Consider the following 144,179-nt stretch of genomic DNA (forward strand, 5'->3'; position numbering starts at 1 on the left):
AGAGAATCCATTTTCTGGTCTTTTTCAGTTTCTAGAGGCTGCTACATTCCTTGGCTGGTGGCCCCCTCACATCTTCAAAGCCAGCAATGCTTTGTCAAGCTTTTCTCATATCCTCCTCTTCTGCCTCATTCTTGTACATTTAAGGGACACTTGTGATGACATTAGGTCCCCTCTGAGTAATCACCTATGTTAAAGTCAGATTAGCAACCATAATCCCGTCTGCAACTCTAAATCTCCCCGGTCTCGTAACCTAACATATTCACAGGTCCTGGGGATTAGGGCATGGACATCTATAGGTGAGAGGGCATTATTCTGACCACCAGCATACTCCAGGGCTTATTGTAATTTATCACATCCTCAAAGACTCATTTTTGGACTAAAATACATTTCAACTTTAAAAGATCTTTGTAGGCATGTCAGAATGGCTCAGTTGGCTAAGCGCCTAATTTCAGCTCAGGTCATGATCTCACGGTTCGTGAGTACAAGCCCTGTCTGGCTCCATGCTAAGTGTGGAGCCTGCTTGAGATTCTGTCTCCCTCTCCCTCTGTACCCACTCCTCCCCCCCACGTGTGTGCGCGTGCTCTCTCTCTCAAAATAAATAAATAACTCAAAAAAAAAAGATCTCTGTAGGTCGTACCCTGTTACAGGTTGGATTGTGTCCCCCCAGAAAGTTATGTCAAAGTCCTCACTTCTGTTATCTGTGAATGTGACCTCATTTGGAAATAGGGTCTTTGCAGATGTAATTAAGATGAAGTCATTAAGGTGGGCCCTACTCCAATACGATTGGTGTCCTTAAAAGAAGAGAGAAATTCCTTGTGACACATAGATACATAGACAAACCACCACAGAGACACATGGAGAGAATGGCATGTGATGGCAGAGGTAGAGACTGGAATTGCAAACAAAGCAGTATCAAGGACTTACAGCCACCACCACCAGAACCTAGGAAGAGGCAAAGAAGGATTCTCCCCCACAGCTTCAGAGTGAGCATGGTGCTGCCAACATCTTAATTTTAGAACTCTAGCCTCCAGAACGATGAGACCATACATTTCTGTTGTTTCAGGCCATGTAGCTTGTGTTACAGCAGTCCTAAGAAACTAATGCTTACTCTCGGTTCTTATCACCCTTGTTGACTCTGTACAGATTCTTTCTCGTCTATCAGCGTCATTCTTCTAATGGGCTCCAAAGTACACAAAGCTTTACGCAAAATGGAGTTTTATCAAAGATGAGTTGAGATGACTTCTTGCTTTTCTTCAAAAGTCCCTTGTCTAGAATTGTTCAAGTATTTCCTCCATTTTGTGGCAAAAATTTCCATTGTGTTGTGAGGTCTTCTAACTTCCAATCAAGCCTGTATCATTCACTGCAGATTAAGTTTGTTATAAATTTAACTTCACTTTTGGGGCACCCACCTGAGTGACTCGGTAAGTTAAGCATCTGACTCTTGGTATTGGCTCAGGTCATGATCTCACAGTTTTGTGGGTTCATGCCCCACATCGGGCTCTGCACTGGCAGCTCAGAGCCTGCTTGAGATTCTCTGTCTCTGTCTCTCTCTGCCCCTCCCCTCATGCTGTCTCTGTCTCTTTCAAAATAAATAAATAAACTAAAAAAAAAAAGTGGCTTTATGAGATCAGAAGTGGAAGGGAGGAGCTTGAGCTTCAATTCATGAAGGTCTTTGCCGCAAGTTTCTGGGCATCCTACACGACACACTCGAGGCACACGTATTAATCCACAGTCATCTTTAACAGAACCAGGTGATTTACTGTGCTTTGAAGGGAAAGCATTTGGAGTAACTGTAAGAATTCTTAGTGCAAAAAAAAAAAAAAATTATACAAGGAAGTGATGGTAATCAGTTATCCTTTTAAAAAGTCTTTTGCTTCCCATATAAATAGTTCAAGTGTAGGGGCATCTGGGTGGCTCAGTTGGCTATGCGTCTGACTTTGGGTCAGGTCATGATCTCACGGTCCGTGGGTTCAAGCCCCATGTAGGGCTCTGTATTGACAGCTCAGAGCCTGGAGCCTGCTTTGGATTCTGTGGCACCCTCTCTCTCTGCCACTCTCCTGCTCACACTCTGTCTGTGTCTCAAAATTAAATAAATATTTTTTTTAAAAGACTTCAAATTATGAAAGATGCAAAATACTCCAAAAGACTGAGTTCGTTATGAAACTAGTTTTTATAGTTATACCCTTATAACCTCAAATAAAAAGTACAAGGTAGTTTCTAATACTTTTGTGAGGAGCAATACATATTGATCATTTGGAAGTTAAAAAACCATGCTTTGACTTTAATATTGGAAGTTCCTTTCAACCACATTTGGTTCATTTTTAAGTCCTGGTTCTATGCATTTGACAGGAAACTCAAGCAAAAAGAAAACAAATTTCTCATGGTTCCTCCTTTCAGCTTGACTCCCCTGCTGTGTTGTGCCAGTCAGTGCTCTGCGAGAAATGATTCTTGCTTTCTAAGTGATGAACCAAAGCTGCAGACAGTTGAGTGCTTATACCTGATCTGCTACTTTCTACACTTAAAATAGGGCAGAGCACCAGAGAAGGAAATGCTGCAGCGGAATGGAGGCGACAGCAAGACTAAAGCATCCTGAAGCAAAGGGTAAAGGAGGTAGCTTCCTTCTTTCACATTATATTGTATGCATAAAATCAGTAACTCTTCCTAGAAATCAAGCCATTTATCTTTGTCACATATTAAAAAGGAATAATACACCAGAAAGCTATTCAATTGGCAGAAATATTAAATAAGAAAGAAACATTAGCTCCATATCAATATTCCTCTATTGACTTAAGGGTAAATTATTCCTAGGGTGCCTGGGTGGCTCAGTCGTTAAGCATCCACTTCGGCTGGGGTCATGATCTCATGGTTCGTGGGTTCAAGCTTCACGTTGGGCTCTGTGCTGACAGCTCAAAGCCTGGAGCCTGCTTCGCCTGCTTCGCCTGCTTCAGATTCTGTGTCTCCCTCTCTCTCTGCTCCTCCCCCATTCGAACTCCGTGTCTCTCTGTCAAAAATAAATAAATGTTAACAAAGATTTTAAAAATGGGTAAGTTATTCCCTTAAGGGTATATTTAAACATGTAACTTAATAAACAATTCCAAGCACACTATATTTATGACATTTTATATTAATGTTATACAGAGTTAGCAATTGCTTAAAATAGTCTCTGATTTTAATTGATTATATCCTTCAGAAATTAATAGGAGCAATGATCAAGTCAAGAGATACTCAATTCGACCCAAAATTTAGAAATGCTCGTCAAAATAGGATACTATTTTTAAACTATGAAGTTGTTTTAAGAGTTTTACAAAACACAGTTCTACTAAGGATTTAGAGAAAACGGGCTCTCTTCTACTCTGTTGATGGGACTATAAGATAGTCCAACATTTTGGGAGGGCAATTTGGCAATATCTGACTAGACTGAAAGCACACATTGCTTTTGATCCAATAATTCCTTGTTGGGGAATTTATCCCATAGATATTTACTTGCTCAAATAAGTAGATACATGCACAAGGAAGGTCACTGCAGCATTTTTATAGTAATATAAAAAAGGAAATAACTTAATTGCTCATCAATGATATAAGTAGTTAAATTATCTTCATTTATACCATGGAATACCACACAAATACCACAGCAAAGAATGTTGATATGAAAAGATTTCTAAATAAACTATTGTTTTTTTAATATTTATTTTTGAGAGAGAGGGTGCACACACACAAATGCTTACATACGCTGAAGAAAATTCTTAATTATTCGAAATATAAATAAATTCTAAAATTACTTATAAGAATAAATAAACTGCTACTAAGTGCAGTGATAGACTAGAGGTCATGAATGAGGAAGATTTTTTTAAAATTCTATGCCTGTCTTTACTACTTGAAAAATATATGCAAACATGAATTATGTTTGTAATTTAAAATTTTTTTTTCAACGTTTTTTATTTATTTTTGGGACAGAGAGAGACAGAGCATGAATGGGGGAGGGTCAGAGAGAGAGGGAGACACAGAATCGGAAACAGGCTCCAGGCTCTGAGCCATCAGCCCAGAGCCCGACGCGGGGCTCGAACCCACGGATCGCGAGATGTGACCTGGCTGAAGTTGGACGTTTAACCGACTGCGCCACCCAGGCGCCCCTGTAATTTTAAAATAAACAGCACCTAATCAGTAATTATAGAACTGTTGGAACCATGGATATTTGGAATTCATAAATCAAATGTTATTTTATTTTATTGTTAAGAATTTTTTTAATGTTTACTTATTTTTGAAAGAGAGAGAGAGAGAGAGAGCACAAGCTGGGGAGGGACGGGGGGGGGGGGGGTGGACAAAGGATGTGAAACAGGCTCTGTGCTGACAGCAGACAGCCCGATGTGGTGCTTGAACTCAAGAACTGTGAAATCTGACCTGAGCCTAAGCTGAATGCTTAACCAACTGAGCAACCCAGGCACTCCCCCAGAAATCAAATTTCAAATTAAGTCTTTCTTCCCTTTCTACTTTCTCTTACATGTATTTAAAAATGCACTTTAAGGGTGCCTGGGTGGCTCAGTCAGTTGAGTGTCTAACTCTTGATTTCAGCCCAGGTCATGATCCCAGAGTCATGGGGTCAAGCCCCACGTCAGGCTCCACACTGAGTATGGAGCCTGCTTAAGATTCTTTCTCTCTCTCTCTCTAAAAGCATAAAATAAAATAAATAAATAAAATAATAAGTATGCATTTTATCTGAGATGCCTGGCTGGCTCAGTTAGTAGAGCATGCAACTCTTGATCTTGGGTTGTAAGTTCAAGTCCACATTGGGTATAGAGATTACTTTAAAAAATTAAATAAATAAACTAATAAAAATGCATTTTATCATAACAGATAAATACAGGGAAAGTTTTGAACTCTCTTTATTCTATCCCTGCACACCCCTGCTTTGTTTTTTTTTTTTTTTAAGACTTTTTTGAGTAATCTCTACACTAAACACGGGGCTTGAACTTCCAACTCTGAGATCAAGAGTTACAGTCTCCACCAACTGAGCCATCCAGACACCCCTGTACACCCCTGCTTATAGAGCTGTTAAGAAGTAATAAAGTTCTGGGGCACCTGGGTGACTCAGTTGGTTAAGTACCCAAATCTTGATTTTGGCTCAGGTCATGATCCCAGGGTTGTGGAATTGAGCCCTGTGTCGGGCTTCAGGTTCATCACGGAGTTGGCTTCAGTCTCTCTCTCCCTCTGCTCCTCTCCCTAGCTCGCACTGTCCCTCTTCAAAAAAAAAAAAAGTAATAAAGTTCTTCTCAACAAGTAACCTCACTAGAGAATGCTTAAGAAACGTGTTGAAAAATGCACATTTGTTGAAAGCACAACAATTATGTGCCAAATTGAACTAAGGGCTTAGGATTCAAATGATTCACAAAACAAAGGCTTTGGGTAATCAGAATGATCAGAACAAATTATGAAGGTTGGCCATAAGTTTTTAAAAAGTGCTTTGTGCCCATTGGTGGGTGAAGGTAGAAGGAGGATGTTTAGGCATTTTTTACAAAATTGGTAGAGGTGCCTGGCTGGCTCAATTGGTGGAGCATGCAACTCTTGATCTTGGGGTCTTGAGTTTGAGACCCATGTTGGGTGTAGAGTTTACTTAAGAAAGAATTGGTGGGGCACCTGGGTGGCTTGGTCCGTTAAGTGTCTGACTCTTGATTTTGGCTCAGGTCATGACCTCATGGTTCATGAGATTGAGCCCCACAGCAGGCTCTGCACTGACAGCGTGGAGCCTGATTGGTATTCTATCTCTCCCTCTCTCTCTGCCTCTCTCGCACATTGTCTCTCTCAAAACAAATAAACATTTTTTAAAAATTGGTGCACAGGCCATGAGTTGGAGGAAAGGAAGAAAAGGTAGAAGTAGATAAACATAGGTCTAGAACTGTATGATCTGAAGGCCCTTGAAATTATAGCTAGAAATGTAGGTTTCCAGGGCCCAGCCCCAGTCTATTGAATCAGACTGTCTAGAAGTGTAGTCTGGGAATCTGCATAGAAATTACATTGTCCAAATGATCTTTACCACACTGAAGTTTGAAAGCTTTTCTCTCAGAGAATTCAGATACTGAAGAATAGGTCCTACCTGGACCCAGAAATAATCTCCTTGCATTTATTTTCCCTTTAGATTTCTAGGAAGATAGTGAGGGCTCCTATTAAGCAGTGCACTGAATATTAGCTGGTAAACTCACAGTGAAGAAATTGCAAAAAGAACCAGTCATGTTAAGAAAACAATTGGATTGGAAATTTAGAATCTCTCAAGAAGGCAATAAAAAAAATCAATATTGTGACAAAATGTAAGAGCAAAGACAAAATTAAATGAGACCTACAGCACAGATTAAGTTTGTGAAAGAGAAGGCTAGAGCCCACATATTTGCAGTTCATCCATTAAGTTGTAACAGCTCAGTAGATACCTTGTGTTCTTTTGATTCTACTTGAGTTATAACTTTGACTATAGACAATTTTATTGTTAAAGTATAGATCCCCCAAATATTTGAAAGACAGTTGTAAATAAGCTCCTACGTTTGGAGAGCATCTGTTCTCCCTGCAGAGTCTAGGACATTTTAGATAATGAGGGTAAGTATAAATCCATATCCCATATGGCTATAAAGTATAAACTGAATTGAGTTTAATTCAATGGGCATTTATCGACAACTTATTGTGCCAAAGGGTATTAGAGAACAGGGGCTGAATGTAAAACACAATCCCTACCCTCAAAGGGCTTACAGCCTCTTGACCAAGGTTCATCTATATATTAACTGTAATAAAAAGCAAAATGACAGATTCCAAACCAAATACAGTAAGGTAGCAAATCAAAGCTATAGAAGTTTTGAAGAGTTGCTACTTCTGTATGGGAAGGGCAGATAAGGGAAAGCAGAACAAATGAGTGAAATCTGCTCTCATGACAGATGTTATGCCTAGACTTCAGCAGACCAAGGAAGACCAAGCAGACCAAGCAGACCAAGAAAGGCTTCACAGAGGAGGTCTGCTTAGAGAGGAACTCAAGAGGATAGGGATGTGGGGAGAGAAATAGTAAGAGAACAATTTTGGAAAGGTTATGACAGAGGGTAAGTGTTTAGTGGGACCAAACCTGCCCAGTATATGAATACAATACTAAATACTCAAATTGATATTCATTGAATGATTGTTGTTGTTATATTGAATAATGTCTGTAAGAATCACAGAAATCAGCAAAACTACTTTTTTTTCTTTTTTCTTTAAAGTTTATTTATTTATTTTGAGAGAGAGTGAGAGAGAGAGAGAGCAAGGGAGGGGCAGAGAGAAAGGGAGAAAGAGAGAGTGCCAAGCAGGCTCTGTGCTCACAGCACAATCGAAGTGCTCAATCTCACGAGCTATGAGATACGACCTAAGCAGAGATCAAGAGTTACATGCTGAACCAATTGAGCCACCCAGGTATCCCTAAAATCAGCAAGACTTTTTAAAGCAAACCTTAAAGTTGACGTCCTAAAATGGGAAGAGGGACCTGAGCATTTCCAAGTTCATCACACTTTGACAGTCCTATTTTTAAAAATTCAGATACTTATGGGTGAAATTGCTGAAGAGCATTACAAGGCACAAAGTTGTAATGGTAAAATAAATAAGTCATAGAAATGAACAGTGTAGCACAGGGAATACAGTCTATAATATTGTGATAACATTGTATGGTGACACAAGGTGACCACACTTACTGGAATGAGCACTGAGTAATGTATACAATTGTTTAATCAACATGTTGTACCCATGAAAGTAATGTAACACTGTATCTTAATTATACTTCAATAAAAGAAAGCATTAAAAAAAATCCAGATGCCTGAAAGGGAACAGAATTTGCCACCCCCAAAATGTGTCTCCTTAGCATGAAGATTATTTTAAACTGGTTATTCTTACAAACTGGTTAAGAAACAGCAGACATAGGTAAAGCTCTGAAAATTGAGTACAAGTTACTCTTTTGTAAGAGACATTGATATTTACAAAGGAAATCTCTGTAAGGGTGTCTCCCACTCTGTGCCAGGAAGAGGGGAATGACTCAATCATTGGAGAAGACTAGGACTTAAATCTGCATAACAACCACACCTGCTTTGCTGTGCTTTCCTGGTAACCTCCCATAACATACTCCCCACGACCAACATCTTTTGTCTTTAGCTGAAGATGACACTTAAGGTGATGGCTTTGGCCATTTCGGAGAGTTACACACTTTTCCAGGGTCTCTCCCTTGTATACAGGAAGTATATAGCAGGGAGCAAGAAGCCTTGCCTGTGGAGGCCACTTCTAGGCAACAGGTTCAAGCAATGAAAACCTGAGTAAGGTAAAAGGGCCCACAACGATCAGTGGGCTGCATGCAAACAGGCTCATTAGACAAACCACCTTGAACTAGCCATAGGCTCTAGCTGACCAATGGGTTGCTGACAACCAGGCACAGGTACCAAAAAAGGAAAATTCTATACAGTTCTGTACCTCCTCACCTTCCTCCCTTAACTACAGCACCTCACCACTGCCTCCTGGCAGACAGTCTCTCCTTTACTGTCCCTCCCTTGCAGTGTATTCAATAAACCTCTTTCTTGTATGTTTTGCTTTGTGTGAATTCTTTCACCTCCTGTGCTGCCAGTCTCCACCCAATCAGATCACCCCACATTGTCCCCTCAGATTTGAATCTGGACTCAGATTCAAATGGACATAAGACAGATTAACAGGAAAAAATCAAATTTAGTAGGCGTATGCATAGGGAATTCACATAGACATGGAAATTCCAAAGACAGGTAAAATGGGCATACACATCGTTCTGAACTAAGGAAAAGAGGGTAGGGGTCTGGGACTTCCAAGGAAGAAATGCACTCCACAGGGTGATAGGAACAGCAAGCAGATGCCTGGTAATTAGATGTTTGCCGTGCCATACAGATGGGTCACTCAGATGGAGTTTATATGTGCTAACAATTCTTATTCGGAAAGACCCCCAATTTAGATTCTTCTTTGTGGTTAAGGGAGGGATAAAAGTTTCTCTTGAGCCCACCGGGTCTCAAGTGCCTTCAGCTCAACATAATCCACATGTCAAAGTGGCACATTTGGGGAGGGGACTGTCCTGAACCCCTTCATATACATGTAATTAAACTTTATTTTTTGGGCACCTGGGTGGCTCAGTCAGTTGAGCATCAGACTTCAGCTCAGGTCATGGTCTCAAAGCTCGTGAGTTCGAGCCCCATTTTTGGGGTCTGTGCTGACAGCTCAGCGCCTGTATCCTGCTTCAGAGACTGTGTTTCCCTCTCTGTCTGTCCCTCCTCCACTCACTCTCTGTCTCTCAAAAGTGAATAAACATTAAAAATATATATATTTTTAAAAACTTTATTTTTCTCCTGTTAATCTGTTGTGTATCAATTTAATGATTAGGCCAGCCAAGGAACCTAGAGAGTAAGAAGGGAAAACTTTTCCAACCCTACAGTTTTGACAATACAGGTGGGACTATCACTCTGGCAGGAGACTGCTTGTTCTGGGACCGCTGCAGCTGAGAGATTCTGGGACTTCTGACAAAAAGCTGGCAGAAGGTAAGAATTTTTACCATGTCAGTCTCCTGATTTCTGCCTCCAGGGTCTGGTGGAAGCAAAAGTGATGAGTCTTTTTTTTTTTTTTTTTCCCCTGCTTTTCTAAATTTAGATTAGCAGGAGAAAATATTTGCAGGACTAATTCCTTAGGTATAGTGACTCTGGTAAAGATTTGTTTTGAGTACTCTTAGTTTTTATTGATCCTTTTCCTCCCAGAGATAGTCAATGTTTTTCTTCGTTCCTGTCTGTTGCATCGTTTGTCATAGAGAAGAAAAGCATAAGGTGGAACACAGGCAGAGAGGCATTCCTCTAAACCTGCTGTTTGATCTGGCCTCAGACTGGGAGTTCATGGTTCTCTACCAGACCAGACAAGTTTAGATAAACTTGGCCGTAGTAGTTAATGTGTGCATGAGGTATAAAGGTTGTTGTTAAGGGACATCTTGGAAGCCAAAGCCACTATATCAGTGGACACAAATAGAACACTGAAGAGCTGTTCAAGTACTTGGCACCTAACCCAAAGACTCCCCTGTTAGGATAAGTTGGTCACAGAACAGGTTAGATTGACATTAGGTTACCCACCAACCCCAAGACAATTTCTGTGCAATGAGGGACCACACAGTCCCTCTAAGGTATTAGTTTGACTCCAAGAGATGCAAGGCTTAAAGTTGTTAATGTGCATATAAGAAAAACTGGATGAGGCTTTCCTTTGGTCTTCTTCTATGTCTTGGGTGCTTGACTTTGTGACCAGAGAGAATATTCTCATTGCCAACCATAAGATGCATTGGCAGACAGCAGAATAGGCTGTGGATCCAAAAAGAGAGGGAGTCATGGGAACCTCTGGTTTATGGCCAGATGGTCAGAAGTATAGATAACAACCTGGACTTACAATTGGCATCAACATTCTCTTTGTCCAACACTCAGTTCTCAAGGCAGTTGGTTATTAGGGGTCCTGGTCCATAAGGGACCTTGGTTGTCTCAATCTCTGTTGTCTTGTTAGTGCTGGAAAAGCTTCACTCCAGTAGTTCCTTACCAGTGTCACAGATCAGTGGGTCTGTGACTGGAGGCATCTCATATTCTCCTGGGAAACCGGATACACTTCACTACACAATTCTTACTGCTTGTGCCAACGAAGTCTGCTTTCTGAGGCTATCTCTGGGAGTGAACTTTCTGAATCTTGTGAGGGCTGTATCTTTTGCACTTTCCTTTGGGGATGCCTCTTGTGTCCATGGTTAAGCCATAAAAAGGTTTGTCGTTTTGAGTCACTATTGAGATTAAAATAAGTTCCTACTCATTAATGGTCAGATGATGAATCCTTTTAACTGGACAAATTTCTACATGTAATTTTTTTTTCCTAAAGAGTTCTCATCCTTAACAATTGTCTTATTGCTACCTATGGAAAGACGAAATTGAAAAGCAGATACAAAGGATGATGGCTAGCCTCAGAGACTCCCTTAATAGGATGGAAGAACAGAAATTGAACAAAGCATAAAAATTAGAGCCCACATCAAATGTAAATTCTCCTTCTCTACTCTTAAACACCCCTTTATCCCCACCTCCCTGTCCCTGACCTTCCAGAAGATATTTGTATCTCTGTGACCCTAGTCTAGCCCCCCTCTCAAAATCTAGCCCCAGTGCCCCAGCAAATTCCCTCAGATACCAAAACTCCTCTACCATCCCCAGAAAATCCCTTAAATACCCAGCTGCCTATTTTGACTCACGTTTCTTTAAGAGATTTATGGAGAGCACTCTAGCCTGATTTCCAGCCCCAGTGATAAGGGAGTGTGGGGGCAAGCTGAGGGCAAAATACAGGCTGGCAGACCACCCCCCCCCCCCAGGTGGAATATGTGTGATATTCCTCAGACACTCTTGGCTACCCAAGAACAAAGGAAAGGGGTTTAAGTATTTGCCATGGTAGTGTGAGAAACTAAGGTAAATGAAAAATTAAGTTCCCTTACTGCTTATAGCCTACTGTCAAGTCCTTGAAACTGGCAGAGTGACCTCCCTCTAGGAGCTCAGCGGACTGAAGGATGACACTTTGCTAGGGGCAAAAGAAAATCTTGGCTTAACATTATCCTGACCCCCCCCCCCCAGGAACCTGTAAGTCTACTTTAACATATAAAAATTCTTTTGGAAACTTAGTTTATCTCAACTGCCCCAAGATATATGCTGGCAATCATACTCCAAGCTTATGGCCTCCTGATATACATCTGAAGGGTCTCATGACTGAGGTTTTATTAAATAGTAGTAAATGGCATTTCCCTAGCAACAGTTAGCCCCTCAAGGTCCTGGAGGCCTTGCTTCCAAAATACCTTAGAGACTTACTCTATTCCTGACCCCCCCACCCCCAAACCTGAGGGTATATAATGTTACCCTCACAACCACAGTGCAACTCTTCCTGCCCATGGGGTCTTGTCCCCATGCTTTAATAAAAATCACATTTTGCACCAAAGATGTTTTCAAGAATTTTTTCTTGGCTGTGGGCTCTGGACCCCACCATTACCCCAAAAACTTCATCACTAGGGTATATATGTTACTCATGTAAACATTAAAAGTCAGGAAGTGAATTTAGCAGAAGCACCTGAGACTGGTGGTAGAAACTTTGCTGTTTCTTACAATCCCTCCTACTTTCCAGGGCTCTGTAGTCACACTGTGCCAACTTCAAGCCTTCCTATACAATGTTTTTTGTGGATGTATCCTGGACCTCCACCGCAAAAAATTCATGTCCCCTGGACAGTAACAGATCTTTTAAATTATAAAGCCCTTTACCTCCACTTTCAGAAGACTCTACAAAATTTAGAGAGGAGTTGGAAAGATTACTGGTCATTCATAAGCCCACTCACAGGGACCTAGATTGGCTCTTAAGAAGTGTTCTTCCCTCTCAAGATTATACTATAGTTATCAGACAAGCCAGATGGCCCTTTGGGGGGAACTCCCCCCACCCAAAAGAAACAGATGACCAGAATCTCTTCCAGACCCTCCTACAAATGACCAGGAAATAGTTCAGCTGGAGGCTGATAAGGGCTTGAGAGGAGTAATATTAGAGGCTTTCCCTCTAAAGTGAATTGGTCAAAGGTTGAATTATGCATTCAGAAAAGAAGAGCATCCAAAGGCCTTTGTTAAATGCTTTAGGCAGACTTTTAATTTATTTTTTAATGTTTATTTATTTTTGAGAGAGAGAGAGAGAGAGAGAGAGAGAGAGAAAGCACACAAGCAGGGTAGGGACAGAGAGAGAAAGAGAGAATCTCAAGCAGGCTCCACACTGTCAGCACAGAGCCGGATGCAGGGACTGAACTCACAAACCATGAGATCATGATCTGAGCCTAAATCAAGAGTCAGACACCTAACAACTGAGCCACTGAGGTGCCCCTATGCAAACTTTTTAGACATAATACATTAAACCCTGAAGTTCTACAACACAGAAAATTTTAAATTCCCATTCTATTTGTAATGGAAGTCTTCCGGATATAAAGAAACAAATTGAAAATAATTTAATTGGATGGGTAGGTCAGATCCTTGATATTCAGGCTGCAATCCAGTTCTTTAAAGGAATTGGAAACAATGGTCTTTGTGTTGCAAATCTCTACAAAGCCAGAAATGTGGTTCTAAAAGCAATTCAAAGCTTACCATCCTCACCAATCCCCAAACCCCTATTCATCTTAAAATGCTTGTAGGTATTTTAAAAGATCAGGAAATTGAATACACAAATGTCTTGCACTTAAGGAAAGGAAACATTTTAAATAGTATTAATGTAGGGGTGTCTGGCTGGCTCAGTTGGTAGAGCATGTGACTCTTGATCTCAGGGTCATTAGTTCAAGCCCCACGTTGAGCATAGAGCCTACTTAAACAAAACAAAACAAATAGTAATTAACATAACCCTCTGATAATAGGCAAATACACCCTCAAAACTCCCATTGTATAGGCAGGCCAGGTCCAAGGACCTGAAGGACCAGCCACAAGGGTCCTTGGCTAGATGAAGGATAGAAATCAAACTCCAACCAGCAAAAAGTGAGCCCAGAGTTTACTGATGATATATGAAGAGAGAGCAAAGACAGATGGAGAGTCTGGAAGACTCAGAAAGGAAAAGGAGAACACGTCTCATTTTTTTTGCTTGGGGTCTGGAGTTTGTAGTGAGGACAGTCGTCCTCTGTACGTGTCCTCTCAGGCATCCAGGAATGGGTGTGGAGCAAGGACAAGTGTTCAGGTGTCCTCCATAAGTCACTTATGCCCTAAAACCAAGGGTTTTGGTGTCAAAGTGTCTGGAATTAGTGATCTTGGAAAATGTACATGACAACCTTGCCTGGTCACTCCTTAGGTGTTACCCATTGTGCTAGAAGTCTCCAAAAAAATCCTTAACTCTGTGACCTTTATAAGGAGGACGTACATTATAGTGGGGGTGCAAGAATGATTCTAGCAAGAATAGAAGCAGGAAAAGGAGCAAAGAAAAAAATATATGTTGTTTTTTTTTCATGGAGTCCCTTCAGTTTCTCTCTCTCACCATCTTTGAGAAAACTTGGATAATTTCTCTGTGACTTTGTATTGTAGATTTTCTACCTCCATCTTCTCTGGGACCCAAGAGCCATTATTTGAAATGCAAACTTAAGGAAAGGTTTCTTATCATAAGAAAAAGACAGAAGGGTAGGTATTTAGAAAGTGGACTAATAAAAAAATCTTAAATGTATTCTTCACAAATATATTAGAAAAAGCTAAGTAGGTAACCTTAATTTATTCCATCTGCCAGAAACAGTTTGGTCCAATTTCTTTTTTATAAACCAATGAGTTTTGCATTATTATACCCATCTCATAGTTAAAATTTTTTTTAATCTTTAAGATCTCTTTGTGTCTGTTTATGTGTGCCTATATATAGAGAGAGACATGTTATAGATGTGTGATATTTTTCTTACTAAAATTAATTTGTAGGAGAGGTCTAATTTAATTGGCTTAAAAACAAATTCTTCTAAACATAATTGTTGGGAACAAATTATTCAGATAGATGTAAGTGGGATAAGAGTTATAAACTTTTTAGCAATAATTATACCTTAAGGTATGTATACTTAAAAACAGTTTTCCAAATTTCTTGGTAACCTGAAACTTTGCTAAGTTAAAATAAACGATGAGATATTTATTGAATACCTAGATCATTTATAAATAAGAGAAAATAGTGATTGTAGAAAGATATTATGCCTCAGTTGAAACTATAAAACTTGTGTAGATACCAGATTTTAGTCCTGTTACCTCCAGTCATGTTAATTGTCTTTGAGGTTTTGGTATTTCTTGTAAACTGGATGGATCCTAAATTCTTTTAGTTTCCTCATCTAGCTATAATCTCAAAACTAACGTTTCCAGTTTTCTCCCATCCTTGGATTTGAAATCAGTGAGAACCAAAACTGTCCTTTGTCCTGAAGTCCTGCAAACTGAAGCTAGACACTGGATATAAATTTCAGAGAAATCGCTACCATAGCTCATATTTAGACAAGCTTCTTTGTGTTTGTTGCTATATGGTCCTTTCAGAAAGTTGACTGGTAGAGTGATGACTTAATCAGGAGCATTCAAAGTGCAACCCAGGAAAATCTCTCAGATGGTCACTGCCTCCCCTCACTCCATCTGAAGATGCTTCAACCCTGACATCTAGAAATCTTTCCTGGTTTACTGGCTAAGAAACTGATTTATAATTTGCTCCAATTATTAACCTTTGTTTTTCTCCCCCCACCCCCCCAAAGATATGGGCTCTTGTTAATTACCTGATTGCTTGCACAATATAGGCCTAACTTTAGGAGCCCACCTAGACTGCCTCCTGAAATAAGACAAGCGTTTAGCTGAACTGACCAATTTTCAGGACTAAGAGACAACTTCAGTGAGATGGAGCAACTCATGCCACTTGACTATGAAACTTATTTAAAGTTTCAAAGGTGAGACTGAAGGCCAGCAGTATTTGCTACCCCAAAATGTATCTCTGAGCATGTGGATTACCTTAAGCTGTTTTTTAAAAAATCTTTTAAACGTTTATTTTTGAGAGAGAGAGAGATTGCTAGCTGGGGGTGGGGGGGGGGGGTGGGGGGTGGGAAGGGAGGCAGACAGAGACACAGAATCCAAAGCAGGCTCCAGGCTCTGAGCTGTCAGCACAGAGACCCATGTGGGGCTCAAACTCACGAACTGCAAGATCATGACCTGAGCCAAAGTCAGACGCTTAACGGACTGAGCCACCCAGGCGCCCCTTAAGCTGGCTATTTTTAAGAAACAGTAGACACAGGTAAAGCTCTGAGAACTGAGTGGAAGTTACTCTTTTATAAGAAATATTTATATTTATAAGGTAAATCTCCATTTGTAAAAGTATCTCTCTCCTTCACCGTGTCTGGAAAGGGATGATTCAACCTCTAGAAACTCTTATCAATAGAAAAGACTAGGCCTTAGATTTGCACAACAACCATACCCCGGCTTGCAGTTTTCCTGGGTCTGTCTCTTGTATACAAGAGGTGTTACTAAACTTTGTTTTCTCCTGTTAATCTGTCTTTTAGCAATTTAATCACTAGCACCTAGAAGGGAAGAAGGGAAAACTTTTCTGCCCCTTCATGCCACAAAAGTAATACTTTCTGATCGATCTCCAATGAGGTAAATGAGATACAGTGATTAAAACTCAGAAATATAAGAAAAGAGACACACTTTGTAGATTTCTCTCTTTGCTTCTTTGCAGAGATACTGGGAACTAACTCAAGGATTCTCTATAGAAACAGTGTATCAAACACTTCCATGCTTCCAAGGTTTTATTTTGCTTTATTTAGTGGTTATTTTCACCTTGCTTGATTTCTAAATTTGAATAATTGAGGCTGTATTAAAAGCATTTTCTTAAAGAATTGTTGCCCTTTCTCATTCACATCTGGCTTTTTCTCCTGTGGAAAGAAAAAATTATCCAAATAGGCAATAAGAATACCCCTCCTCATTTAATTACCTGTCCATCTGGGACAACCCAAGGAATAAAATTAATCCACCTAAATGTGGGTCCTATGTGCCCGTGCGTTTGAGTCATTTCAGTATTTGGAACAGCACCTGCCCCATGTTTTCAACATGTTATTTGACTCCCTTCACTGTTGCTCTCAAGAAAAATGTCTTCCCTGTCAAAGTGCGATATGCTTTTAACTGATGCCAATAGAGCTTTAAACCAATGGTCCTTCTTTGTGTCTGTGGGCACCAACGGTGGTTCCCAGACTCTAGAGATACTTTCTATTGGACTGAACCCTCGACAGACTCCAGCCCTCACCTCTGAGTTCCAGCAGGCGGCCTGTGTGGGGCCGGCGGCCCAGCTCTTTGGAAGGGAGCGGGTTGAGCCTGCCGGAGACCAAGCAACAGTGCCCGCATCGCGGCCTCCGCAGGACAGACTGGAGCATCCCCGCTCGGTCGGTTTTCGGAGGCCCGGAGCCCCGCCGTGCCCAGGTTAGGCTCCAGCGTTTCTCTACCTGGAGGCCCCCGGCGGCCGCTGCTCCGGGGCCAGGAGGCACAACGCTCTGTGGACTTGATCTGCAGCGCTCGGTGGAAAAGCCGCCGTGGCCAATGCTAGCGCGCAGGCGGCGGGGCGGCCCCGGGACTGAGGACGCAAGCACCCCCGCGGCTGCCGGGCGGGCGAGCGGTGGGCCGCGGTCCGGGAAGCCCAGCATGGTCTCGGCCGACTGGGGACCCGCATACAGGGTCAGCGGAGCGGAGCCAGCCTTAACCTGGCTCTAGTCCTGTGGACCTTCTCGGCCGCCCTTGCCCAGGGAGGAAGCCGGGGAAGGGAAAAACAGCGACTCAAGGGCGGCGCGCTCTCTCCTCCAACTCCTGGCCTCGCGCTCTCTGCCTGCATGCTGAAGCGGGGGCCTGGCTGCGGTGGTTCTCTTGCGCCCGGCGTGGGAAGGACCTGCCGGCCTCAGCCCTAGCTATCCGTTCTCTGCAAACACCGCTCTCGCTCATCCCTAGCACGGCCCTCTGGCTCTGTTAGCTGGCACAACCCAGCTCCTTTCCTGCCCCTAGGCCCTGCTATTTCAAGAATTCTAGGGGGAAGATGTGCACCGGCAAGGTGCGGGCCAGGGCAGGCCGGGCAACTCGCGAAACGGGCAGGCACAGGCCGCCCGGATGCAGATACATCTGTCCCCTAAGGGTTTCCCCAGCTTTATTGATCGCAGAGGTGGGGTGGGGATCTATTACTGTCTCTCAGATTTACTCTGAAATAGAGTCTCTTGGGAGTGAAAGTCCATATGATTATATCATGTCCATAGCAGTCGCACTGTGTCCAAAATGGGCAGGAGCACTCACTGCGCAGACACTGGGGTCCCCAGAGAGGTGGATTCTCTCCTCCCTAGGGCTTATTCTTGTTTCTCCATGGACCGAATCTCCGAATTCCCCCAGGAACGTCTCAGTAAGTAAGTGTCAGTGTGTGTGTGTGTGTGTGTGTGTGTGTGTGTGTGTAAGGATTCCCATGAACTGACCGTTTGGTATTTAAGAACAAATGGACTTAGGTACAAATAAGTGGTGTACTTGTTGATACACATTTTCTATGGATAAGAATGAGATTTCTGGGATATCCAAACAATGTAGACCTGATAAGGGATAGTATTTCCAATCCTCATTTAATTAAAAACTTGCACTTCTGTTGACACTCTATGGACATTCTAGTTAGCACTTCAGTTAGACTTTTGTGTTCTGAGTTGAATCTACATGCATTTTCATAACAGAATACTTGTCATGTGGTATATAATACCTTTGCAGGTGACTCTCCATCACAAGCGTAAGCTTCTTCAAGGCAGGAATAGGTTTTATTCACTTTGATTTCCCCAAACCAAGCAGTGCCTGCACATAAATACTCAGTAACAAATGATTAAGTAATTACACCAATCACCCCTAGTCCTTCCATTTCCTGTAGGCTCTAAATGAAGGAATGGGGAGGTAGAGCTCAAAGATAACATGAAGGACTTAGCCATCCATGCTAAGGGGACATTTGCAAGACCTTAGTAGGGCTCAGAATCAATTTGCTAATCAAGTCTTGCTTTTAGGGCTATCCTGGGCAGGAGGAGGAAATGACCATTCTCAGACTATTTTTGTAAAATCAGTATTTGGATATATTTCTCTTTTCATGTATTTTCCTTTCTTTTCTCCCTTTTTCTTTTTATAGACTAGGTGTGGTATAAGCCATTATGCTTGAAGTTGAAAATATGCCTTGCTAACCTTTTGATATTTATCTTTGGATTTACTGATACATTTGGCTAATTTCATATTTCTTACTTTTTAAATTTTCACTGTCATCGTAAAATAATATAAATTGGAGAAATCTAATTTTGGATGTCGAAATACTTCACTTGGGAAAGTGAGCTGCAAATATTAAGATCTATTAGCTGCCTTAATTGTTGCTTTTTCAGCTATCAGTGATACTTTAAAAAATATGCCTGGTCCTTAGCCTTTGAATGTACTCCTCAGATTCTTCCAGAAGTAAATATTTGAAGAACTTGTCTGTTACTATGTAATAAGAGTATACATATGTTATACTAATATTTTAGCTGATACTGTTTTTCATAAGGGGTTCAGTTGTGTCCATTCACCTTATATAATGGCATTTAACAAAGGTTGCCACCACTGATGCTTTACAAAACATTCATTCTAGACAACATACTATCTAGAATATTGTCTGTAGCTACTAGAAAGCCCTGGAAGAGGATGCTGCACACAGAAGGGATTCATCTTATTTTGGATTCTTGTACTAGAAAAATATAGTTCACTTGGAATGATAGTGAAAAAAGTAGGTGCCTGATTAGTATTATTGTTTCTGAATTTCTGTAGACCATTCGGTTTTAAGAAAGATAAGCGTCTTGTCTAATTTTCTACTACTAACAAAATATTCATTTTATTATTCTGAACTTCAGGGTTAAGGACTTTTTTGTAGTGCCTCTTCTACTGTTTTGTTCAAGCGTCAGGTATTCATTCCTTCCAGGTTGTAAATAAAATATAGTTGAGAATGTCATGTCTATTTGCAGCATCAGAAAAAAATGCTGTTGAATTTATAATCATTCTTGATAACCTTGTTCTTTTAGCATCATCTTCCCCTCCTCCGTTGTGATTTTTAATGGAGTTATTGCTGGTTTTTTTCTTGACCTACTTTCTTTACAAAAGCTTTCATATAGAGTGTTTTCAGTGATGGTGATTTCTGTAGCGTGTAGGAAAAACTCTTAAATCATAGTGAAACGGATTAGCTGGCTATCACTTATTCTAGGAATGTTTTCGTGATTTAAAAATCGTCTGGTTACAACGTCCACAATTGCACAGAGTGAAATCTTTTAAGCTATGCTTTTCATGAATTCGCTCCGTTCTCCAGAGGGAGGATTTCAACCTCATTCTGTTCTGATCCAATTGTTATTTTTCTTTGTTGCCTCCACCCCCTAGAGAATTGTGTTTCCCGGGGAGAGGCGTTCTTGGGGCTGAAGGGGAGAGTTAGGTGGGGTGAGATTTAGTACCTTAGGCACTAGATCCCTCCTCCGCCCGCCTGGGGAGAAGTCAGAGACAATTTTGACAGTCCATAATCCCACTTTGGCTCTCACGCTTGTGGTCCATGGGTAGGTTTTACCTTCTTGCTTTTCCCCTGCCTCTGGCTTGCCTGCAGGCCAACCGCAAATGCTGCCATTGCCCCAGCCCACCCAGAGCTTTCGCTCACCCGTCCTCTTGGGGAATTAGGACATACGTCCGTAGAAGACTTCGGGGATTGGGGAAAGCCACGCCGGAATCGGGACACTCGAGAGGGCAGCCCCTCCCCAGGGTTCCCCCCCACACCCCCCGACGGTCGCAGCGCCCACGTGACCGACAGCAGGCCTCCACCGGCCCGCCCCTTTCGGCCGCAGCAGCCCACTTCCCGCTCGGGGTAAGTAAACCGCGGTTTTCCGCACCGCCCCAACCCCGCCCTCTTCCTTTTCCCTTCCCTTCACCTCCCTCGGGCTCCCTCGCGCCAATCTCCCCGCTCCCCCATCCTCCCCACCGGGCCCTTTGTACGTGCTCGGCGGCGTGCGAGCGCGCCCGGCACGTGACCCCGCCGAACGTGGCATTGTGTTATCACGTGACCCAGGTGCGTACGCGACGGAGCGGGGTGTGAAGATGGCGGACGAAGAGGCCGAGCAGGAGAGGTTGAGTCGCGGCGGAGGCGGCTGCGTCGCGGAGCTGCAGCGCCTGGGCGAGCGGCTGCAGGAGCTGGAGCGACAGCTGCGGGAGAGCCGCGTGCCGGCCGTGGAAGCGGCCACGGAGTACTGTCAGCAGCTGTGCCAGGTGAGGGCGCCTGGGGGTCCCCTCCCCCTTTTCCCCAGCTAGAGAGGGAAGAGGGCGAGCGAGCGCCTGGCGGCCGAGCGGTGGTCGTCGCTGCTGGGGCATCGTTGGCGCCGCCGCCCAGGCGGGAGCGGAGAGTACGAGGCAGGCGCCTTTGTGTGGCTGCCGTTGTGGCGGTTGTTGTCGGCAGTTCCCAACTGGGGGAAGGGAGTTGTGGTCAGGGCGGAAAATCCCCCCGCCCCTTTCCTTCCCCGAACTCGGGACTGCGCGGTCCCCGAGGCTGAGATGTAGACGGCTGAAGACTGGAGCCCTCTCCGCCGCAGGGAGAGGGTAAGGGAGGAATGGAGGCCAGGTCCCCTTTTTCCTCCTCCTCTTATTGTGCACTGGGGATTACCGCGCCCCCCGCCTCTGCGCCTCTGGTTTCCCACTCCGACGGGCCTCCGCCCCCAATGGTTTGATTCCTTTGCTTCCCCCTGCTTTCATCCGTCCCGCCCCCGGCCCCGTCCTCCCTGTCTCCCGGCCTTTGTTGTTCGAGTTTCGCCTTAGGACTGAAGGGGCCTTTGTTGACGTTCTGGGAACAGTCCCCGCCGACCCCTTGGAGCTAGCCGAGACGTTCGGGGGTGGGGGGCGCAGAGGTTGTCCTTTCCTGCCTTTGCTTGCTTGGTGCACCACTTCCATGGTGTGAAGGTTGCTCTCCTCGGTAGAGGAGAGGAGCTCTCCCTGCTCCTACGGTCGAATGTTTTTGTGGGGCGGCTTTCCAGAGTCCGCTTCTCTTTTGCTTTCACCCTTGGAGGAGTACGGTTTCCTCCGCCCTTCCTCCCGCATCTCCCCGCCACCCTTATTACTTGGATCCTTCCCTATTTGGCCTTCTGGTGAAAAGGAGAGGGTTGAGGTTCTTGTGGACCTGTGCTCAGGTCAGTTTCAGACCTTTCCTTCCTTTTCTTGCACAAGGACACTGCTTTCCAGTAACTGCGTTCTAAGCAGGATTTGGAATGCTAGTAACACTGCTTGATAGCAATCGGAGAGTTTGGGTCTACATTTGGATTTGATTAAAAACCCTCCAGTTATGTTTGAAATTTCAAGGTGCTGTTACTGGTTGTGGTGAAGATTTTGGCTAGATTGTCTTGAGGAGGAAAAAGACCATATATGCAGGTCCCATTTAGAGTTTATTTGTGAATGTATCATCATAGAGAAATTGTTTTGGAAACATAGTGAGCTTAAGCCAAACAATGGGAGGACCATTTTAGAATATTCGAATAGATTACGTTTTCGCTTAATTTTTCACCTCCAAGTTCTGAAATTTTTTCTTTATAAGATAAGGGATACTTGAACACCTACAAAAAATTCAATATGCACGTTATTGTCACTATTTGGTAGTAGTTCATTATCTAAAAAAAAAAAAAAAACTTTGTCAGATTAGGTGGTGACTTCTCTAGCAGTATATGCAATGTGAAAGCTCCCCACTTAGCGTACTCTAGGTCTGGTGAATACATATGTCAAACTTAGAGATTCCATCATTCCTTTGAATCCTTGTTTTAAAGAATTGTTGAAATTTGCCAATTTGACCTGCCTGGAACTACTTGTTAATTGGTCTTTTAGATGTATTTATTTTAGATATAAAAGAATACTTGACACCCTTTTAAGGGAAAGTCTTTCTTTATAAGTGAAGTCTGATTTTTAGCCTTTGAAAAGTATTAAAGTCTAGCTTTGCTTAAAGATACTTTTCAGATAGCAGTGTCCACAGATGGGTTTAAGGCTAATTTAAACACACTTGGCCAGCAATATTTTTACGCAGGATTAATAATTCTGGGAAAATGGAATCTCATGCAGGTAGGACTTTTTTGAGTGTATGCCACATCATAAAGTTATCACTTTCAGAAATATTTTTAATGGATGAAGCAGCATTTCTTTTTATTGATATGAAAAGAATTTCCTGTATTCCTTTTAAGCTATTAGTCTTATAATATGTAAATAGTTTTTATTGACCCATGCTACAGGAAACATAATAAAACAAATACTGGATTTGTGGATTTCAAGAATAATGAAATATTTCATGCATTAAAATCCCACAATAATTTAAATGCATTTAAAAGTAATCTCCATTACTTGAACAGTTAGAGTGTATCTGATATTTGATCCCTCTAGAACATACTCTTGTTTTTTTTTTTTTTTTTGTTGTTGTTGTTGTTGTTTTTAAGTAACCTGTTACTGTTTAGTGATTTTGTTAAATGGGAGGTAACTTGAAACATAATTGTTTCTTTAAAATTGTATCCCAGCCATTAATACTTAACATTCTGATATGAGTTGAGCAAAGAAGTGGTTAACAAAGAATTTATTAGAGCAATCTAAAAACAGTACTTGAAATGCTAGGGAGCTAGAAATTATGTCCTGATTTCTAGCGTTGAGATTAGCTTTTTCTATGTAAGGGTTTCCCACAAAACTGGGATATTTACATGCTTCAGAAAGACAAAGATAAATATTTGTCAGTGGGCTTCAGAGTTAATATTCTCTATGTGTTAATGCTTAGTGCTTGTGTGATCCTAACTTGCATTTATTTTAAAAAATGAATTAGTTTAAAGAAATGAATTAGTTTATATTTTGAATTTTTACCTCAGCAACAGATGAGTTTCTGGAGAATATGGTGAAACCTACATAAGTAGAAGTTGCTTATACGTCCTAGTTAGTAGATTTTTTTTTTTTTTAATTAAGTACAATAGATTGCGTTCTGAGAAGTAAAGTAGAAATAAAAGACATTAAATTTTTCTCACTGTTAACAGTATTGTTTTCTTTATATTGAGTTGGAAGTATGCCCCCTTTTTACTTTTATACCTGAACATTTGCTTAAAGCTGAAGTAGGAGGAGGGAAAGGTGGGAAAGGATGAGCGTAAGAGAGTACCTGTCAGAACTCAAAAATTTCCTTAAATGTTTGCAAGCTAGCTTTAATATGGGTACTGTAATTGACTTATTAATTTTATTTTTTTTTTAAGTTTATTCATTTTGAGAGGAGAGAGAGAGAGAATGCACACTGGGGAGGGTCAGAGAGAATCCCACGTGGGCCCTGTACTGCCAGTGCAGAGCCCATTGCAGGGCTCATACTCCCCAACTGTGAGATCATGACCTGAGCAGAAGTGCGAAGCTTAACCAGCTGAACCATCCAGGCACCCTGACTTACTAATTTTCTTAAAATCCACTTAGAATAAGAATATAGGATAGCCAGAAGTAATTTCTTGCACTTATTTGTGTCAGGATAATTACTATATAAAAATTGATTATAGTTGGAACTTCTTGGGCTATTTTTTGTGTTAGACCTGGTCAGTATTCACTCACTCACTCACTCACCATTGTTAATGAATACCTACACTGTGGGCCAGGCAGATCTGGTCCCTGGCTTGAAGGAGCCTACAGTCTCTGAAGGAAGGTAAACAACTAATTGTAGTAAACTGTGATTTGTATCTTTTATTTCTGAGATCAGTGTAGTAAAATGGAAAGCTACTTATTTGGAAGTTTAAACAAAAGCATTTCAATAGAAGAATTATTCTTAAAAGATTTTAAAATAATTACTTAAAAAGTTACGCCATTGTAATAGTTGGAAGAATGATTTGTTGGGGCATGATGTTGACAGCATTATATACTGGGCTGGATGACTGGTTGATTAATACATGAATTGTGACTGGTTTTGGCCATTTATCTTCTCTTGACCGATAATTATTTGAAAAGGTTGAATTGATTTGTGGAAATAAGTTTGTATTTTGTATCTGCATGCTTTCATTCATACAAGCAGTGTTTCTCAACTGGCATAGTCCTTTTCTTCCTGAAGCTCTCTCTTTTAAGGCATTTGAAAATAGGTGGGGTCAGTTTGTCATTTGCAGGATCTGTGGATGTGATAGTGACATTTAGTGCCCATGGGCCATGGGTGCTAACTTTTGAGGTGATCAGGACAGTTACACCCCACTGAAAAGTATTCCTCTGCCTAAATACCCAGAATGTTCTTTGGAGGAACACAACAGAAAGAAAAATAACATATTAAGAAGACTTTTAAAAGTTATTATGCTCTTTTCATTTTAAGATAATATAGTTAGCATATTAAGAATTGTGGTTAATCTGGAACAGGTCCAGGTAAATGCTTGGCCATATTTAAATTCACACTGAGCTTGAGAGGTCAAGAAAATTTCTGCTTCCTTAGTAGAAATTGCAAGTAATTACTTAAACAATTACTAAAACAATTCACTTTTACTGGGGTAAGTGGGTAGCAATTTCAGCATCCTTTATTGTCCTGATTAAAGCAGAGGTTTGACCTTTTGATATAATTAAAATTCTGTACTTTTAAGAAAGCATTTAATGCAAAGACTAGATTTAGATGTTAGCAGGGGATATAAGATACAGAAGACTCTAGTATGTAAAATAATAAGATTTAAATGAAACTTCAAGATGGTAGTTGAAGAAGTGTCAAAAGACAGTGTATCATTAACAGATTTACTTTATTTTTTTTTTTATTTTTTAAATTGAAAATGTAGTGTACCGAAATTTTTTTTAATTCAAACAGAGAAAGGGCATACAGTAAAAACTTGATCTTCCAACCCCAGACCTCCTGTCACCCTCCACAAAGACAGTTCCCCAATAGTTTTTTATCCATCTTTCCAGAAATACATATTTGTCCTTTTTAAAAGATTAAGTGGACATATTATATACTGCATCTTGCTTTTATTCACCAAAAATATCTCTTCGAGATCATTCCATAGTTGCTCGTGTAAATCTGTTTTTCTTTTTTTTTAATTAAAAAAATTTTTTTTAACGTTTATTCATTTTTGAGAGACAGAGAGAGAGACAGAGCATGAGTGAGGAAGGGGTAGAGAGAGGGAGACACAGAATCCGAAGCTCCAGGCTCTGAGCTGTCAGCACAGAGCCCGACGCCAGGCTTGAACTAATGAACTGCGAGATTATGACCTGAGCCAAAGTCGGATGCTCAACCGACTGAGCCACCATCCAGGCGCCCCATCTTTTTAAAAATTTTTTAATGTTATTTATTTTTGAGAAAGAGAGAAACAGAGTGTGAGCGGGGCAGGGGCAGAGAGAGAGGGAGACACAAATCTGTAGCAGGCTGCAGGCTCTGAGCTGTCAGCACAGAGCCTGATGTGGGGCTTGAACTCACAAACCATGAGATCATGGCCTGAGCTGAAGTCGGACGCTTTAACCCAGTGAGCCACCCAGGCACCCCATATATTTTTCTATTTTTAATGTTTATTTATTTTTGAGAGAGAGAGGGGGAGACATAGAATCTGAAGCAGGCTCCAGACTCTGAACTGTCAGCACAGAGCCCGATGTGGGTCTTGAACCCATGAACCACGAGCTCATGACCTGAGGTGAAGTCCAGTGCTCAACCAACTGAGCCACTCAGGCGCCCCTATGTTTTTCTATTTTTTTTTTTTTAATTTTTTTTTTTCAACGTTTATTTATTTTTGGGACAGAGAGAGACAGAGCATGAACGGGGGAGGAGCAGAGAGAGAGGGAGACACAGAATCGGAAACAGGCTCCAGGCTCTGAGCCATCAGCCCAGAGCCTGATGCGGGGCTCGAACTCACGGACCGCGAGATCGTGACCTGGCTGAAGTCAGACGCTTAACCGACTGCGCCACCCAGGCGCCCCTATGTTTTTCTATTTTTAAACTGCATGGTAATTCCAGTCTGTGGCCATGCTTAATTATTGGTGGCTATTTAGATAAATAAGTTAATTTTTTGCATAATAATTTCAATAAATTGTTCAAAGTAGGAGGTAAGCACTCTGGCTGGGGTATCAGAGAAAGCTTTACTGAGATAGGATTTGAGCTGGGCCTTAGTACTTGTATTAACTAGTGCCTTATTGGTGTAAGAAACAAAAATCAAAACTATTAGAAGAGCTACCGAGTACTTAAATTATATAGTTAAAATATTTTAGTGTATATTTTAGTTTCATCTGTTTGATACAGGTTCATTCTTTTGCTTATCTGCCTGTTTTCTTAGCTTTATTATAGTGGTATTTTGAAAATGCTCGCTTTCTTTTTTTAAAAATTTTTTTTTTTCAAAGTTTATTTATTTTTGGGACAGAGAGAGACAGAGCATGAACGGGGGAGGGGCAGAGAGAGAGGGAGACACAGAATCGAAACAGGCTCCAGGCTCTGAGCCATCAGCCCAGACCCTGACGCGGGGCTCGAACTCACGGACCGCGAGATCGTGACCTGGCTGAAGTCGGACGCTTAACCGACTGCGCCACCCAGGCGCCCCGAAAATGCTCGCTTTCTTAAAAAAAGCTAAACTTTATTCTTTTGATTATTAGAGGATATCTTAAGTTAATTTTTGGGACACTTCTAATCAGAAGAAAAGATGGCTTGCTTGTTAATTAGTGATAATTACTTTAGGTATTGAGGGAGTAATAAGTCATTTAAACTTTAAAAGTGTAGGTAATGCTCAGGGGAAATAAATTTTTAAATGTTCATAATTAGTATGATTTCATATTAGAGATACTAAATTCTACTTTCCAGAATATGCTTATGCCAATTTTAGCAAAGGAAAACTTTACCAAATTTTGCTTGCCTCCTTTTTGACACTTTCTGGTCCTAAATTGAAATAGGGCAAGATAAGATGTATTCTGCAATTGCTCTTCATAATATTTTATATCACTAATCTGCAAAACCAAGGATCTTTGAAAATATATGTTCTTAACTATATGAAATTGTTGGTCTGTTTATTTGCCTTGAAATTCTGTCAAAGTTGAGAAATTACCTTGTTTTTTCCAACTCCCACACATAAATCCAGTTCATAAAATTAACCAGTCACCATGAAAGAAGCCTCATTTATAAAATGGAAAGTTTGTTATTAATGTATTTGTTACATACTCCCTGTATTGTTTTCCAGGAGAACCTCTTGATTTGCTATTTCTCTTTCAGCCTTGAGAGTTGCACAGTGCACCTCAAAAACAAAAAAATTTTTTTTCCTCCCCCCCCCTTGACTTTACATTACAAAAACTTAACTGTCTGTAAATACATATATTTAGCCAAGAAGATATGTTACAATTCAATTACATGTATCTTTTCTTAATGTATTTTAGATAATTAAATTCCTCATGTGGGAGTACTAAGGGAGCTATGGAGCATTATGGAGCTCTCTGCCTTCAAAGCTCTTACAAAAATTAAGGCATATATTGAGTTAAGCAATAATATTAGATAGTAAAATAGTCATAAATACAATAAGTGGAGTATGAAGTAAGAGAACTGGTCATTTTGAAATTGATTTAGTAAAAATTAAGCAGGAAAGGAAAACACTATTTACATTGGGTCTTGAATGAATTTAGATAACCAAACAAGTGGGAAGGATGGGAATAAACACCCAGAAAAATGGAACAACTTCAAACTGGCATCTTGGATGAAAATATCAGGAGTTGGTTTGAAAAATAGGTTAGAAAAGTGTAAGAACCAGACTAAGGGTTTTGGATCCAAACAAAGGAATTTTAATGAATCTTTTAAGTGTAGATAATATATAGTTACATTGACTAAAGACTCTCTTTTCTAAATTTGGGGCATTGAAACAAACAAAAAGAAGTTCACAATGGTAAAACCTTTGGTATTTGTTTCCTAAGTAGGCTCCATGCCCAACATGGGGCTTGTACCCTGAGATTGAGAGTCACATGCTCTACTGACTGAGCCAGCCAGGCACCCCCAACTTTGTTTTTTCTTGAAGTATCCTGAGTCAGTTTTATTGCAATGTGACAAACTACCCAAAAACATAGTGGCTTTGGAAGAAGAGGTGTTTGGGGCTTGGAACTGAGGTTCCAGCTGAGGTCAAGAGTCACATGCTCTAACAATTGAGCCAGCCAGGTGCCCTAGAAGAATAGCTGTTTTTATTACTGTTCTCAAGTCTGTGGGTCTGTTGGGTGGTCTGCAGTCAGCTGGTAGGTTGTGTGGGGCTGAATGTCCCAGATGGTCTCACTAATTTGTCTTGTGGTTGTCAGGTGGGTTGGTCAAGGTTCTTCAGTTGGGTTGGCTCATCCCCATTCTTATCATCTAGTAAGGTAACCTAGGATTTTGTTACATGGCAGGAAGAGAACAAGTTCTACTGCACAACTGCTTTTTAAACCTCTGCATGTGTCGCATTTGCCATGGTCCCTTTGGGTACAACAAGTGATCAAACCCAGCTTCTCTTGGGTTCAGGGAGATGTGATTCTTTAGGGATCATTTATGTAATGATCTACCACATATCTCATTTTCCTTTATTCCCCACTGCAATTTCAGGCACTTTTATAGGTCAAATTAAAATTTTTCCTCTCTATAGCCCTGTCTTTGCTTTTTTTTTTTTTTTTTTTTTTTGGTCACCCATATTCAGTAATCAAAGCACAGCTCTCTGTTCCTTTTCTCTTAGTTTGGCAAAAGATATTTTCAGTCTTTTTTTTTTTTTTAAGATTTTTTTAAACGTTTATTTATTTATTTTGAGAGAGAGCGCGTTTGGCATGTGAGGGAGGTGCAGAGAGAGAGAGGGAGAAAGAGAGAATCCCAAGCAGGCTACACGCTATGCTGAGATCATGACCTGAGCCGAAATCAAGAGTCAGCCACATAACCCAACTGAGCCACCCAGGTGCCCCATCTAGTCTCTTTTACTAATCTTATTCTTTATTTAGAATTTTTTTTTTTAATGTTTATTTATTTTTGACAGAGGGAGAGTGTGTGCGCACGCATGCGAGAAAGAGCCAGTGGGGGAGGGGCAGAAAGAGAGGGAGACACAGAATCTGAAGCAGGCTCCAGGCTCTGAGCTGTCAACACAGAGCCTGATGTGGGTCTCGAACCCACAAACCACGAGCTCATGACCTGAGCCGAAGTCAGACACTTAACCAACTGAGCCACCTACCCGCCCCAATCTCATTCTTTAAATAGAAGAAGGGTATCCCTGCTACATCACTCAAACTTTGGAAAATTTGTAGAACAACCTTTTTATTTACAATAGTTCACCTTAATATTAAATTTGGTCGCAGTTTGGTGTTTTGTGCTGTCTATACATTGTACAGTCCAATAATAGCATCCTAGTTCTTATCTTAATCTTTGGCCCTCTTTTTTTCTTAAATTTTTTTTTTCAACGTTTATTTATTTTTGGGACAGAGAGAGACAGAGCATGAACGGGGGAGGGGCAGAGAGAGAGGGAGACACAGAATCGGAAACAGGCTCCAGGCTCCGAGCCATCAGCCCAGAGCCTGACGCGGGGCTCGAACTCACGGACCGCGAGATCGTGACCTGGCTGAAGTCGGACGCTTAACCGACTGCGCCACCCAGGCGCCCCTGGCCCTCTTTTTTTCTTAACTGAAGGACTTGCTTTTAACCTTACTTTCTATTTATGAAATTCCCCAATATCCTGCTTTTATCTTTGTACCTAATTGGCAGTCCAGTACTTACAACAGTGTTTCTCAAATTTGAGTTTGCAGAAACCCAAGAGACTGCGTCTATAGATCTTACAGTTACAAGTTTTGACTTCAGCTCATAGATTAAGATGTAACTTTTTTTTAACTTCAGCACTTAGTTGTCACACTGAACTATCACAAAACCATATATATCCTTACAATGTGTGATGCATTCTCTTTTATTATTTATTATTATTTTGAAAAGCTGCTCTTGATTTTATAGTCCACTGATAGTCATAACCAGCAGTTTGAAAACTACTACTTGTAGGGTCATCACTGTGCTCAGTTTAGTTGTTAAGTACAAAGGTAGGCAGTTCTGAGTTTATCAGTTGGCCTTCTAGCTGATTCAGAACATTCTTATATTTTATTTAGGAGGAGCATCAAAATTAAAATACAGTTTTAAGTTTTTTTACAGTGAATGCTGGAAACTGCATTATGACCATGGAACCCAGTTTGAGAAATACTGGTGCATAGCATAACATACAAATTTAAGCCTTAGCCCAGGGCTCTGTTTGCTCTGTTGTTTATTTTTGTCCATCCTTTCACTGTTCAATGGGAACTTTCTGCTCCATCTAAATTGGTCTCTTCATTCCTTACAAGTATACCTGTTCATTTTACTTCCTTTGTGACTTGACTTAGAGGAGCCATGTTATGTAGTAGAAAGCCGGATGGATTTGATTTCAAATATGAGCTCCTCTGCAATCTGGACAAGATCTTTAGCTCATGCTTTCTTTGAAAAAATAAGGCTGGGGTGAGAGTGAAGCTTGGAGTTAGAGGCTGGACTAAGCAAATTGAAGAGGAAAGATTTAATGTTCAGAACAAGCACTGTTAGATCCTTTACTAATAGTGAATTGTTTAATCTGAAGACCTGTGAGATCATAGGATTAAATACCATTCAATTTGTTTAAATTACCCATTTAATCCAAATTGCTTCATAGGATCTCATCATTACTATGCAATACTTGTTTGGTATGACACTGAATCATTAGAAAATATTAAATTTTATTAGGTATTTGTTTAGGAAGACAGATATTTGGTTAAATGGCTAAAATAAAGCAGTTCAAATATCTGGACAGTGTATTCATGTGGAACGTTTGGCATCCTTATTGATGCCTGACATAGGCAATGTTATATATTAACTTTATACCTTGTAGATACAGGTTTTATATTTATAAAGAGGTAATCTAAATTTAAAAGTGTTAATTAATAATTGACTTGATTCCTACCCCAATGAGTTTTATGGGGATATATGAAAGTTAGCATATCAGATATGTATGCTGTAGTAATTTTGGTTTACCAAAGTTAATTGAAGCAAATATTTGTGATTTTAAAAATTTTTTTTAATTAAATAAATTTTTAATGTTTATTTTTGAGAGAGAGAGGGTTAGAGTGCAAGCGGGGGAGAGGCAGAGAGAGGGAGACACAGAATCTGAAGCAGGCTTCAGGCTCCTAGCTGTCAGCACAGAGCCCAATGTGGGACTTGAACTCATGAACCATGAGATCATGACCTGAGCTGAAGTTGGTCAGATGCTTTATTGACTGAGCTACCCAGGTGCCCGTGATTTTTTTTTTTTTTTGGGGGGGAGAGTGAGTGCACATGTATGGGTTGCACGGAGTGGGGGGAGCAGGTAGAGGGAGAGAGGATTTTATTGTATTTTATTTTTTAAATGTTTATTTATTTTTAAGTTTATTTATTTATTTTGGTGGGGGGGGGTGCGGGAAGAGAGCCAGCAGGAGAGTACAAGTTGGGGAGGGGCAAAGAGGGAGACAGAGAATCCCAAGCAGTCTCCATGCTGTCAGCACAGAGCCTGATGCAGGGCCTGAACTCACTAACCATGAGCTCATGACCTGAGCTGAAATGAAGAGTCAGATGCTTAACTGAGTCTCCCAGGTGTCCCTATTTATTTATTTTTGAGAGAGAGTGGGGGAGGGGCAGAGGGAATTTCAAGCAGGCTGTGCACTGACAGTGCAGGTGTAGGTTCTATGTAGGGCTTGAACTCATGAACTGTGAGATCATAACCTTAGACGAAATCAGGAGTCAGATGGTTAACCAACATAGCCACCCAGGTGCCCTGCAGATATATGTGATTTTTGAAAGACAATTATTTCCTTTAAGTAGCAGTGATTTTACTACCTTTTTTAGGTGAGCTATTATCATCAAAACCAGGCATTTAGAATTTTATTTTATTTATATTAGAGAGAGAGAAGTGTGCACTTAAGCTGGGGAGAGAAACAGAGGGGCAGAGAGAGAATCTTAAGCAGGCTCCATGCTCAGAGTCCAGTTCCATGACCCTGGGATCATGACCTGATCTGAAATCAGGAGTTGGACACTCAACTGACTGAGCCACCTAGATGCCCCTAGAATTTTGTTAACTCCAAATCAATAGCTTACATTTTGTATTTTCTATATAAGCATTTCTTGATCTTTCCCTAAGTTTTGCAGGTATGGTCTCAGTCAATAAAAAACCTGAAACATTACATGTCTAACTTAAAAGTATTAACATTTTATCAATTCATACTCTGCAAAATACAAATTTTTATTTTTAATATTTTGAAAAAAACTTTCACAAGATTATATATATTTTTAAACTTTTTTAATGTTTATTTATTTTTGAGAGGGAGAGACAGAGCATGAGCAGAGGAGGGGCAAAGAGAAAGGGAGACACAGAATCTGAAGCGGGCTCCAGGCTCTGTTGCTGTCAGCACAGAGCCCGATGTGGGGCTCAAACTCACAGACTGTGAGATCATGACCTGAGCTGAAGTTGGACGCTTAACCGACTGACCCACCCAGGTGCCCCTCACAGATTATATTTCTAAAGAATAAAACATAAAGTTTAATAAAATACTTGTTAAAATTGATACTTAAGTAGTTTGAATCTTGTGATGTACTGTGATTTGGACTTATCCAAATCATATTTGTATCACTTTATTTTAAAGCTCTATTAGGGAAATTAAAAAAAATTGTTGCCTGCTTAAATTGGGATATTACACATAATAACTGATATTATGAATAAAACTTACATTCTCAAAGTGATCATGAAGTTCATGGTCAGCATGAAGATATTTTGTAGGAAACAGTTCGGAATGCTTGTATCATAACTAGGTGTTTCTTTAGTAATTAAGAATTCACCCTAGTATGTAAAACTGAGTATGTTGACAAGAAGTGAGTCAGACTTAGTATATACAATATTGTGACCTGTTTATAAAATATTTCTGAAAACGTGACCTGATGTTGTAAATGCTACCTTAAAGAGATTTAAAAAAAAAATTTTTTTTAACATTTATTCATCTTTGAGAGACAGAGACAGAGTGTGAGCAGGGGAGGGGCAGAGAGAGGGAGACACAGAATTTGAAGCAGGCTCCAGACTGAGCTGTCAGCACAGAGCCCAGTGTGGGGCTTGAACTCCCAGACTGCGAGATCATGACCTGAGCTGAAGTCGAAAGCTGAGCCACCCAGGCGCCCCAAAGAGAAATTATTTTTAACACAAAAAAGACATTTGAGGATTTACCTATCTTCATTGAAACCATTTGTGGTGTTTGACACCCCCCCCCCGGGGGGGGGGGGGCGAATCTTTTCTAAATCTTGTTTTCCTTGATGAAAGAAACCTGTTCTTTGTATCCTGTCTTTCATATATACTTTTCTTGACAGCCCATTAGATACTGTGAATTAATGGTTTGGGATTCTAAGGACACTGGTTTTAATTTCCACAAAATTGTTTATTGTGACCCTTGGCATGCTTCTTATAATTTTTCTTTGTTTCTGTGTCCTTGAAATGGAAATGATACAGACCTTTGCTGTAAGAATTGATAAAAGGCGTAGTTATTTTAAATGATTGTTAAAATATAAAAACATTTTCATTTACACTTAGAGACTACGTTGGAACCACCTTTGATGTTTTATATGTGATAATGACCCAGCATAATTTGGAAACTCTGTCATTTTCAATGCCATCTATTATCATCACTTTGAAAAATAACAGTTACTGATTTACCAAATTTTTTGAAGTCTATATTCTAGAGAAGGTGGAATTTGATCTTATAATAGTTTATAAAAAAAATCTTTTGTGGTGCCTGGGTGGCTCAGTCAGTTAAGCATCTGACTTCGGCTCAGGTCATGATCTCATGGTTTGTGAGTTTGAGTCCCGCATCGAGCTCTGTTGACAGCACAGAGCCTGGAGCCTGCTTCAGATTCTGTCTCCCTCTTTCTCTCTCCCTTCCTCGCTCTCTCTCTGTCTCTCTCTCTCTCTCTTTCTCCCTCTCAAAAATAAACATTAAAAAATATTTGTAAAAAAATCTTTTTATTTTGGTGGTGTGAAGGGGAAAGAGATTACTTGTGTGTGGCTTTACCATTGAAACCTTTCCTTCATCCAAAATTTGAAACCTGGGATTTGAGAGGCTGGGGATGAGAGAAGGTGTATTACATTATAACTAAAAGTATAGATTTTGACCTATGGTTTGAATTACAACTCCCTTATTGGACTTCAGGCTTGGTTTTGTGTCTGTGTCCTCATCTATAGACAAGGTAATAATATCTGTGTTCAAGCTGTTGTGATTAAGGCATAATGTTTGCTGATCGCTTTGTATATTATGATGCTGGAAGTACACAGTAAATGCTAGATATTAATACACTTAAGAGGACTAGATCTGAAATTGTCCCTCATGAATATTAATATTAGTAAAATACTGTCTATTGTCATCTAGATAGTGGTTTTGAAACTTAAAAATTTTTTTTTGTTAAGGGAACTCCTTTCCTCTACCCCAAAGTCTTACTTGATATCTTGATGTATAAAACAGCAAAGTTTGACAAGGACTGATCTAACACAAAACAGTACCATGCCAGAGTTATAAAAGGGGTTCAGGCATACTTCTTTTCTGACATTATTTTCTTAAACAACTGGGATTTTTTCCCCTTATTTTTCTTAATTTTATTCCTTTCTTCTTTGTATTCTGGTGAAGATCGTTTATGAATGACATAATAAAGCCATCACTAACAATTTTCATGTATTGTATTTAGTTTTTTTTTTTTTTTTTTAATTTTTTTTTTCAACGTTTATTTATTTTTGGGACAGAGAGAGACAGAGCATGAACGGGGGACGGGCAGAGAGAGAGGAAGACACAGAATTGGAAACAGGCTCCAGGCTCTGAGCCATCAGCCTAGAGCCTGATGCGGGGCTCGAACTCACGGACCGCGAGATCGTGACCTGGCTGAAGTCGGACGCTTAACCGACTGCGCCACCCAGGCGCCCCTGTATTTAGTTTTTAAAGAGTTTTAATTGTGCTGCTTACTTTTGTTTTACATACCATGCATGTTAAGTAAACTCATTTTTTTTGGCACCTGAGATTTAAAATAAATTTATTTCTCTGGAAGCATGGAGCTGACATGTATGTTGTCTGAATAGAGAAATCATACCTTTTCAGAGGAACAATAAACATTAAATACTAGTGAAACTTAAAACAATTTTTTTTTTTAATAGTGAAACTTAGGGGCGCCTGGGTGGCTCAGTTGGTTAAGCATCCAACTTCAGCTCAGGTCGTGATCTCGGGTGGCTCAGTTGGTTAAGCATCCAACTTCAGCTCAGGTCGTGATCTCACGGTTTGTGAATTTGAGCCCCGCAATTGGGCTCAGTGCTGACAGCTCAGAGCCTGGGGCCCGCTTTGGATTCTGTGTGTGTCTCTCTCTCTGCCCCTCCCGCCTCTCAAAAATAAATAAACATTAAAGCAATAATAAAAAAATAGTGCAACTCACACACAAGTAGTTCTACAGATATACTCAATGCTAAGGTTTTAATCTTTTTTTAAAGTTTATTCAGAAGACCTATGCCATCTTACACATTCCCCCAAATCTTCATCTTATTTTCTCTGGAGCTTTCATTTTCTTCCTAGTGTTTCCAGAGTAGTGGCTGTTCCCTGGAAAGTGGATCTTTCCATCAGTGCAGTTGAGATTCTCCACGCCCTCAGAGAACCTTTCCACTTTTCCTGTGTCTTCGTCATTTTTCTGTCCATCATTCCTGACCTTGAACTTGCAGATATGTCTTTTTCATCTTTTTTGCTTTGTTGTCATTTATTTTTTTTTTCCTTTTCTTTTCTCTCTCTGTCTCTTTTAAGTTTATGTATTTTGAGAGAGGGAGAGAGTGCAAGTGGGGAAGGGGCAGAAAGAGGGAGACAGAATCTCAAGCAGGCTCTACACTGTCACCATGGAACCCATTGCAGGGCTCGAAGTCACAAACAGAGAGATCATGACCTAAGCCGAGATCAAGAGTTGGATGCTTAACTGACTGAGCCACCCAGGTGCCCCTGTTGGTCGTTTATATTAGGATTTTTTTCATTTTCTTTAAGCCCGTCTCTCCACATAGGAGACTTCTACCTTAAAAAGGGGCCTTTTAATCTTGTTTTCTAATCTTTACTGCCACACTTCTTGGAAAGTTACCATATTTGTTGTCTTTATTTCTTACGTTCCTTTGCAGTTTGGATTCTACCCATCGTACTAAAGAAAATGTTCTTTTAAAGGTCACTTGCTCAGCATATTTGTAATACATTATTAAGTGTAGACCCAGGTAGCAATCCAGCAGCTCAGATTACTTCATGTGTTTGCATTGTTTGTAAGAAAGTGTAATTGTCCACATTTTAAAAATTACAAGCTTTGGAGTGCCTGGGTGGCTCAGTCAGTTAAGTGTCTGACTTTTTTTAATTTTTTTAATTTTTTTTAATGTTTATTTTTGAGAGAAAGAGAGACAGAGCATGAGCAGGAGAGGGGCAGAGAGAGAGGGAAACACAGAATCTGAAGCAGGCTCCTGGCTCTGAGCTGTCATCACAGAGCCCTACACGGGGCTCAAACCACAAGATCATGACCTGAGCCGAAGTCGGACACTCAACTGACTGAGCCACCCAGGCGCTCCTGTGTCTGACTCTTGATTTTGGCTCAGGTCATGATCTCACTGTTTGTGAGTCCAAGCCCTGCATCATGCTCTCTCCTGTCATTGCAGAGCCTGCTTTGGATCCTCTGCCCCCCCACCCATCCTTCCCCTACTCTCACGTGTGCATTTTCCTTCTCAAAAATAAATAAACATTTATTTTAAAAGTTATAAGCTTTGGGGCCCCTGGGTGGTCATGATCTTGCAGTTTGTGAGTTTGAGCCCCGCTTTGGGCTCTGTGCCTACAGCTCAGAGCCTGAAGCCTGCTTCAGATTCTGTGTCTCCCTCTCTCTCTGCCCCTCCCCTACTCTCTGTGTCTCTCTCAAAAATAAACATTAAAAAAGTTTATGAAAAGTTATAAGCTTTCATACTGAAATATGGATGTTTGGCTTAATCTTGGAATGTCAGGAATCTGGCAGTATTAGACTCATTCATGGCTACAAGCTGAAGTAGCTTGCCTGCTCAGCCTCTGTTGGCATTTTAAATGTTTGTGATCTTAAGTTCATCTCCCTTCAGATTTATTTACACTGCTCTCCTAATCTTCTGCCTTTTGTGACTGCTCCTTAGTCACCTTCACTGACTCTCCCTTTTACCTGCTGCAGTTCCACAGTAATTATTAGCTACCATTGATTTATTTAAAAGGCTAGATTCAATATTTCAGGATTTTTTTTTTTTTTTGGTGTCATTTCCTTAAATGTTCTTTTCTTCCTTGCACTCTTCATGAGTAACCCTCAACCATTTTTCCCACTTTATCATCGTGTCTGAAATTGGAGTCTCATCAGAAAGAGGCTCATGATGCCCTAGTTGATAATCCATGATTTACATACTAATCTTCAGTTGTCATCCACTCTGACAGCATCCCCTGTCACTCTGGATAGCATTTCCAGTTATCCATTCTTTTATTTATTTATTTTTAAATGTTTGTTTTTTGAGAGAGAGAGCACACGTGTGGGGGAGGTACAGAGAGAGGTGGGGACAGAAGATCTGAAGTGGACTCCATGCTGACAGCAGAGAGCCCGATGTGGGGCTTGAAGTCATGAACCCCAACATCATGACCTGAGCCAAAGTCAGATGCTTAATCGACTGAGCCACCCAGGTGCCCCAGTATCCATTCTTTTAGGTCTTACTACTCTTCTTAGCTCTTAGCTCTTATTTCCAGCTCTCTGGAACTCTTCCTCATGGAGTTCAGCAGGTACTTCTAATTAAATATGTTTGAAATTGTACTCATCACTCTCCCTTACATTCTTCCACTCCCACAAAACAGAAATGTTGTTAGTATTGGTGACATTTCCCCCACTCACACTTAAACTTAGGTTTTGAAACCTTGAGCCATTTTTAACTCCTCCTTTCACCTCCACAATCAACTCACCAAGATCTGTTGATTTTATTCATGCACTGCTTCCTGTAGCCTTCTCTGGCTAGATCTGATATATTAATCAGTGGCCACTTAGTTTCTTGCAGCAAGAAAACTCAAAGATTTTTTTTTCATGAAGGTGCTTTTCTGTCCTCCATTCTCTTCAATCTGTCTTTATATTGTCTCTAAGATAATCAGTTATCTTTTTAAAGCATATCACATCATATACTTTCCTTAAAGATTTTATTTATTTAACAATTTTTTAACAATCCTCTTTTTAAATTTTTTAATTTATTTTTGAGAGAGAGAGAGAGAGAGACAGCATGAGCTGGGGGAGGGGCAAAGAGAGAGAGGAAGACACAGACTACGAAGCAGGCTTCAGGCTCTGAGCTGTTAGAACAGAGCCAGATACAGGGCTTGAACTCACAAGCTGTGAGATCATGACCTGAGCCGAAGTCAGACACTTAACTGACTGAGTCACCCAGGCACTCCTTAAAGATTTTAAAAGGCAGCCCATTGTTGAAGACTTCAGGTTCTGTGTTAGATATCATGAGGTGAAAACTCAGTTCTACCATATAGCAGCTGTGGATTCAGTTCCTTAAACTATTAAATGAGGATAATACTACTTCATAGGATTGTGAGGATTAAATGAGGGAGGCATCATCACAGTGCCCATCACATTAGTAAGCACCACATAAGAAGCTGTTCCATGAAAAATAAAATTCAAGTTCACTTGCCTTACGTTCAGATTTATGACCTGGCTCCCAACGCACCAGCTTGGCTAATTGGGAGCCATATTTCTTCTCCGTAGCCTTAAGTCTTTATGTTTTGTTCTTATACTATAATTTTCATATCTTCCCTCACCTCTGTGCTTTGGCTTTAGCTTTTTCCTTTAGTGTTTCCTCTTATCAACCCCATATCTCTACATTTCTTTCCCTCAATCTGATAAAATTATTAGGTATTAGATTTCTAATGAGGCTTTCCTACACTCCTAAATGGATTTAATGACATATTTGCCTTATTTATATTAGACTTTTATGTTTTTTCTGGCTTTTATCAAAGTTTCTCTGTATTATGATTGTTAGTCTCCTCAACTTACTCCCAAATTGGTGCTTCTTAAAAACAGGAGCCGTGTCTTATTTTACTGAATCATAGGTAATTAAATCTTGTTGAATGTTTTTCTCCTCTTTTTCCCTTGAATAGATGTTTTAATTATTGGAGAGTAGAGTGAATTTTGTGCTCCTAAGAGGCTGTTACTTACTGAAATTAGGTTTCTTTTGACCACTTTTATTTCATCTCAGTTCTCACATTAGGTATCAGTGTTCAGGCAAGGATTGAGTTGGGTCAAATACATATAGTTCTTATGAAGTATACATGAGTATATGATTAATAATAGTCATCTTAATAGCTTATATTTATTAAATGCTGTGTGCCAGGAACTATTAAAAATGTGTGTATTTGTGGGAGAGAGAGAACGTGTGTGTGTGCGTGCGTGTGCGTGTGTGTGTGTGTGTTGGGGCAAGAAAGGGAGAGAGATTGAAATTGAGATGAACTCAATTCTCAACAACTCTCTGAAGTAGGTAGAATTACTATTCCTATTTATATGAGATTGCTAAGGCACAGAGAAGTAAAATAACTTGGCTAAGTAAGTAACTATGATTTAATGTTTAAAAAACAAAAAGCAAAACGCAAATTAAATAAATTTTTTTTTCCTTTAGGGAGGAATCCGTAGGTGTTGTTTTTTGACATTTCTTTTAGGGTACAGAGGGAATTTGTAATAGTAAACTTGAAGAATTTGATTTCCTTTTTCTTTAAGTTTTATTTATTTATTTTGAGAGAGAAAACACGAGTAGGGGAGGGGCAGAGAGAGAGCAAGAATCCCAAGTAGGCTCTGCACTGTCGGCACAGAGCCCAATTTGGGGCTTGAACTCACGAACCATGAGATCATGACCTGAGCTTAACCGACTGAGCCACTCAGGCACCCCAGGAATTTGAAATTAAACTTTAGGAAAGTAGAATAATGAATGTAAGCCTTTTACTATTGTAGTGGAGATTAATTACTAGCCTTATTTAAGAACGTGTTAATTAGGGCTCTTGGTTTAGCAATAGTGGGGATTTTATTAGTTTTGAATTTATTTGAGTAATGTATGAATCTTTTAAAGGTAATTGATACAGGAGTGCCTGGGTGGCTCAGTAAGTACATTGGGCGTCTGACTCTTGATTTCGGCACAGGTCATGATCCCGGGGTAGTGGGATTGGCCCATGTCAGTCTCTGCACTGAGCGTGAAGCTTGCTTGGGATTCTCTTTCTCCTTCTGCCCCTCTTCCTTGCTTCCACTCTCTCACTCTCTCTAAAATAAAAAATTTATAAAGGTGATTGATATTTATAAACTATAATGGGAGCAGCTGGTTGAAGAAATCGGTTTCTAAGCTCTGTGTATAACTAAGATAATTTCTTTGTTGGATTAAGAAAAAAAATCTGCATTTGTAAGGTGTTTTGTCTCTTTATTTGGCACAAAGAAGTACCTAAAATTCATGGGAAAAAATTGGGTCATTGTTTACATCGACGATATTTAAGCTGCTTTTAATTGAGTATTCTATCAGTAAACATTTGAATATGAAGCCTCAGTATAGGAATGTCTAATTATAAATCATATATATTTATATTTATAGACTGTAGTTCCCCCTCTTATCCACTATTTCACTGTTCTTGCAGTTTTAGTTACCCATCATCATGTGTGGTCCAGAGCAGACGATCCTCCTTCTGACATATAGTCAGGTCACTAGTAGCCTAATGCTACATCACAGTACCTATATCGTTCACCTCACTTTGTCTCATCACGTAGGCATTTTATAGTTTTATCCTAAGAAGAAGGGTTAGTACAGTACAGTAAGATATTTTGAGAGAGTATGTATATACACACACACACACACACACACTCTCCACATATACCTATTATTACAGCTTATATACTTATTTCGGTCTGAGTACTGAATCATAAAGTTTATGTTTTAGATATATTCAATAGAAAAAGTCCCCCCACTTTTGTCCTTCACTGTATACTCTCTCTCTCTTTGAAAACCACTGGTTTATAGTGCTATGAGTAGCTGAGGTTTCTGAGATATATTCTTAAATATGATAATATATTTGCTTATTTTTCCCGTTTTCAGATTGTACTGGAGAAATGACAGCAGTGACAGCAAATTTTTTTAATTATTGTCTTTTAGTCACACTTGATGTTGTGTGTATTTCCAGTTTGTTTTTTGTCATGCTTTACCCTTTATGAAGACACCTGAGTATTAAGTGTGCCGGTTATCATATTCCCTCTCAGCTCTGAATCAACTCTGTTACTTGCTCTGTGATATTGGATGCTTTAAGCATTTCTTCTTTGATTGATGTTAAACTTTGTCAGTAGAGGATACTGAGGGGACACTACACAAGGAAGGGGTTTCTGTTTTTGTTTCTTATTCCTTCTGCATGGCTACTAGTGGAACAGGTATGGGGACATCTAGTGGTCCTCTGCCCCAAGAGAATGCCCACAGTAGACACATTCTTGGTAAACTTACAACCCCAGCCCCAACTTAGTGACCACCTCACCAGTTCCTCTGCCATGGACATTGCACACCCCAGATATCATGTCTCCTTCCTGGAGAGCTAGCAGCCAACACCCCAACTCCCCCTGCACATCTGCTTATACCACAGAGGGTTGTTTTCCTATTGCTCTCCTATGCAGCCACTGCTGGGTCAGGCTCCCGGTTTCATCTCCCTTTGTGTGCTCACTAACCAGCTTGTTAGGCCCATACAACCCAACCTGGTGAGCTTCTTTGCCATCCAGTAGGCTGCAACCACACCTTCTCTTTGGTCCATACCCTAGTTCTGGGGAACGGCCTTCTACGTTTGTTTCTGCCTTGGGTACTCTCACTGAGTCTTCTGGTATTCTTTAGTATTCTCTCCATGCATTTATATGTGTTACTCCTCTGTTATAATTAATAATTCTTTATTTTTATTTATTTTTTTTTTTAAATTTTTTTTTTTTTAAACGTTTATTTATTTTGGGGGCAGAGAGACACAGAGCATGAACGGGGGAGGGGCAGAGAGAGAGGGAGACACAGAATCTGAAGCAGGCTCCAGGCTCTGAGCCATCAACCCAGAGCCCGACGCGGGGCTTGAACTCACGGACCGCGAGATCGTGACCTGGCTGAAGTCGGACGCTTAACCGACTGCGCCACCCAGGCGCCCCAATTAATAATTCTTTAAATGAAACTTTTTATTTTCAAATTACTGTGTGATTCCTATTTCTTGGTTGGACCCTATTCGATGCAGTAGGCTAAAATGAAATAAGTTACATACTATACTTACACATTAAGCCTGTAGATTAGTACCAATACTTTTCCCCTCATATCCATGGCATATTTGGGTCATCACCTCATCCATGGAAACTAAATTTAGTATTAATAAAGTCACTATGGTTGTAAAATTCATTTATTCATTCTACTGGGATTGTAATTGTGCAGGAGTCATCCTTAAAAGCCACTGGTGCCAAAAATTGTTAAGGATGAGGGAATGGAATGAATATGTTTTCATGGTTAAATATATCTCTAAACAATCTAAACATCAAGTGAGAACTTTTCAATTCTATTAAGATATTAGCATATCTGATAGCTCAAAAAATTTCTACCTGGTCATTTCTTTTTGTCTTTTTTTTTTTTTTTTAATTTTTTTTTAACGTGTATTTATTTTTGAGACAGAGAGAGACAGAGCATGAACAGGGGAGGGTCAGAGAGAGGGAGACACAGAGTCTGAAACAGGCTCCAGGCTCTGAGCTGTCAGCACAGAGCCTGATGCGGGGCTCGAACTCATGGACCATGAGATCATGACCTGAGCCGAAGTCGGCCGCTTAACCGACTGAGCCACCCAGGCGCCCCTGGTCATTTCTTTTTGAATATTAACAAATGACAGTCATGTGAATTATCTTTTAAAAAGTTACCCAAGGGGCGCCTGGGTGGCTCAGTTGGTTAAGTGCCTGGCTTCGGCTCAGGTCATGATCTCATTGTTTGTGAGTTTGAGCCCCACATCAGGCTCTGTGCTGATAGCTTGGAGCCTGGAGCCTGCTTCGGATTTTGTGTCTCCCTCTCTCTCTATCCCTCCTCGACTAGTACTCTGTCTCTCTCTGTCTCTCAAAAATAAATAAATGTTAAAAAAAAATTAAAAAATAAATAAAATAAAAAGTTACCCAAATAGGAGGTTGGATTAAAAGAAAAGCACACCCCATACTCCCAGAGGATGTGGGACTGGTAAGGCAAAGGAGACACAGAAGTGCTGTTGTGACTGATTTCTTAGTAGTGCTGACTTGTTAAATGTTTTACTTGCAGACCTCTAAATTTGATTGTTCATCATTTTCATATTTGAGTTTTCGTGTGAGGTTTTAAAATCAGTAGCTTTGCTAATTTTAAGATCCCTTCATATTTTTCATAACATTTGCCACATATCTGCAGTTATTTCTGTGCATTTGATTAGTGTTCTGTTAATACTGCCTTCAGTTCCCAGGAATTCTTCTCAATTCAATGGATACTGGATTTCTGACTTCTGTGTTGGCTTTTGTGCACCCTAGTTCTAGCTCTCTCTTTGAAGGTGTGATATGTATTTAAAATAAATGATGTCTCAAGATATTGAAGGAGGAAAGAATAAAATTGATTGTTGATTTTATAGCAACATTTGTTAAATCTATATCCAATAGCCCATATACTGGTACAGAAGTAATGAATCTATATGTTGCAATAAATAAATTATGTTATTATGTTATTTATAGTAAAATCAGTTAAACAGTAGGATACCAGAATCTTGTTTGAGGGGGTTCCTACCTCCTGGTCCTACTGCTTTAACTTCACTGTTTGTGACAAATTAGTGTAGAGATATAATTGAAGATAAAACTGATGTCCCTGGCTCTGTAGATGATGATCTTACCAATGGAACATTTATCTAGTTAGTATTTTAAGTAAATTTATATTTATTCTTATATTTTAAAAAGTTCATTTTTATTTTTTTAATATTTATTTTTTTTGAGAGACAAAGCATGAGCGGGGGAGGGGCAGAGAGACAGAGACAGAGACACACACACACAGAATCCAAAGCAAGCTCCAGCCTCTGAACTGTCAGCACAGAGCCCGATGCAAGGCTTGAACCCACCAACTGCGAGATCATGATCTGAGCCGCCCAGGTGCCCCTAAAAGTTAATTTTGAGAGAGCACAAGTGGGGGAGGGGCAGAGAGAGAGAGAGAGAGAGAGAGAGAGAGAGAGAATCCCAAGCAGACTCTGTGCTTACTTTGGGCTCAGTTGCTGGGTTCGTGAGATTATGACCTGAGCCTAGATCAAGAGTTGGATGCTTGGGACACTTGGGTGGCTCAGTCATTTGGGAGTCCCACTCTTGTTTTCGGCTCAGGTCATGATCTTGTAGTTTGTGGGTTTGAGCGTCACATTAGGCTCTTCACTGACGGTGCAGTGCCTACTTGGGATTCTCTCTCTCCCCTGTATCTCTGCCCCTACTCAGTTCGTGCTCTCTCTCTCTCAAAATAAACTTTATTTTTTTCCAAAATAAATAAACTTGAAAAAAATTGAAAAAAAAAAAAAAGAATTGGACACTTAACCGATTGAGTCACCAAAGCGTCCCTAAAAGCAAATGATCTTTTCTGTAGAGGAGCCTAATTTTTTAAAACTTGGGATATAATTGCTATGTGTACAGTGAATGTTTTTGAAAGGGAAAAAAAATACTTCTCAAAAAAGTTACAAAAAGAGAGTGCCTGGGTGGCTCCGTTGGTTGAGCATCTGACTTTGGCTCAGGTCATGATCTTATACTTTCTAGGTTTGAGCCCCGCGTCTGTGCTGATAGCTCAGAGCCTTGAGCCTGCTTCGGACTCTGTGTCTCCCTCTTTCTGCTTCTCCCCCTGCTTGTGCGTGCACATGCTGTCTCTTCCTCTGTCTCTCTCCCTCTCAAAAGTAAATAAATAAACGTTAAGAAAAAAAAATTTTTTTAAGTTACAAATACAAATTCCGCCCCCTCACTTGCAATGGAAACAATGGTATTTTATTTTGTTCTTTGACATGTGAAATTTTGTGAGGGTGTAATGTGCTAGATAAAGATAATTATAGGGGGATGAACCTGATCATCTTAAAGGAAAATAGGATTTTTGCAACAGTAAGAATAATAGGGAAGAAAATAATTCATATGTTGCTGTCAAATATGTATTTTTTCTTTCAGGGTAGCTCCTGCAAGAAAATACAACATGAAATTCATATGGCATGCATTGTATCTTACTAAGAAGTTACTTAAAAAAGCCTCCTTCAATTAACACAATATGCCAATTTAAGTAACAGTAATAATTTTAAGGGGCACCTTGGTGGCTCTGTCAGTTAAGTGTCTTGATTTCAGCTCAGGCCATGATCTCAGGGTTGTGAGATCAAGCCTGGAGTCAGACTCTGAGCTGAGTGTGGAGCCTGCATAAGATTCTCTCTGCCCCTCCCCGTGCATGCTGTCTCTCTTTAAAAAAATTTTTTTTAATGTTTGTTCTTGAGATATAGAACATGAGCAGGGGATGGACAGAGAGAGAAAGGGAGACACAGATTCCAAAGCAGACTCAAAACTACTTCATTCTTTTTAAATGAAACATTTCATAGTATGGACATACCATAAATTATTTTTTTAAGTTTATTTATTTATTTTGAGAGAGCACCCACACCATTGGGTGACAGGCAGAGGGAGGAGAGAGAGCATGGAGCCTGACATGGGGCTCGATCTAACAACCTTGAGAGCCTGAGCTGAAATCAGAGCCAGACGCTTAACTAAGTTACCCAGGCACCCCTCATTATGGTTGTGATTTGTATTTTCCTGATGAATGATACTGAGCACCTATTCGTATATATACCTTTTGGCCATTTGTATGTCTCCTTTGGGAAAATGTCTCCATCCTTTGCCCATTTTTTAGTTGGATTTTTTTTTGTTCTTAAGTCATGAGTTCCTTACACATTTCAAATATGAACCCCTTATTGGTATATAGTTTGCAAATATTTTCTCCCATATCATAGGCTTCCTTTTAATTTTGTTGATTGTTTCCTTTGCTACCGAAGCTTTCTAGTTTGATGTAGTCCCACTTGTCTATTTTTGCTTTTGTTGCCTGTGCTTTTGGTGTCATATTCCAAAAAAAAATCATTGCTAAGAGCAATGTTTGCTAAGGAGCTTTTTTCTGTTTTCTTCTAGGAGTTTTATGGTTTCTGGTCTTATTTACATTTTTGTCTTCAATATATTTCAAGTTAATTTTTATAAGTGGTATGAGATGGGGGTCCAGTTTCATTCTTTTGTATATGAATATTCAGTTTGCCAAAGAGCATTTATTGAAGAGACTTTCTCCATTGTGTATTCTTGGCAACCTTGTCAAAAGATTAGTTGTCCATATACATATGGGTTTATTTCCAGGCTCTCTATTATATTCCACTGATCTGTATACCTCTTTTTATGACAGTGTCATCCTGTTTTGATTACTCTAGCTTTGTAATACAGTTTGGAAACCAGGGAGTGTTGATGCATCCATCCTTGTTCTTTCTTAGGATTGCTTTGGTAATTTGGGGTCTTTTGCAGTTCCATACAAATTTTAGGATTGTTTATTCTATTTCTGTGGCAAATGTCATTGGACTTTTGATAGAATTGCATTGAATATGTGGATTGCTTTGGGTAGTTACAGACATTTTAACAATATTCTTCCAATCCATGAGCATGGAATATTTTTCCATTTACAGGTTTCTCCCACTAGCCTAAAGTAGAGCGTTGCTGTGAAACTTCACAAGCCAAAATTGTGTAAAGTGAAGCAGGTATTTCATAAAAGCAAAAATCCTCTTTAGATTTCTCTCAGGTACTGATGTAGGTCTTTAGTACAAGACCTTAAAACAGGTACTAATGTAGGTCTTTAGTAAAAGCAAACCCATAAAGTGAACTTTCAGATAGTGAGGGAAACCTGTATCTTCTGTGGGTTTTTTTTTTTTTTTCATTGATGTCTTAGAGTTTTTAGGGTATAGGTCACCTCCTTGGTTAAATTTGTTCGTAAGTATTTTATTGGTTTTGATGGTATTGTCAGTGGGATTATCTTCTTTATTGTTTTTTCAGATAGCTTGTTACTAGTTAGAAATTCATGATAGAAATAGAAATAATATTAGAAATGCAAATGATTTTTGTATTTTGGTTTCATACCTTGCAAGTTTACTGAATTTGTGTCTTTTCATTTAAAAAAATCTTTTAACATTTATTTTTGAGAGAGAGAGAGAGAGAGAGAGAGTGGAGAGAGAGAGAGAGAGAGAATGGGAGCAGGGGAGGGGCAGAGAGAGAGGCAGACACAGAATCCGAAACAGGCTCCAGCTGTCAGCACAGAGCCTGACGCGGGGCTCAAACTCAGGAACTGCGAGATCATGACCTGAGCTGAAGTCGGACACTTAACCGACTGAGCCTCCCAGGTGCCCCATGTGTCTTTTCATTTTTCAGTGGAGTTTTTTGAAGTGTAAAATTTTTAACTTTGATGAAGTTCAGTTCATCAGCTGTTTCTTTTTAGACATTATGCTTTTATTTTTTTTATAAAATTTTTTTAATCAAATGTTTATTTTTGAGAGTGAGAGAGAGCATGAGCATGGGAGGGCAGAGAGAGAGAGAGAGAGGGAGACACTGAAACTGAAGCAGACTCCAGCCTCTTAGGTGTCAGTATAGAGCCTGATGCGGGGCTTGAACTCACAGACTGCGAGATCATGACCTGAGCTGAAGTTGGATGCTTAACCAACCGAGCCACTCAGGCACCCCTAGATCATGCTTTTTAGTGTTGTATCTAAGAACTCTTTTCCTAACCCATTGTCACTAAGATTTCATCCTGTGTTTTTTTAAGAAGTTTTACAGGTTTGGCTCTTCATTTAAGTATGGCCCATTTTGAGTTAATTTTTATATATGATGTAAATGTCTCATTTCTCTTTTATGTATGTGGATATCCAGTTGTCCCCCTACCATTTGTTATGTTGAGAATGGATCACATCTCCTTATAGTTCAGTTTATGTTGATTAACATTTTTCCTAGGAAAAAGAGGTAACTTATTTATTTGTCTTTAATCAAAGCTCTCTGGATCAGTGAGCATAAATGTAAGTAGGGAAAAACTGGATTTTTTTTTTTTTCGTTTTTTAATTTTGAGAGAGAGAAAGTGCAAACAGGGGAAGGGCAGAGAGAGAGGGAAAGAGAATTTCAAGGAGGCTCTGCACAGTCAGCACAGAGTCCCATGCAGGGAGGGCTTAACTCCCAAATCGGGAGATCATGACCTGAGGCAAAGTCAGAAACTTAACTAACTGAGCCACACAGGTGCCCCAGAAAAAACTGGATTCTAATGAATTTTGTTACCATCCAGGATAGTTACTGCCGGAGCGTTGGTGGTATAGTGGTTAGCATAGCTGCCTTCCAGGATAGTTACTAAAAGTTCTAGAGGCACCTGTCTTTGCTGACAGCTCAGAGCCTGCTTTGGATTCTGTGTCTCCTCTTTCTGCCCCTCCCCTGCTTGCTCTTGCACACACGTGTATTTTCTCTCTTTCTCTCTCAGAATAAATAAATAAACATTAAAAAAAATAACATAAACTGGATGGCTTAAAAACAACAGAAATTCATTTCTCACAGTTTTGGAGACTGGAGAGTCCAGAATCAAGGCACTGGCAGATTCATTGTCTGGTGAGAGCCTACTTTGCAGTTCATAGATGGCGCCTTCTTGATGTGTGGAAAAGGCAGAGGAGCTTTCTCGAATCTCTCTTGTAATGGCTCTACTCATATTCATGAGGGCTCTATCCTTCTGACCTAATCACTTGTCAAAAGCCCCACCTCCTAATACCATCTTCTTGGTTAGTACTTCAGCATATGAATTTTGAGAGTGGGGATGTCACATATGTGGCATTTGGCCCATGATAGACATACTCAGTAGACTCTGGTACCTTTTCTGGCTAAGCCCCAGCAACTTCAGATTGAAACTCATGCTGCTATTATGGCATCTTGATTCTACTGCTTTGAATATGGTTATGTGCACATGTAAGTTCCTGGACACATTAAGGTTAATTTCTGCCTAGAGGATTATTTTCTGTAGGATTTTGGACTTCCCATATGGTATTTAGCTGTATGTTAGAATAAAGTCATCCCTGTAGACTTGACATGTGCTTCCCTTTGCTGTGACTGTTTGACTATTGGAATCATGATACAAAGGTACAGGTCAATCAGACATATGCTGTTGTGGTACTTGAAAAATAAATACAGAGTTAGAAATGTGGAGATTAAATCCCAGGGTCAGAATTGTACAGAAACAGTTATATAGCTGTTCATTTAAATTCCACGGTCAGGGGCACCTGGGTGGCTCAGTCGGTTAAGTGCCCGACTTCTGCTCAGGTCATGATCTCACAGTTCGTGAATTCGAGCCCCACGTCGGGCTTTGTGCTGACAGCTCAAAGCCTGGAGACTGCTTCGAATTCTGTGTCTCCCTCTCTGTTTTTCTCTCTGCCCCTCCCCCACTCGTGCTTTGTCTCTCTCTCTCTCTCTCAAAAATAAGCAAACGTTTAAAAAAAAAAAATCCACAGTCAGAATTGTACAGAAACCGTTACATAGCTGTTCATTGGATGAGAGAATTATGTTCATTATGAAAATTAGCTCATTGGATGGAATCTAAAAACATTCCCTTTCTAGGTTATGTACTAGGCATTTAAAAAAATTTTTTTAACGTTTATTTATTATTGAGAGACAGAGCATGAGCAGGGGAGGGGCAGAGAGAGGAGACACAGAATCTGAAGCAGGCACCAGGCTCCGAGCTGTCAGCACAGAGCCTGATGTGGGGCTCGAACTCACAAACCGCGAGCTCATGACCTGAGCTGAAGTCGGACGCTTAACCGACTGAACCACCCAGGCACCCCTAGACATTTTTCTTTTTTTAACCACAACTTCCATTACATCGAGTTTCATAGGAAATTAGAGTCCCTTGTGAGCATTGCGAATCGTCTGATTCAGTATTGACACCCTCTACACCAAGAAACTGATCTGGTTGCATCTGTAACCAGATACTTGCTTATAGCAAAGTATATACTTTACAAGAACTAGAATTTAATGAGCTATGTCAGGGTAAGAAATAGGAAATTTGGGGGTCCTGATGTTCATGCCACGTTTCAAACTGCTACAAAGAAACTAGGCCTTCTCTGAGAAGCTCTGGAGAGGATAGCATACATATTGGAGATTGTTTAGGATTGAAAGCTACCAGAAGCTCAGTTTCTGAGTGATACCTCACTCCCTAGAAATAGTGTATGGGAGTGTGAATTATGTTATTCATAATTGACTTTTGTCATAGTAAAACATGTATTTTTAGAGTGATACAGGTTATCCAAGATTCTAGCCTTTTAAATCCTGGATGGCAGTGTAACACAGATTAATGCAGAACTTGATACAAGTGTAGGCTTTTTTCTTTATTTGGAAAAAAAAATACTTGTAGGGCAGAAGAAAAACAATTGATTTTAAAAGGGGATGAACCATGGTCTAATGGAGCCAGTTCTGCTGGCATCAGAGACTTCTGCTTTGGCTCCTGTGGACAGTTTCTTCAGGACATTAGTTCAACAATTAGCCTTTGTGAATTGAAACATATTTGATCTTTATCCAATAAAAATATCAGTGGCAACTTTTTTTTCAAGAGAGAATGGTGCTCTTCCGATTAACTCCAGCCTTTCTGGAGCCTGAAGTGTTCCTCACTGCTATGAAAGAGCACCATGCCTGGCTGCTTCAGAAGATGAATGGGGAGAAAGCAATCCCAGAAGCAGATTCTGAGGATGGTGTTAAGAAGAAAGGGTGCTCAGCTACTACATATCTTCCCAACACCTGAATGGTTTATTTTAAATTTTTTTTTTCAACGTTTATTTATTTTTGGGACAGAGAGAGACAGAGCATGAACGGGTGAGGGGCAGAGAGAGAGGGAGACACAGAATCGGAAACAGGCTCCAGGCTCTGAGCCATTAGCCCAGAGCCCGACGCGGGGCTCGAACTCACGGACCGTGAGATCGTGACCTGGTTGAAGTTGGACGCTTAACTGACTGAGCCACCCAGGCGCCCCCTGAATGGTTTATTTTAAAAGAATATAACTTAGGAATAGCCAGATGGAAGAGATGCATAGGGCAAGGCCAGGGGAAAGGGCACAGAGCTAGCTTCTATGACCTCTCCAGGGACGCCACTCTCCCAGCACCTCCTTGTGTTCAACCCGGAAGCTCCCATAATTGATATTCTTTGAAAATCCTAAAGTGCTCCTGAAATAGCTATGATGTTGGCCATTTGCCAAGGACAGTAGACAAAGAAGTGGGGCAAAAGTATTAGGGCCAGAATGGTATAAGAAGTAAGATGATGAAATAATGTTGGATTTCATTGTAAGTAAGAGACTTTCCTGAATTCTCACTATTGGAAGAAAGTGTGTAAAAGTAGCACCCCCAGAAGAAAATATAGTGATGGAAAGCTCAAAACTCAGATACAGAGGCAGATTTGGGAGCTGGAAGTGATGTAGATGAACATCAGTTCTTTAAGTCAGACTTCTGAAAAGCTTCTTAGTAGCTGGAATTCTCTTAGACTTCTTATGTATGCATTGTCCACCATAATGACATTATTATTTTTCCTTTTCAGCCTTTATTACTTTCGTTTCTTTTTCTAATTGCACTGATTAGCCCTATTCAACCCACTATTGAATAGAAGCAGTGATAGCAGGCATTTTCATTTTGTTTCTGACTTTAAAGGGAAATGCTTTTAACATTTCACTTTCCCTGATTCTAGTCAGAGGCATCTTTTACCCCAAAGTCAACTCAAGATTTTAGTTGATCACAATTTTGTCTTTATACTTGATTAGCCATTTAGATAATTGTTTCTATCCTTGGCCCATTTCAGTTGGATTGCGTATGTGTTTCTTTCTTTCTTTCTTTCTTTCTTTCTTTCTTTCTTTCTTTCTTTCTTTCTTTCTTTCTTTCTTTCTTTCTCTTTCTTTCTTTCTTTCTTTCTTTCTTTCTTTCTTTCTTTTAACTGATTTGGAAGAGTTATTTCTATATTATGAATATATTAAGCATTTTGGGGGAGTATGGGTTGCAAATATTTCTCCTCAATTGGTGGCTTTTCATTTGATGATTTTTGTGGGATTTTGATCAACACAGGTTTAAATTCTAATGTTGCTGCAGTTGTCATTGTCTTCCTTTATGGTTGTGTGTTTTGTGTCTTGTTTGAGAAATCCTTCGTTGTCCCTTGAGATATTCCTCTCTCATATTTTCTTCTTATAAAGTTTTAAAGTATTGCTTTTCATATTTTTGTGTTTAGTCCATATGGGATATCATTTTGCTGTATGCTGGGAATAGTTGTAATTTTTTCCCCTGGAAAGCTGGTCGTTTCAGCAGTAGTTAAGGAATATTCTATACTTAAGTCACTGATTTCTAATGGCACTGATTTCTAGTGCTGTTTTAAAGCTTGAATTCTCTTCTATCATCTATGCCTGTACTAATATTTCATTGTCTTGGTTTCCCTTTGGGATAAGTTTTGCTAGCTGATAGGGCAAATACTGCCACCTGACTCTTCAAAATTGTTTTTTCCTTTTGTATGAATTTTACAGTCAACTTATCAAGTTATGAAAACTCCATGGGGAATTTCATTGGCATTGGCTTTGATTTTATAGATTGAATTTAGGTCATATTATGATCTTTAAATTTTGTCTTACTGCTGCAAATGTGGTATTTCCATTTATGTGGGCCTTTTATGTCTTTAAGTGAAGTTTCATAATTTTTTTCTGACAAGATCTTAAAAATGTTTTGTTAAATTTTTTAGTTATTGTGAATGGTATTTTTGAACAATTCTATTCTCTACTTATTGTGAACAGAATTGATTTTTTTCTGTTGCTGTGATACACTGCAACTATATGACATTCCCTTCAGCTTCTTTTTTTTTTAATGTTCTATTTATTTTTTTAGAGTGAAAGCATGAGCAGGTGAGGGGCAGAGAGAGAGAGAGGGGGGACTCTGTTCTGACAGCAGCGAACCCAGTACAGGGCTTGAATTCACGAACCGTGATATCATGACCTGAGCCAAAGTTGGACAATCAAAGTCGGACATTCAACCAACTGAGCCACCCAGGTGCTGCACCCCCTTCAGCTTCGTATGCGTCCATTGTCTAACAGTAATGACATTTTTATTTTTCCTCTCCAGACTTTATTACTTTCACTTTTTTTCTAAGCGCACTGATTATTGTAAATACAGTATTGAATAGAAGCAGGCATTTTTGTTTTGTTTCTGACTTTAAAGGGAAATATTTTTAACCTTACACCCTTAAGTGTGACATTTTCCTATGGGTTTTACTGAATACCCTCAAGTATGTTAAGGAGATATCCTTTTATTTATTGTTGCAAAGGTTTTGTTTTTTTCTTTACCTTGAATGGGTTGTATTTTTATATGTCCTTTTTTTTGAGTAAATATTGAGGTAATCACATAGTTCTTCATTTAAATTTATTACTATGGTAAATCAGTAAATAGATTTTTCTAATTTTAAACCACCCTCTTATTGCTAGGATGAATCCTACTGAGTCCAACATCATTTTAAAAATACATTGTAGCCATTCTTCTTCCCTTCCCAAATAATTCAGTCCTTATCTTTAATCGATTATGTAAGGTGAAGTGGGTATCTGGGGATGGGAGTAGGGGTGCTACATTGACCCAGAGGGAGTGTCAAAGCCCAGATTGGGAGAAGAGGGTATCTGCACAGAGTAGCAGTTCAGCGGGTCTGGAGTCAGAGCCCATTTAAGGTGAGGAATGCTCTGTAGGGAGGTGGTTCACATGGCTGTGTGTGGGGATTTAGAGCCCAAGTGTAGTAAGTAGAGCATCCTTGAAGGGGGAAGGGAGCAGCTTGAGGTGGGGCTTCAGGGGCTTCAGGGTGAGGGGGGCATTTCTGCAGAGGGGCAACCTTGGCATAGGATGTCAGATCCTAAGCAGGAGGAGAAGGGTGAGGAGTGGAATTACTTAGAGAGACAGCCAGTTCCAGCATGCTGAGTCAGAGCCAAAAGGGAGTGAGGAGGGCAGACCCTCCTTTAACCAGGTGATCAAAGTGAGCATCATAATGGGACAGATTGAAATCAGGCACCACTTAATAGGATACAATAAGAAGAAATCGCTCACTGTCACTTCTGCCAGGTTCCTGCTGAAATGCATAACATGAATATAATTATGAGAAAATATCAAACCCAAATTAAGGGACATTGTACAAAATAACTGGCCCATAATTTTTGATAGTGTAAGGATCCTAAGTGGGTCTTAAGAGACCGAAGGGGCACGATACTAAATACATTGCATGGTTCTGAACTGTATCCTTTTCTATATAAGGGGTCGTTGGGATAATTGGCACACTTGAATGATGTCTGAGGGTTAAATGGCATTAACATATCAGTATTTCCAGATTCTCATGGTCATATTCTGTTATGTCATAGAAGTCCTTGTTTGTAGGAAATACACACTAAAATATTTAAAGGCAGTGGAGGCATCAGGTTGGCAACTAACTTCCAAATGGTTCAGGAAAGTTTTTTTTCTCTATATTGTATTTCCAACTTTTCTGTAAGTGTGCGATTGTTTCAAAAGTAGGCTTCATGCCCAGCTTGGATCTCAACAAGGGGCTTAAACCCTGAGGTCAAGAGTCAGATGGCTTAACTGACTGAGCCACCTAAGGCATCCCATGTTTCAAAGTATTTTTAAATTTTTTAAAGTGTTTATTGCAGGATTTGATTTGGTAATACCTAGGACTTTTAAATCTCTGTTTAATGTTTGTGTATTTTTGAGAGAGAGAGAGAGAGCATGCAAGCAGGGGAGGGGCAGAGAGAGAGGAAGACACAGAATCTGAAGCCGGCTCTAGGCTCTGAGCTGTCAGCACAGAGCCTGATGTGGGGCTCAAACCCACGAAATGTGAGATCATGACCTGAGCTGAAGTCGGATGCCCAACGGACTGAGCCACCCAGACACCCCTAAATTTGTGTTTATAAGTGAGAATGGCCTATGATTTTTCTTTTATCATACTACATATGCCCAGTTTTCAAGTTTATGGTAGCCTCAAACTGAATTGGGAGAGTTTTCCATCCCTCCCTTTTTTCTTTCCTTTTTTCCAAAAGTTTCTGTAATAAAGAAATCTGTTTTCTAACAGATTGTTTCCTGGATTTTCCTATAAAAATCATGTGGTGATTTTTAAAAATTGGATTTAGTTTCTTCAGTGAGTAAATGACTCTGCTTCTTTTTGAGACAGTTTGAGTAGCTTTTCTAAAATACTTCTATTCAGATTTTTAAGCTATTTCAAATAAGGAATAAAGTTATTTAATGTATTATCTTAAGAGTTAAAAAAAAACTGTATTGTTTCTGTAGTGGTGTCCCTTTGTCATTCCTAATTTTGTTTATTTGTGTTTTCTCTTTTTTCTTGATATATTTTGTCAAAAGGTTTATTTTTCAGTCTTTCAAATGACCAGTGTTTGGGTTTGTTGATCCTTTCTCTTGTGTCTTTATTTTGTTTCATATATTTCTTCTCTTATTTTTACTTTTTTTAAATTTTTAGATGCTTATTTATTTATCTATTTTTGAGAGAGGGAGTGAGCAGGAGAGGGGCAAAGCAGGGCGGGGCAGAGATGGGGAAGCGGAGGATCCCAAGCAGGTTCCACGCTGTCAGCAAGGGCTGACTCGGGGCTCAATGTGCAAACTGTAAGATCATGAGCTGAGCCAAAATCAAGAATTGGATGTTTACCTGACTGAGCCACCCAGGCGCCCCTTAATTTTAATTTTTAAAAAATTTTGTACTTCAGGTGTATTCTCTTCTTTGTCTAAGTTGACATAAGTTGACTACCTCATTGTTTTCACAAAATTCTGAATAACCACAAAAATCTTAATGATGTGTAACAGTAAGCATGTATTGTTCACTTCTGGAGGTCAGGAGACAGTTGGCTAGGCAGTCTGCTGGTCTTGGCTGGACTCATGCACAGGTCTGAAGTTGGCTGGGTGTTGACTGACACAGGTTGGCCTCAACTGGAGCAACAGGATGCCATCTACTTCTCATCCTCCTGATCAGGGTGGTCTGGATATATCTTCTCATGTTGATAGTAGAAGCTGAAGACAGAGCAACAGTTTTAAACTTACAGCTGGACTTCCATTACTCCTGCCCCATTCTTTTGGTTAAAACAGGTTGCAAGGGATAGGAAAATATTCTCTATCAGTATGGGAAGTATTCCAAAGTTATATAAAAGAAGGGTCTGGGGGTGTCTGGGTGACTCAGTCAGTTGAGCATCCGACTTTTGGTTTTGGCTCAGGTCATGATCTCGAGGTTCGTGAGTTTGAGCCTTGCACTGGGCTCTGTACTGCCAGCGGAGAGCCTGTTTGGGATTCTCTTTCTCTGCCCCTTCACACTCAGGAAATTTAACATTGACACAATAATACTATCTAATTACAGTATATGTTTAGACTTCTCTGTCCCAATAATATCCTCTATAAGTTTTTCATTGTATCTTTTCTAATGCAGCCAGTTTTGCTTTATCACAACATATGTATTCCTAGCAATTACCTTGCTGTGGAGAATTGCATAACAAAAGTCATGGGGTTTATGGAGAAAATGGGGTTAGAGGCATAACATTCAAAAACTTCATGTCTCTCCATTCCTTCTTCCCTTTCCCTCCCTCCCTCCTACCTCCTGCCCTCCCCCCTCAGAACCTTCTAAAAACAGTAGTACTATTTTATACACATTTAGTGGTTAAGACATATACATAACTACTAAAATGAATGTGGTACTTGACCCAAGAACTGAAGTTTGCTTGTGGAAGTGGGTATCAGGAGGGATACAGCTTGTGACTTATTGTGAGGTGGTGGAAGGAGAGTTATTTGACATTGGACAGGAAGTATAATACCATGGGGCACCTGGGTGGCTCAGTTGGTTAAACGTCTGCTCTTGATTTTCAGCTCAGGTCATGATCTCACGGTTCATGAGTGTGAGCCCTGCATTGGGCTCTGCACTGGCAGTGTGGGATTTTCTGTCTCTGTCTCTCTCTCCTCCTCCCCTGCTCGTTCTCTCTCTCTCTCTCTCTCTCTCTCTCTCTCTGTCTCACACTCAATTTCTCTCTCAAAATAAGTAAACTTAAAAAAAAAAAAAAAAAAAAAAAGAGGGGCACCTGGGTGGCTCAGTCGGTTAAGCATCCAACTTCAGCTCAGGTCATGATCTCACAGTTCATGAGTTCGAGCCCCTCATCGGGCTCTGTGCTGACAGCTCAGAGCCTGGAGACTGCTTCCAATTCTGTGTCTCCCTCTCTTTCTGCCCTTCCCCTGTTCGTACTTTGACTCTCTCTCAAAATAAGTAAACATTAGAAAAAAAAATGTGAAAAGGAAAAAAAGAAAGAAAGTGTAATACCATCTGTGTAGGTATGGCTCATAACACACCTGGTGAACTGAGATAGATGGTACATGTTTTTAGTTGTATGTATTTTGCATATTCCTACACAGCTCACTTCAGCTGAGTTCAGTTTTCTGCTTTTACCTGATGTTTCTCACCAAAATCACACATAAGCAAGTGGGAAATTCATGTCTTGCTCAAACTGTGTTAGAACAAATTTGTGGGTTTTTTAAAAGAAAAAAACTATAGCAGAAGTTGGAGTATAAACATATACGTCTATAAATTTCCCTTTTAAGATTGTGTTAGTTGCATCCTACAAATTTTGATAGTTGTATTTTTTATGTAGTTCAAGTCTAAATATTATTCTCTGATTTCTGTTATAATTTCTTCCAGCCATGATTTAGAGGTACATTTAAACGTTTCAAGTTTGTAGTTTTCTTTGTAGGGGTATTCTTTGGTTAATAGTTTCTAATTTTATTTCATTGTGTTCAAAGAATAAAATGTATGATATTAATTTTTTCTTGTGACTGTCTAGTTTGTGTTTTATTTGTGTTGGTAAAGAATGTTCATTCTCTAATTGTTCAATTGCTATTTTCTGTAGACTTACCTTATTTTCTTAGCTAAATTTTCTATGTATGTATTAAATTCAATCCAGAGTCTTCCTTAGTTGTATAAATCTCCTCTCAGCGGGGCGCCTGGGTGGCGCAGTCGGTTAAGCGTCCGACTTCAGCCAGGTCACGATCTCGCGGTCCGTGAGTTCGAGCCCCGCGTCGGGCTCTGGGCTAATGGCTCAGAGCCTGGAGCCTGTTTCTGATTCTGTGTCTCCCTCTCTCTCTGCCCCTCCCCCGTTCATGCTCTGTCTCTCTCTGTCCCAAAAATAAATGAAAAACGTTGAAAAAAAAATTAAAAAAAAAAAAATCTCCTCTCAGCTTATTCAGGCACATTAGGTAGTCTATCAGGGTCATCTTCAAGAAATTCCTCCTAGAGCTGTCTGTTGTGTTGCAGTTATTCTTCAGGCCTGTTAACACAGCTTTCTTCTTGGATCTTCATTGCCTCTCTTTGTTAGATACTCCTTTTTCCTAGATATTACTCATACTCCTTTCCTGGTTTATTCTCTCATTTTGGTGAAATTCTCCCTATAGTAGCATCCTGAAAAAAGGTGCTTAGAAGGTAAAATTTTTAGGAACTTGCATGTCTGAGATGACTTTTCTTTTTTTTTTTTTTTAAGTTTTGAGAGAGAGTATGAATGGGGGAGGGGCAGAGAGAGGGGGAGACAGGATCCCAAGCAGGCTCCACACTTGTCAGTGCAGAGCCCCATGTGGGGCCTGAACCAAAATTAAGAGTCAGATGCTTAACCAACTGAGCCACCTAGACACCCCTGACTTTTCTGTCTTAATACTTTTGATGGCTGGATGGAAATAATTTCCCCTCAGTTTTTTTTTTTTTTTAATTATTAAAAGTTATTTTATTTTACAGAGAGAAAGCAGGAGTGGGGGAGAGAGACAGAGGAGGGGAGAAAGAGAGAATCTTGAGCAGGCTCTATCCTTGCTCAGCAAGAAGCCGGACGTGGGACTCGATCCCACAACTCTGGGATCACGACCTGAGCCAAAAATCAAAGAGTCAGGCTCTTAACCTACTGAGCCACCCAGACACCCTTCCCCTCTGTTTTTTATTTTTTTTTTATTTTTTTTTACGTGTATTCATTTTTGAGAGACAGAGACAGAGCACGAGCAGGGGGAGGGGCAGAGAGAGAGGGAGACACAGAATCCGAAGCAGGCTCCAGGCTCCCAGCTGTCAGCACAGAGCCCACTGCAGGGCTCGAACTCACAAACCACGAGACCATGACCTGAACCGAAGTTGGATGCTTAACCGACTGAGCCACCCAGACGCCCCCCTTCCCCTCTTGTTTTTAATGCAGTGCTTTATTTTCCTTTGGTTCCAGTGCTGCTGTTGAGAAGTCTGCTGTTTCCCCCTCCTGAAGCTTATTTTGATCCTCTCTTTGTCTTTGAGCTCTGAAATTTTATGAAAAAGTACCTTGGTATAGGACTACATTCACGAATTGTGATGGGCACTTATTGGGTCTTTTCATTAAAATTCACGTCCTTAGGTTAGGAAATTTACTTTCTTCTCCCTACGTTTCTCTGTTTTGACTTTCTGGAATACCTGTTTTTAATTATGGGACCTGGAGCACTGTCCTCCACATTTTCTTATCCCTTTTACTTGTTGGGGAAATTTCCTCAAGGTATCTTCCAGTTCTTTGAGAATTTCATTTCTGCTATTATTATTTTTTAAATGTTTGTTTATTTTGAGAGAGTAGAGAGTGCAAGGGTAGAGGGGCAGAGAAAGAGAGAGAGAGAGGAAATGAATCCCAAGCAGGCTCTGTGCTGTCAGCATGGCTTGAGCTCACAAACCATGGGATCTTGACCCGAGCTGAAATCAAGAGTTGGTCACTTAACTGACTGAGTCACCCAGGCGCTCCTGGATACTAACTCTTCATTGGATATGTCATTTACAGATATCTTCTCCCATTCCTAAGGCTGCCTTTTAGTTGATTGTTCCTTTGCTGTGCAGAAGCTTTTTATTCTGATGAAGTCCCAGTAGTTCATGTTAACTTTTTTCCCTTGTCACCAGAACACGTCAAGCAAGAAGTTGCTATGGCTGAAGTCAAAGAGGTTTCTGTATGTGTTCTTCTCTAGGATTTCGATGGTTTCCTGTCTCACATTTAGGTCTTTTATCATTTTGAGTTTATTTTTTTTATATGGTATAAGAAAGTGGTCCAGTTTAATTCTTCATTGTCCAGTTTTCCCAACACCATTTCTGGAAGAGACTTTCTTTGTTGCATTGGATATTCTTTCCTGCTTTGTTGATTAGTTGACCATATAGTGTGGGTCCTTTTCTGGGTTTTCTGTTCTGTTCCATTGATCTGTGTGTCTGTTTTTGTGCCAATACCATACTGTCTTGATGACTACAGCTTTGTAATATAGCTTGAAGTCCAGAATCATGATGCCTCCGGCTTTGCTTTTTTTTTTTTTTTTTTTTTTTTTTTTAAATACTTTGGCTGTTCGGAGTCTTTTGTGGTTCCATACAAATTTTAAGATTGTTCGTTCTAGCTCTGTGAAAAATGCTATTTGTATTTTGATAAAGATTGCATTAAATGTGTAGATTGCTTTGGATGGGATGCTATTGCTGCATCATTACTGTTTTTGGTGTAATGATAATTTTTTGGATTGTCTTCTCTCATAGTCTCTGCTTACTCCAAGTTTCTTTTTTGTTTTTTGGGCTTTTTGTTTTGTTTTGTTTTACTGTTTGTTTTGATCTCTCACTATTAGATGCTTTCCTTAAGTGTCTAGTGGTCCTTCACTGTCCATATTTAAAGGTAGACTACTTAAAAACTGATTCAGAGTTTCAAGCCTGTGAGTAGGGTGTGTTGTGGTCTTTACCGTAACGAGCTTATTTCTTTTCCTGGGAAAGGCCTGGCAGAATCCTTGGGTCTTTTCTCTTGAGTTCCCAGAATAGGACTCCACTAAGGCCTCTGGAGGCTCTGTCTACGAGTTGTGGAAAAGGGCTTGAAAAGGGGACCTTTTTGTATAGTCATTGTGTAAAGTTGACTTTGATGCCTTGTTATGAAAGTAAGATATTTCCCCTCAATTGTGCACTGACACCTTCAAACAAACAAACAAACAAACATACGCTTATCTACAGAATAAGCTACTGCTGGCAATAGAGAGGAACAGTTCCTAGCTTAGGTCACCCAGCTGTGGAGAGGGACTAGGAGATCAGAGAGGCTTAGCCCCTTAAATAGACTTTCAACCAATCCTCTTCCTAGACCCATCCTCACTCCCATTTCCAGAGGCACCTAATGCTCCCAATTCCTGAGCCCTTTGGTGATCCTGCAGTTAGTGTCTTTATGTAAAGGCTCCTTAGCAGTCACTTTTCTTAAGAGTGCCACTCTTCCATATGCTTTTCAGTGTTTAAAATTTTGTTTCTTTCCTCCATTTCTATTTTCTTAGTTTTTGTGGGTTTATGCTACTTTAAAACAATTACTGAAGTTTGGAGAGAGCATGGTGCAAAAATGTATGTATCCAGGCCAACAATTTTTCACACAAATTTTAATAACTTTGAAATTGAAAAAGTATTACACAGCAAATGCTCAGGGGATCCAAAAGGTCAAAACTATAAGATGTTATTTGTCTTCATTCACTTGTATACAGTGGAGTCTTCCAGAGGTTACGTGCTGTGTGATATTGCAACAGATTAAATGCAGAAATAGATAGGAGAATCCTGGTTTTTTCTAAGTCAAACAATGAAGAAGTTTGAAAAATATAAAATAATGACATTCTTTTACTAATTTTTTGAAAAGCTTTTTTTCACTACAAATGCCTTATTTGTAGTAATGTGCAATAGGTTTATTATTTTTTAAAATCCACTCAAATGTATAGTTTAAAAATCTAAGTTTTTATTCCTAATATGGTTAAGTATCAATGGTTGTAACTCACATAAAAAACAATCTTTGGTATCCTCAGTAATTCTTAAGAGTAAAGAGTCATGAGATCAAAACTTTTGAGAGCTTCTATTCTAGACAGTCCTAGATATAAATTGGAGCTGAATATGACAGTATAAACATATCCAACACTCCATTAGTCTTAGCTCTACATAAGACATTTAATCCTTTTAATCTTCATAAGGAATTTAATCCTTATGTTCATTAAATTTAACACTCCTATGGTTTTATTCAAAACTTTTTTTGTTTTCTCTCCTGATAATCCTTAGAGGAACAAAAAGAAGCTGCTGGAAATGTATAATGTCTGTCTACCTAGTGTATATATGTTCCAGTCTCTGCTGATTTAGCCCCTGAGAAATCAGTTTAAGAGCCAGAATTTTAAAGTGTGCATTTTTATTCTCATGGGGTGAAAATTGGCTCTTCGAGAGGAAAAGAAAAAAGAAAAAACCAAAAAACAACCACAACAAAACAAAACCCTTAGCTATAACAATAGTTTGTGGCTCATACAGTCCGTCTGGGTATTAACATTTCATTGGAGATGGGGGATGGTTAGTGGGAAAAAAAGGTTCCTTAGGGAGAGGATGATGGGGGAGTGGCGGGGAGGGGGGTGGACAGGTCGTAAAACACTGCATTAGAGATCCTGTTGCAGCATTATCTTTAACCTTTCTTTTACTTGTATTTCTTTCTCCTCTCTAGGCTTGTTCCACAAATACCTCATAGGGGTCAAATAGGTCCCTTAAAGAGGGAGGCAGCTAGGTGAGGCTCAGAGCAACCAGAGAGTCCATGCCAGAGGACCTTGACTCATAACCCTGCTCCAGCCAGTTGTTGTGATGGTAGTATATGGGGCTAAGGTTGCCAACACTTTTTAATTTTTTTAGAAAGAAAAGCCAGAAATCAAATTTTATTAAGACTATTATTATTATTATTATTATTATTATTATTATTATTAGTTTTTTAATGTATTTATTTTGAGAGAGAGAGAAGGACAGAGAAAGAATCCCAAAAAGGCTCCTCACTGTCAGTGCAAGCCCAGTGCGGGGCTTGAACTTACAAAGTGTGAGATCATGACCTGAGCTGAAATCAAGAGTTGGACGCTTAACTGACTGAGCCACGCAGGTGCCCCAAGCTTATTTTTTAAGGATTAGAAACTCAAATAATCTAAAAATAATACAGTAATCAAAACCTCTGTGAACCACCAGTTTCCAACCCCCCCCCCCCCCCGCCCCACAAACACAGTAAGTGTATCTTTTCCACTATGATAGAATGCGTCTCCAAAAGATGACTCTTCTCCAGCATTCTGAACTCCGAGTAGTCTTGTTCCTACTTGAATAACTGATCTGTCCTTTTGTCCCAGGAGGCTAATCTGTCCTGTTTTGGTTAACTCTAATTGTTTGATGGCTCTGCCTCAGAGGAAGTAGAAATAGATCTCCTTCAAACTTTAACCTAATGGTCCTGGTTTGTTAACCTAATGGTCCTGGTTTGTTCTGTGAGATCACACAGAAGAAAACTACTCTTATGTGACAAGTCTTCAAATTTGTGAATTTGGCTGTGAATCAAAAATTTCTTCAGAAATATAGAACTTAGTAGAACTCAGATTCCAAAGCCAAAGTGTTGGAATCTCTTCTTTGCCTCTTAACTAGCTCTGTAGTCTTGGGACTTGTTACTTTAATCTTTTTGTGCCCCAGTTTGTTCATTTTTAATATAAGTATATTAATGTAATTTATCTAATTGCTGATAGGTATTACATGTAAAGCTCTCAGAATAGCACCTAGTCTTTAGTAAATATTCAGTAAATGTTATTTATTATCCAGATTAAGCAGTATTAGTTCCATCAGTCATTATTCATATAACATGGTTTTAAATTTTCCTGCCATACTTTTAGTTTACTCGTTAATGGAAACAATCTGGTGCCTTACAGAAAAACTTTGTTTCTTTCCCTATCTTTTATCTTCTGTATTATCCACCCCTTCCCACTCCTCCCGAAACTAGATCATAGTGACTTTTTTTTGAGGGAGAGAGAGGATCTTTTTTAAAAAAAAAAAAAAAAGTTCATTTGTTTTGAGAGGGAGAGAGTGAGAGCGTGAGTGTGCACATGAACAGGGGAGGGCCAGACAGAAAGGGAGACAGAATCCCCAGCAGGCTCCGCGCTGTCAGCATAGAGCACAGCAGGCTCCACACGACTAGCTCAGAGCCTGTCGCAGGGCTCGAACTCACAGACCTTGAGATCATGACCTGAACTAAAATCAAGAGTCAGATGCTCAACCAACTGAGCCACCCAGGCGCCCCTCACTTATTCCTGAGGGCATGTGGACAGAAAAAACCAATAGTGAAACAACCAAAGTGTGAGACTGGCCCCTCCCTTACTTTCCTAATAGAACCCTGATTTTATTCATAGTTTCCTTCCTCCACGTGGCTTTGTGTGAGAGTCAAGCCCTATCTCCAGCATTAGAGAGTGAGTTCTGATTGGTTTAAAACTCAACCATAGGGTTCCATTGTGGCTGGGGGATTTTCTACATGGGTGTGTGATGCCATTGTGGCCATTGAGACCTGAGGAGAAATCTGATGGGAATTGGGTTTGGGTTTGGGTTTTTTTGGGAACGGTTTCCTTGTTCCTAAATGAGATATACATGAAGAGATGATCTCATCTTTCTGGTAACTGCTGAGTCTGGATAAGAAACCTGTTTCACTCTCTTAAGGACTGGAGATTGAGGGTGGGTACCACCTGAGGATGGTAGAGTGAAGGCATATGTGCGTTCTTGAAGGCATTGTGTTTTATTTTTATTGTTTGTTTGTATTTTATTTTTCTTTCAAGTTTTTATTTAAATTCCAGTTAGTTAGCATACAGTGTCATATTCATCTCAGGTGTAGGCTTTAGTGATTCATTACTTACATGTGACACTCAGTGCTTGTCATACATAGTCTTGAAGACATTGTTGAGCTACTATGCTGACCAGTCCAGGAACTTCCTCTTAATTTCTTGTTATGTGAGAAGCCTTTCTTAGTGTATGCTGCTTTGAGTTGAATTTCCTTACTTCCAACTAAAATAAGCTTAATTCGGGGTGCCTGGGTGGCTCAGTCAGTTAAGCGTCTGACTTTGGCTCAGGTCATGATCTCATGGTCCATGAATTTTAGCCCCGCATCAGGCTCTGTGCTAACAGCTCAGAGCCTGGAGCCTGCTTCAGATTCTGTGTTTCCCTCTCTCTCCGCCCCTCCCCCACTCATGTTCTGTCTCTGTCTCAAAAATAAAATAAACATTAAAAAATGAAATAAAATAAGCTTAATTGATAAAGAAGTTACTTAATCCTAGTATGGCTGGCAAATTGGATAAGTAGTATTTCCTCTCATTGTTATGAGGCATAATTGAAGCAATACAGGTAAAAGGTACTTGTAATTATAAAGTAACACCACAGATTTATAGTTCTCTTAACATTACCACAAACCATATTTGTTTGTAGCAGACAGAATGTTTCACAGAGAGTAAGGGTGCCTGGCTTTGCTAATTACCAGTTCTATTCATAGTGTGCAGGTCACTGGACCCTTTAATTACTACTCTGTAAAACAGAATTAAGTGATCTTTAAAGTCTTTTCTGATTCTCTGAAAAGAATATGAGTCTGATCAGTCTGAGATTCCCACCTAAAAACCCTTGTATAAAGTAGATATAAATAAGTAACTCTTTTTTAATTGAAGAAATATAATTTAATAACCAGTTATGTTGGGGATTTTTTCAGTTTCACAGTGGTTCTGCTGATCTTAGTGCCCTGAGAAACAAGGGAACCTCTACTATTAATATACTTCTTTTTTTTTTTTTTTTTTAATTTTTTTTTTCAACGTTTATTTATTTTTGGGACAGAGAGAGACAGAGCATGAACGGGGGAAGGGCAGAGAGAGAGGGAGACACAGAATCGGAAACAGGCTCCAGGCTCTGAGCCATCAGCCCAGAGCCCGACGCGGGGCTCTAACTCACGGACCGCGAGATCGTGACCTGGCTGAAGTCGGACGCTTAACCGACTGCGCCACCCAGGCGCCCCTATACTTCTATGAATACCAACACTCAAAGCCTTATACACATAGATATTTGCTTTTTTTTTTTACATATTTGCTTTTTAACCAACTTTTTAACTTATGCTCATATGTAATCCTTATGAGCAAGCATGTCATCACTTTTTTCATAACATCTCAGTATGTTGTCATCTTTCTACCCTCTCCCTACTTAAGTTTTTCCCACACTATTAAATAAATAGCCACCTAAATGGTCTCCTTTTCACCAGAGTCTGCTTCCTCTCCCTCTTTTCTCATCTGTAAAATGAGGTAAAAAAAAAAAAAAAAAAAAAAAAGATGGTTTTTAAGGTACTTTCTGGATCTAACATTCTGTAATTTGTCAGTTATATTTCTCATCAGTTCAGTCAGACTCTGTTAAACCCAAAAGAACTCATCTTTGGTTACATATTAGAATTAAGCTTAAAAAACTTCTTTCATCTGAGGACAGGAGAACGGAATTCATATACCCTTTGCAGAGCTAGACATATTCAGAACTTTAGGTCTTGGGGAAAATATAGATACAAGCATACCTCAAAGATATTGGAGGTTCAATTCCAGACCACTACAATAAAGCAAATATCAGTAAAGTGAGTTCAATAAATTTTTTGGTTTTGGGGAGCCTCAGTAAAGTGAGTTCAATAAATTTTTTGGTTTTGGGGAGCCTGGGTGGCTCAGTTAGTTAAGCGTCTGACTTCGGCTTAGGTCATGATCCCACGGTTTGTGGGTTTGAGCCCCGCGTCAGGTTCTGTGCTGACAGCTCAGAGCCTGGAGCCTGCTTCGGATTCTGTCTCTCCTTCTCTCTGCCCCTGTTCTGCTAATGCTCTGTGTCTTTCTGTCTCTCAGAAATAAATGTTAAAAAAAAATTTTTTTTAAATAATTTCTTTGGTTTCCCAGTGCTTATAAAATTATACTATACTGCAGTCTATTTAGTGTGCAGTAGTATTAGGTCTAAAAAATATGTACTTAGTTTAAAAAATTGCTAGAACATGCTAACCATCATCTGAGCTTTTAGTGAGTCATATTTGCAAGTGGAGAGTTTTGCTTTGATGGTAGCTGCTGACTGATCAGAATAATAGTTGCTAAAGTTTGGGGTGGCAGTGACATTTTCTTAAAATAAGAATGTTTATTTATTTTGAGAGAGAGAGCAAGTATACGTACATGCAGGTGGGGTAGGAACGAGAGGGTGGGGGTGGAGAATCCCAAGCAGGCTCTGTGCTGCCAGCATGGAGCCTGACTCAGCGGGGCTCCATCTCACAGACTATGAGATCATGACCTGAGCCTAAATCAGGAGTTGGACACTTAACCAACTGAGCCATCCAGGTGCCCCGAAACTCCTTTTAATGTTGATATTTTGATATCTTTTCATGAATCACAAATGTCCTTAATGGCATCTTGAATGGTTAATCCTTTCCAGAATGTTTTCAATTTATGTTGCTCAGATCCATCAGAAGAATCACTATTTAGGGCAGTTAGTTCTAGCCTTATGAAATGTATTTCTTAAATAATTAAAAGTTGAAGTAACTCTTTGATTCATGGGCTGCAGAACAGATGTTGTGTTAGGTATGAAAACAACATGAATCATGTACATCTCTGACATAGCTCTTGGGTGACCAGGTGCATTGTCAGTGAGTGATAAGATTTTGAAAGGAATCTTTTTCTCAACAGTGGGCTTAAAATATTCAGTAAACCATGTTGTAAACAGATATGTTATCCCTTAAGCTTTGTTCCATTTGTAGAGCTCAAGCAGTGTAGTTTTAGCATAATTCTTAAGGGCCCTAGAATCTTCAGCATGGGCTTCAGCTTAGTCACCAGCTGTATTAGGCCCTGACAAGAGAGTTGGCCTATCCCTTGAAGCTTTGAAACCAGGCATTGACTTCTCCCTTCTAGCTAAGAAAGCTTACATGGCATCTTCTTGAAATAGAAGGCTGTTTTGTCTACACTGAAAATCTGTTGTTTACTGTGGCCACTTTCATTAATGATCTTAACTAGATCTTCTGGATAACTTGCTGTAGCTTCTCTATCAGCACTTGTTGCTTCACCTTACACTTTTATGTTACAGAGATGGCTTCTTTTCTTTAAACCTTTTCTTGAACCAACCTCTGCTGGCTTCAAACATTTCTTCTGCAGTTTACCCACCTCTCTGTCATGGATTGAGGAGAGTCCTTTGGTTTAGGGAATGTTGTGGCTGGTGACCTCCTATTCAGACCACTAAAACTTTCTGCATTATCAGTAATAAGACTGTTTCACTTTATTAGCATCCATGTATTCATGGAAGTAGCACTTTTCATTTCCTTCAAGAACTTTAACTTTGCATTCATAATTTGGCTGTTTGGCACAGGAGGCCTAGCTTTAAGCTTGTCTTGGCTGTCGACATGCCTTCCTTATTAAGCTTAGTCATTTCTAGCTTTTGATGTAAAGAGAGAGACATGTGACTCTTCTTTCTCTTGAATACTTAGACGCCACAGCGGGGTTAATTGCCCTAATTTCAATATTGTTATGTTTCTGAGAATAGGGAGGCCCAAGGAGAAGGAGAGAGATGGTTGGTGGAGCAGTCAGAACACATGAAGCGTTTATAGATTAAGTTCACTGTCCTATGAATACAGTTTGTGGTGCCCTAACAATTCCAGTAGTGACATCAAAGATCACTGAGCACCGTAACAAACAAAATAATAATGATGAAAAATTTTGAAGTATTGCAAGAATTACCAAAATGTGACAAAGACACAAAGTAAGTAAATACTATTGGAAAAATTGTGCTGATAGACTTGCTCAATGCAAAGTTGCCAAAACCTTCAATTTGTAAAAAAATAAAAAAACAAAAGAAACCCAAAAAACAATACCTTTGAACCATAATAAAGTGAAGTGCGGTAAAATGAGGTATGCCTGGATATGTATATATATGTAGAAATATATCACCTTCTTCAGGGGTTTTTTTGGGGAGGTTAGGAGATAATTTTAAAAAGGAAGCTTACAATTTCAGAACTATTGGGAAATTGGTATGATATATTTTCTCTTCTAGCAAAAGCTATTATTATTATGGAAATTGATTCATTATTGCAAGAGGCCTAAGTGTTCAATCTAATCTATGTTAGATTAGGAACATTTGCCAGGCATGAAATTCCCTAGACATCCAAACATGTTTTTCCAGAAAAAGGAAAATGATACTTAATAACTTTTTGTAGAAAAACAAGTGCTAGCTGAAGTAAGAATTGTATGCATCCTTGGTGTTACTTCTGAAATTCTTGAACATGTGAGTAAGGTCATCCTCTGTCACATCATCATAAAATGTCCAAGGAAAACATTAAAACCAACCTTGCCAACATTTGCATGTGTGAAACACAGAATATTATACTCCATTTCATTCCTAGAAATAGACAGATAATCACAGAAGAACCTCTAAATGCACACCTTTCCATTCAGTTGGTAGCTTTTGTTTAGATTTTTAAAAGTTTTGTTGCAGGAATTTTTTTTTTTTACTGCTAACATGAAATACATGGTTTTTCCCAATACTATTTCTCTAACTCTCCAAAACCAAATAGGTGTTCTACAATTAAAGCCTGACACTAACTACCTGAATTTAGCATCAGATTCCATAGGTTAAAGGATTCAGTCCCCTAAGATTGTCCTCACTTCCGATATCAGTGGCCAAGTGAGTGCTTGGGTCTCCAGGTTATCTGCACTTCTGTCCAACTTGGAGAGGGTCAGAGTCTGTGGATATATGTATGACTGCTCATAAAGTGAGTTGTTGCTGCATTGCTCTTAAATTTACCAGATTACCCTTTCTTGTCCTTTCTTCCTTCCTTATCCTCTCTGATCACTTAACTACTATTAGAAGTAGTAGAGAAGACAAGGCAGTGTTTTGAGTGTTTAATGGTAGAATGTAATTTCTTCCTTCCTCCTTCCTAACTTCCTTCCTACCTTCTTACCTATCTACATATTGTTTTTACTTTTTTTTTTTTTTTTTTTTTTTTTTTAACATTTATTCATCTTTGAGAGGCAGAGAGAGACAGAGCATGAGCAGGGAAGGGGCAGAGAGAGGGAGACACAGAATCGGAAGCAGGCTCCAGGCTCCGAGCTGTCAGCACAGAGCCCACCGTGGGGCTTGACCTCATGAACTGCGAGATCATCACCTTGAACGAAGTCAGATGCTCAACCAACTGAGCCACCCAGGCGCCCCTACATATTTTTTTAAAAACTGCTTCTGTAGGCCAAAAAATATAAGCCCTCATGGAGTTTTCATTCAAGATACCCTCTTTTCTAGGAAAGGACACTGAATTTACACATGTGATGAGACGAGTCTTAAATCTTGAAGTGTGAAGAGGACCAATTATGGCAGTTTTCTATATTATAAAAACAATTAGAGTCCTTTATTTAGCATACTTATAGGACCTTTTAGACAATACTTTTTAGTAACCCACGATTTTAATAGTTGTAGAATCTTAAATGTGGGTGTCTGCTTAAATGCTGCTGCCAGTTTATTCCATCTCTTCTTTCTATAGAATAAACAGGGTTTTTTCCTTTTAGTAATTCTGATATGGTGCATTTGAAATATTTACTTCATTAAGGGATGAGGAGTAGTTTCTATTTAAAAAAAATAAGCACTTTATTATACAAGTTATTTGACTTTATATTTGTTGAAGTTCTTTAGATGATTTTTTTTAAATGATAAAACTTGTCATAAAAAATAGCAATATGTTGTACCGTTATTTTTTGTTAACTGAAAAGTTAATTTCTTCTGACCATATATGCAATTTATTTATTTTAGGTGTTCAATTTTATGCTCCCTATATGAAAAATAGAAGTGTAAATATTTGAAATTCTTTACTACATGCCTCCTGGTCAAGCTGGTCTAGGTATCTTGTTTTTAAAACAACTTTTAAATCTTAGAAGTTTGGGGGTGAAAGGTGACATTTTGACTAAGGAAGTCATCCTTCATGAAATGGTGCTGTTGTTGGATGAATTAACACTAATCTTTTCTCCTCTAGAGAGCTGCTAGAAATAAGACTATGGCTTTATTACTTTTAATAATTTAATTGGTATAAGCTACTTTTTGTTTTCATAGATAAAGCATGTTATTTTTCAGAATTTCTCAGGGAGGAGAGAAAAACTGATTACCCAGTATGTATTTTGATTTACGTTGAATATTTTTTATTATTCATTCCAAAACAGACACTCCTTGAATATGCAGAGAAATGGAAAACTTCAGAAGATCCTTTACCTTTATTGGAGGTATACACAGTGGCTATCCAAAGTTATGTTAAAGCCCGACCTTATCTTACCTCTGAATGTGAAAATGTAGCATTGGTTCTGGAACGCTTGGCATTGTGAGTAGACCTTTGAGTAAATAAAAAATCAGATACAGCTCTTTTGTTTTAATTCTGTATTTCAGTCTTTTATGATAGTTTAAATAGAACAGTTTTGGGGTACCTACTGATACTAGAATTATTTGTTTTATTTTACTTTGAATCTTAATAATTATTTCTATCGTTACCAATTTTTTGTTTTTTAGAAGCTGTGTTGAACTTTTATTGTGCCTACCTGTCGAGTTATCAGATAAACAGTGGGAACAGTTTCAGACACTGGTGCAGGTGAGAATATCTACCTATTAGATTTCATATAGGCATATCTTATGTCTGTTTTCTTTACTCTATATAAATTTTTTGGTTACACTTTAAAACATCTAACTAATAACAAGCATTAATTGCAGCTCTTGTTAACGCTAATGTCATGCATATAGTAGATGTTCAATAAATGTGTGCTAAATGGATATATACATTTAGATAGATTGGTTGAATATTGCACTGTTCTTTAAGATCAGTTTAGGACTTTGCCAGACCAGTAAGGGAAAACAAAAGAAAATGCCCTAATTTGTATTTAGAAACAGTTTAATTGCTGAACATCTGCAATATTTTTATAAGAATTTAATATATAATCCTTTGTGGGGGTAGGTATATTTTTCCCATTTTAAAGGTGAGGAAACTGAGGCTCATACTTTAAAATATTTATTTGCCCAAATTTGTACAGTTGATTTTACAGAGTAGTCATTTGAATCAAGGTTCTTTATTCCAGAGTTCATGCTTTTCTCCTATAACTGAAAACACATGCTTTGTCTTTTTTATTTAGTGCTATTATTCTGCCTTACGTAGTACTACACAATTTAGTACTTAGTTGTCTTGGAATATTTTCAAGAATGTTAAATTTTGTTTCAAGCACTAGATTGTGCTGGATATACTATAGCTTCAAGTACGTTTTGATTAATTGATTAAAAAATGTTTCTGCTAGCTAGTTTCACAAAGTATACTTGTCTCTTTCTCTAACCAGAGTTCTTAAAATATGTTTTGGCTTGATGTTTTTCTGTAGGAGATACATTAAAGAGAATTTTATTCTCAAATTTTAGAAGCATGTGAAATAAACTGTATTTAGGTAGAGAAATCAGCTTTCCTATTTCAATATTAACCATTAAAATCTTCATCAGTTGCAAAATTCTTGAAGGTAGGATTCATATCTTAATATTATAGGATTTCACATAGTATTTTACACATAATACTTAATTGTTTGTGGCAATGAAGGTGTCTTGTCTTGTTTGTCACGTTGCAAATAACTTTTTGATCATGTAGTTTCTACTTCAGCATATCAGTACCTCATGTCTTAGGTTATTTCCCCAGCAAGTATTTATTTTTAGGTAAATAATTATTGTAGAACTTTTCATTGTTTGGCACTCTATCCCTGAATTAAGTTGTTTATATGCAAATATAATACTGAATTTCTCATTATTTTGTTTGTTGACATAAGATAAACTTTTAAACTTTCCTTTTTGAAACAGAAGCACTAGTTGATATTTTCCATATGGGTTAATGAGAAGGAAATAACTCTTTAAATCCTTATACGGTAGCTTTCAGCAATTACTTAAAGAAAATTTCTTCAAGCCCTGGAACTTGTTGCAGTGGGAAGATTCTATGGTTCTGAGGAATAGACTTTTTGTATAAACATAGTATGTAGCTTTAAGAGTTTCCATAACACTTTGCTCTTATTTCGGAGCTTCCTTGGGGTTATTTTATACCTGCTTAACAGCATTTGTTTCATTTAGCCTGTGCTTCCCCTTTCTTTACCCCAGTAGAGGATAAGCCCCATAAATGCAAGACCAGTTGCTCTCTTCCCTAGTCCTTTGCCCATAGACATTCCCAATAAACAGTTTCTGAATTGGGTAAAAACTATTGGTCCTTTTGTGTTTCGAAGAATACACTAAATGCATGAACACTTGGAAACAACTAGTAAGCAAGTTTTAGTGTCGTAGCTTTAAATAGAATATTGCCAAGGCTATGTAATAAATAAATGAAAAATCATGCATTTAGTTGTTTTCAAAAGTCCCTTTTATTGGGATATGTGTATGTTGTCACTTAGGCCTTGATGCAGATCTGTCACTTATTAATGGTAGTTTTTTGGGAAAAGTTTTGTTTTTATTTTTTTTTTACTAACACAGGATATAAAATGTGTAAGGTCTTTTATGCTATGGATATTCTGATAGCTTCCTTGAGAAATAACTTTGCTCTTGATTTAGATTTTGGAGGAAAAATAAGTTTGACTTATTTCTAGAAATACATTGTATTTATTAAAATTTATAATTGATACAATTCTTGAGATTCATCTTGAAAAAATCAGAAGTAAAGGAATTCAGCACTTTGTAATGTGATGTGAAAATTTTAAGATAAAAGTCTTTTCAAAAGTTAGTATTATATTTAGAGCCTGATAAGCTTGCTTTTAAAAATCTGTTGTAATTCTTTGGATGTTTATTTAATATTTATAGGTAGCTCATGAAAAGCTGATGGAGAATGGCAGCTGTGAATTGCATTTTTTAGCTACTCTAGCTCAAGAGACTGGGGTGTGGAAAAACCCGGTACTGTGCACTATTCTTTCCCAGGAACCATTGGATAAGGATAAAGGTAAATTTTCTAGAGAGAGAGAAAATAAAAATCACTAGACTAGAAAAAAAATGAGTACTTAAAAAATTGTTTTGATAAGTATAATTCATCTCAAGATTTCCTAGAGAAGGACCATTTAATTAAATTTTACCTGAGGTGCTTCAGGCCCTTCACCTTTATTTGGGGGAAGATGTATTTATAGGATATTACACAATCTTAGAGTAACAGAAAAACTAAAAATTTTCCCAGCATCTTTTCAGTAGAGGAATTCACTCTGCAACATCCTGACAGGTGGCAGTCTAGCTTATATTTGATAACTTACTTGACAGATGGAGAAGCAGAAGTAGGGTAGTTAAATGATTTTCCTCAAAACAGAGACAGAAATTGATGCTAGAACTCTCAAGTCTTTGCCTTTAAGATTAGTACTCTTTCTCAGCTTGTTGCTCCATCTTATTTTATTCTGTTTTGTTGTTATTGGATGAGCTTGGGCAGTAAAGATTCCAGTTAAACTGGCAGATATCCTGTTGAAGTAGGTGGCTAAATCACTAATAATATGTATAACACTTAATGTTCAAAAGAGTTCAAAAATTGTATACACCATGAAGAAGACCACAGTTACAGTCTTTGGTACTTTTCTTGAAATTGTTTAGGAAAGTACCCAGATTTCATCCAGACCTTTCCCAGGGTATTTAACTGAAGAAGTAAATAAACTACTTCTGTTGTTTATTGCTGCTTTGCTTGTTGATTGATGGCGAACCCTAGGTATTTTGCTATGTAATAGCAAATTGTGAAGGCCCTGAGAAAGTGTTGTTAGGGCCATTGCTTGTGAATTCTTCTGGTATTTTGATATTTACCAAACAGTCTTCCCAGCCAGTCTCCAAACTTCTCTTCAAGCTGGTTTTTTTCTACCTGGCTCCCCTCTTAACCATTTCTCCATGCTTTTCTGATAGTTCTAGCAATGTTATCTGTTTCTTAATTTTCATAAGCCAGATGATTTTTAGTACTGCCTTCCATCATGGATACCTACAGATTAGCCACAGTGTTCTCAAGACCTTGGAGAAATGGGGAGTGGACTCTCATTACTTAAATTAATAATAACATTTAAAAGTTGAGAATCTTAGATTTTTTTGCCTTTGGCATATTAGTTTTATCCTAGTATACTAACACCACTGTGATTTTGTTCTTATAATCAAATTATACTTTCTGATCTATCCAGCTTTTGGAAATATTGGATGTAATATATTAATAATAATATCAAATTGCATTGTATAGTTCCTAACGGTTTGAAATGTGCTTTTAGAAGTACTGGTTTCATTTAACCCTCACAATGATCCTGTGAAAAAGGCAGGATCTTTATTGTCCCTATTTTACAGATGAGAAATGGAGGCTCAGGAAGATTGGTTGTCTTTTCTATATCACATTGCCAGTGATGTGAGGCAGAGCCAGGAATTGAAGTCAGGACTTCTCTCCTTTTTATATCATGCCTGTTGGCACCTAGCCTAAAACCTGTAAATAAAATTGCACCTAGTTTAAATTAAAGAATTAACTCCTCTTCTCTGTTGTTAGTTTCTGAATAGCATTTTTGCCAAACTTACACATTACGCTAAACAGGAAAATGGAATCTTTACCTTAGCAGAGATTTAAGATTTATTTTAAAAGAGCATGTGCTTAGTTTCCTTACTTGCTTAAACGTGCTTAACATTGTTTCTATTAACAAAGTCTCTGCCCATTTCTGTGCTGCTCTATTTCTTGTTCTTTGCCTGACATAGCTACTAGAGTAATTTGTGGACTATTTAGCCAAGAGGAGTTTCTTACAGTACAGTGGGTTATAGGTAGCCAGACTTTAATACAACTCAGATGTGAAATGACAGAGATTTTGCATCCATAGTCTTCACTTGGTCCTCTTTTACTTAGAATGTCTCTTTGATGGGAGTTATTTTATGGCTAATCACACACATAAACTAGAAGTGTATGTTTATTACCTGCTTTGGAAAACTTGAAGGAATTAACATTTTACACAAAAATACGAATTGATTTACATTTTCAAACTTGATGGTTGAAAAGGATGGGGAGCTTTTAGTTTTACCTCTCTAGCCCCTTAGTTTAACTTAATCTAGCCTACAGCAAGTGTGAAGTGAAGAGCTAGAGCTGAGAGAATGAGTACACCTCAGTAGGCTGTGCTCATTAGTTTATAGTAAAGCCTCTAGAGTTTTCATGCATTTGAACAGTAATCTACTTAATTCTGAATTTTTTTTTTAATTGACTAAGTTTGGACCCACTACAACCCAGCTAAACCAAGAAATGCTCTTTGATTTGGGGGATTGAGCGTGGGTGGAACTCAAAATTTTAAATGCTGGTTTCACTTTAAGGTTTTAGCATCCTAGGATAAAGTAACTGTAATAACTAAATTAACATATTCAGGTAGATGGCCTTTGAATATCACAGGAACTTGAAGCTTACATGTTACTTGAGTCTGTCTTTGGTCATAATCTCAAGATTGAAAAGACTGAATGTTTTTGTTTTTTTTTTTTTAAAGCCCACTTTTAACTCCCGTTTAAAACATCACTGATAATAAATTGGCCTTTGCTTGAACACTTCTAGAGAATGGTTTGCTAGGTAGTTCAGTCCATTCTTAACCTATGATTAGAAAATCTTCACTGTGAAAATTGTGAAAACTACATTCTTAGAATTCCATCTTTTGGATCTAGTGCTACCCCTAAAGCCATGCCAAAGTATAAATCCCTCTTTCATGCCATAGCAATTGAGATTTTTAAAGATGTTAAATCTACATTCATGATTCCTGGTTTTTGTTTTGTTTTTAATGTTTATTTTTGAGACAGAGAGAGAAAGAGTGCGAGCAGGAGAGGGGCAGAGAGAGAGGGAGACACAGAATCCGAAGCAGGCTCCAGACTCCGAGCTGTCAGCACAGAGCCCGACGCAGGGCTCGAACTCACAAACTGCAAAATCATGACTTGAGCTGAAGTCACACTTAACTGACTGAGCTACCCAGGCGTTCCCATGATTCCTGTTTTTCAGTGCATTTTGTTGTTCTCTTTAATGTATAATTCTTAGAACTTCATGTGTACCCTAAATATGATCTGGCCAGCTTTGAAGTCATTGGTGCTCTCATATTTTTCATCCTAACATTTTATACGTGTTAGTGTGACTTGAGATGACATTAACCGTTTTGGGTAGGCATATCATACAACTTGATGACATTACTAAAATCACACAAAATTTTTAAAAAACAAATGCTACCCTTAAATTATCAACTACATTTTTTAAGTTTATTTATTTATTTTGAGAGAGAGAGAGAGAGAGAGAGAGGGCATGAGCAGGGGAGGGGCAGAGAGAGAGGGAGAGAGAGAATCCCATGCAGGCTCTGTGCTGTCAATACAGAGCCCGACAGCTCAGAGTCCAGTGTGGGGCTTAAACTCCAGAATTGTGAGATCATGACCTGAGCCAAAATCAAGAGTTGGACACTCAACTGACTGAGCCACCCAAGCACCCCTCAACTACATTTTTATACTTTGTCTTTTGGCACACAAGGCATTGCCTTTTTTTCCCCGTTCTGCTTAATTTCACTGTTAGATTTATTCTGTCTCAGCAACTTGTCAATATTCTTTTAAGTCTTGATTTTGTTATTCAAGGTTTTTGTCCTTACCAGTTTCCTCTTATTAACATATATTCTGTTGACATCCATGTCCTTGATGATAACCATAAAATGGTCGTGTCCATAAACCTAGCCCCTGAGATATTTCTAGAAATCTTCCTTCTTGCTTTTAGTCCTTTAATCAGTATTGTTTGATTATGGTTGTTTGATCAAATATTCCTATTTTTCTTTTTGTCTGCTCCATGGTTCTCCTTTTTTGTATATAAGGATTGGGTGAAAGACCATAACAAGTACTTGGCTAGAGTTCTTTTAAGTAGTGTTGTTTAATACTGAGGTTACTATGACCTAATTTATTATTTTTAAAAATGAACTTCTTATTTTTAGAATAGTTTTAGAATTGTGAAAAGTCCCCATATACCCCACAGCCAATTTTCCTTACTCTTCATATCTTAAATTAGTATGCTACATTTGTCACAATTAATAAACCAATATTTATACTTTGTTATTAACTTCCATACTTTATTCAGATTTCCTTAGTTTTTACCTAATGTCCTTTTTCTGTTCCAGGATCCCATCCAGGATACCACATTACATTTAGTCGTCATGTCTTCTTAGGCTCCTCTTGGCTGTGACAATTTTTCAGACTTTCCTTGTTTTTGATGACCTTGACAGTTTTGAGGAATACTGGTCAGGTATTTTGTAGAATGTCCCTTAACTGGGAGTTATCTGATGTTGCTCTCATGATTAGAACTGGGCTTATGGATTTGGGGAGGAAGATCACAGAGGTAAAATGTCATTGTTATCACATCATATCAAGGGTACATACTCTCCGCATGACTTCTCATTGTTGATATTAACATTACTTGATTACCTGGATGAGGTAATGTGTTTATCAAGTTTCTCCACTTCAAAGTTATTCTTTTCCTCCCTTTCCATACAGTACTCTTTGGAAGGAAGTTACTACATACAGACCATACTTCTTAGGTGGAAATTTAAGCTCCACTTTCTTGAGGGGGCAGTATCTATACAGATTATTTGGAATTCTACACAGATTTGTCTTTTAACCCTTTTATTCAGTCATTTATTCATATCAGTATGGACTAATGGATATTCATTGTCTACTTTGGTGATAATCCAATACTACTTTATTTTAGTTGCTCAAATTGTCCCAGCTTTGGCCGTTGGGAACTCTTTGATTTAACTTCTGCGTCCCTTTTACATACCCCCTTCATTGTGGGTTATGTTTTTCATTTGAGTACTTCCTTGCTTTCTGACACTGTAAGGTACTCCAGCTTATTTTGCATATTTTCTACCCCAGTCCTAGAATCAGCTATTTTTCCAAAGAGCCCTTGTTCTTTTTCTTAGAGACTAGTATTAGAAACTAAGATCTGATAACTGGGTGTGTTCATTGCTGTGGAGGTGTCATTGCTTCTAGGACCTTTCAACAGACAAAGCAAGAAAATATATGTAGGTATGCTAAGCCGTGTATATACACATCTGTAAATATTTCTATATGTAACCAGCTGTATGTGTATTAAACTAAATATGAGTGTGTTCATGCTGATGTATTTCACTCAAATCCATACCACAAGGATCATTCTAGCCTTCTCTTGCTTATCTATAACCTCTCACATAAACAGAATGTCATATAATTGGAGTCATGCAATAATGTAGCCTTTTCAGACTGACCTCCTACACCATTGGCCATCTGTGTACTTAATTAATCAGTCTTAGTGTACATGTTTTCTACCTCTGTGGAAAACGGCTTTATTGATTAGAGTACAATGCTTGTGTACAGTATCTTGCCATTTTTCTGATAGGCTCCGCTCATCCAAAGTTAGATGAGTATTTCCCCACCTCTTCCAGTAAAGTTCTTTCGTAACACTTGTAGTACAGTTAGATTTTTTTTTTTTTTTTTTTTTTTTTTTTTTTGCCGTATTCTGCATTTCATCCTGGGTGTCCCCAACCTCCTAAATAATTTTTTAATTTGCATGTCTTAAGATTCCTTCTTTGTTCTGTAAAGTTCTATAGGCTTTGACAAATGCATGGTGGCCATGTATCCACCATTATGGTATCATACAGAATAGTTTCACTGCTGTGAAAATATCTACTATCTTCACCCATTTAACCCTCTCCTGAACACCTGACAACTACTGATTATTTACCATCTCTATAGTTTTGCCTTTTCGAGATTTTCATAATTATAGGCTTTTGGTCTAGCTTCTTTTACTTGGCAGTATGCATTTAACATTCATATATGTCTCTGATACCTTAACAGCTCATTCTGTTTTATTGCTGAATATTTTTTATTGCTTATTAAAGACCTCTATGTTTTTAATACCTTAACAGCTCATTGCTGTTTTATTGCTGATTAGCAATAAAAAAGATTCTTCATCCCGTTTCTTTATCCATTCACCTGTTAAAAGATATCTTGTTTGCTACAAGTTGCTGTTTATGAGCAAAGCTACTATAAACATTTGCATGCAAGTTTCTGTGTGGACACAAGTTTCACATCAGTTGGGTAAATACTAGGAGTAAGATTGCTAAATCTTATGGTAAGACTATGTTTTGCTTTGTAAGAATCTGCCAGACTTTTTCTAAAGTGACTATACCATTTTGTATTCTCACCAGCAATGAATGAGAATTCTTATTGCTCTAGACCCCCACTGGCAATTGGTATTACCTATTTGGGGGAATTTAGCATTCTAATAGGTGTATAGTAATACCACATTTTTGTTTCAGTTAACAATTTCTGTAATGACATAAGATCCTGAAGATCTTTTCATATGCATGCTTGCCATCTGTATATCTTCTTTGATGAGGCATCCCTTTAGAATTCTTGCCTGTTTTTTAATCAGATCATTTGTTTTCTTATTGTTAAGTTTTAACAGTTCTTTGTATATTTTGGATACAAGTCCTTTATAAGTTTTGCAAATATGTTCTTTCAGTCTGTGGCTTATCCTTTTCCTTAACAGTGCAGAAATTTTAAATTTTAAGGAAGTCCAACTTAGGAATTTTTTCTATTGTGGATCATGCTTTTGGTGTTTTATCTAAAAACTCATTACCACTGTGTTAACTATACTGAAATAAAATAAAATAGAATAAAAGTACATGCATACATAAATACATACATCCTCACTACCAAACCTAGAGTTCTATAGATTTTTTTTCTCATAGAAGTTTTGCATTTTATATTTGGGTCTCTGATACATTTGGGGACATTTTGGGATAATTTGACAGGTATAACCTAATTTGTGTTCAGTGAATCTGTCTTGTCACTTAACACTCACATACCTTCTTCTGAACAATCACAAGCCATGTTTTTAATATAATTAATTTTGAGACTCTTATTTAGGATTATTTCTATTGCTCAGCCCCATTTTGAAAATTACATTTTCCTATCTATCCTTTTAAATCTAAAGTTTATTATTATCAGAACCACCATAAGAAAAGAGGAAGTCTCCCTTTTCTCTGTCATTATAAATAATACATAGTCAAACCCAAGCAGCAGACTTTTCTCGAGAAGGTACCCACCTTTGCCAGTTTGATTGTTCTCAACATTTTTGGTGAGCTAGGGGCCATCTTGGGTTCTAGCTTTAATAACAATTCACATAGATTAGTACCAGGTCTATAACACTCAGGGTGTGTGTATCCTTGGTCCTGAGCCTGCTTCCCCTTCTTTTGTATATGTCATCATTTTACAATCTAGACTCTGAGAGAGCTCCCTATTACAGTCACACTGAATCCCTTCAGCCTTTCCCCTTATTCTGATATATTGGGATAATTTGCAGTTGCACAGATTAAATTTTTATCATCTTTCCAGTCCTTTCTTGAATTTGAAGCCCAGCAGTGTCTTTCCCCCCAGAACCAATTCTTTTTCAAAGGAAATTTCTAAAGCTTAAGCTTTACCACAGTACTTATAAATCCTTAAGAGTTTTGTGAGAAAATAAGTCTTTATTTTAGTAATAAACTTTGCATTTAAAAGTGAAGGTAGAGAATTGTTCCTTGGTTTATCAGGTATTAGTATACATAAGATATAATAATATTTTGAAGGGAGGGGAGATGGGAGGAGACAGCAGGTGATAACTCATACTTTCCAGGTAAATAGGATGAGGCCAGATATGATTACAGCTGCATTTACTTTTGGATAAGAAATCTGTAGTTCCTTCACTCTTTGGTACATTTTTGGTGTATTTTTTTTGTATAAAGGTATATACAACATATATTTTTTTATAAAGATATATATAATATATATATTTTTATATAAAGAGATATATATATGTCTTTACCTGTCTATACAGAGAATGCCAGAAGAGGTGACTCTGAAACCTAGACTTAAATCTGCTGACACTTTTTTTGTGTTAGGACATTTCTTACAGAAAGTTACTAAAAAGAAAACCCTAAAGACTGTATTAAGTACTTTTAGGAGTACAGTTGACCTAACTTGTTTCTCTTTGGTTGTCCCTCCCTCCCTTCCTCTGTTGTTTGTTTAATTTCCTTTTTCTGTTGCTTTGTGTCCCCTTCTCTTCTTTGCCCTTAACTGACCTTGTCTTGGTATACAAAATAACTGAAGGGAACATTTTAGATTTTATTTTTAAAAATCACTACTAAATTAGATTGCCTTTTACTTGTATATAACCCTTAGATCCTTGAGGATCAGTGACGGGATAAAATTAAGCTGACAGAATTAAACTACAGTAAGCTTCTAAAAGTATTCACTCACAGTTTTGGGCTGATGACATATTTGTATTTATACTCTACTATTATGTAATTAAATATAAACATAGTGACCCCCATATTTTCATTTTCACTAAAAATGATTTTAAGATACACTCACTGGTTTCTTGAAACATTAATGAGTGTATTTTATAATAATGTTATGTGGATAAATATGTCAGAACTTAAACGTAAAACTCATAATGAGATCTTACTTCACACAAAAATTTTAATGTTGCGTACTAACTAGGTTCATCTATGATGTGGATTTTTATTAAATAAAAAATTCTTTTTAAATGTTTATTTTTGAGACAGAGACAGCACAAGTTGGGGAGGGGCAGAGAGAGAGAGGGGAGACAGAGAATCCCAAGCATGGCTGGTGTCGCCAGCGCAGAGCCCGACACAGGGCTTGAACCCACAAGTTGTGAGATCATGACCTGAGCTGAAACCAAGAGCCTGACCCTTAACCAACTGAGCCACCCAGATGCTCTGACAGAGAATTTTTTTTTTTAATTTTTAAAAATTCTGTTTCATTTCAATCATTTCAAAAATTCAGTTATCGTAAATTTTTACTGTAATCCATTATGACCATAAAGTTTCAGATTAATGAAAAAGGAAGCAAGACTGAAATCTTTTAAGTAAAAATTCTATTTCTTACAAATGTAATATATTCCCTCAAGAAAGGATGAGGGGTGGGGTGACTATTAAGACTATCCCTAATTGGTAATTTGGGCACTGAAATCTAGATACCTACAGCAGTGGTACTCAATCCTGGCTGTGCCTAAATCACCTGGACAGTTTTCAGACATTTCAGTGCTTAAGAGGCCTACCTCAGACCATAGTCTCTGGGTCTGAGCCCCAGGCATCAGTAGTTTTTTGTAAGATCAAGATAATTGTACAGCCAGGGTTAAGAGCCACTTATCCAGAGCTTGACGTGTTGTGTTTTTATTAAATTTCTAAATTTGGATTTTTGTGACTAACAATGGTGCATTGATTTTTTAATTGATTTTTTTTATTGTGGTTAAAAACATGTAACATAAAATATACCATTTAATCATTTTTAAGTGTATAGTTCAGTGTTAAGTATATTCATATTGTTGTAAAACAGGTCTCCAGAACTTTTTCATTTGCAAAACTAAAATTCTGTAATAATAGCAACTCCTTCTACCCTACCCACTTCTACCAGCCAGTAGTTAAGCACCATTTTACTTTTGGTTTCTATGATTTGATTACTTTAATACCATATTTACCTTTTTGTGACTAGCTTATTTCACTTAACATAATGTTTTCAAGGCTAATCCATGTTGTAGCATGTGACAGGATTTCCTTTCTTTTTAAGGCACCTGTGTGCGTCAGTCAGTTGAGTGTCTGACTCTTGATTCCAGCTCAGGTCATGATCCCAGGGTTGTGGGATTGAGCCCTGTGTTGGGCTCTGCTCTGAGTGTGGAGACTGCTTAAGATTCTGTCTCTCTCCCTTGCTCGCATGCTCTCTCTCAAAAATAAAAAAAAGTGAATAATATTCCACTGCATGTATATACCACATTTTGTTTATTCATTTATTGGTGGACATTGGGATTGCTTCCACTTCTTGGCTGTTATGAGTAATATTGCTGTAAACATGGGGGTGCATGTGCATATCACTTTAAGACCCTCCTTTCAGTTCTTATGTGTATATACCCATAAGTGGGATAGCTGGATCGTATGGTAGCTAGTTCTATTTTAACTTTTTGGGGAACTTCCATATTGTTTTCCATAGAAGTTGCTCCGTTTTACAGTCCCATCAACAGTGCACAAAGGTTCCAATTTCTCCATATCCTCACCAGCATTTATTTTCTGGGTTGTTTTTTTGTTTGTTCGTTTGTTTGTTTGTTTGTTTGTTTTTGATAATAACTATTCTAATGGTGTGAGGTAATATCTCATTGTAGTTTTGATTTGCATTTCTCTGATGATTAGTTGGGTATCTTCTCATGTGTTAGACTTTTGTATATCCTCTTTGCAGAAATGTCTGTTAAAGTCATTTGTCCACTTTATAATAGGATTATTTGATATTTTATTGTTCTAAACATTTTTTATATATCCTGGATATCAACTCCTTATCAGGTATGTGATTTGCAAATACTTCCTCCCACTATGTAGGCTGCCTTTTCACCCCATTGATTCTGTCCTTTGATGCATAAAAATTAGGTTTGATGTAGTTCCAGTTGTCCGTGTTTGGGTTTTTTGTATGTACCTTGGTGTCATATCCAATAAATCCTTGCCAAGTCTGGTGTCTTCAAGCTTATCCTCTTTGTTTTCTCCTAGGAGTTTTATGGTTTTGTGTCTTAAATTTAGATCTTCAATCCACTTTGAGTTAAATTCTTATATGGTATACAGTAAGTGTCCCACTTCATTTTTTTACATGTGGATATGAGTTTTCCCAGCACCATTTGCTGAAAAGATTGTCCATTTCTCATTGAGTGATTTTGGCAGTCTTGTTGAAGATCATTTGACTATATATGTGAGGGTTTATTTTTGGACTTTCTGTTCTACAGCATTGCCTATATATCTTTGTTATTAGGCCAGTACCACACTGTTTTGAAAATGTAGCTTTATAAATTATTTTGAAGTGAGGAAGTGTGACACCTCAGACTTCGATCTTTTTCAAAATTATTTTGGCTATTTGGAATCCCTTGAGATTTCATATGAATGTTAGGCTAAATTTTTCTATCTCTGCAAAAAATGCCATTGAAATTTTGACAGGAATTGTATTGAATTCTTAAATTGTTTTGATAGGTGGACATTTTGACAATTATTAAGTCTTTCAATCTATGAACACAGGAATCTTTCCACTTACTTGTGTCTTTAATTTCTTTCAGCCATGTTTTATAGATTTCAGGGACAAGTATTTCACCTTCTTGGTTAGGTTTATTTCTTTTTTTTTTTTTTTAATTTGTTTTCATGTTTGTTTATTTTTGAGAGAGAAAGAGAGAGAACACAAGCAGGGGAGGGGCAGAGAGAGAGGGAGACACAGAATCTGAAGTAGGCTCCAGGCTACGAGCTATCAGCACACAGTGCAGGGCTCGAACTCACAACCTGAGCCAAAGTTGAAAGCTCAACCGACTGAGCCACCCAGGTGCCCCAGTTAGGTTTATTTCTAAGTATTTTATTCTTTTTGTTAATATTGTAAAATAGAATTGTTTTTCTTAATTTCCTTTTCAGGTTGTTCATTGCTAGTGTATAAAAATGCAATTTATTTTTGTATCCTGTAACTTTTTGCTAAAGTCATTTATTCTAATTGTTTTTTGTGTGTGTGGAGTCTTTAGGGTTTTCTATATGTAAGATCATGTCATCTGCAGTCCGATTATTTTACTTCTTTCCAATTTGAATGCGTTTTCTTTTTTTTTCTCTCATCTAAATGCTAAATTGTTTTTATGATAAAATACAAATTGTATTTTTTAAAAAGGAATAGGTAATGCAGGTTCGGGTAGGCCATGATGAAGATTTTAGAATTTACTCTGAAGGCAAAGGGACCATTGGAGGATTTTAAACTGGGAGAAGACAATCAAGTGTGTACTTTAAAAAAAGAAAAGAAAAGAAAAATAAATTTAAAAAAAGAAAAGAAAAGAAGACGCAAGTCCTAGTGGAGATGATGGCTTAAGAGTGGATGCAGGAGACTAACAAAGTGCAACAAAGTGGTCTGGTAGATTAAAGACTGGGCTGGGAGGAGTGGGTGAATGGCAGGAGTAGAGATGGGGAAGAGTGAATGGATTGAGTATTTAGGAACTATAAGTGACAGAATTAGGTGGTGGATTGGATGTGTGGGTGAGAAGCAAGTACGAGAGAGCATTTTTAAGGCCAACTCTTAGATTCCTGGCTTTGAGTACAACTAAGTGGATTGAGATGACATATGCTGTGGTATGGAGGTTTTTTCCCCCCAAATGTTTATCTATTTATTTTGAGAGAGAGAGAGAGAATAGAATCCCAAGCAGGCTCTGCACTGTCTGCACAGAGCCCAGTGAGGGCTCCATCTCACAAACTGTGAGACCATGACCTGAGCTAAAATCAAGAGTCGGATGCTTAACCAACTGAGACACCCAGGCATCCCAGTATAGAGATTTTTGTATGCAGAGTTTGAGATGGTTGTTAAATAGCTAGTTCAAAGATGCTACAGAGGAAATCGTGTGCAGATCTTGGCATGGAGATACACATCCAATTAATAAGTTCATTCCACTTTGAGGAAAATTCAGGACCTAGTCTGAATTAAGTTTTTTGTGCATAGGACATGCTCGTTTGGTATTTGTGGAATGATTTATCACAAAAATCCAACATATATATTGTAATATATTTAAAGTTAATTATCTTTAATGTAGGAACTAGTATTTTAAATATTAGTATGTGGCATTCTATGAGAAGAGGCCATTTCTTAATTTCTCAGTTGAACTGGCTAAACATTCATTTACATTGTCATTTTATGTAATCCAGCTCTCTTGACAGGCTCAAATGTGGTAAAACCTGCTTTTCTGTTCAAGTCCATAAATACAGGTAAAATAGATTAAAAGGTTACACACCAGTAAAATTCAGGATATTTTTACTTTTCTAGAATGGGAATGGGAAAAGCAAGGTGAGGAATGAGATGTGCTATGACTAGCTATTCAAGGATAAATATAAAACTTTTTTCGTAAGTCTGGCAAGCACTAAAACAGGTAGTCTTTGAGGTGATGTTATAACATCTGTGATGTCTGGATTGGAGAGGAATAGAGAAAGATACAGAGGAATGGGAAAAAGGAAAGCAGTGAGGAAGAAATGGAGAAAGGCGGGGGAGAGTGAGCATTTATTACGTTCTGAAATGGGTATTAAGATATAATCTACTTTTGATCCATTTGAACCCCGTGCTTCAGAATTATTTTCCCTTAAAAGTTAATGCCACCTCACAGCTCTTTACTGCTATACAGTGCCACTCTAATTAGAAGTAGACACACTAGGGGCATCCTAGTCTTACTCCTAGTATCTAGCTTACTCCTTACTCCTTACTCCTTACATCCTAGCTTACTCCTAGTCAGTCCTAGCATCTGACTCTTGATCTCAGCTCGGGTCTTAATCTCAGTGTCGTGAGTTCAAGTCCCCTGTTGGAGCCTATTTAAAAAATGCCCAGCGTGGAGCCTACTTTAAAAAAAAAAAAAAAAAGTAGACACACTAGTCAAATGTGAATTTTGTTTTCTAATGCCACCACTGTATTAAGCTGGAAGTCAGAGGACCCATTTTTTCTTTCTGGTCCTGGTTCTGTCATTAACTGGCTGTATGACCTTAGGACGTTACTTACCTTCTGTGAGCCTCAGTTTACTCATCTGCCAAATGATGGAGCTGGACAAAATGATTTGTAAAGTCCCTTCTGCTCTAATACTCTGTATTTCTTTGGAATCAATTTTGCCCTAAGCGTGGCAGTGGTTTCTTATCATTAAAAAAAAAAAAAAAATCCACGTGCAACTATGTTTTTGATATTTTACAGTATTAACATATGTCCTCCTATACATTGAGCTAGCACAGAAATTATTTTGTACAATCTGTCATTCTAATTTATATGTTGCTATTTGAGATTTTAGGGACGATTTGAGTTTCTATTCAGAGTGTCATCAGTTTTGTTAAATACTTGCCACCTTTAAATAATTTCTTTGCCACAGTCCTCAGAATTTGTTGGTTTTGAATTTTAATGGGAATATTTTAAGTAATTCCCAGACTTTGTATTGCTGGCTTTTTCCTTTCGAAAGAATGACTAGGAAAGTAAAACTTTTTTAAGTCTGTGACTTATTTATAGCCAGAACAACTTTATTTTCACTTTTTTTTTTTAAGTTCTCATTTGAAATCTTTACTGATTTTGGTTTGGCAGTGAACTAAACTGTTAAAAGATATTTGCAATATAATTGTCCCCAGTAGAATCATGTGATATTAAAAAAAAAAAAAAGTAATGCTCCATATATGTAAGACATATAGTCCGAGGCACTGTAAAGTTATGTTTAGTTTTATTTCTCTATGTTCAGTCTTTATACTTTTTGATTTAGTTTAATGTGGCAGAGAGTAGAATAGAAAGTGGCAAGTACAAAGAAAGGTCTAGACTTCAAGAAAAGGATGGAATTTGGGTTTCTGTGTTACAATGCTTATACGCTCATGGTTTTAATACTGAGGAGCCATGATTATACTGTCTTATAGGAGAGTCTTTTTACAGTGGAATACAGGAATATAGTACAGTTATACCTAAAAAATAAAGGTACTAGTGGGTAGCAAAGGATGTTTAAAAAAGGAAGAACATCTCTCACTTTCCATCTTTTAACTTACAAATTGCTTACTAGACGTATCTTCCAGTCTGTTCATAAAGAGAGAAATTGTGTGTTTTATTTGGAGTATTCAAATTGTATTCCCAAAAGCCTTCCAAAGGTTTCAGGCTAGCCATCACCCAGTAGATTTTTAAACATGATTTTCTCATTGTGATAAAGAAAACAGGGAAGAGTTTAAATTTGCACTGTTAAAATTTAGACTCTCCCTCACAAATACAAGAAGTAAAGATTCTTATTTGTAGTTCATCAAACAGGCAGTAGGAAATTCAAAGACTTGAACAGAGTAGAAGTGTATTATGCTTAAGTGGGTCGTGAGGAAATGTTGAGGTTTATCGGTTAATGTTTTAAAAGTTACAAACCTATGAAGTTTCAGCAGACTTCACCCACTCCCTTAATTTTTCTATAGATATTTAATATGTTTTAGAACACCTATTAAAGCAAAATAGACCTCACCTTTGTAAAATAAAAAATACATCATCAGTACTGAACACAGTTATTGGTTGAATCTCATCCTCTAGCGTATCCAAGTATCCTTTTGTGGTTACCAGTATTAGTGTGTAATGCTCCAGTACTGCAAACTTCTAGGGATGCTACTTTCTGGTATTCAAGAATAAATGTGAGGAAAAGAATTTACTATAATTTTAATAGCAATGGCTATTAGAATTCAATACAAAATTATTTTTAAGTTAATTCACTTCATTCTAAATGGTACTCTCAGGTAAAAATATTTAATGCAACTTTTAAAAGTTAGCAGTGTAATCTCCTTTTGCTTATTAAGGTCAAGTATTTTGTAATAGTGTGACAGTAATAGAAAATTGCAAAGAAAAAAGAGTAGTACTTCCTGTGCTTAAAAAATATATATATATTCCTGATAAGTATTTGTATTGCAAATGAATTTTCAAATGTTAATAATCTATTATGTCTTGTTTTTTAAAGTGAATGAATTTTTAGCTTTTGAGGGTCCCATCTTGTTGGATATGAGAATTAAACATCTAATCAAAACCAATCAGTTAAGTCAAGCAACTGCTCTAGCAAAGCTGTGTTCTGACCATCCAGAGATTGGTACAAAAGGTAGTTTTAAGCAAACTTACCTTGTTTGTCTTTGTACATCATCACCAAATGAAAAGTTAATGGAAGAGGTGAGTATATTTTCTTTTGTTAGTAATTAATTTTAAAAATGAAGAAGTTAATTTTCAATTAGAATGTCTTTGACTTCTCTTTCTTTTAGATAGTGAGGGACTATTGTCAGTCTTAACTTTTCAGTATGCTCTTGGGTAGTGATTCTAAGCAGCTTTCAGAATTATATGTAAACTGATTTCATCTAGCTTCTGTTTTAAATAATTCGAATCTTTTTACTGCTTTGGTTAAATTATGGGAAAGATGGAGGTGGCTTAACAATTTAGTAGGATGTTTATATTTGTCAGCAGTTGGGCCTTAACTTTAGTTTTACCTGATACTTGTAGGATACTTGTAGATCTTTCTAACTGGCTAATTTAAGTAACTATTGGAATTTATTTGACTTCTTACTAAGAATATGTTTTCTGTTTTACACACACACACACACACACACACACACACACACACACACACTCATGCACGCACACATAATGTATTCAAAAACATAATGTATCCTAGGAAGAAGTTATAAATACAGATAGATAAATGTCTATATATAGGTCACAATTTTACTTGTATATTTAATGTAAAGCTTTATTTTCTCTGTGTGACATACGATATTTTTACTTCTAGTTTGACATAAAACATAGTATTCATGTATTTGTTTTATACTACAGAATTCTGAGGTAGAATCATGGTCCAAATGGGAATTTGCATAATATAGCCTCAGACAGAAACCTGAACGCCTACATGAGGTTACAGGTTGTAATTGTAGAGGTAATTGTGTGATTTTTTTTTTTTTTTTTTTTTTTTAAAGACTAGAAAATGAAGAGGAAGATGGTAGCCTTGGACCAAGATTAGGTCCAATAAGGTTGTTGTGGATGGTGAGGATAATGAGGATACTGGGAAGAGTGATGTCTGGCATTTTCTAGGCTGGATAGAGTAGCTCCCAGGGCTGTAGCCTAGGGAATTATATCATTAGTTTAGACATTGGCTAATCCGTAGATTTTTTTCTTTATTTCTCTTTTATCTCAGATAATTGGCTTTTTAAAAGTCTCTATATCAGAGCAAAGTAGGAGACTGAAGTTTTCTTATTAGTTCAGAATAGCTATGCAGACAGTTAATTGGCAGATATATAGTTTCTTAAGATAGCTTTTGAAATGTATTTAACAGTTTTTCTAAAATTCTTAAATTAACTATTGTGCTGCTGCTACATCTTAGATTTTTTTCAACTCAAATAAAGCTTTCATTATCAGTTCAGCTCTTGTCCTTATGTCAATCTGTCCATCCATCCATCCTCCCTTCAGCAAATTTTTATTAAGCACCATGGGGTTAAATGTGAGTTAAGGCATAAGCCTTGGCCTAAAGAATCTTTAACTTCTAATAGAAAACTTTCTAAACGTAGGGTCATTGGATTAGCTTTGAAGTCCTGTTTGAAGTTGAAGAGTACGAATTTGTAATTTCCAGGAAGAATCTGTATTTCTAACTCTCTTGAATAATCAAAAGATCTTGCAATACTGAACCTAAGTTTCCTTTTGGTTTAGTTGAGTAGTAGCAACCCAGCTTGCTCTGGGACGTCCTCAGGAAAATTCTCTATGAGGACCCCAAGTATCTCTGATATCCTATGAAATGATTTTTTTCCTTCTTACATTAAGCAGATAGAATTAAGGCATTCCATGTTCTTTTTGTTTGTTTGTTTAATGTTTATTTCTTTTTGAGAGAGAGAAAGGGAGTGGCAGAGAGATAGGGACAGAGGATCGAAAGCAGGCTCCATGCTGATAGCAGAGGGCCTGATGCGGGGTTCAAATGCACAAGCTGTGAGATTATGACCTGAGCTGAATTCTGACGCTTAACCGACTGAGCCACCCAGGCACCCCAAGTCTACACATTCTTGCTAAAAGTCTCCCTTTGCTTAGAGATTGTTTGGTTATTCTTTTATGTTCCTATTACAAACATATAGAAACTTTTTCTTCATTTCCCATGTGAAGTGGGTTAAGATTGGCTGTCATCAAGGTCTGTTTTATTTCTGCCCCAGGGAAAAGTAGTCACTTTGGAACAATTGCCCAAAGACAGAGGTGGTATTCTCTCTTTCTCTCTCTCTCTCTCACACACATTCATTTACCTTTACTTGTCTGGTTCTTATAAGCATTTGAGGTTTTTACCCATTCCTTATAGTATGGTGGGAATAGATACTGGAAAGAGTCAACCATAGGCTGGATTCTGTGGTCCTTTTGAGGAAATCCTTGTCCAAGTGAGCCAGTAGGCAAGGGATTGACTATTCCCCCAGGATCCTTTCATTTTAATAGAATTAGCAGCTAGCCCTGGTAGATGGCTGAAGAATGGGGCTGAGAGAGTGGATGTCTGTCTGGCTTCTCTGGAATTACTAGCTTGGTCTGTAATCTTGATAGAGATATAAAATGAAGTGTGCATTGTTTATTTTAGATCCAGTATTTCTGTTGGTTTTGTCATTAAAATAAACATAGAATTTAAAAAGTAAAATTTTCTTTCTCTCTAACCATCACTTCTCAATTTAATACTCCCCCAAGTAATCATTCAGTTTGAAATTTGATATATAACCTTTCTGTTATATATATATATTTTTTTCTGTATATTTTTTTTTCCAACGTTTATTTATTTTTGGGACAGAGAGAGACAGAGCATGAACGGGTGAGGGGCAGAGAGAGAGGGAGACACAGAATCGGAAACAGGCTCCAGGCTCTGAGCCATCAGCCCAGAGCCCGACGCGGGGCTCAAACTCAGGGACCGCGAGATTGTGACCTGGCTGAAGTCGGATGCTTAACCGACTGCGCCACCCAGGCGCCCCTCTGTATATTTTTCTATATATGTATGCACCCTGGCAGCTAATTACTTTTTCCCCATTTATTACGAACATCTTTCCATATTGTTCCATATAGATCAACCTCATTCTTATGGCTGCATAATTCCATAGTATGTATTTGTAATAACTTTAGTCAGACTAGGGGGCATTTGAACTATTGTCTTGTATATATATCCTTTCATTCCTGTCAGGGGTACACTGGTGGGACAGATTTCTGGAAGTGGACTTCCTGGATCAAGGAATTTTTAAATTAATAGATAGGGACTTACTACCAGCCAAAAAAGATTATGCCAATTTATATTCCCATAAACAGCATATGAAATTTCCTCTTCCCTAACACTGGAGATAATTAGTCTTTTAAATTTTTGCTAGCCTGAGAGTTAAAAAAAAAAAAAAAAAAAACTCGTTATTTGATTTTATGTTTTATTAGTATGAGAGGTTTACCATTTAAATTATTTTATAGAAGGAAAGCAATTTTATCTTGGTAAGCAAAAAAGACTTCTTAAAATGTGATTAGAGCCAATACATTTTAAAAGTATACTCAGTAAATGTATATAAATACTGGTGAAATGTTCTATATTTTTTGAATACCTGGCATAAAGAGCCATATTAAAACCTAAAAGTCATCTTTCATTTTTTTTTTAATTTTTTTAAAATTTTTTAATGTTTATATCTGCGTGCATGAGCAGGGTAGGGGCAGAGAGAGAGGGAGACACAGAATCCAAAGCAGGCTCCAGGCTCTGTGCTATCAGCACAGAGCCTGATGTGGGGCTCGAACCTAAGAACCACGAGATCATGACCTGAGCTGAAGTTGGACGCTTAACCAACTGAGCCACTCAGGCACCCCTCATCTTTCATGTTTTTGAAATGGTTTTTCTGTTTTACAGAGAGTTTAGCATAATACATCTTTAACAGATCATTCTGATTTTAAAAATTTATTCAGTTCTAAATTTTCTGGTACTTAAATTTTTGCTCATTTTTCAAAGCAATAGAGAAAAGATATCCATCTTATATAAATAGTCCCTATTTAGGTAAACACTGGTAATTGCTACTTTATGCTGCCTTGGATTTAAAAAAATAATAATTCTTGTTCATTGATAGCTATATTTGAGTTGTATTTCACTTTCATAGTTTGAATAGAGCCATTCATTAGTCTAAATACAGTTTCATTTTCCCTGCCATTCTCTTTAGTGTCCTGTTTTTTTGAGAGGACTCTCTAGTGGCAAATCAGGGAAATGAAAGACAGTAAAAATTGTTTTCTTAGTATACCTATAAAAAGTGAGGTTTTCTGTATTATTGAATATGGCAAATGTTTCAGTTGATATGTTGTATATGTATGAAGTAAGTATGTAGAGGCTACCTAACATACAAATATATATTTCTAATGATTAACTGTAAGCTAATGTAAGTAATGGCATTGTGAAAATAGGTTTCCTTATATATAATATACACATTTTACATCATTGGAGCAAGAAGAGTGGCTTAGGTTTTAGAAGAACCGGACAACATGGGCGCCTGGGTGGCACAGTTGGTTAAGTGTCCCGACTTCGACTTCAGCTCAGGTCACGATCTCACAGTTCGTGAGTTTGAGCCTCACGTCGGGCTCTATGGACATCTCGGAGCCTGAAGCCTGCTTTGGATTCTGTGTCTCCCTCTCTCTCTGTTGCTCCCCCACTCACGCTCTGTCTCTCTCTTTTTCTCTCTCTCAAAAATGAATAAACATTAAAAAAAAAAATAGTGTAGAAGAATGACAACAAAAGATCGGTTTCAAAACAAATTAGATTTTCAGGATATAAGATTTTTTTTATTAAACCTGAACATGTGAAAATCAATATTTAGCAATAAAGGGCCTCAACTTGCTTGTGCATGGAGAATTCTGAAAAGAATACAGACTTTGAAGCTACATCTGGGTTGAAATCTTGACTACCACTAATTAAGCATGTGACTGAGCAAGTAACCTCTCTGAACCTTATCTCTAAAAAGTTAATAGTAATATCTACTAGGCAAGATATTGTGCAGATTTAGCAATACTATTTCTGAAGAAGCTGGCACAAATAAATAGAAGCTGCTATTATTGTTATTAACATGAAAAAGTAAACAAAACTCATAGGTCGACTTCTAATAATTGTCTGTATGTGTGTACCAGGATAATTGTTTAAAATTAACACAGTTTGCAGTAAAAGATAATGTGATTAAATGGAAAGAATGTATTTGATGTCAATCAGACAAAATTTGATTTATAGTTCTACCACTTAATTAACTTTTGCAACTTGGGCAAATAATTTGTTTGAACACCACATTCATTATGTAAAAAATGTTAATTATAATGCCTACCTAGTAGAAAATTTCTGATTAAATAATAAAATATGTCTGACAGTGCACTTAATGTGATATAGATATTTGAAAATATTGTATGATTACATATTGTTCAGCCCCTTTTTAATTTTTTTAAATGAGCTCACTTAAAGATTTGTTAGAAGGAGTTAGATAGAGGCATAGTGGAAAGAGCACTGCACCAGGGAGTTGGAATTCCAAGACTCCAGTTTCACTCTTAACGCTGCCACTAACTTCATAATTCCTTTCAGAAGTCATTGTTGTTAAACACACAAACTCAGAGCTGTGTCTTCTCTTGTTTTAGTGTTTTCTAGCGCAGCTTAAGGTATAGAATGGGACCTCTGAATCTATTCTCATGCAACCTTTGTTCTCAAAGATAAGCCTCAAAGTTATCCTCATTTAGATACTTATTCAGTCCTAAACACATATTTTACACACACACACACACACTCTCTCTCTCTCTCTTTCTCACACTGACCTACTCAGAAGTTGATGAGGAGAGACATACGATCGATAAGGAGGGGCATGGTTACCTCTGTGGTGCATGGGTGCCAGTGCTCTGTATCGTCTTCAATTTTTTTTGGCCATTTGTCATTTATAACATGTTGGAATTAATCTTTTTATTTTGTGGAACACTGGTGATTTGTGATTATGTGATGTTTGCCATATTCTTGTTTTACAGCAAATGCTTGTAGAGATCATATGTAAGTTCTGTTTATGTAGTAAATCATTGTAATATGATAGTAAATTTTAACTTTTCAAAAAATAAGCAATAAGATGTGTGTAATTAAATGAAGTTGCCTTCATCTAGGTTATACTTATGTATGCATGGCTGTTGACAGGCTTTGAGATGAAATGAATTGATATGAAAAGAAAAATAATGGAGATTTATAGAAAGCTGAGATGAGTTTAAAGGTAGTATAACTACAGTATAAAATGTTTCATATTATACCTTTTTCCCTCAGATGAATAGACGCTTTATTAGTTTATATCCAGTAGATCTCTGTGTCTTTCTGCTGATTCTAATGCTTTTTAAATTACCAGCTGAAAAAGGGGAAAAATACAGCTTTTCTTTTTCAGTATCATAGACTTGATTAATGGGTAGAGGGTACTTACAATGAGCATTAGTTTTTTACATATAGATATTTGTAAAGTTCTTGAAAATAGTTGGTTTTTGACTTGAAAAAAGATTTCTTTATTGCAGCCTAGTAATGACAAACTATGAATTGATAGTATATATGAGGTTTTACTGATAAAAATGATCTGTAAATATCTAGTGAAGATTTTAACATGTATTGCTATATATCCTAATACAAACCATTTTATGGCATATTTCTGTGTCCTTTTTCTGTAGATCTCAGAAGTTGATTGCAAAGATGCACTAGAAATGATCTGTAACTTAGAATCTGAGGGTGATGAAAAAAGTGCTCTTGTCTTATGTACTGCATTTCTATCACGTCAGCTCCAACAAGGAGATATGTACTGTGCTTGGTGAGTTGATTTTATTTTGTACGGAAAACTTTGTTAAACAAAAAAACAAGATAGGTTGTGAGAGTGCAGAGAGCTCAAGAACATATTTTTAATCTTTTAAAGTCTTAACAAGACAAAAAGCTTATTTGCAGTTATTACATGCTATGTAAACTGTCAACTAATTCATATTATAACTTAAACATTTTTTTCTATTAAGGACCACACAACTCCTTAGTATACCAGTAATGATTGTATAATAATTAATAGATATTAGAAGATGAAAGAAAGGTTTATTTTATCTGATGCCACAATAACAATTTTTTCAAATATGTAAGCAATCTATGATTGAATGTCTGTATTTTTTCCCTCTGCATATTATATACTTTCAATTACATAATTAGCTGCTAATCATTCGTGTATAGAAATATAGTTCATTTTCTGTCTGTGAGATATTTTACTTCACTAACTTCTTCAGTGCACATTACTTTATATGATACATTTTCAATTCTGCAAAGCCTGTTCTATATAATCTTTTGGGAGCTTGCAACTAATGGAGCTGTTGACCTCAGCTGATTCAAAAATCTTAAGGTCAGCTGTCTTAATGTGTTAGCTAAAGCTGACAATCTGTTCAGTGAACAGCATTATTAGTCTTCAGTGTTGTATTGGTAATATGGGAACACAAAATTTAGTTTACAATATTCTAACATTTAAGAATTTTTACCAAGTGACTAACACATTACATACAAATGAATATGGAACAGGCAAGCTAAATAAATGTGTAATTAAAGAAGAATAAAGTTTATAAAGGTTTTCTGAGCAGCTGTGAGTTTTGTTATGAAGGGAAAATCATAAATGCAGGACAGAGAGGATTGATATAAAAGGCAGGTAGGAAGATTCTGAAGGGAGAATAAATAATATGCATATACTACTGAGGACAAGTATATTTTCTATGTAACATAAATAGTAGTGACTAAGAAATTAAGTGTGCTATTGCTTTAAAAAAGGCATCAAAGTTTGGATTTCATATGACCAACACAGGCAATCTATTATAAGGTCTTAAGAAGGAAGGCAAAGTAGAAGTTTATGTGTAAGAAATGCTGTTTAATACAAGTAATGGAGAAAAATGGGTTGGGGGCTGAATGGTGAGGGTAGAGTTGGGATGAAGAAGTGGCAGGACAGAGCTGAGATAGGAAAATCAACTAGAAAACCAATACAACAGTCCATCTGGGAAGTTACGAAGGCTTCCTTATGGATGTTGGAAAAAAATGACGATAGCTGTGTTTAGGATAGTAAAAAGCAGGGGCTGTTAGGGTCAGTGATAATGATGCATTAAATTAGAAAGATGGTGAACTGGAAAGAATGTTAATCATCTTTTTCATATATTAAGTTTCAGGTTTCAGAAGAGATCAAAGTGGAGAGGTCTTATAAAGAACTAGAGAGGTGAAAGTGGTCAAGACTGGAGAGACAGATTTTTGAAGTCCTCCATATATAGGTTAAAATCTAGTAAATGAGCAAGTTGTTCAATTGGGTGGTGAAAGAGCAGAGTTCCTAGAAGTGCAGACTGAGGAAATAATAATAGGAAAGGCATGTATTGAGGAGAATACTTGGTGAAAAAATTTGAAACAAGGAAGAAGATTTTTGTGTAAATTAACCACAGAGGACAGAAGAGAAATAGAACAATAGGTAAAAGGGAGGAAAATTCATCATTTCAGTAGGATTATTTTCTATGAAAGATACATTCTAATTGCATTTGAAATCAATTTTAAAGTCCATTTTCGGGGCGCCTGGGTGGCGCAGTCGGTTAAGCGTCCGACTTCAGCCAGGTCACGATCTCACGGTCCGTGAGTTCGAGCCCCGCGTCAGGCTCTGGGCTGATGGCTCAGAACCTGGAGCCTGTTTCCAATTCTGTGTCTCCCTCTCTCTCTCTGCCTCTCCCCCGTTCATGCTCTGTCTCTCTCTGTCCCAAAAATAAATAAACGTTGAAAAAAAAAATTAAAAAAATAAAAAATAAAGTCCATTTTCAAAAATTTCTTTATTTTACCAATTTGACAGAAATTAGTTAAATTACTTTCTTTTGGGTTCTGTGTGATCATTGATTGTTAACATTTAATAATATTAAATTTTAAATTTTAAATTTAATTGACCAGTTGGTCAATTTTAAATTTAAGGTAGAAGATAAAATGAAATGCTTTTTAAAATATGCCATTGATATATATGTATATGCATTTTATGTATACATACATTTTGTGCTTTATTATATAAAGTCACAGATGTGACTCAGAGTTACCATTTGTATACTTTTAGTTTAAATGAGAGGTGCTTCATTAGTGACAGGCAGTGCTTCTCCCTGAGATTGAAAAATATCAGTCAGTAAAGTGATAAATCATATCCTGATTTTATTTAGTCCCTAAAAAATTGAGATCTATTTTATATTTTATTTAAACTTAATTTCACATGTAGAATTGGAATCTAAAACCAGCTTTAATTTCAGATGTAATGACTGGACTGACATAGTCCATGATTGTTACATTATTGTTCCAACTTATTTTTTTCTTTTTTTTAGGGAACTCACTCTCTTTTGGAGTAAATTACAGCAAAGAGTAGAACCATCTATACAAGTGTACCTAGAAAGATGTCGTCAGCTTTCTCTGTTAACCAAGACGGTATATCACATTTTCTTCCTGATTAAAGTTATTAATTCTGAGGTAAGAATAATCAAGCTATTTTTTCTTAATTTAAGATACATAAATAATCTTTAATAAAAGACATTATTTTGGCACTTCTTCCAGTGATTTTTGTTTATTTCATTTAGAGTTTTCAACATTGCTTTCCTTATTAGTCTAATAATAGAGATTTGCTATAGAGAAACTTAAAAATGCAAATGAGAGCCAGAGTCTTGCTCTTGGCCTGAAGAAAAGTAATATTCTAGTATTTTATCATTCTATAATTTTTACTCCTATGTGTTCTGCTGTTTTGATAGTTTGGCTCTGTAGAGATTTAGAAAGTGTGAAGAGAAATGGAGAGATAGCTTCCTTTGTTGGTAGTTTGGCAGATTACATTGTCTAAAAATCCTTTTTCTACAGAATGCCCCAAAATACTTGATGACATAAACATTTCTATTGATGTATAGCATCTGAGATTGCATGAATGTTAGGGAGGGGAAATCCTTAGGCTCAAAATGAAGAAGAACCTAAAAACTGGAGCAGAAAGCTTGAGTTGATGCTGGGCCCCTCCTGGCTTGGGTGGGGATTAGGGTATGTTACTACTTGTGGTAACTAAGGGGTTTGAGTTTTAATATGCACATGGGGGTAGGAGATAGCTTTATGGGGATAGGAGATAAGATCTTGGGCCCGGCCCTCTCATGTTAGGGAGCTGAAAGTGAATTCCCCTGTCCCCCTTCCCCTCCCCAACCTTGAAGTCCTATAATTTCACTGAAAAAGTAGACTAGAAAAATACTACTTTTTATTTAACACAGATAGATGATAGGAAACTTTGTGCATATCCAACTGGGCTGTGGGTCACAGAAGGAAAAAAGTTTTCTTTAAGCAGTTGTACCCATAGGTCTATCCTTACACAGATTTGGGGTCCAGATTTACCCTGTCTGTATAGTCCAGAAATCCCCATGCTGAATAAGTAATGTTGAAGAAGGTAAGGGTGGAACTGGGCTGGTAACAGCTGGGATACCTGGCAGAAGCAAATGCAGAACTTTGGAGGGACATACCCTCAATGTAGGATTCTTAGATAAAGCCCTGCTTAAGATGAGTTTGTGATCAAGATTTACAGAACATGAAGCAGTTTGTCATGAGGGAATTCTGTCAGAGAGAAGTAACAATAGGATTAAACATGAAAGGATAGAAACTATAAATTACATATACTTGAAGACATAAGTAAATTTAACCACCAAGATTTATAAAGCATGTGAAACAACATGACATGACTAAATTTCAGTAGACAAAAAGAATAGAATTATTTGCCTAGTAGTTTAACACAATTATGGAAAATTCTATAAAATACATGTATTTAAAGACATAAAATAAGGGATTGAAGTATAAGAAAGACACTATCAAAATGATCAGATTTTATTTAAAAAAAAAATTTTTTTTTTCAACATTTATTTATTTTTGGGACAGAGAGAGACAGAGCATGAACAGGGGAGGGGCAGAGAGAGAGGGAGACACAGAATCGGAAACAGGCTCCAGGCTCTGAGCCATCAGCCCAGAGCCCGACGCGGGGCTCGAACTCACGGACCGCGAGATCGTGACCTGGCTGAAGTCGGTCGCTTAACCGACTGCGCCACCCAGGCACCCCAAAATGATCAGATTTTAAAGAGTCAGAAGAACTTTTGCAAATAAAACACAAGTCATTGAAATGAAAACATTTAATAAGTAGATTAAACAAATTAAATACAACTGAAGAGGCATGTAATAATCAGAGGTTGCCTATGTGTTTCCATTTATTTATTTAAATTGGAATCCAAGTTTTATAAGATTAATTTATTTTCTTATAGCATAACCCTTGCAGTAATGCAGTTGGTTCCCATTTTAAATGTACACAGAAGACACTTTCCATAGTTGCTACGTTGCATAGAATGCGATGCCAAACAGTGTTTAGGAATCTTTACAATCTGGTGTGCAGCATGACAAGAAGTATTTTTTAATTCATGTGTAGTTTTGTTTTTTTTTTTTTTTGAAAGGAGGGACCGAAAGATACTCTTCTGTCCCCCTTTAAAAGTAACTTTTTAAACCTGTAGTTGGTCCATAAATTTTACATATATCTTCACTTTTTCTCCTGAAATAATTTCTTTTCAGGAGAAAAGAATTTCTCTCAAAGTAAAGGACAGGAATGAGTCCTGCTTTCCAGTTTTTCCTCTGTCAGCCTTGTTAATTCATTCTGATTTTCCATTTTCTATATTGTAGTGTTGCAGTTAAAAGAAAATGAACTTACAATAGTAAGTTTCTTAAAAAATTAATGTGCAATTTTAAAACATAGGTTGTGCCACTAGTGGCTTTATGTCTCACTTAAAGAACAGTGTAGCAAAGTAGAAGGAGCTTGAAATCAGAAGCCAGACAAATTGGGTATGAAACTTGATGTTCTGTTGACCACCTGTTAACTCTAACCACTTTGTGTTACATTTTTTAAAATTTTGTTTTCATTTTTATTTATTTTGACAGAGAGGAGAGAGAATCTTAAGCAGGCGCCATGCTGAGCATGGAGCTCGATCCTATGATCATATGATCATGACCTGAGCTGAAATCAAGAGTCAGATGCTCAGCTGACTGAGCGACCCAAGCGCCCCTCATTCCTTAATTAGATTAATTAAGGACGTTAAGTAAAAGTGACTCTCCTCCGTCAAACTTACACCCCACTTAGAAGGAGATTGTGTTGGAGAGGGGAAGAACTTGGACAAGAGCTACACTGTGCATTGTCATAGCCAGTAGCCACATTTTAGGGGCTCAGTAGCTCCATGTGGCTAGTGACTACCATATTGAATAGTATAAAAAAGACTTCCATCATCACAGTTCTGTTGAGTAGTGCCTTTCTGGAGAGACTTTGGATTCAGAAGTAAAGCACCTATATAAAACACTTAAAAGCATGAATAATAGCTTAGAGAGTTGGTCAGGGGAGCACACCTACTGACAAGAATAACTTGCAACTTGCTAATTACTCTGCCCCAAAAATCTTGTTTCCCATTCCATAAAAATTTTTTCCCTTTGTTTTTTACTTTTTGAAATCTGATCAAGCAGAGGTTTTATCTTAAAACTAGAATCCTAGATTATTATTAAGGACCAAAAGAGACCTTAAAATTAATGCTATAGTGACTAGGTTCTAGTAAAACTTCTCAGTTTTCACATGATGCAATTTAGTCTCAAGGTCAGTGATTTGGGTTACCTGGTGGCCCTTTTTAAAAATTCCAGGAGTGGGGCGCCTGGGTGGCTCAGTCGGTTAAGCGTCCAACTTCAGCTCAGGTCACAATCTCGCGGTCCGTGAGTTCGAGCCCCGCGTCGGGCTCTGGGCTGACAGCTCAGAGCCTGGAGCCTGTTTCAGATTCTGTGTCTCCCTCTCTCTGACCCTCCCCCATTCATGCTCTGTCTCTCTCTGTCTCAAAAATAAACTTAAAAAAAAAAAAATCCAAGAGTTAGGGGCACCTGGGTAGCTCAGTTGGTTGAGCATCTGACTCTTGATTTTGACTCAGGTCATGATCCTGGGGTCATGGGAGCCTGCTTAAGATTCATTCTCATTCTCTCTTTCTCTCTCTCTCTGCCTCTGTTCCCCGCTTGTACACACTCTCTGTCTCTAAAATAAATTTAAAAATAAATAAATGAATTCAAAAAACACAATTCCAGGGTTTGTTGAAGACTGTTGGCCAGTTTATTCATGCTTTTTCCTAGACCCTTGAAATTAAAAGGTTGAAAAATATAGCACTATTGCACTATAGCACTCAGTCTATTGATGGAGACACACAAACATGTGGGCCATCCAACCCACTTGTCTGTTTTGACTGAGTGATAGCCAGACAGAATGGGAAGGGAAAGTGTCCCTAGTATTAGAAAAAGCATGTAAAGTAGTGTGAAGAAAAAACTTCTCTTTTCTTCACTACTCTTCACTACTCACTGAATACTTCTGTTCATCAAATGTGTGGGGGTTTTCTTCACATCAAACAATTCTCTGGACACCAGCTGGGTATCCTACAACTTAATTCTGACACTATTTACCTGGAGGTAGCACAGATCTCACAGATTAAGTGCCCAATCCCACAAGACTGACACACACACACACACACACACACACACACACACACACACACACACACACACACACAACCGCTTTCAGATGCTAATCACAGGTCCAGTTTGTCACTTGTGCTTCTGACCAACTGGCTGAAATCAGAAGTTCCTACAATATCTTTCCCTAGATTTGATTAGTTTGCTAGAGTGGCTCACAGAATTCAGGAAGACAATTTACCTACTAGCTTACTGGTTTGTTGTAAAAGGATACAACTTAGAAAGTGCAAGATGAAAGAGATGCTCAGGGCAAAGTATGGGGGGAAGGGCAAGCTGCCTCCCCAGATCTCTGCATGTTTACCAGTGCAGAAGGTCCCTGAACCCTGTTCTTTTTGGGTTTTTACAGAGGCTTCATTATATAAGCACAGTTGATTAAATCATTGGCCAGCGTTGGTGATTGATTCAGAACCCAGCATCTCTCCCTCCCTTGGAGGTGGGGGTGGGGGCAAGACCTGAAAGTTCCAACCCTCTAATTACAAGTTTGTTCCCCTGACTACCAGACACCATCCGGTTGTTATCTGGGGGCTCTCCAAAAATCCCCTCATTAACAAACTCCTTTGTGGTTAAAAGGGCCTTATTAATAGCAACACCTGTTTCATGGTTTAAGGCTCTGGAGCTATTTTAGGAGCTGGGAAGAAAAGGTTCCCTTATAGCTCTTATCATTTAGGAAATTACCAAGGTTTTAGGACTATGTGCTGGGAGCCCTGGATGAAAAAATATATATGTATTTCTTATATCACAGTATCACAAGTGGTATCAAGCAAATGAGAGAATGGCATATTTTGGGATCTACAGTTAGCTTAGTTTACCTGCAGTATAGGCTATTTGGGTGTAGGGCAAAAGATAAAAGATGAGTCTAGACCAGATGAGGCATAGGTAGGATTGTTAAGACCTTTTTGTATTACCAATTAAGAATATATATTTAATTCTGAAATACAAAGGTAACCATTTAAGAATTTTAAAGCAGGGTAAGACATGGTATGCACGGATGGAGAAGAGCTGAATAGGATGTTCATGGGGAAACTAACCAGTCTGTAAGCCTTAAGTAGCTTTGGGTCAAGGACACTAGGCAGTCAGAGGAGAGGAACAGAGAAGTGGAGGCAGGGGGGTGGATACCAAATATAAAACCTTGTCTTTTTCAGAAGGTTGCCTGGCGCTGGACCACTGTCTGGGGGCGGCGGGAAGGGGGTGGGTCTCTATTCATCCCTCTGAGTTTTTAGCACTTAGCTTTCTTCTGTTCCTGTGACTCTTAAATTCAGGCTGGTGCTATCAGTACTTTTATTAACTAATGTTACTGATTAAGTACATTATTATAGGCTAATTACTTGTTTAATCACATATTTATGGAAAATTGTGAATTCAGACTCATCTTTAAAAACCCTTATTATAGGTGGCTCAGTCAGTTAAGTGACTTTGGCTCAGGTCACGATCTTGTGGTCCATGAGTTCAAGCCCTGCGTTGGGCTCTGTGCTGACAGCTCAGAGCCTGGAGCCTGCTTGGGATTCTGTGTCTCCCTCTCTTTCTGTTCCTTTCCCACTTGCATTCTGTCTCTCTCTCTCTCTCTCTCTCTCTCTCTCTCAAAAAAAAAAGATTTAAAAAAAATTAAAAAATAGTAAATATAAAATAAAATTAATAAAAAAAACCCACCATTATAAGGACACCTGGATGGCTCAGTCGGCTAGGCAACAGACACTTGATCTCAGCTCAGGTCTTGATTTCAGGGTTGGGAGTTAAAGCCCTGCATTGGGCTCCATGTTGGGTATGGAGCCTACTTAAAAAATAAATAAAATTTAAAAATTAATAAAAAATAAAAACACTTGTTATATAACAAGTTTATGATTTGAATATCGCCTGTAAACTTAATTTTCAATCACACACACACACGCAAATATGAAAACTCAAAAGAATAAAAATTTTGTTGTACTTCTGTTGGCATCATTTAAGGTTTCACATTTAATTACACAACATTAAGATGTTTTTAAAGCAAATTTATTCAAAGCCATTTGCTCTTAATGAGTTGAAATGAACCCTTGAATCCAGGAGCCGACTGTATTAGGATAGAACTGTCAGTTGAGTTTCTCTCTGAAATAATTTTAGTTGCATTTTCTAAGCAATAAGTAAAATTTTTAAAATTTTTTTTTTTTTCAACGTTTATTTATTTTTGGGACAGAGAGAGACAGAGCATGAATGGGGGAGGAGCAGAGAGAGGGAGACACAGAATCGGAAACAGGCTCCAGGCTCTGAGCCATCAGCCCAGAGCCTGATGCGGGGCTCGAACTCACGGACCGCGAGATCGTGACCTGGCTGAAGTCGGACACTTAACCGACTGCGCCACCCAGGCGCCCCAATAAGTAAAATTTTTGAATCCACTTTTGTCATTTATAGAGAAAGAGATCAACATTCACGTGACGGAATAGTTACGGTCAGCTTCATCAGAGTAGGTGTCCTTCATCCACAAAACCCCTATATCCTGAATCCTTTCTTAAAGTACTTTGTTTCTCTACCATTTCCTGAATTTTCTTTTTTAATTTTGTTTTTTCAACGTTTATTTATTTTTGGGACAGAGAGAGACAGAGCATGAACGGGGGAGGGGCAGAGAGAGAGGGAGACACAGAATCGGAAACAGGCTCCAGGCTCTGAGCCATCAGCCCAGCCGACGCGGGGCGGGGCTCGAACTCACGGACCGCGAGATCGTGACCTGGCTGAAGTCGGACGCTTAACCGACTGCGCCACCCAGGCGCCCCATTTCCTGAATTTTCTAAATAATTACAGCCTTTTTCAGAATTCTCATCCCCTACATATTTACTAGTCCTTTTGATATGTGCCTTCATCATCACTTGTGCATTATTAGAAGTAGCCCCTAAGTCATGTAACAGAGGTGGAAATGTTTTTTACTACAAAAGTTTTCTGGCTCAGATTTATCTCGGAATAGTATAAAATAACTATACAGGTTTGATATGAAAGCGAGAGACAACCATATGGTCCCAGTTCTTTCCTAGTTGTCCTTTCTTCACTGTTACTTTTAAGAATATAGGTCTCAGGCACCTGGGTGGCTCAGTCACTTGAGCATCTGACTTCGGTTCAGGTCATGATCTTGCAGTCAGTGAGTTCGAGACCCATGTTGGGCTCTGTGCTGACAGCTCAGAGCCTGGAGCCTGCTTCAGATTCTTTATCTCCCTCTCTCTTTGCCCCTTCCCTGCTCATCCTTTGTCTCTCTCTCAAAAATAAACAAACATTAAAAAAAAATTTAATAGGTCTCGTATCTATTTTTGTCCATTTTCTTCTTGGTCTTTGTGTCCTTGCTTTTCCTAAAGTCAAGACCAATTTATCTTCCCCTCACTTTCCTTTTGGCTCACGAATCTAAGCTTCTGTTTTAGTAAAAAAGCAAAAAACTTTATTTCCTTCTTAGTCTGTGAAAATACAGACCCTATCAGCTTTTTTACACTTATTTTTTTCTTGCCTTTTGATCCTATATAACATATATTCCATTCCCATGAACGTGGCCACACCTTATAGCTGGCTTATTTCTTATATTTATGTTCTCCTTAGTCTTTAAAAACCCATTTTTTTTTATCTCTTCACTTCTATATCTTCAAATAACTTTTACCTTCATTACTGCTGTCTTGTAATAATAGTTCAGGATGCTAATTCAGGGACTCCTAGGTGGCCCAGTCAGTTCAGCATCCAACTCTTGATTTCAGCTCATGTTATGTGATTTCAGTTTGTGAGTTTGAGCCCCATGTCGGGCTCTACGCTGACAGCGTGGAGCCTGCTTAGGATTCTCTCTCTTCCTCTCTCTCTGTCCCTCCCCTGCTCTCTCTCTCTCTCACACACACACACACACTCTCTCTCTCTCTCTCTCTCTCTCTCAAAATAAATAAACTTTAAAAAAATGCTAATTCAAAAGGAAAAACATTTATTGTGTCTCCTTCTACTCATTTTTAAGATGGTTCAGCAGCAGGGTAGGTGATTTGGCATTCAGCCAATGTATGATAGAACTACAACCCCTTCCCCCATGAAGAATCAGATTATTCTGTTAAAAGTGAAAATCTCCTTTCATTACTAGTAAGTTAGGAAATAGGGGGACATTCTCAGTTCTGTAATTGGATTAAGAGTTTTTTTATTTCAGAAGGACTGTAAATACAAAGTTAAGAAATGAAATTTGTGATAGAGTTGACATTTATCGATCACTTCCTATGTGCCAGACATTATACTATAGCAGATACTTTAAATACATAATATTCACTAATACAGCAGTTTTATGAAGTTTGTGTTGTTTTGATCTGTCTTTTATAAGTGGGCTATGAACTGTTAGAGATGGTAATAACTTCCAAGTTTACCTAGCTGTATTAGATGATTTTATACCCAGGTCTTGTCTTAGTTCCCAGTGCTTATCCATTTTCTGCTATTCTTTATAATTCATTTTACACACACACACACACACACACACACACACACACACACACACGGCTAAGCTACGATGCTTTAGAAGAGGCAGTTTTTCATATGTTGCTATTTGCAAAATTTGAGAAAAGCAAACCTCAATTTAAAAATAACCAAATTCACTTATAAGGGTTGGTTAAGTATAAATTGACATTTGACATTTCTTGTTTGCTTTTTCACAGACTGAAGGGGCTGGACTTGCCACCTGTATAGAACTATGTGTAAAAGCCCTTCGTTTGGAATCTACAGAAAATACTGAAGTGAAAATATCTATTTGCAAGACCATTTCCTGCTTGTTGCCTGATGATCTGGAAGTTAAACGTGCTTGTCAACTGAGTGAATTTCTTCTTGAGCCTACAGTAGATGCATATTATGCTGTGGAAATGTTGTATAACCAGCCAGATCAGAAATATGATGAAGAAAATCTTCCAATACCAAATTCTCTACGCTGTGAGCTCTTACTGGTATTGAAAACTCAGTGGCCCTTTGATCCAGAATTCTGGGATTGGAAAACCTTAAAACGACAATGTCTTGCATTAATGGGGGAAGAAGCATCCATTGTGTCTTCAATAGATGAACTAAATGACAGTGAAGTTTATGAGAAAGCAGTAGACTACCAGGAAGAGATAAAAGAAATTTCTATGAATGGACTTTCTGGTGGAGTTGGTGCTAATTCTGGCCTTCTCAAAGACATCTGTGATGAAAAGCAGAAGAAGAGAGAGATAAAACAATTAAGAGAGAGAGGATTTATATCTGCTAGGTTTAGGAATTGGCAAGCCTACATGCAGTATTGTGTGTTGTGTGACAAAGAATTCCTTGGTCATAGAATAGTACGACATGCTCAAAAACATTACAAAGATGGGATTTACAGTTGCCCTATATGTGCAAAGAACTTCAATTCTAAAGAAACTTTTGTCCCTCATGTCACATTGCATGTTAAACAATCTAGTAAAGAGAGACTAGCAGCTATGAAACCATTAAGAAGATTGGGGAGGCCACCTAAGATCACAACTACCAATGAGAATCAAAAGACTAATGCTGTGACCAAGCAGGAACAGCGGCCTATAAAAAAGAATAGTCTCTATTCAACAGATTTCATAGTATTTAATGACAATGATGGTTCAGATGATGAGAATGATGACAAAGATAAATCTTACGAGCCAGAAGTGATCCCAGTCCAGAAACCAGTACCTGTTAATGAATTTAATTGCCCTGTAACTTTTTGTAAAAAGGGCTTTAAGTACTTTAAAAATTTAATCGCTCATGTAAAGGGACATAAGGATAATGAAGATGCCAAGCGCTTTCTTGAAATGCAAAGCAAAAAAGTTATTTGCCAATACTGTAGACGGCATTTTGTAAGTGTTACTCATCTTAATGATCACCTACAAATGCACTGTGGCAGTAAACCATATATCTGTATACAGATGAAATGTAAGGCTGGTTTTAATAGTTACGCAGAGCTCTTAACACACCGAAAGGAACATCAAGTCTTTAGAGCGAAATGTATGTTTCCTAAATGCGGCAGAATTTTTTCAGAAGCTTACTTACTATATGATCATGAAGCACAGCATTATAATACCTATACTTGTAAGTTCACAGGTTGCGGTAAAGTTTATCGTTCTCAGAGTGAGCTAGAAAAGCATCTGGATGATCACATTACTCCTGAAAAAGTGCTGCCTCCTGAAGACCAACTTAATTCATCTGGAGATTGTGTTCAGCCTTCTAAAGTGAATCAGAACACAGAAGTGAGCATTGAGAAAGAGAGGTCTATGCTTCCTTCAGAAAATAACATTGAAAACGCTTTACCAGCAGAGAGAAGTGATGCTTGGGATAAAAGCAAAACAGAATCAGCTGTGACCAAACAAGACCAGATTTCTGCATCAGAGCTCAGGCAAGCTGATGGACCATTGTCAAATGGTTTGGAAAACCCAGTGACTACTCCTCTGCTTCAGGCCAGTGAAGTGGCTGTGTCCATTAAAGTGTCCCTCAATCAGGGGATCGAGGATAACTTTGGAAAGCAAGAAAACTCAACTGTGGAAGGCACTGGTGAATCATTGGTCACAAACTTACATACACCGGTTGAAGATACTTGTAATGATTTGTGTCGTCCAGGTTTTCAAGAAAGAAAAGAACAGGATTGCTTTAATGAAGCCCAGATAACTCAGAATCCTTTAGTAAATTCAGAAACCCTTAAAATAGGTGACCTTACCCCACAAAACTTAGAAAGGCAAGTGAACAACCTGATGACCTTTTCTGTGCAAAACCAGGCAGGATTTCAAAACAGTTTACCAGCTTCTAAGTTTGAATGTGGAGGTAATGTTAAAACATCATCCAGTCTTTATAATTTACCTCTTAAGACATTGGAAAGTATCACATTTGTTCCATCACAGCCCAACCCAAGTAGTTCTTTAGGAACTCCATCAGTGCCTCCAAAAGCGCCAGGTCAGAAATTCAGTTGCCAGGTTGAGGGATGTACTCGAACCTATAATTCTTCACAGAGTATTGGGAAACACATGAAGACAGCACACCCTGACCAGTATGCGGCATTTAAAATGCAGCGCAAAAGTAAAAAAGGTCAAAAATCGAACAACTTAAATACACCAAATAATGGCAAGTTTGTTTATTTTTTGCCATCACAGGTGAGCAGCTCTAACAATGCATTTTTTACACCACAGACCAAAGCCAATGGGAATCCTACTTGTTCAAATCAGTTGCAGCATGTCTCGCCTTCCATTTTTCCAGCTCATTTAGCAAGTGTGTCAGCTCCACTGTTGCCCTCAGTGGAAAGTGTCATAAATCCAAATATACCTTCTCAGGATAAAAATGAACAAGGTGGTGGTATTATATGTTCCCAAATGGAAAATTTATCTACTACTGCCTTGCCAGCACAAATGGAAGATCTAACCAAAACAGTTTTGCCTTTGAATATTGACAGTGGCTCGGATCCTTTCCTTCCTTTACCTGCAGAAAGTAGTTCAATGTCTCTTTTCCCTTCACCAGCAGATAATGGGGCTAATTCTGTTTTTTCCCAGCTGGAAAATAATACAAATCATTTTTCCTCGCAGATTGAAGGAAACACCAATTCCTCCTTTCTAAAGGGAGGCAATGGTGAAAATGCAGTTTTTCCTTCGCAAGTCAATGTTGCAAATGACTTTAATAGCACCAGTGCCCAACAGTCTGCCCCTGAAAAAGTTAAAAAAGACCGTGGGCGGGGCCCAAATGGGAAGGAAAGAAAACCCAAGCACAACAAAAGGGCCAAATGGCCTGCAATTATCAGAGATGGGAAATTTATCTGTAGCAGGTGTTACAGGGCTTTTACTAATCCCAGATCTCTGGGTGGACACTTGTCTAAGCGATCTTACTGTAAACCACTGGATGGAGCAGAAATTGCTCAAGAACTTCTACAGAATAATGGACAGCCTTCTCTTCTTGCCAGCATGATTCTCTCCACAAATGCAGTAAATTTGCAGCAGCCTCAACAGTCTACCTTCAACCCAGAAGCGTGTTTTAAAGATCCATCATTCCTGCAACTTCTTGCTGCTGAAAATCGCTCATCAACATTTTTACCAAATACATTTCCCCGGACTGGTGTGACTAGCTTTAGTACCAGTGTTAGTCAAGAAGGAAGTGAAATTATTAAACAGGCTTTGGAAACTGCTGGCATTCCCAGTACGTTTGAGGGTGCTGAAATGCTTTCTCATGTTCCAGCAGGTTGTGTTTCAGATGCAGCACAAGTAAATGCAACAGTGATGCCAAACCCAGCTGTGCCACCCCTGTTGCAGACTGTATGCCACCCAAACGCCCTGCTGACAAACCAGAATAGGACACCAAACTCCAAAACTTCCTCCATTGAGGAATGCAGCAGTTTACCTGTTTTCCCAACAAATGACTTACTACTGAAGACTGTTGAAAATGGTTTGTGTTCTAGTTCATTCCCTAATTCTAGTGGGCCATCACAAAATTTTACCAGTAACAGTTCACGTGTTTCAGTTATAAGTGGTCCTCAGAACACAAGGTCTAGTCATTTAAATAAAAAGGGAAACAGTGCTTCCAAGAGAAGAAAGAAAGTTGCCCCTCCCCTAATTGCACCCAGTGCTTCCCAAAACTTGGTAACAAGTGACTTGACAGCAATGGGACTTATAGCAAAGAGTATTGAGATACCAACCACTAACCTCCATTCAAATGTAATTCCAAATTGTGAGCCTCAGGGTTTGGTGGAAAACCTAGCACAGAAATTAAATAATGTTGACAATCAGTTATTTATTACTGATGTGAAAGAAAACTTTAAAACCAATCTTGAGTCCCATACGGTGTTAGCTCCTTTAACATTAAAAACTGAAAATGGGGATTCCCAAATGATGGCTTTGAATTCATGCACAACTTCAATAAATTCTGATTTGCAGATTTCTGAAGACAATGTTATACAAAACTTCGAAAAGACTCTTGAAATTATTAAAAGTGCTATGAATTCTCAAATACTAGAGGTAAAAAGTGGATCTCAGGGTGTTGGTGAAACATCACAGAATGCTCAAATAAATTATAACATTCAGCTTCCTTCAGTAAACACTGTACAAAATAGCAAGTTACCTGATTCTTCTCAGTTTTCCTCCTTCATAGGTGTATTGCCAGCAAAAAGTAACATTCCTCAGTCTGAAGTATTACATAAGGAGGATCAAATACAGGAAATTTTAGAAGGCTTACAGAAATTAAAATTAGAAAATGACCTGTCCAGTCCAGCATCGCAGTGTGTACTAATAAATACATCAGTGACACTGACTCCCACTCCCATTAAACCAATCCCAAATGTCACAGTGGTTCAGCCAGTTTCTGAAATGATAAGCAACATTCAGTTTAGTGACAAAGTTAATAAACCCTTTGTGTGTCAAAACCAAGGGTGTAATTATAGCGCTATGACAAAGGATGCTTTATTTAAGCACTATGGTAAGATTCATCAATACACTCCAGAGATGATTCTTGAAATTAAGAAGAATCAGTTGAAATTTGCTCCATTTAAATGTGTAGTGCCTACCTGCACAAAAACATTTACAAGAAATTCTAATCTCCGAGCACACTGCCAGTTGGTCCATCATTTTACAACAGAAGAAATGGTAAAGTTAAAAATAAAAAGGCCTTATGGAAGAAAATCTCAGAGTGAAAATTTGTCAGCTCCACGAATTGCACAAGTAAAAAGACAGCTAACTATGACAGAGGAAAATAAAAGGGAGTTCCAGCCTGCTTTAGAATTGGGAGCAATGAAGGAAAATGCCCTCAGTAATACAGCAGTGATCCCAGAAAAACAACTTGTAGAAAAAAAAAGTCCTGAAAAAACAGAAAGTTCTTTGCAAGTGATTACAGTTACTTCAGAACAATGTAATACAAATTCTCTCACAAACATACAAACCAAAGGGCGGAAAATTAGGAGACATAAAAAAGAAAAGGAGGAGAAAAAACGCAAGAAGCCAGTTTCCCACTCCCATGAGTTTCCAACAAGATACAGTCCCTACAGACCTTATCGATGTGTTCACCAAGGTTGCTTTGCCGCTTTCACTATACAGCAAAACTTAATTCTGCATTACCAGGCTGTCCACAAATCAGATCTACCTGCATTTTCTGCAGAGATTGAAGAGGAAAGTGAAGCTGGTAAAGAAAGTGAAGAGATTGAAACTAAACAAACTGTGAAAGAATTTCGATGTCAGGTGAGTGACTGTTCTCGAATCTTCCAAGCAATTACTGGCCTGATCCAGCACTACATGAAACTTCATGAAATGACTCCTGAGGAAATTGAAAGTATGACTGCTTCTGTGGATGTTGGGAAATTTCCATGTGACCAGTTAGAGTGTAAATCTTCATTTACTACCTACTTGAACTATGTTGTTCATCTTGAGGCAGATCATGGAATTGGGATAAAGGGAAATAAAACTGAAGAAGATGGCATATACAAGTGTGACTGTGAAGGCTGTGACCGTATATATGCAACTCGGTCAAATCTCCTCCGACACATTTTTAATAAGCATAATGACAAACATAAAGCTCATTTGATTCGGCCAAGAAGATTAACACCTGGTCAGGAAAATATATCAAGCAAGGCAAACCAAGAAAAGACAAAGTCTAAACATCGGGGTACAAAACACAGATCTGGAAAGGAAGGAATAAAAATGCCTAAGACTAAACGAAAGAAAAAAAATAATTTAGAAAACAAGACTGCGAAAATTGTGCAGATTGAAGAAAATAAACCTTATTCTCTGAAACGTGGAAAGCATGTATATTCTATAAAGGCTAGGAACGATGCCTTGTCTGAGTGTACAAGCAGATTTGTAACCCAGTATCCATGTATGATAAAGGGGTGTACATCAGTTGTTACAAGTGAAAGCAATATTATTAGACATTATAAATGCCATAAATTATCAAAGGCATTTACATCACAACACCGTAATCTTCTCATTGTCTTCAAACGGTGTTGCAACTCACAATTAAAGGAAACTTCTGAGCAAGAAGTTGATAAGAGTGATGTGAAAAATTCTGACACATGTGTACCAGAGAGCAGTGATAACTCCAGAACAGCTACAGTTCCACAGAGGGAAACTGAAAAAAATGAAAAAGACGAAATGGATGAGCTAACAGAATTATTTATTACGAAATTAATAAACGAAGACAATGCAAGTGTGGAGACCCAAGCTCATACCTCTTCAAATGTAAGTAATAATTTTCAGGAAAGTAACCCCTGCCAGTCAGAAAAACAAAAAACAAGTAATTTGAAGAGAGTTAATAAAGAAAAAAATGTCTCCCAAAATAAAAAGAGGAAAGTTGAAAAAGCTGAACCAACATCGGCAGTTGAGTTAAGTAGCACACATAAAGAAGAAGAAACTGCTGTTGCAATTCAGACTACGGAGGAGCATCCTGCATCTTTTGACTGGAGCTCGTTTAAACCAATGGGATTTGAAGTATCATTTCTGAAGTTTCTTGAAGAGTCTGCAGTGAAGCAGAAGAAAAATTCTGACAAAGACCATCCAAATAGTGGAAATAAGAAAGGGTCCCATTCAAATTCAAGAAAAAATATTGACAAGACTGCTGTGACTAGTGGAAATCATGTATGTTCTTGTAAAGAAAGTGAAACCTTTGTACAGTTTGCCAATCCATCACAGCTTCAGTGCAGTGATAATGTAAAAATTGTTTTAGACAAGACTCTTAAAGATTGCACTGAACTTGTGTTAAAACAGCTTCAGGAAATGAAACCTACCGTCAGTCTGAAAAAACTTGAAGTACATTCAAATGATCCAGATGTGTCTGTTATGAAAGAAATTAGTTTGGGTAAAGCAACAGGGAGAGGGCAGTACTGATACCTAATGTAATATAAATACATCATTTACGGTTTTATTTTAAATAGGAAGTCATCACGCATGCTAGAATTGTGACACTTCTTCATTAATTTTTGTTGTTGACATGAATTAACCTGGCCGAAAAAAAGGAAAAAAAAAAAAAAAACACATGACATTTGTCATGTAAAACTTTTTTTTTTATCCCTATGGGACTTGAGGAACAGAATCAATACTTCAGTTATTATAAATAGTTGAGCTACACCTCAGATTTCTATCAGCCAGTTGCCCTTTCCATGAACTAATCTGAATTATCTGTGTGATTGATATGTTTCACCAGGTCACTGCTCATGTAGAACAGTACTCTGTAGATATCTTTTTTGTATATATTTATTATTGTAAATCATTTGCTGCCACCAGCAGTGTGTAAGTCTAAACTATTAAATGACACATTTATATTTGGAATTTTAATTTTTAACTAAGTGATCAAGTTTTTAAAACTGTTCTTTTGTTTTAAATTAAGAATTTTTCAAACTAAAAGTAGAAACTCTGCCATAGTTCATTGATTTTTACATAAAACATTTATTTACAAGATCTCAAAATTACTTTTCACAAAGTAGGCACATTGTATCAACACCTTGCTCTGCTTTGTAAATTTATCCTCTAGGATTTGGGGATGGTATTCATGTGAAATTATAGCAGATTCTTTAGCAGTTTCCTATAGCGACAGTTTTTTTCATTGCTTCTAATTGGATATAGTTATTATGGTTCCATGAAATATAATGGAAATGTGAATAAAGAATTTACTACATCAAAGATTTTAAACATTTGGTATTAAAAAAAAATCCGTTGTGAATGTGATAGAAACTAGTAGTGTGGAGCAGTGTAAATATTTGAGGTGGTGATTTGTGAAGTAGCCCAGTATTGCCTTAAATAAAATCACATTTCATTTCTTGTTTTATACATGTGATCTTATAAAGTTTTTTTTTTTCCATTTTCTGAGATTTATAGATTGGTGTATAGCTTTAAACTGTATAAACTTTTGTGGAAAGATTTTTTTAAACATTTTTATAAATCTTAAAATTGGTATCATCAAAGTGAGCCCATCTTGTGTTTATAAAATGCAAGAGTCCTTAACATTTATAATTACATAGATGAAACACTTTCTATAAGGAAGTTGGATGTTTTGATTTTACTGTTTATAGATGTTAGATTGTACAGATTTGTATTTTCCCACCATATCTAATGATACTTTTTTCATTAGATTGGTCTTCCAGAGCAGTATTAGTTGTCATAATTGATTATTTTGGTTATTCAGTATATAATTAGCTCATATAGGTTAGCTCTATTCACCATATTTATACTGTGGATTCACGGCCAGAGATAGAGGTTATTTCAGGAGAGTTTAGGACCTTCATTTGAAGTCCAACTAAGTCAGTACTGGAAACAAAACATCTTCTCAGATTTACTTTGTTTCTGTTTGCCATATATAGTAGCATTGATTTTTGACTTTGTGTTTGTTATAAACTAGTTGCATTCACAATATTATTAGCCTGAGATATTGATGATGTTGTGATAATATGAAAATGTGTATATTCCCTGTGCAACATCAGATTTGCAGGACAAATGAAGCACTTAACTGAAATTGCTGGTACTCTGAATAAATAAGCATGGTCAAGGAGTGAATTATTTTCTTTTGGAAAATATTTTTTTAAGTTTTATTGAAGTATTGTAGTTTTATTTTTAGGGCCTAATGGGTTATATTGAATAGTTGGTTTCACCTCCTTAAAGTTTATTACCAATATGCATAAAACTTGACACATTAAAATCCCTTCCCTTTGGCAAGCCCACTGTTATTTATTAAAATAAAAGTTGTTCTTATGGGTGATTAATACATGTTTTTTTTTCTAAATTAACAATAACTTAACTCTGAATGATTTTAAAATTAAATTTTTGTTAACAACTGAATGTTTCTGTACAGTTTTCTTGGAAGTTGACCTAGCTCTTAAAGATAGGCCTTGGGCAAAACTGCCCTAAATAGTGCAGTAGCAAGTAGTTTTATTTCTGATAAATGTAGTGATGAGCCACAGTTACGTGAAAATACCAGTGGATTGGGGCTTTTCTTTTGCTCATTAGCTTAACTAGACATTTCTGTAATTGTTCTCCTACGTATCAGGAGAAAGTTTGCCAACACTGAGTTATTTTTTTTTATATTCCAGGTACTGTATGCTAAAAGTAATTATGGAAGAGTGGGCTTTTTAGCATGGAACAGAAAACTCAAATTATGGTATAAAATATGAATTTATAAAACAGCATGTTGGTAAAATTTGATATGGAATGTAATGCCTAAGTATTAAAAAGGAATCATAAAGTATATATTTTTCATGGTATACTTTTCCTCAGTCTATTGTCTTGGGGTATTTTCTTCCTGTAATCTCAGTTTACCTAAGCTTTTATCATTTAAAAATGGATTTTTTTCCCTCTTTTAAATCCAAAGAATTTGAATCTTACAGAACAGATTATTCAAAATACATCGTGTTAAGTGAAATGGTAACAGTTGGGAATTTTTCAGCAGTGTTAAATTCAGCATAGCTAAATTATTTTAAAGGGCTAGACAGAGATCAAGTTTTAGCAAGGCAATTTTTTGACTATCAGGTAAGCAAACACAGTTGCTATAGCTGTTAAGACTACTCAAATACTACAGCTAGAGATATCAAAGAGGGAATGCTCTATTTGGGGGAGGGTATTAATGAAAGTTTTTGTAGAAAAGATCAGTCTTGAGAGAGGAATGAATGAAGAGTCCTTGGATGGTCATAGGGGAAATGGGAATTCTACGTATGGAGAAATGATGAAGCAACATAGTGCATTTGCAGTATTGCAAGTGGTCTATGTGGGAAGATAGGGGGTTGGAGAAGCTGAAGAGGCAAATGGGCCAGATCATGAAGGTTCTTGTGTGCCATAAAGTTTTCAGTTTTGATTAAGTGGTTACTGAATGTGTTTAAGTTGAACAGTTTGATCAGGTACCAATTTTAGACAATTGGCATTGTATAGAGGGTAGATTGGATAAGTTGAGACTAAAAGCAGAGAGACTTGAGGCAAAAAAAAAAAAAAAATTGTGGAGGCCAGAAGAAAAAATGTTAACAGTTGAGAAAGAGTAGAGCAGTAAGACAACCTTTTTCAAAATGTTTATTGTAGTGAAATACCAGCAGGTTGGAAGGTGAAGTCTGTAGTCAAAGTTTTCTAAACTGCATGTTATAGCTCCCTCTTAATCCAGTGAACATTAGTATATTCAAGTTCTGTACAGAAAACATGTTAACTGTTAAAGTGGGAGTTTTTCAGGCTTTACTGACAATGGAAATATTTTTCATTTTAAATATTAATACTTATGTGTATCCTACTGACTTAGTGTTCTAAGGAATACACTTTAGGAACTGCTCCTCTAAAATGGCATTTTATTAAACCAGGGCTGAAAATCAGCAGGTGTGTGCACCAAAGCAGCTGTATTGGCTGTTTACAAATGGTGATTTTTTTTCCAATTGGCCAATTTAACTGTTCTAATTGATTGATAAGTTTCACATGTCTTTTTATAGCTTTTTAATTTTTTTATTTTAAGTAGGCTTCACTCCCAGCTTGGAGCCCATTGCAGGGCTTGAACTCACGATCCTGAGATCAAGACCTGAGCTGAGATCAAGAGTCAGACACTTAACCGACTGAGCCACCCAGTGCTCCTAGTGTTTTTAATTTTTATATTATTATCTGTGCCTCCCAACACTACCTCTCAATGAACAAAATGATAGTGTCTGTTTTATTCCTCAGTGATTTTGCTTATTAGAGGTGCTTCATTTCCGTGATCTCCCCATAAGTGCGATCCCTATACCTTGCTGTAATCAAAACATGTATCACTTCCTTAACTGGAATTCAGATTCTCTTTGTCCAGCCACAAACTTCTAGTTCACCTGCTCGAGATATCTCCACTAAAAAATACTTCTACCTCATTACAGTTAATCAGTTAATCCTACCACCTGCTCACTATTCATCAGCTCACCCTGTCCTCAACTTGTCCTACTTAGACTAGATCCCATTGTTACATGAATTCCTTTGCACATATTCTCACACCATGCCCCACTCTGTCATGATTTGGAACAATTTCAGAAACCTGTCTGCTCTTGAGCAGTTGGATGGGGAGAAATTACTACAGTAGGCAAGTTTATAATCTCAAAGAGGCTCAAAACTGGCAGTTTTTATGCATTTTTATTGTAATAACTTGGTTCCACAAACTTAAATGACTTATACGCTTTTTTGCCCCAATTTTCCTATTCCCCTCATCTTTGACCTTTTAATCATATTTTACCAAGAAAGTACAAAAATTTGACAGGAATTTTCTCCACTTTTCACCACCAAATTTATAAACCCAATCTGTATCTGCACTATTATCAAAAATCCTTCCTTCCTCACCCCAAAAACTTTCAGTTAACTACTCTGTTTTCATCAGACTTTCTCTTACTAGATCATTTTCAACAATTTATACTTGTGCCCTCGTAGCTTCTATTCTTATAAGTAGAGGGTGGGGAGGGTGATCACTTGATTCCATCTAATGATAACCCATTTTATTTGGTTTATATCTAATCTGAGTTGTCTCTTCAAACCTTTCATTCTCATTTACTACCACATTATGTATCCCCACAACTGCTCTGAAGTTGCTGTCCTCAGGATCACCATTCTCCATGCTGCCCTATCCTTTTCTGCTCTCACCCACTGTCTCAGGAGCATCCAGCAGGGTTGATGACGTACTCCTGAAATACTCATTCTTGGTTATCTCTTTACCTCTTCTGGCTGCTCCATCACTGACTCCAACCCTAACTCCTCTCTCAATACCTAAACTTGGCTGTGTGTGTGTGTGTGTGTGTGTGTGTGTGTGTGTGTTTCCACTCTAGATTTAGTCCATTCTCTGGAGTTCAGTATGAATGTACCTGTCACACCACATTTATACCTCTAACACCAAACTTCATAGTTCCAGGCTTGTGTTTTCAACTGCCTACCTCATAGTTGAACATATTACCTCCAAATCATTATTTCTTTCCCCACCTCACCTTCAATCTATTCCTCTCCCAGTATTCCTTATATGGATAAGTGAAATCACTACCTAGGTTTCTCAAGCTAAGTTCTTTAATGCTGTTATAGTAGCCAATTCATGCCCTTTCCCTCTGTTTTTGGTCACAAGTATAGTCATTTTTACCTCAAGCAAAAAGGAACTCTTCCACTTCTCCACCATCACTTCTTCCCTACCCACCATAATATCGTTCTTAAGAGCTTTCTTCCAGAATATTATCCACCAAACACGTTAAAATTTTAAAGTAATTTTAGTGGCTCTGGGGGTGAGTGGGTGGAGAAGGGACATTCTTTTTCTTCACACTGCCCTTTGAATTAAAAAAAAAATGTTTTACTATGATGCCTATCTTTTTCTAAGTACATCGTTTTGCTCTCCTTTTGCCCATTGTGTTCTAGCCACATAGGTTACTTTTGAGTTCCTCAGACCAACCCTTGTACTCACATCGCAAGGCCCTTGTACTAGCTGTTCCTTCTGCTTGGGATACTGTAATTTACTGTGTAAGTTTTAGGCCTCTGCCCTCGTTACTGGTTGCTACATTATAGCATTTACCTTCCTTGATAGCGTTTATCAGGTTGTTGTTACTACTTTTTACTCTATGCCATGGATCTAATCTGGTACCTTTAACATAGTACATACTTAGCAGTAGTAAAAATTTCTTGGATGCTTAAATGGGAGATGAAGAGAACTTGATTCTGGCTCTACTGGAGGTCAGAGTCTCCACAATTACTATAATCATTAGTGCTAAGGGCATTATAAAAATATATAATATGGTGAGAATTTGGTACTATATAGTCTGTGATGAGGGAAAGCAGTTTAGAGACTTTTCTAGAGAGAGAAGGGGAGGGAAGTTAAAGAAAATTCCAGGCTTTTTTTTTTTTTTTAATTCTGGTGAGGAAGTATTCCTGTGGAAAATTCAAGGAGACCAGTTACGGAAGCTGTCCAAATTGTCCAGAAAGAGAGAATACTGTCTTGAAGAGTGATGATGGCTGAAGGAGGAAAGTGGACAGACTTGAGAGGTCTAGAATACCTGACAGAACTTGATCATGGATTATGGGAAGAGAGGAAGAGGACAGAAGTTGAGAAAAATTTCAGGTTTTTGGTTTCAATAAGTGGTTGAAGAAATCTATTTAGGTAGGTGAGGATAAAAGCAGTTTTGTGAATTGATGATTGCCTAGGGGAGTGTATAGAAAAAGACTCAGGGCTTACCTCTGAGAAACTCAGTCTTTCAAAGTAGATTAAAAGAGAAATAGGAAAAATCCTGAGACTAGTAGGATGGAACTATTTAATGGGTGTGCAGTTGTGTCACATTCTGCTAAGGAGATTGTAGTGTCCTTTGTGGATTTAGTGGTAAGAAAATCAGTAACCTTTGCCATTACTTAGAGTGGAAGTCAGTTTGAGGACTGTAGAGAGCAAGTGGAAACACCTATTTTTGGAAAGTTTGGTTGTGAAGGAGAGGAAATGATAGAATGGCAGCCGAAGGGTGCCGTGGAGTCCAACCGGTTTTTCAAATAATAGGCAAATTTGAGCATATTCAGGTTCCAATGAGAAAGATTATTTAAGATTTGAAAAACAGCATGTAAAATTCTTAAGTTTCCCGCCTGAGTAATGTGACTGGTGATGCTGTTTACCAAGATATATGGAAGGAATAGGGTTGGAAGAAAGGTTAATACTGAGTTTGAGGTTCTTACAGGTCGTTAAGGCAGAGAAGAATAGTGATCAATTATAGGGGTCTGAAGCTACAGATGTAGACTTTAATCCTTTGAGGATAAGTATGTTGGCTTCTGTTTCATGAACATTTTGCTCCGAATCTGAGATACAGTGAGCACTTACTACATTTTGCTAGAATTGAAAGAAATAGCAAGCATGTAGGAAAAGCTAGATCACCAAGGAGAGAGCCCTGAGGAACACCAACACTTAATGGGCAGAAGAAAAGAAACTAGCAAAGATGTTTTGGGAAGGAAGGTTTGTTTAGGTTAGGTGAGGTACAGAAATAGAGGTAAGGTTATGGGGCATTATGGAAGCTGGAGGAGAATGATGAAGAGTAGCTGGTCCTGCCATGTGTCACTGGGTGATCGTTAAGAATAAAAAGGATACTAGAATTAACCTTTGGTGGTCATTGATCTTGAAGTTTTAGTGGATGCTAAGTAATGAATGTCTAGTCATATTCAATTGAATGGTGAATGAGCTAAGGAAGTGAAGACAATGAATTAAGTATCTTGCTTGAAAGAAATAGAATTGGCCAGTGCTTGCCCTTATTTGCAGGATTTTAGGATGAGCTTGAGTATTTGTGGATTCTGGGGAGGTACCCATTAAAGAGGTAGAAGTTTGAGTAGAAGATGGAACCTGGTCCCAAGAACGCAAGTTAGAAGTACTAGCTTTACAAAATAGAAAGGACATCTCTTAGACTCCTATTAAGTAGAAATGTTGAGCTCTTTGTCATGAAGAAAGGAAACAGAAATGTGCAGAATAGCAATCCTTGGAAAAGTAGGAAACCAAGGTTTAAATAGTGAAAGTTTGAGGTGAAGAATGGGAGAAGGAGCTAAGTAGCAGGTTTTTTATAAGGATTACTGATCAGCATTAAGGCATAGCTGAGTTAGGAGAGCATGATCATGTAGTGGCACCACCTGCATGATTATGTAGTATTTCCAATACTGTTCCTTGGTATGAATGGAGGAGGAACAAGGAAGAGGTTGGATAGTCCTGGCAGAAGTAATACATCAATGAGTTGAGTCCAATTAGAGAAGAAAACAAAGCCAAAAGAACTGAAGAAAAGAGAGCAGTCAAGGGACTGGAAGTCTTTATGTCACCAAAGAGAGAGTGTAGTGGGAATGAAGCCAAGAATTAAGTATGAAAGACCAGGGCATTGAAATTTAAAATTTTAGGAGTAATACAGCTTGCAGTGTCTGGAAATGGCAATAGTAGATTGCTGAATTAGAATGTAGATGAAAGTTGTTGGAGTTGAGAAATTTAAAGAATTTTGGTCTAAATTATTTGGTGGACTATGCACAGAAGATGCCCTTAATAGGAACTGGGTGTAAGGAGATTGACTCAAGTGTTGAAGTCCTTTAGAGGTTTTGTCAGGGAGAGTGCCTCCAGGCTATGTGGTACATGTAAGGAGTTTAGGGAAGTAGCTTCTTGTATACTCTTGGCCCAGAAGTCTTAGGAGATCCATATTCAGTTAAAGTTACAGAATATAAATTTGTGAAGCAGCAAAGAACAGTTTTAGAGAAAACTCTTTAAAGAGCATAATGAATAGAATTGAAAGGCATAGACAAGTCAGGGAGAGAAAGTAAAATAGTAAGGATGGTAGTGAAGGTTGTAGGGGGAGGCATCTTTAGGCTACAGTCTAACAAGAATCTGCTGTTTCTAGCTTTCCCAAGCCTAGGGTCCCATGTGTCAGGTCTGCTAATAATAGTAACAGTTAATATTTGGAAAGTCTATGTCTCGCCTAAGGGTTAACAGCTAGTGTGTGGCAGAATTGAGTGTTGAAACCACGCACACTGACATCAGAGCTTGTACATGGCTTTGTTTGGAAGACGTAGGCAGCCAAATGAGGTAACAGGTTGCTCACTGTCTACTTGGAATGATGCTGTAAAAACTGTGGTAGCTGAAGAGAATTCTCTCCCAGGCAATTAGGAGATAATTCATATATATATTGTTTACAGTTAATTTATATTGATTCCAAAGGAAAAAAAAGATGAACTTCTAGAATCAAGTCTGGAGCCATGAAGCATATAGCTGTGTTGATGAAGGTAGGGAGTACAGTAGAACAAAGGGCTTGCTACTAGAGGTCTTCATTGCAGCTGTGTACTCTTAAACCAAAGAAGCGAAGAGAGAAGGAAATAAGCAGTTGTGGAGGGGTCGAATGGTTTCTGACCAGCTCCTTTCACTTTATAGTCCGTGTGTACTGGGAGCCCTACAATCGAAACTAGTAGTCAGAGGTTTTGTTTGCTGCTGTCTCAGCTTCTAGGTTCTTGTGTTCCCCAAAATAACTATGGGCATGGCAAAAAAAAAAAAAAAATGTTCACTAGGTAAGCTGCACTTAAATAGCGTTTAGTATGACCATCCCTAGATCCTGTAAATACCCCCGTCACCCAGGGTAGGTTGGAGAAGAGGAATGGGGCATCAGGTTGATAATGATAGCCCTCCTGTGCTACAGTCCCTCAATAGCAGTGAAGTGTTTAAGTCACTGGGCTTTTGAGGACAATGGGTAGGTTTCAACCTGTTAAGGAGCAGGTCACACCAGGAAATTCTTATTGGAAATAGGTACCAGGAGTCACTCCTACAAGGAGAGTGCCACCCCCCTTGCCAAGCCAAAGTAACCCCTTTTATGTGGAGGCTTCAAGATGTTTACCAACACCTAAACACTTAGAGATGGGAAGGAGGATGGGATATACAGAGAATCTCTTACATACTAGCAAAACAGTTTTGCAATCAATACAGTCCAAATTTCTAATAAGTCATTTTGCCAATTGTCCCTGGTAATCTCATTATCATAAACAGCTGGTAAACTCATTATCATACTTATTTGAAAATTTTAAAACAATCCTTATTTACTAAACCTACTTATGGCTTCTTAAAGCTAGAGCATTACAAAGTTTTTCTCAAGTGTGTATGCCACTAGAATTTTCTCATCCCATGATGACAGTTGGGTGGTTGTCTAAATCGTATTTAGGCAGTTTAAAATGGAATTCTCAAATGAGCCCTGCCCCATGAGAGGAATAGAAAAAGTAGCAATCCCATTTTATAGATGAGGACAGTGATGTATGGGGAAATGTAATGACTTGTAACAGCCAACCTATAAAATAGGTCTGACCCCTCTCTTAGAATGCTTTCTCTACTGTCCTGATGCTGAAAGTATTGCCATTTCAAAGCAGAAGGATGAATGTGGAGAAGGTCAGGATTTTATAGTGAAAAATTTTACTGCAAATGTGGAAGGCAGTGCAATATAGTTATGAGTAAATAAGGCAGAATTATGAGTTCTGTCACATGTCGTGGCATATGTTGATGTCTTACACTTTAAAAATAGTTTTTGTTTAAATGTAGTCTATATGTTACCAGTATAAAATGAGAAACTGAAGCAATTCTAGTTTATTCCAGTAAAATCTTGATCCTACACCAGCTCCCCAACCAAAGTTGATGAGCCAGAAGTATGAAAGGCAACAGCTGTTCTGCTAGAAGTGAAAAGACCAGAAACATCCAGAATGTTCTATATGAATATCCAGAAAAGACCAGAAACATCCAGAATGGTCTCAATCTTTCCACCACAAGATGTGGTGGGTTGTGTGTAATCATTCAGATTTTAGTTGTCAGTATTCCTGACAATGAGAGAAAATCCGAATTTGTATTTTAAAACTGTAGGCAGGAGCCCAGTATCCTATGGCCAGGATACATTTTTTATTTTCTTTCCCTTTTCACTGACCAAGCTATAGCATCTGTGTAGGCAGCTTTTCTCAGAAATACAACACTGAAGCAAAGGACAGAGACGTGCTCCATCTGGCAGAGTCTTCAGGTCTTTGGTACATTGAATTGGGCAGTATGTAGAGCAACAGTTGGGAGTGCTGAGCAGCGAGGGAGGCTTGGGAAGCCAAAGACTGAAGTCTGGCTTTATCTATCTCGTAAGGGCAATAGATCATATATGTGTCAGACCTCTGAGTTCATTATATGTCAATTCATTTAATCACAACTATAGAAAGGAAGTAGCTGGTATTGGAGATAACTGTCACGGTTTTTACTCATAACCCCACCTGATTCCTCTATTCCGAGAGACCTGTGTGTTCTGAGATTAAACCTAGAATACTGCTTGAAGGAGGATTTAAATCGTAGTCACTATGGAATATATGTGCATACACACACACATATGTATACCTTCAACGGAGAAAGCAAACATTGGAGATTGTATAGTTCTGTCAGAGTGGAAAGAAAGACCATGTCACCATTCTGATTTGGTAAAATCTACATTTAAATCCTGTTACTACCTTGCTTCTACATCTTTATCAGAGGCCGTGTTCATACTGATTTCACCAAAAAAGTTACGTACACCCCTTTTCAGCAAACGTATGCATGTTCTATTCAATAAATACTCAGATGTTTTTTAAGTACTTGTCTCTCAGAGCATATTTTTTTGATTAGGTGATTCACTTTACTTGTAGCTGTCAGCATTTGTCTTTCTGACTATAGGTTTGTCAACTTTTGCTGGAATGAAATTGGTCTGGGAGTGAAATTGGATGTGCACCTGACTTACGTGCTGCATATAAGACAAGTTAAAAAGTGGATGTGTGAGTGTGTGGTGGTCTGATACTGAGTTGCACAGGAGTAAGAGGCCACAAGATGGCAAGCTAACATAGGAGATGTGGTATAGAGCTGAGGTCTGGAAATGGAACCAAAAATTACTTTTCCATTACTTTTTATTTGTTACAAGCTAACACAGGGGCTAAGATGTGGTGTGTCATTTATATTTTTGAATATTTATGATAAATTGAACAGTTAACTGAAGTCTAAAAATTGGGAAGTAACTATGATGTGTACGTTTTAATAGACCACCATTTATAATGGAAACATGCTACAGTAATATTGCATGTATTATACATATTTTAACTTTCCCCAAAGCATGAGAAAATCTTGTTTTGACAACAAGGTAGTCGTGCTGCTACCTCTACATGCAAAGGAGACTTGGAAATGTACATTTTTTTTTTTTTTTTTTTTAGCTGGGCACATTGTCACTCCCAACCAAATCAGAATTTAGTTGACTAATAAGGTAAAAATACAACAAAAAACAACTGAGTGTAATGCAGTTGGTTATTATGTGGGATACCAATATTCCAAATATCTTTTTTATTTTGGTGCCAAAAACTGGGACTTTGGAACAATTTTGTACAGAAAACTTGTGGAAGACTAGATTGACTAGATTTGGAGTAAAAAAAAAAAAAAAAAAAAAAACCCTGAATTCTTGGGGCACCTGGATGGTTCAGTGGCTTAAGCTCAGGTCATGCATGATCTTACAATTCATGAGTTCAAGCCCTGCATTGGGCTCTCTGATGTCAATGCATAGCCTACTTTGGATCCTCTGTCTCCCTCTCTCTCTGCACCTCCTCTGCTTGCTCACATGCACTCTCTCTCAAAAGTAAACATTAAAAAAAAAAAAAAAAACAACCCTGAATTCTTACTCCATCACTTCATGTAACATTAGGCAAGTCACTTTATCATTGTGAGTTATAGTCTCCTTATAAGCATTTTAAGGATTTCTTAAATCTTGGTATTCCAGAATACCATGATTTTTCAGTTCATACAACATAGTTAGGCTGTAGGATTCATGGATACTTTAATCTTTGCTGAGCAGCTACTGTGGATTAAACCTCAAGGGTATAATGGTAAAGGACATGGTTCTTGCCCACATTTAATATGCTCATAGTTTAGAGGGAGGTACAAATGCACAAGCAAATTATATAGGAATAAGTGATAATAAAGCCATGTAATGTTAATTGTAATATCTAAAATTGAAAAAAATAACCTCCATGTATCAGTGCTTTGCAAGGATCCTCTCATTTAATCTGGTCAACAAGCTATGGCATAGGTATTATTTATCCCCATTTTACATTTTAAAAAATGCTCTCCGATAGAAATATTTGATCCAAGCCTTGAAATAAAATTAGACTTTTCAAGATGGAGAAAATAATGAAACTACAGAAAATATTAAGTACTTTACATGTCACATGATTGTAAAGAAAATAAATCTTGTGGGGCGCCTGGGTGGCGCAGTCGGTTAAGCGTCCGACTTCAGCCAGGTCACGATCTCGCGGTCCGGGAGTTCGAGCCCCGCGTCGGGCTCTGGGCTGATGGCTCAGAGCCTGGAGCCTGTTTCCGATTCTGTGTCTCCCTCTCTCTCTGCCCCTCCCCCGTTCATGCTCTGTTTCTCTCTGTCCCACAAATAAATAAACGTTGAAAAAAAAAAAAAAAATTTAAAAAAAAAAAAAAATAAAAAAAATAAAAAAAAAAAAAAAAGAAAATAAATCTTGTTATAATCAGTTCTTTGGAACTGCCTAAATTGTTTAATGAGTTGTCTTATTGTACATGAAATTTGTATTTTAAAGATGATTAATCAGAGATTTTTCTATGGTATCAAGTTTATATAGTGAGATAACCAATACAAAGTCTCATTTTGCCATTACCCAGTATATGTTCTAAGTCTGAGAACTATAGAATCTTGGAGAGAGAAAAGGAAATTTGGAGGTCATCTAGCTATTACACCTGCCATACAATCCAGGAATATTTTTGATCATCTCTTTCAATGTTAAGGTTTTCACTACTTTATTGGGCAATCATTTCATTTTGAGGCAGTTCAAATTAATAGAATACTTCTATATTAGGTAAAAATCTTCATCTCTTTGGTGTTTGCCAATTAGTCCTGGTTCTGAAACATTGGGACATATAATAAGCTATTTCTCTATCAAGCATTGGGAAAATCATTTCCTATAGTCTGGACACATTTCCAACACAAGATTAACTTTTTTTCAATAGTCTAATACTACACATTGCTCGTTTGTAAGGTGTAAGCTTAAATTCCAAGGACTTTATGTCGTGAACTAAATCTATGTCTCATATTAAAATTTTAAATCGATGCAGAATGACTACTTGTTCCATTTCAACTGACTCGTTCTGAAAAAAATTCTGAGATTTTTAATCATGTTTTATTTCTGCCATTCAATATCCAGGTCATCTCTTTTGTCTTCAGTAGATACAAGCACACCTTCTGTGTTTTCATCCTAATCACTCACATGAAAGTAGTCAGGAACTATTTTTGGCTATAAGTAAAGAAGCCCAACAAGGCAATAGCTTACATCAGGTAGGAGTTATCTCTCACATAACAACAACGAAAACAAAAGCACGGAGATAGGCAGTTCAGAGCTGATACAGCAATTCCCTGATGGCGTCAAAGTTCCTGGAGCTGTCTTTCTTCTCCTTCATCCATAAGGTTATACTTCCATCTTGAAAGTATCTCATGGTAGAAAGATGTTTACTGCAGCTCTAGCCATGATGTCTCAGGCAGGAAGGGGTTGGGAGGCAGGAAGGGGTTGGGGGGCAAAAAGATGCATGCAAGCCAGGTCAGGCCCACTTTTTAACTTTCCCCAAAGCATCAGTCAAAAAATCTTGTCTTGACAAGATTTCACACTGCTACGTTTACATGCAAAGGAGACCTGGAAATGTGACTTTTTAGCTGGGGACATTGCCACCTCCAACAAAGTCAGAATTCTTTTAGGTGAAGAAGGGTAAATGTTGGGTAGGCAAAAGAAGGAAGAAGGAGAGGAACAGATATTTTTCCAAGAAACTGAGCTCCTAAATGCCAGAGACCTAAACTGTGGAGATACAGGATATGGAAAGATTAGTAAGACAATCTTTCATTTTAGCCACAGTAAGTTTTTAATGTCATCATCAAATGTGATTAGAAGGCATTTTCTCCAGAATATCAGTTTATCATATTTGCTAATCTTCCGTAGAAGGTCAAATCTCAAGTTACTGCACTGACTCTCCTTTGCAATAAATGCTTTATAAATGAAAGCACTTGGTTCACCTAATGACTAACACAGGGGACTCATCAAATTTAGTTAGACATTTTTATAGCAAGAAAGTGAAAATGGGATCATTTAATATTTGTCTCTTCTGGACCCAATCTACTGCGCAGAGTCCAATAGTGATCTTTTTAAAGGATAGAAAACTGGAGTCTACTTCTTCAATTTCCTGTTATTCTGTACAGACAATTCTATAGCACAGCCATCTGTCCACCTCTGACAGAAAGCATTAATGTCTGAAAAAATTTCGAGACAAAAATAAATTAACAGAAGTTCCAAATACTGTTTTTCTCTGAACAACATTTTTCCTTTTCCTTTTTAGAAGAAAATTAAATCTCCATAGTTGGGGAAGGATCAGATACTTCAACTATAAGCAGGTGGGAATGTTGACCTATTTGGGTAACATCCAGAACTCATTTTACTTTCAAACAGAATATATGGATACATTACAGCATTTTTAAAGATAATCTTTATCATCTTAGAATTGTTTATTAAGACTTTCTGACATAGTAGAAACAGGATAGGTCTGTGAAAATTTTCAAAACTCCCCACAAACCATTGTCTTTTACAGCTGAAGGAAGATTTGCTCTGTGAGAAAAAACTTAAAGAGACAGCTTCTGGTGAGTTTCTCCCAGAACATATCTGTCCCTTCAGACTTTGTCATAAAATTCAAAGGAATGCTAACACTTTTTGCCTTTACATGCCCCACCACTGGTTCTTTCTTTCCTCACCATTTTTTTTTTTTTTTTTTTTACAGAATTGTGACATGCCCTCTCTTTTGTACTGTGTGCAGTATTAAATATACAAACAAAATAAAATGTAAACTAGGAATAAATTGGCATCAATATCTAAGGAAAGTGTTCTATGCATATGATGGGATGTGAGATAGAAAAAGGAGGGACAGGGCAGTTTGGGCTTTTAATTGACTTCTTTATTAAAATTTTAAGAACAAAAATAACATGAAACAATGAAAAGATTTATAAAGAAAAAATTCACTCTCCTCTTATTGTAACCAATGTTGAGATCCTTCCACATCTCTCCCCCTACTCACACATTCTATACGTAGCCACGTGTAAAAGTTAGGATACTCCATGCCTAACCTAAAAAAGAAAGAGTAAGTACAAGAGAAGTGTCCTCCCATCCCCCACCCCCCGCCTTTTTACACTGTACTGGAAAGAAACATATGAAAAACATGGTGTTATCAGGATTCTTTCAGTTGCAACATACAGAAACCCTATTTAAGCCAGTTTAAGCAAAAATGGGGAATTTATCATTCATGTAACTAAACTACAGAAAGGATAGGGGGGAGCCTGTGTCAGAGACAGCAGGAATTAAAAATTCAAACATTCTCAGGTCTTTGCCTTTCCCCCCTTCTCTTAACTTTGCAGTCTTTCTGTCTTAAGCCATCTTTGTTAAATTTCCTTGGGAAGACTGGAACCATAGCTACTTGCAACCCTAGGCATTCTTTCATACAATACTGAAAAAAATTTCCTTCCAGCTCCATTGAGACGAAACCTTGTGACCACAGACAGTGTCTTAACAGGAAAGATTTGGGGGATAAGTCCTAGAGAGCCAACTGCCGTCCAGGAATGGCTTGAATGAAATTAAGAAGACACCTGTTCAGTGATCCGGGAAGCCCGATGAGGTGAGGAAGGTTTAAGAAAGAACTATGGTTGATTGGTAACTCGGCTTTTACTGGATGAATATCCCTGAAAAAAGGGACTGAATTTTTGGGTCTTACCTTCTTCATCTCTAAGGTTAATGTCTGCTCTCTGAGCACCAATGTTGTGTGGGGGAGTCAGGTCAAGTGAGGTGACCAGTGAGGACCAGTGCAAGATACTCCACCCCATCTTAACATCCAGGCTCCCGCATGAAAGTGGAAATTTTCTTACAGCCGGAATTCTATATCTCTGAAGGTGCATAATGCAGTGTCTTGTTCCTGCTGATCATAGCTCAATAAAAATCAATTTATTGATAAGAGACTAAGGATGGCAAATTTAAATGCCAGTTTCTCTCAATCAAATGCTTTGGGTCCTCACTGATGCCAAGACAACCTCCAGAGTATTCTTATAGGAAACTCATTTTATAAACTAAGCTTAAAGGGGAAAAAATCATTCCCCTTCCTGTCTAAACAACTTCATTCACAGCTCTTGCTCCCATTACCTCGTCATTTCCTCTTAATGCAAAGTGGAAAGAGCAAAAAATGCACATGTCCCACCAATCCTTTTCCCTACAGCAGCACTGGTCATAGCTGATGTGAAGTCTGAGCTCCTCAAAAATATTTTTGGCTACAAACTTAAAGGGAAAAATCATCTTGCCTCCATTTCACTTCTGTGCACTAAAACCCTATTTTCTAGATTTTATGCCATGATGAGGGCCTCAAAAATCTCAAACCTCTTTAACCCCCATCACTGTCAAAAACATGTGTTTATATTCCTTTAAATCCTTTAGTGGTTACCTGCATTTGCAAAGATTGGCTGTTTTCATGTCAAATGAATGTAAGCTCAGGAGTGCAGCAGTGAGGGATCTGGGATATAAATTGAAAGAAGGGGAAAACCTGCATGAATTGTAGTGACTTTATGCTGAAGAGGGCAGGGCCATGGAAGACATGACATAATCAGTTTCAGTTAAAATTACATTTTTATGCACTGATTTCTCATTAAAAAAATTCCCAGTGGACAAGAATGATTTCTGAACTATTTTTATCAAGCAGGGCTGCAAGTCCTGCTCTAAAATTGTCAGAAAAGTTTTATTTCACAGAATAATTGTACCCGTGCAGTCAAGTAACAATATCAAGGACAGCCAAATAACACAACAAAACCACTGCATTTTTATTCTAGAGAAATGCACGTCTGTTAGAGTGTTAAATACAAAGATAATATATGATTTTTTAAAAAATAAGAAAGAGCTAGGCTCCAAATAAAGTAATAATAAGCATCCTTATTTTTTTTTTTACATTTTTCAAACCAATGTAACAGCATAGTACACATTTTATCATCCATTCTAGAGAGAGATGTACTAGTAAATTGTAGGCAAACTATGACATATTGTATAACACACTGTGATTTCCTGATCATAAAAAGGTCCAATAAATACAGAAATTTACAAAGTATTCAATGTTCAGTGGTTAAAAGAGAAGGGTTAAGTAATTATCAAGTGGGTATGTTCCTTTTCTGGGTCCTACCTGCTCCCTGTCTGTGTAGTTGGTGGGACCTGCCTTCTGGTATGACTGGAGTGACCCTTTCAGGTATCTGCTAGGTTCAGGCTTAAGTGGGACATGTCCCCAGTAATATTTGTATTAACTTGGAAACCACAATTTATGGCTTTCTTCCCTCCCCCCTAGTCCATTTATATCCAGGGAGACCTAAACTGCAGAGGCCTGGGCTCTGTGGTCATTTCCCCAGGCCAGGCCTTCTCACTGAGTGTGCTTCTGTTTGCCTTAGCTACCTGCTACTGTGCCCTCACCATGCTCTTTCTCTGCAAAGATTGTGTAGAGCTGAGTGAGGGGAGCCTTGGCTGCCACTTTGGAAAGATTGCCAATGCCTCAACCTCAGCTTGGAAGCCATCACGTTTGTCAGAAATGTCACTTTCTATATTTTCCAGGTGACAGATCTAAGCATTTAAGAGAATGCCGTTCACTGGATTTTTTCAGACTAATTTGCGATTAACTATTTTAACACAACTCACATATCCACTTGAACCCTATGACAATGAGATCTCTGTCTAGTGTGTACAACTGAGCACATACTGAAAATTTTTTTAAAAATTTTCCCAAATGACATTAAGCCTGACACCCTTTGCTTTCCAACACAGCTTAGGTCTTGCTTAGGAAGGATGCAGATTCTCCTTGCCAACCCTCTTGTGTATCACAAAGCAGTTTTGTTTTACCTCGGGAGGGAGGGGGTTCAGGGGTGTGCAGTGTGCTTATGGCTGAGTCTGAGTGGCAATTCTGGAGCAGGGGAGGAGCCCCTATCCCACCACATTCAACATATCTGAGGTTGTGGCACTCACACACTGAAGACTTGAGTGTCTTAGAGTGTTTTTGGAGATCGCACTTAATAAGGCACTTGAGAACCAAAAAGCTCAGTTCAATGAAATTCAACACAATGCACAGGCATGAGGCAATAACCAAGAAGAAGATGAAGATCGTTTTCTCGGTGGGTTTGGATATGAAGCAGTCCACAGTGTTGGGACAAGGCTTCAAATCACACTTCATAAGGTACGGAACACTAAAGCCATCATACAGCTTGTAAAATAAAACCAGGAAGCCAATTTCAAAACCAGTTTTAACAATGAGACTGATCAGGTAAGTGTACCACAGACCCCCATCCATCACACCTAGGCTGACATAGAGTTTCTTTCTGTGCCTTTTCTCTCTACTGTCACAACAGGCTACATGTAGAACCACAAGAAGTGAAGGCATAGAGACCATGATCAGCTGTAAGGCCCAAAGTCTGACCTGGGAAATGGGGAAGAAGTGATCAAAACACACATTTTCGCAACCAGGCTGTTTAATGTTGCACTCAAACTCTTTCTGCTCATCTTTCCACACATGCTCTGCTGCCACCATGTAGACCAGCAAACGGAAGATGAACACAACAGCCAGCCAAATCCGCCCAATTCCGGTTGAGTATTTATTTACTCCAGTTAGGAGGTCTCTGAGGAACATCCAACTCATGACTTAGGCTCAAAAGAAGGTAAGATTCTGCAAAAGAAAACAATTTCATCAAGATTCATTTATTTTCAGTTTATTGATCATTTCCACTGTCTTACTTGATTATGAATTATGGACGATAAAGTTGAATTTCAACTCTGGTTGTTGAGGACTCACATTCATACAAGGAGATGATACAGTTGGTCCACAGACGTAATTGATTCCTTGCCCAGTTAAGTTTGGAATTTAGTTGGTGATCCCACACACACTATCTCATTTTCAAACAAATCCTTCCAGCTTATTGCTTCTAAGGATGGATGGGTTCTGTTAGTGATCTAGAAAAAAAAATAGATATGAATCCCAAGGTGACATTGGCACCTTGAAATACCCCTCACATACCAGCTTCTTGAAATTGTAATCTCTACTCACTTTCTCTAGTTTGTTAATGCCCCTCCCCAATCCTTAAAGGTTATTTCCTTCCCCTAGCTCCTCTCATGTCCTGTGTCCCATATCCCATACCAACAACTGAGCTCACCTACAGTCCCATAGTGAAAAGTGAGGGTCTCCAATATGAACTTCTTCAAACTCATGTTTCCTCACCCCTGCAGGTCTACTTACATCAATGCCCAACTTAACATGCTCTACACAGTTTAGAGGGAGGGGTCAGCCTCATCTTGCCTCAAAATGATCATTCCAACTCTACACCCCACTCTTGATTTATCCATTTTCCCTGCTTCTGTATCTTCAACCTTCACTGGTTCCTTCATCTCAGCATATAAATGTGCTTAAGTTTTATCCCTTATTTCTACTATTACAACTATCATTTACTCTTCAACTCACTGAGTCTAGTTTTTCTGCTCATCATTGCATGCTAAAATTAGCACTACCACTGACCTGCCAAATCTTCTGGACACTCTGGATCTCACTTAATTTTTCTATGATACTGTTGCCTGCTCTTGTGTTCTTGAAACTCTTTGAGCCTTGACATCCAGGATCATCTTCTTTCTATTGTTTCTATCTTCTCTTTCTATTGTTCTGATTCTCTTGATTGTACCATCTTAGTTTTCTTTGTCTAATTCGTAAAAGCTCTGTCCTCTGCTCTTTTCTTACTCCATATGCTCTCCCTAGAAAATCTCATTCACTCCCAGGGATTCATCTACCATTTTCAGATTTCTGACTCTCAAATATTTGGCTTCTCACCAGATTTCCATATCTCACTGCCTCTTGGTTATCATTTAAATATGCCACGGGCCTCTCAAACTTGAAGTATCTATAGATGAATTTATTATCTGCTCTGCTCTTTGATTTTATTGCTTAATGGCATCACCAATACCCAAGCACCCAAGTTGGAAATCTCATATTCATCCTGGACCTCTCTCTCTTATGACCCTTTAAAAAATTTTTTTAAAATATTTATTTACTTATTTTGAGAGAGGGGGGTGAGGAGAGTACAAGCAGGGGAGCAGCAGAGAGAGGGGGAGAGAGAGAAGGAGAGAGACAGAGAGAGAGAGAGATAGAGAGAATTCCAAGAAGATTCCATGCTGCCAGTGCAGAGCCCAACACGGGGCTCAAACTCAGGAATGGTGAGCTCATGACCTGAGCCAAAACCAAGAGTCAGACACTTAATCGAATCACACAGGTGCCCCTTTTATGACCCTTCTTAATTACTCACAAAATTCTTCTGGTTCCTCCCTCCAAATATCTCTCAAATTCATCTCCAGGTCACTGCTAAAATCTCTCTCACCTGTACAGCCTTCTCACAGTTTTCTATTCCCAGTCTTACCATCTCTTCCCCTTTCCTCCTAATATGTCCTTGATGCTGTTTAATTATCTTGTACCTCTCTCCATCTCTTTTGCCCTTTTCTATATAAAAGTTGAAAGGAAACTAGGGAGCCTTCTTTTTCATTTCAGTGATGTTGTCTTTCTGGCACACTCCGCTTCCATCTTTTCTTATAATTGGATTCCCTGATTTATGTTTGTTGGGCCCATTATATACACAGCATACTCTGTTCAGTGCTTTTGAGTTGGTCTCTCCCAACTACCCTGGAAAGTGGGGGTTTTGTTTGTTTAGTTGGTCGGTTGGTTGGTTTGGTTTGTTTGTTTATGGTGGTGGATGTTTTGTTCTTTCAGATGAGAAAGCACATTCTGAAAAATGAAGCCACTTTCCCAAGGTCACAAAATAAGATGCAGAGGGTTCAAATCTAATTTCCATCACTCTAAAACAGAGCTTCTCAACGATGGCACCATTGCTATTTGGGGCTGGATAATTCTTTGTTGGAGCAGCTATCCTATGCCTTGTAGGTTGTTTAGCAGAATCTCTCGCCTCTACCAGCTAGATGCCAGTAGCACCACCTCCCCATTTTGGACAACTAAAAATGTCTCCAGACATTTCCAAATGTACCCCGTGGAGATGAGACAGAATCTCTCCAAGTGAAAACCACTTCTCATAACTCTCTGCTATAATCAGAAGATGTGGGCTAGAGCTCCAGGTCTGCCACTAATATACTTTGTGATTTCTTAGGTGAAATTCTTGCCATTTTAGTTCTTGTTTTCTATTACAAAAATTAATTACCTTTTGCTTTCTCTCTAACTCAGCTGAAAGAGTATCATGGAAATGATCATGTGAGAGAAATGAGGAGGTTAAGAAAATTGGGATATTGTTAATAGCAGCACACCTGTTGGAGCATGGCACATTACCTCTTACAGGGGAAACAATATGTAGCAAGCCCACACACAAAAGCCCTGAGGAGATGTATGAAGGTTAAGAGATGTTTTCAGAGAAAACAAACATACATGTACACAGTGATCTATTGAGCAGGGAATAAATACTTCAATGTCCTTGGGTTTTCAGAACACAAACAAAATTGTATTAAGTAAAAAGGAGTTTCAAATCCACCTGAAAGGTTAATGTCTCCATGAATTATTAAAGCAAAGTCCCAAAGATTAAAAAGGGAAAACAAAAGGTATTATGTTTTCCTACAACATGTGTCATTGGGCATTTGTCCATATTATTTAAAAGGATATTTATGTAATGTTACAAAACATTTGAAAGTACCCTGCTGATCATTTTAGAAAAGGGAGGAAGGCAAGAGTAGATCCAGACTGTTTTGCTAAAAGAAAAGCAGTAAGAAAGAAACTGCTGTTTGGATAGAGTTAGAAGACTGACACCATCAAATGTGTAAGAATCATGAATTTCATTTGACTGATAAATGTCTATCCTATTTTGAAATTCTCTGCTGATAGAAAGGCAGTGGCTTTTCTTAGGAGGGAAAGGTGTTCTAATATTAGTCCAGTTTTAACAAAGCTGGTTTAGTATAGCGGATAAGAGCCTGGGCACAGCATTGATCTCCATGGGTTCAAGCCCAAGTTCAGCTGTGATGATAATAGTACTAATCACGTGGGGCTCAAAACAGAGTCTGACACATGGTAGTGATCAGTAAACATTATTATTATTATTTTGTCATTAAAAGCCTTTTCTTGGTATCAAATTGGAAGGCTTTCCAATTGCAAGTTAGTATGTTTTTTTCTCTAACTTTTTTCCCCTGAAGGTGGATAAGTTAGGAATCTTTATATAATAGCCCTTTAAGCATTTGAAAGCAGTCATTAGTTTGAAGTCATTAGCTCATCATGTTTATCTCTTAATAATAATTCATATTGTCTCTTTATTTTTAATAAAGGTCTTTAATTTATCCCTTTTCTTAAGTCACTATGGATTACTCCCAATTTTTAAAGAGTTTCTACTTGCCAATTCTAATGTACCAATTTTCCTATGATTTTCTCTTTTCTCTTGAGAACTAGCAGTTAAGTGCACAGGAATTTCATTTGGAAAATTCAATTAATTAAATATTTTCAGAAAGTAAAATATTCAATATTGCCAATATCATGAATAATTTTGGGAATTGAAGATTTCCCCCAAACATTTTATCTAAATTAAAAATGGAGTCTGATAAGTTTTAATATCCAGAATACGTAAAGAACTGCTAAAACTCAACAACAAAAGATAACCCAAACATGGACAACAGATTTGAATAGACATATCTCCAAAGAAGATATACAAACGGCCAATCCATAGGTGAAAAGATGCTTAACGTCATTAGTCATTAGGAAAATGCAAATCAAAGCTATAAGAAGGGGCGCCTGGGTGTTCAGTCGGTTGCGTGTCCAACTCTTGATTTCAGCTCAGGTTATGATCTTAGGGTCGTGGGATCAGACTGCATCAGGCGCTCTCTCTCTCTCTCTCTCTCTCTCTCTCCCTCTTTTCCTTTCTCCCTCTCTCCCTCTCCCTCCCTCTCCTTCCCTCTCTCTCCCCTCCCCTGCTCATGCTCTTTATTTCTAAAATAAATTTGTTTTTAATGTTTAAAAAAAGCTACAACACTTACTAAGATGGGTATAGTTTTTAAAATATAAAATAACAAGTGTTGGCAAGGATGTGGGGAAATTGGAACTCTTGTACAAAGCTGGTGGGAATGTAAAGTGGGGCAGCCACTGTGGAAAACTGTTTGGCAGTTCCTCAAAAAGCTAAACATAGCATTACCATCTGACCCAGCAATTCTACTTCTAGATATATACCCCAAAATTGGAAATAGGAACTCAAAGAGATATTTGTATGACAGTTTTCATCACAACATTATTCTCAATAGCCAACATGTGGGAAACAACCCAAGTTACATCAAGAATGAATATGCAAAATGTGGTATACACATACAAAGGAATATTAGTCAGTTAATGAAGTTCTGAGCCATGCTACAGTGAGAGTGAACTTTGAAGACATTATGGTAGTAAAATATGTAAGATACAAAAGGACAAATATTGTGTGATTCCACTTGTATGAAGTCTCTAGAACAGTAGAACAGGGAAATTCATAGAGATAGAAAGTAGATTAGAGACTACCAGGGACAGGAAGGAAGGAAGGAAGGAAGGAAGGAAGGAAGGAAGGAAGGAAGGAAAGAAGGAAGGAAGGAAGGAAAGAAGGAAGGAAGGAAGGAAGGAAGGAAGGAAGGAAGGAAGGAAGGAAGAAAGAATGGTGAGCTTTTGCTTAGTAGTTACAAATTTTGTTTGGGGTTGAAAAAGTTTTGGAAATAGTGCTGATGGTTGTACAATACAAATCATGTAATTAATGCCACTGAATTGTGCACTGAAAAATGATTAAAATGGAAAATTTTATGTCATATGTATTTTACCACAATGAATAAAGTTCCCCCAAAAAGTAGGTGGAAGGAAACTATTTAGAATAGAAGGAAACAATAGGGGTCCAAATAGCCTGAACATTTTAGGAGAACTGTGTTGTATAGGGAGTAGAAACAGGGACAAAAGGAAGAATAGTAATATAATATAATAAATATAATACTCATCAATGAAATAAGTTCTTATATGATTTTATTTTTTATGATTTTTGTTGTCCATATTTTTTCCAATAAGAATGTACAAAATTAAATCTGAAAGATCTAATAAAAAATAAACACTAATACATCAGAGAGCTATCACTGTTGCATTTATAGAATGAATGTTTACAAATCAAACCATATCTGCAAGGTTACTATGTAAGAAAATCATGTGGTGAATCCTTTTCAATCTCTCTTACCTCTACGTATGTGTCTATAACTCCCAAAATTATGTATGTCCAGTCCACACCTGTCTCCTTGTCATCTCTGCTAGGATGTCATCTCATAAATTCAAAATGTTTGAAAGTGAACTCATGGTGTTGCTTACTCCACCCTCCATCTCCCTGCAAAAGCACAGCCCCTCCTCCAGTGTTCTCTACCTCAGTAGATTGTACCACCATGCAACTAGCATTGAGCCAGAAACTTCGAAGTTGTTTTTCACCTTCTCCCTACTCCAAACCCCACATCCAATCTATATTCAAGCCCAAAGTTTCTACCTTTGAAATATATCCCCCAAATGTTCACTCTTTCATCTACACTGCTTCCACCCTAATCCAAACCTTCCTCATCTCTTGCCTGGTATACCATAAAAGCTTCTTATCTGTCTCCCCTTTTCTCATTCTTGACCTCATCCAACCTGTTTTCCATCAATAACTAGATTAACATTTAAAATGGAGATTATAGGGGTGTCTGGGTGGCTCAGTCAGTTAAGCGTCCAACTTCGGCTCAGGTCGTGATCTCACAGTTTATGGGTTCGAGCCCCGTGTCAGGCTCTGTGCCTGACAGCTCAGAGCCTGGAGCCTGCTTCGTATTCTGTGTCTCCCTCTGTCTCTGCCTTTCCCCCACTCATATTCTGTCTTTCTCTCTCTCTCTCTCAAAAATAAATAAACATAAAAAAAATAAGATGGAAATTATAGGGGTGCCTGGGTGGCTCAGTTGGTAAGCATGCAACTCTTGATTTGGGCTCAGGTCATGATCTCATGGTTCGTGAGTTTGAGTCCCTCGTCGGGCTCAGAGCTGACCTCGCAGAGCTTTCTGAGGGTTCTTTCTCTCCCCCCCTCTCTGCTACTACTCTGCTTGTGCACGCTCTCTCTCAAAATAAATAAATACACTTTAAAACTTTTGTAAATAAATTAAATGGAGATTATATCAGAAAGAAGTCAAACTTTCACTATTTGCAGACGGCATGATACTTTCTGTAGAAAGCCTTAAAGACCACCAAAAAATGGCTAGAACTGATACATGAATTCAGCAAAATTTGAAGATATGAAATCAACATACAGAAATCTGTTGCATTTCTATACACCAATCATGAAGAAGCAGAAAGAAAAATCAAAGAGTTGATCCTGTTTACAATTGCGCCAAACATCCTAAGATGCCTAGGAATAAACCTAGCCAAAGAGGTAAAAGATCTGTACTCTGAAAACTATAGAACACTTATGAAAGAAATTGAAGAGGACACAAAGAAATTGAAAAACATTCCATGCTTATGAATTGAAAAACAGACACTGTTAAAATATCTATACTATCCAAAGCAATCTATATATTACATGCAATCCTTATCAAAATACCACCAACATTTTTCACAAAGCTAGAACAAACAATCCTAAAATTTGTGTGGAACCACAAAAGACTCCGAATAGCCAAAGCAATCTTTTTTTTTTTAATATATGAAATTTATTGTCAAATTGGTTTCCATACAACACCCAGTGCTCATCCCAAAAGGTGCCCTCAATACCCATCACCCACCCCCCCAAAGCAATCTTGAAAAAGAAAAACAAAGCTGGAGGCATCACAATTCCAGACTTCAAGCTGTATTATAAACCTATAGTCATCAAGACAGTATGGTACTCATTGAGGAGGGCACCTGTTGGGATGAGTACTGGGTGTTGTATGGAAACCAATTTGACAATAAATTATATTTAATATAAAAAAAAAGTATGGTACTAGCACAAAAACAGACACATAGATCAGTCAACAGAACAGAAAACCCAGAAAAGTACCCAAAGCTATATGGTCAACTAATCTTTGACAAAGCAGGAAAGAAAATGCAATGGAAAAAAAGACAGTCTCTGCAACAAATAACGTTGGGAAAACTGGACAGCAACATGCATAAGAATGAAACTAGACCACTTTTTTACACCATTCACAAAAACAAATTCAAAATGGATTAAAGACCTTAATGTGAGACAGGAAACCATCAAAATCCTAGAGAAGAACACAGGCAGCAACCTGTTTGACCTCGGCCATAGCAACATCTTACTAGACACATCATTGGAGGCAAGGGAAACAAAAGCAAACTTGAATTGCTGGGACTGCATCAAGATAAAAAGCTTCTACACAGCAAAGGAAACAACCAACAAAACTAAAAAGCAGCCTACAGAATGGAAGAAGATATTTGCAAATGACATATCTGATAAAGGGTTAGTATCCAAAATCTATAAAAAATTTATCAAAGTCAACACCCAAAAAACAAATAACCCAGTTAAGAAATGGACAGAAGACATGAATAGACATTTTTTCTAAAGAAGACATTCAGACAGCTAACAGACACATGAAAAGATGCTCAACATCACTCATCATCGGGGAAATCAAATCATAACAACGATGGGATACCACCTCACACCTATCAGAATGGCTAAAATGAACAACACAGGAAACAACAGATGTTGGTGAGATGCAGAAAAAGAGGAGCCCTCTTACACTATTGGTGGGAATGCAAACTGGTATAGCCACTCTGGAAAACAGTATGGAGGCTCCTCAAAAAGTTAGAAGTAGAACTACCTTATGACCCAGGAATTTCACTACTAGGTATTTACCCAAAGGATACAAAAATACAGATTCAAAGGGGAACATGCACTCTGATGTTTATAGCAGCATTATCAACAATAGCCACATTATGGAAAGAGCCCAAATGTCCATTGACTGATGAATGGATAAAGAATATGTGATATATATACACAAAGGAATATTACTCAGTCATCAGAAAGTGAAATCTTGCCATTTGCAAGGATGTGGATGGAGCTAGAATGTATTATGCTAAGTAAAACAAGTGAGTGAGAGAAAAACAAATGCTGTATGATTCCACTCATATGTGAAATTTAAGAAACAAAACAGATGAACATAAGGGAAGGGGAAAAAAAGAAAGAGGGAAGCAAATCATAATAGACTGTCTACTATAGAGAACAAACTGAGGGTTGGTGGAGGAGAGATGGGCATGGGATGGGCTAGATGGGTGATGGGTATTAAGGAGAGCATTTTTTATGATGAGAACTGGGTATTATATGTAAGTGATGAATCACTAAGTTCAATATTACACTATATGTTAACTAGAATTTAAATAAAAATTTGAAAAAGTGCACATAGAAATATACATTAAAAAATTAAAAATAATAATGAAAATAAAATGGAGAATATATCACCTCGTTCTATCATTTCTCTGCTTGAACCTCTAACCCGACTTCCCATTGCACTTAGGGTAGGAAAAAAAGGGCAAATATTTACCAAACGATGAAGCCTTGCATAGTGGTGCCCTTGCCTGTCTCTCCAACCTCATCTTGCACATCCCCAAGGTACAGTGAATTCCAGGCATGCTCCTCTCCTTTCATTTCTTCCTTTAGATCCTACATCCATTTTGTTCCTCCTACCTGAAATGATCTTGTCTCCCTCACCTGAATGAGAGAGGCTTTTTGTGACCCCACCAATCTAAATTAGTCTTCTTTGGTATTCTTGTTTACAATATTGGCATCTTTCGTTCGTGCCATTTATAACTTATAATCACTTATTTATATGACTAATATCTGAAGATACTGTGTGTTCTATAAGAGAAAGGACTAGGGATGCCAGATTGAGCAAGCAAATAAAATGTAGGCTGTCCAGTTAAATTTGAATTTCAGATACACAATGAATAATTTCTTACTGTGCCATCCAATATTCAGGATTACTTAAACTGAAAAAGTATTCCATTATTTTTTCTTAATTACTTTTAATGTTCATTTATTTTTGACACAGAGGGAGACAGCACAAGTCGGGGAGGGGCAGAGAGAGAGGGAGACACAGAATCTGAAACAGGCTCCAGGCTCTGAGCTGTCAGCACGGAGCCTGATGCAGGGCTCAAACCCACGAACCATGAAATCATGACCTGAGCTGAAGTC

General features: G+C 38.1%; 4 protein-coding genes and 1 long non-coding RNA gene across 10 annotated transcripts in view; 3 read left to right on the forward strand and 2 right to left on the reverse strand.

The window, feature by feature from the left end:
- Window positions 1-2,151: 2,151 nt before the first annotated feature.
- On the reverse strand, window positions 2,152-17,636 carry LOC147581067 (uncharacterized). 2 transcript variants are annotated; one of them, XM_086707370.1, is made up of 2 exons: window positions 16,789-17,626; window positions 2,152-3,001 (listed from the first exon to the last, which is right to left on the reverse strand). In XM_086707370.1, the coding sequence occupies exons 1-2, from the start codon at window positions 17,180-17,182 to the stop codon at window positions 2,883-2,885; spliced, it is 513 nt and encodes a 170-aa protein (XP_086563496.1). In that variant the 5' UTR covers window positions 17,183-17,626; the 3' UTR covers window positions 2,152-2,882. The 2 variants fall into 2 exon arrangements, with proteins under 2 accessions (XP_086563496.1, XP_086563497.1); XM_086707371.1 differs by lacking the exon at window positions 2,152-3,001 and adding an exon at window positions 16,282-16,420 and having other exon boundaries at window positions 16,789-17,636.
- LOC147581068 (uncharacterized) lies at window positions 17,046-20,410 on the forward strand. Its single transcript, XM_086707372.1, has 2 exons — window positions 17,046-17,923; window positions 20,152-20,410. Exons 1-2 carry the CDS (start codon window positions 17,799-17,801, stop codon window positions 20,408-20,410), a joined length of 384 nt encoding a protein of 127 aa, XP_086563498.1. The 5' UTR covers window positions 17,046-17,798.
- On the forward strand, window positions 20,266-117,688 carry ZNF292 (zinc finger protein 292). 5 transcript variants are annotated; one of them, XM_025925723.2, is made up of 9 exons: window positions 20,266-20,406; window positions 20,608-20,804; window positions 71,631-71,785; window positions 71,971-72,049; window positions 74,266-74,401; window positions 89,954-90,156; window positions 96,661-96,797; window positions 99,340-99,481; window positions 108,184-117,688. In XM_025925723.2, the coding sequence occupies exons 2-9, from the start codon at window positions 20,637-20,639 to the stop codon at window positions 115,336-115,338; spliced, it is 8,175 nt and encodes a 2,724-aa protein (XP_025781508.1). In that variant the 5' UTR covers window positions 20,266-20,406; window positions 20,608-20,636; the 3' UTR covers window positions 115,339-117,688. The 5 variants fall into 5 exon arrangements, with proteins under 5 accessions (XP_025781508.1, XP_086563492.1, XP_086563493.1 ...); XM_086707366.1 differs by lacking the exon at window positions 20,266-20,406 and having other exon boundaries at window positions 20,671-20,804; window positions 71,631-71,690; XM_086707367.1 differs by lacking the exons at window positions 20,266-20,406; window positions 20,608-20,804; window positions 71,631-71,785; window positions 74,266-74,401 and having other exon boundaries at window positions 71,979-72,049.
- LOC147581069 (uncharacterized) lies at window positions 82,225-88,182 on the forward strand. The gene is made up of 2 exons (XR_015251378.1): window positions 82,225-87,680; window positions 87,745-88,182. It is a non-coding gene; the product is annotated as an uncharacterized LOC147581069 (long non-coding RNA).
- A 15,109-nt stretch (window positions 117,689-132,797) lies between the features above and the next one.
- GJB7 (gap junction protein beta 7) overlaps window positions 132,798-144,179 on the reverse strand; it is a 17,481-nt gene continuing 6,099 nt past the window's right edge. Inside the window, exons 2-3 of the mRNA XM_086707374.1 lie at window positions 134,822-134,979; window positions 132,798-134,695 (exon numbers count right to left, since the gene is read on the reverse strand). Of these exons, the coding sequence (XP_086563500.1) occupies window positions 133,805-134,668 (864 nt within the window). The 5' untranslated portion in view covers window positions 134,669-134,695; window positions 134,822-134,979 and the 3' untranslated portion in view covers window positions 132,798-133,804. The remainder of the gene's footprint in view (window positions 134,696-134,821; window positions 134,980-144,179) is intronic.

Source organism: Puma concolor, chromosome B2 (genome assembly GCF_028749965.1).
Source record: "Puma concolor isolate L17-30 chromosome B2, mPumCon1.1.hap2, whole genome shotgun sequence".
Taxonomy (NCBI): Eukaryota; Metazoa; Chordata; class Mammalia; order Carnivora; family Felidae; genus Puma; species Puma concolor.

Coding starts and splice junctions, on each gene's coding strand:
- LOC147581067 (XM_086707370.1), bottom strand. CDS start 17,182: ATGCTGGGCTTCCCGGACCGCGGCCCACCGCTCGCCCGCCCGGCAGCC. Junction 3,002..16,788: donor CCGCCTGCTGGAACTCAGAG/GTGAGGGCTGGA, acceptor TATTTTTGACAG/AGAGACACGGAGTTCGAATG.
- ZNF292 (XM_025925723.2), top strand. CDS start 20,637: ATGGCGGACGAAGAGGCCGAGCAGGAGAGGTTGAGTCGCGGCGGAGGC. Junction 71,786..71,970: donor GTTCTGGAACGCTTGGCATT/GTGAGTAGACCT, acceptor TTTGTTTTTTAG/AAGCTGTGTTGAACTTTTAT. Junction 96,798..99,339: donor GGAGATATGTACTGTGCTTG/GTGAGTTGATTT, acceptor TCTTTTTTTTAG/GGAACTCACTCTCTTTTGGA.
- LOC147581068 (XM_086707372.1), top strand. CDS start 17,799: ATGGGCAGGAGCACTCACTGCGCAGACACTGGGGTCCCCAGAGAGGTG. Junction 17,924..20,151: donor CCCCAGGAACGTCTCAGTAA/GTAAGTGTCAGT, acceptor GCTTGCCTGCAG/GCCAACCGCAAATGCTGCCA.